Consider the following 138,513-nt stretch of genomic DNA (forward strand, 5'->3'; position numbering starts at 1 on the left):
TAGCCCCATGGTGCCCATGGAAGAGGCAGGGCGAGGAGGACGTGCAGTCAGGGCGGGGCCGGTGTGCACTGCAGATGCACGCCAGCATGCCTGGAGGACAGCACTGTCCTCTTGATCTCACACACTCCAGGGAAGCAGGGCTGGGCGGGGACCCCAGAACCAGGCTGCACTGAGCCCCTCTGTGCCCTCAAGCGTCACCTGGCATGGGCCTCCTGATCCCCCCTCGACTCTGGGACCTCAGCCCCACCAGAACCAGGCAGAAAGGGAAGGGCTCCTCGGCCTTTGGATGCCCGGCGCCCCTCTCCATTGAACTTCCTCTTCTCCTTCTGAAGGGTCCTCGGCCCCTGGTCCACCCTCTTCACTCCCTCCTTACCCAGCAGCCACAGGAGTCACAGAGCTCTGACCTGTCTCACCTGCCCCCGCCAGTTCCTCCCCAGCTCCGCCGAGAGAGATGGAGACAGAGGGCCAGAGGGCGGAGGCCAGCGGGACGCATGCCGGGCATGGAGGGGGTGCTCCGTGGCTTCTGATCAGCCAAATGCTCTTCGGTGTTAAAATGCTGTAAAATATAAAACGTAGATAATTTGTTGACAATTCTCTTTAAGTTTCTATACTAACTTGAACTCTTCCTGGAGTGAGAAGACCCTCGCCAACGAGAAATGAGTCCTGCCACCTGTGAGGTTGGGAACAGTCCACACGACTGAGCCGCCCTCACTTCCGACACCAACTATAGATGCCTGGGCTCCTGACAGCCGCCTCAGCGGTCCGCAGCACCCCTGGAAGCCATTGGATTCCTACGGAGAAAAAAATGCAGATTGAAATCAGCCCAGCAGAAGGAACACTAGACCCCAGAAGTTCAACACCAGCCTGGGGCAAGACCCCATAGAAAGAAAAGAAAAGAAAGAAAGAGAGAGAGAGAGAGAGAGAGAGAGAGAGGGAGGGAGGGGGGGAAGAGGAAGGAAAGAAAGAAAAAGAAAGAAAGAGAAAAAGGAAGAAAGGAAGGAAGGAAAAGAAAAGAAAGAAAGGGAAAGAAAGAAAAAGAAAAAAGAAAGGAAGAGAGAGAGATAAACAAATAAAGAAATAAATTAGCCGGGTGTGGTGGCACACACCTGTGGTCCCAGCTCCTTGCAAGGCTGGTGTGGGTGATGGCATGAGCCGGTGAGGTGGAGACTGCAGTGAGCGGTGACTGTGGCCCTGTACTCCAGCCTCAGTGACAGAGAGACCTGTCTCAAAACTATAAAATATAAAACCAGAATGGAAAGAGGCACATGGGACAGAGCCCGGGGGGGTTAGACACAGAGCTCCTGGTGGTCCTCCCCGGGGTCCTGGACAGTGTGAGGCCCCGCCCCTCCCATAGCGACGTGGGTCAAGGTGTACGGAGCATGGACAGCCACGGTAGCTCCTGCCTTGGGGTCTGCCACGTGGACCTGGTTGGCGCCCACCTGGCTCAGCCATCTACAGCCCTTCTGGAGGCAGAGCTGATGCCACATAGCCCAAAGCCTCCCCTGAAGTCACATGAGACCATCGGTGTGGCCTGAGGCCCCAGCGTTCGGGGTGTAGTGATGTCCCAGGAGCCCCAGGCAGAGGCCAGGCGTTTCTGGCCGAGATCACGCTCTTCACACATACCACCCTAAACGATATTCAGTGTACCTTCTGTCCACTGGCTGCCCACCTAGATCCTTCCTCCTTCCCATACGCATCCAGGATTTTGTCACTGGGCATGGGCAGAGGTGCTATGGGTGGCAGTGACAGTTTCTGGGCTCAGCTTTACAATAGTGGCGTATCTCTCTCCGTCTCTTGCCCCTCTGGGTAGCAGCCCGGAGTGTCCAGGAACCTGGAAGTTCTGGAAGGAACAGAGGCTGCCCAGCCACATGTTTTGCAGAGGGGAGACTGCCCTCCAAATTTGCAGGGCCTCTGTTGCAGCCACCTCGCCTGGCCCAGACTCACACACTCTCCCAAGCCCATCGCTTTCCCTGCAACCCTGAGAGGCACCTGCCAGCCCTCAACAGTGACCCTGCTGAGACTGGGAGCCGTTAATCTCTGCTGAACCTTGAAGGCAACAAAGGGCCCCAGCACCTGCCCTCTACCCCGCACACTGGCTCTGTAAGGCCGGGAAAGGCACCAGCCTCCTGGCGGCCCTGGGATCTGACCTGTGCTTCCTGGCTCCGAGGCCTCCCACCAAGCTGGGTCTGCGGGATGAACCTCTAGGGGCTTCCTGGGTGCTTCTCCCCAAAGTGAGGCAACTTTCTGTGCCTCATTTTCCCCATGCTACAGTGAGGGTGTGAGACTGAGTGGTCTGTGATACTTGGATGGGCAGGAGCAGTGAGGGGTGGGGAGGGGCCTATGTCGGGGAACACCCTGTCCCAGGACCTGGTCTTTAGACTGCAGGACTTTGGCACAGGGTCTGGGCCCCTCCGTCCCCCCCCACCCACCTGCCCACTCCAGCCTCCAGCCTCTTTACTTGGGAACACAGTGACACAGCTGCACCTCCATTACCTGAAGGGTTCTGATAGCCTGTTCCACAATGACAGGGAATCACTTGTTACTAAAAGGGAAGAGCGTCACAGCCCCCAGCTTTTCATGTGTGAAGTAGCACTTCCATGACAAATGACTGTTTTCAGGCAGCACCGTGGTGCCCAGCTTCCTGTTCCTGCCAATTTCCTCTCCCCATTCTTCCAGCGGCTTCATTATTTAAAAGAAATGCAAGAGAAGAATAGGGTGGAGGCGGCCCCTTCACCGTGGAAGCCCTGATCCAGCCCTGCGCCTGGGTGACGACATTTCCTGGCAGCAGGTGGCTCTCTCTGCTTGGTCTCCCGTTTCCTGCTCTCCCCGGCCCCTTGCTGCTGCAGGCGCAGTGAGCTCAGCGCCAGGACCCCGAAGGTGCAATGCCCCCCCGGGTGGGAGGGGCTGAGCTGGCGCCACCCACCAGCTGCCCTCATGTCTTGGCCCAGGATCCCCAGGAGAAGAGCAACCCCACCGAAGGGGCGGGCGCTTCCAGCAGCAAATGACCAGGGCAGCTGTGAGGGTAGACCTGGCCAGGGTACCTTCTCAGTGGCTCAATCAAACCCTAACAGAGGCATTGCCCGGAAGGCATGGCACAGGGGCTTTCAGGAAAAGCGCCCTTGCGACCTGTGTGGCCTGGTTCAGTTCCTTGAAAGGCCTTAAAAGCTGAGGCTTCTGTGATGGAGAAGAAATTCCGCCCCAGGTGCCCGCTTCAGCCCACTCCCCACAGTTCGGCGGCCCTGTAGATTGCTGACTGGCCCAGCCGCCCCTCCATTGAGTAAGACAATTCCTTGCAATGAATTCCGTCTCCTGCCAGTCCTGCTTCTCGCTGAACACTGATGGGTCGGGGCTGATGCCTGCTCCAGGCCATCTCTTCCTTCCCCGGGGAACTCAGTGTCCCCTGCAAAGGCAGGGGGGCTGACCTCCCGCAGGGCATCGAGTTACCCTTGTTTCCAAGTTCTTCAGCTTAGACCATCGTCAGGATAGCATGCCCTGTTTTGCGGACGGGGAAAGTGAGGCTCAGAGAGACCAAGTTCATGAGCTGGCAGCCAGGAATGGCCAGGGTCCCCTCCCCAGCGGGGTCTGCACTGACTGGGTCTGCAGGGTGCCAGAGCCTGAGATGGCTGTGTGGGGCAAGCCCTAGCTATAGTCCCCCTGCACCCAGCTGTACACCCACGTGCCAGTAGGACTTACAGAAGGACAGGCCTCAGCTCAGCATGGACAGGGGCTCCCCCAGTCAGCAGTCACCCCTACTCATGGCCACCTCAGGCCCGGAGGTGGCGCTGACCAGGCCTAGTGGGCTGCGGGGGTCGGGGGCCGCTGCGTGGAGCCCCTAGGATGCTTCCGCCTGAGAACCCGGGACCCTGGAGGCTGCCCTGTTGGCGCTCCCCCAACCCCCAAGCCGCCAGAGCCCTCTCACTGCACCCCTGGGGTCTCCGGGGTCACTCTCTGGGCTGAGGGACGTGCGTCTGTAGCTCTACTCCTGCCCAGCCCCGGCATGTAGAAGAAAGCAACATGAACGCTCCAAGAAGTTTCAGCGTTTTATTAACAAAATCTTACAAAACGAGTCTGTCTTTGGGGTAAGGTGCACAGGGCCTGGACGGACATGTAAGGCCTGGTCTGTGTGGGGCAGGGGGCAGGGCTGGCCGCACCCTCGTGAGGTTTCCAGGGTCTCCACAGGCTCCAGGGCTCCCCCAAAACCTGTGCGGGCTGGTTATGGCTTATGTGTAAAAGTAACATCTGTGGGGCTGGCAGGGTGTGGGCTGAAGACTTGTCAGAGTGGTCGAGGGCTAGTTCCCCAGCGGACGAGGCAGACGACGAGCCCTGGCCAGCGCCTGCTCAGGCTGCAGATGCCAGCGGCCCGCCAGCACCAGGGTGCTGGTGTCGGGGCGGGGCGGAAGGCCTGGAAGAGCCCCAGGAGCAACCTCCCTGCAGCTGGGCTCTGGGCTCAGGGTTCCTGGGCAGGAGTAGGGGCGGTGGGCCCAGCCTTGGGGCTCATGAAAGCCTCTGGCAGAGAGGATGGCTTGGCAGCGGGCGGGGGTTCCCTGCTGGGCGGGAGGCAGGACCCCGACTCCTGCTGCAGTGGCTCTGGGGGCGGGCAGCTGGCGGCCAGCGGGGCGGGCTTAGCGGCAGGCCCTGGCCCTCATGCTGGCGCTCAGGGCTAAGCTGGGCTCTTGCCCTCTGCCGCAGCGACTCCTCTCTGTAGCCCCGCTCTGGGCTGTCCTGGAGCTTTGCCTCCCATGCGGGCAGCCTGCAAGGTGAGGGGTGGGTGGTGCCCAGCACAGCAGCAAAGACTTCGTGGGAACCTTGAGACCTGAAAGAAGAAGAGAGCAGGTGGTGAGGGACCAGGCGGGACAGCAGGCTCCACAGGGAGGGGCTGGGGATGACGGAGGGCCCTGCTCTCCCAGGGCTGAAGCCCCCAACCCTGTCAGAGCCTCCCAGGCTGCCCGAGTACTGGAGAGTGGCCTGGAACCCGGGTGTCTGGGGTCTGGGAAGGAGCTCATTTGGCAGGGACAGCTGATGGTGGGGCCTGGGTGGGAGGGGGGCGCTCCGTTACCTGCTGTCACTCTCCTGGCTCCGAGGGTGCCGGCTGCTGCCTCAGCCGGATTTGAGGACTCAGCCCCTCTGGGACCCTCCGCCTGCCACAGCTGAGTCATGAGCTGAGCTCTGATTCTTCTCCAGGCGGGTGTGAATCACCGGAGCTGGGGAAGAGAAAGCGCGGGTCCATGTGAGAGCTGGCTCAGCAAACTGCCCCTGCCTCCCACCCGGCCCCCTCTCCCCGATGCCCCCTCCATGACACCACCCCCACCCCATCCCTTCGGCTAACTTGCTGGGGGCCCCAGCTGGGTGGGCTCTCCTAGAAAACAGCCTCTGGGTCCCGCCAGCTCTCAGATGCCCCACGGTGGGTGGTACCTTGGGGCAGGGGCTCACCTGTGGGGCCAGGAGGCACCAGGACATCAGGTCTGCTGCTGCTGCGTTTGTGACTTCCGCTCTCCCCTGGGAGGAGGGGGCCGCTCTGCCCGAGGCTGGCCAGCTGCCCTGGGAGGCAGGGAGGGCGTCTGCTGGCTCTGGGGATGCCGGGAGAGGGCGGCGGCGCCGGAAGTCGAAGCTCCCTCAGCACTGGCTCTGCCCTAGCTCCTGCTATGGGGTGTCCCATGAGCTTGGTGGCCGCTGGCCCCTGCCATCCCGACACTTGGTTTTCTGGATGTTCAGAGGGCCTGGGCGTTGTAGCAGATTGAGGAAGCCGGGGTGTTGTGTGATGGCCCGAGTGTGTGGAGGGTGGGGTCCAGGCCGGGAAGACAGACGGAGGGAAGGGGCTGGGCGGAGCCCTGCAGGGGGGAGGGCTCTTTGCTGCTGGGTGCGGTGCCCACATCTGGATGACACAAGTGGGTGCAAGTCGGGCCGGAGCCCGAGGGGGCACCCAGCTGGACCAGGGCTTCCCCTGCAGGAGTCAGCCCCAGCTCAAAAGTCCTGGTGGGCAAAGCCACAGGCTGGATGTGATGGGCAGGCTGGGGGCTCCAGGCTGCCCTCTACTCAGGCTGGGTCCGGTCACTGGTCACAGACTCGCTGTTGGGGGCGGGCGTGAGGGTCTCAGCCTCGTCCTCGGCAGGGACGTGGGGGCCAGGGCCAGCCGGCTCGGCCGCCTGCTCCAAGTCGTCCTGCACCTCCATGCCCCGCTGGATGAGCTGCTCCAGGGTCTTGGGCAGCGGGTGGCGCAGGAACCTCTTGAGCTTGGGCTGCAGGGTGCCCACCACGTACTGGATGATCTCCTCCTCGTCGGCGTCCACATACAGCGTCTGGTACAGGTCGCGTTTGCGCCACAGGAACTGGTCCAGGGGCTCGCCCTGCTTCTGGGGCAGGTCTAGTTCCCGCTGGATGGCCTCCCGGGACAGCGTGCCCTCGCTGTACTGCAGGAACTCCTTCTTGAACTCCACCCAGTTCTTCACCGAGCCCTGCTTGAACTCCCACCACTTCTTGGCCGGCCCATTCATGTGGTTCTGGATCTGGGACAGCCAGTACTCCTCCGAGCCGCCCACCTGCCGCAGGTACTCCTCCAGGTGGCTCAGGAACTCCCGGGGGTCCTCGAAGATCTGCGTGTCCACGCCGGGGCCGGGCTGCCCATCCTCGCCGGGGACCCACGCCTGGTACTGCTGGGCCTCGGCGGGCTCCTGGCCAGGCAGCTCACCGGTGGCCGGGGGTGGGGTGATGGCGTAGGGGCTGACGGTGTAGTCGTAGCCGTCCGCCTCCTGGCAGTAGCTCTCGGGACCCCCCACGCCCACGGAGACAGTGTGGCGGGCCGGCTCGCCGCCCACCGGGTACTTGCCCCCCATGGACTCCAGGCGGTCGGCCCAGCGCTCCAGGCGGTAGAACACCTCGCGCCACACGTGCATCTCGCGCTTGACCCAGCGCTCCAGGTTGGCGATGGTCTCCTGGCAGCGGCACAGGCAGGCCTTGATGGACTTCTTCCAGCGCTGCGAGTCGCCCGTGGGCACGTAGCCGTCCAGGTTGCTCTCCAGCTTCCCCACCGAGCGGTGCAGCCCCTTCAGCTCGCGCTCCACCTGCTTGGACACCTCGGTCAGCAGGTGCCGGTGCGTCCGCCGCACGTGCTCCAGCATCTCGGCCCGGCACTTCCCGATCTGCAGGATCACGTTGGGCTTGGCCGCCGGCCCGCCCCGCGGCCCGGGGTAGGCGTGGAGCCCGCCGCTGGTCCGGTGGTCCAGCTCCATCTGCGCGCAGAGGCCGGCGCTCGAAGGGGCGCAAACTCGTCGGGGCCGACGGGGTGGGGGGCGCAGGGTCCGGCGGCGGAGCCCGGTGGCCTGGGTCCCTTGCGGAGCTGCGGGGAGCGCCTGACTGTCGCTGCGGGCCGGCGCGGGGCTGGCGAAGCGCGCCCCGAGAGGCAGGTCCCGCTCGGCTGCGGAGGGAGGACGCGGCGCCCGAGCTCTGCGCTGAGCCCCGGCCGCAGGCTCTTTATGCCGCCAGCGCGGCCCGTGGGCGGCCGGCTCGCCGAGCCCCGTTTCTCATTGGCTCCGCCGCAGGCTCCCCGCCAGCGCCCCGCCCGCGCCCCTGCAGGCCCCGCCCCGCGCCCACTCGGCTCTGGGCGGCGGAGGGACGGGAGGGCCCACCCCCTGCACACTCCGCAGGGCCGGGATGACTAATCCCTGGGCTCCGCACCTCCCACCCCAGGTGGCGGGGCTCATTTAGCCTGCGGGGACCGGAGGGGCTGAGCGGGGCCCTGGGAGCCCCTTCCACACCCCTCCCAGCGCCTGGCAGGCTGTCAGCTGCTGCCTCCCTCCCGGGGTCCCACGGTGGGTTTTCTCTCCACTCGCCTCTCTTGGGAGTCTGGAGGGGGTTGCGCTGGCCACTGCTCTCCTGGGTCCTCACTGCCCTTGCCCCTGCCTGCCCAGCTCTGCGGGGTGTGCAGCTTAGCCCCGCAAGGACCGTCCCCATCAGCCCCCTAACCCTGTGCCCAGAGGCTCCGCAACTCTACACACACAAAAAATGTGAGCTCCCAGAAGTGGCTTTGCGCTCCCACCCACCCCTGCCTGGTCCTGAGTCCAGGTCTTGGGCTCTGCGTGAGGCACACACGGCCAGGCCGGCTCTGCCAGAGCCTGACGTTGATGTGCATGAGTGGCACGTGCCTGTGTGGCAGTGACTGGACGGGGCCGCCCCAGGCCTCCACACCCAGGTCTCTGGTGAGGCCCAATACTTTTCTGTGTTTCTGGGGAAATCTGGCAGCTGCTACCTGGGAGTCGGGGTTGGAGGACGTGGAGGGGACGTTTGGCCCCCGGTGAGGGGAACTGGGCCCTGAAGCCCCCAGCTACAGCAGAGACCTGGCCAGAGGCTCCAAGACTTCTAAGGAGATGGAAGAGGGGAGGGAGACAGGGAGGCAGGGAGGGGGGAGAAAGGAGGGAGAGGAGAGGGGGAGGGAGGAGAAGAGAGCGGGGGGGGGGGGGGGGGGGCGGTGCTGGCAGCACAGTGCAGCGCGAGAGGCAGAGGGAAGCCGAGCACCATATAAGGAGCGGGGCTCCGGAAGCCGAGACTCCCTCGGGAGGGAGGCCCTTTCTGCCTCCCTGGCAACCGGGTGGGGGGAGGGACGCCCTTCCTGAGCTACTCCGATGCTGGCTGGATCGGCATGGGTCTCGGGTCCTCCGACGTCCCCCATGCTCCCCAGGCCCCACACGGGTGAAACGCACCATTCCCCAGCTCCAGAGGGGTGAGAGCACATCACTGCTGACAATCAAGACACCTTGTCCCTGCCGCCAGCTGCCCTCTTCCTCTTAGACACACACGGGCTGCACACTCATACCTCCACACACACCCCCACATACACACTCATTCCCCCCACTCTAACCCCACCCCGCACACACACTCATAGCCCCCACTCAAGCCCACCCCATACACTCATGCCCTCACTCACAGCCCCCACACACACACTCATGCCCCCCACTCAGCCCTCCACTCCCCCCGCACCCCATCTTGTTCAGGCATTCAAGGGCATACAGGTGCCCACTTGCTGGAATCCCTGCTCTCTGCCCACCCTCTGAGCCCCCCCCAATCTCCCAGGGAGCCCTCTCGTCGCCTCAGAGCCAGTCTGTCTCCTCCTTCCTTCCGCCCCTGGGGGGAATGTCTTTCTGGAAAAGCTCCCCCAAAATGGCTCTCCTGGCATTTCTAATTAAAGGTAAGTGGGCGGACAGAGAAGGGAGGGTGGAGGGGCACGGCGGGGCTGGGAGGGGAGCCAGGCAGAGAAGCCTCTGGGAGCTTCCCACTGCTCTACTTCGGAATCCCAAGGAGAGGAGCTAGGTGGGCACCTGCGGGGTGGGCAGAGGCCAGCACCCTTGGATGAGTGCAGCTGGCAGTCACAGAGGGCCACGTGTTTGGGTTGAGGCCAGCCTGAGCCTGTCGGTGTTGGCTGGGCACTGGGCGCTGACCGTGCATGTGTGGCCACTGTGAGAGCCAGCACTTCGGTGACCAGGGACCAGCCCGGTCAGGGTTTACAAGCCCGTGTGGCCCCTGGCGTCCATGCCAGGGCACAGCTCTTCAGCCTCTGGCCAGCAATGTCTTCCAGCTGCCACCCTCACCCGAGGCATCAGCAAGCTGACAAGGAGACAGGACTGGGGACATGTGAGCCAAGGTCACAGATGGTGCAGCTGCCTCAGTTTCCTCACCTGCATGGAGGGAGCCAGTCCTGGAGAAGGGCAAGTGTCCAAGGTGGCCCAGGGAGCAGGGCAGGGCTGGGCAGGGGCCAGGCCTTTGGTAAGGAATCCTGGTGTCCTGGATGGCACGTGGGCAGGGAGCATTGGGGTGTCACACAGAGCCCCATCTTCCCCTCCCCAGTTCTCTCCAGCAGGGGCTGCAGAGGCTGTGAATGCAGGCCTGAGCTGACAGGTGACAGGCCACAGCCGCTGCTGCCGGGAACACTTAATCGCTGCCCAATTATCACCCCAGAAGCTTCACCAAACCCCCGCACTGCAGCCTCAGGAAAGGAGGCCAGTCTGGCTCCCATCGGCCTGGGGCGGGGCCTCTCATGACAGGGTCCTGCCCAGAGCCTCTCTCTAGCCCACCCCCAACCCTGCCTGTCCCTGACAGCCACCAGAGCAGTGTGACCTGGGGGTGCAGGTTGGGGAAGGGGCGGGGGCTGGACCTGGGCGAGGACGTCAGGAGGACCCCCACTCTCCAAGCCGAGCTGGTGAGCTGCTGCGTACGTCTGAGCCCCATCTGCCCGAGGAGAGGGGTCCGGCAGGGGAGGGAGGGGCGGCCCGTGACCCCTAGGCTCTGTTCACAGCTGAGATCCTGGTGGGTTCTGACACCCCCCAAATGCGCCATCTCAGGGAGGCCCCCAGACTCAGACCTTGCTAACCTCCGGTCCAGTCCTTGGGACGGGAGACACCCTCCCTCCCTCCCTCCCTCCTTAAGAGTGCTGTGACAGTCTCCACCAGGCTCACACCAGCCTTGAGGGACCTATTAGTGCTGGCTCCTGAGCCCCCACCGTCTAGGTCCCCAGAGGCTTGTGGGGTACCTGCTCTGAGAGGCAGGGGCAGCCCTGGGCCCTGGGCCTCCCTTCTCCTTCTGGGGTGCCCAGCCACCCCTGCTCCACCCTGATCAGAGCGAAGGAAGTCGGCTGTCTGCCTGCAGCTCCAGACTGCCGCGGCCCTGGCTGACTCACACCACCGGGGCCCTTCTGGGCTGCCAGGAGAGTTTGCAGGGTGGCTGCTGACCGGGGGCATCCTGCGGCTCCCTCAGGCTGGCCCTGCTGATCCCGGGTGCCAGCAGTTCGCACTGCTCAACAGGGAGAGACAAACACAGGCCCCTCAGGGCAGAGCTCACGCCCACCCACCCCACTCACACACATGCACACACACATGTGCACATGCACGGGCACCCCCGCCCACCCCGTCTTTGCACACGTTCCGAGGCTCCTGCTGCTGCCCTTTTGTGTGGGCCTCGTGGCTAGTCTGGGTGGAGTGAGGAGCCGGGCAGCAGGGAAGGGGTGCGGTGGTCTCAGGGGTTGGTTTGGGCACCTGCCACCAACATGTGACCACTTCCCGGCCTTGTGACCTTATCTGTCACCACCCACTGCCCAGTGGGGCTGGAAGAGAAGAACCAGGCTGCCCCATGCCCTCAGGGTGACCACTGCTGGGCCAGACTGCATGGGCAGACATGATGGCCAGCCTCTCGGCACTTGCTCCCACCTCACTGTCCGGCGCAGGGCTCCACAGCTGCAGGAGCTGCAGACCTCTGACCTCGCTGGGCTCCCAGGCTGGACACCCACCCAGCTGTCTTCTTTTTCTGTGACCTCTTCCTTGCAGGCACAGGGCAAGGCTGTCTAAGAGGCCTGGCCTGGGTGAGTCCCTGCACCACCCTACCGGTGGTACCCACAGGTGAATACTTGAGCATGGGCAGGGTCTGGCCCGGAGCAGGCATTGGTGAGGGTCTGAGGGTGGAACGGTCCCTGTTCTGTTCCTGTCTAGTCAGGAAACGTTGGGCAGTTGCTCACCGGAGGCTCAGCTTTCCAGCAGGGAAGTGGGTGGCAATGCCAGGGCCTCGAGGGCCCGCTGGGAACCATGGGGCCCTGGGAGCCTCATCCCTGGCCTCGTGCCACCTGGTCCAGTGAGGGTTCTCCCAGCTGTTCCTGCCAGAGCCTCTCGTCAGTGCCACTCTGGAGGCTGAGAAGTAGCCAGGGGGTCCCACCCTTGCCTCCTCAAGAGGGGTTCTAGAGGCTTCCTCGCCCTGTCTACCTCCTCTGTCTCACGAGGCCTGTCCAGCGCCTGCCCTGGTGTCGCTCCTGCGGTGGCGGCACAGACCTGGTTGTGTGTTTCGGGGGCAGCTGGCAGAGGGTAGATCTGGGTCCAGGCAGCTGCGAGGACACTTGAGCCCTGCCATCGCTGTCTTGAGGGCCACCTGCAGTGGGGACAGGCTGGGGAGGCAGAGAGCAGCGCTGGGGGTGAGGGTCCCAGTCCGCCTCCAGAGCATGGGCATCGCACAGCAGGGGTTAGGGCTGTCTGGGGAGAGACCCAGGAGGCAGAAAGCATGAGGTGGGAAAGTAGGGGGCAGAGGAGATCAGGACGCAGCTGCTCTTGCTGGCCGCCCAGGGAGACGCCCTTGCCTCGGCTTCCACAGGGGTCCTTAGGGGTAGGAGGACCTGCCCCAGCCCGCAGAGTGGGCCAGTGACAGAGATGGGGGTCCTCTTCCTTCAAGCCTCCTGCCCGACCTCCGGCCTCAGACAGCCTCTGTGAGACCCCTGGAGGGGGCCAGGGTGGAATGGGGCAGGGGCCTTGGGAGACCCCATCAGTGCTGGGCACAGTGCTTGGTGTTCCCAAGGTGGCACCAAGAGCCGGGAAAGGCCCTGAGGGATGAGAGGGGCCCCAGGGTGTGGGCTGGCTCTGGTACTGGTGCAGAAGGTGAAGCTGATGGCCAGGGGACCAGTGGGCAATGCGTGCAGGGCAGGTGGGCCGAGGGGTCTCCAAGCTCCTCCCTCTGCAGCCTCCCCGGCCCCTGGAGCTGCAGGAACATTTTCTTTCTGGGCCCCCCCGCCCCTTCCTGTCTTCCTCTTCTCCCGTTGGCAGGCTCTGTGCTGCTGCGTCCCTGTCCCTGGAACAGGCAGCCTGTTCGTTCCGGGCCCCCACACACCAGACCCTCCTCCCTCCTCCTTCCTCCTTCCTGCCTCCTGCCTCAGCACCTCCCGGTCCAGCCTCCAAGGAAAGTTCTGTATTTTTCCAGCGAGCCTGGCCCAGCTGCACAAGCATTCCCTTGGGGCCAGCAGGCTCACAAGAGCCTGTGCCTCTGTCAACTATGGGCAGACAAGGGCCGTGCACATCTCATCACCGCCACTCCAGCCGTGTACGGAAGGGGAAATCGAGGCCCAGAGAGGGCCAGGGATTAACCTGAGCCACACAGCAGGGAAGGCCAGAGCCAGGGCGGGAAGTGCGTCTGGGGTCTGGGGGAGACCTCCAACCTCCCAGAGGCGTCCCATAGACAGTCCTATTTCCCGTGTGACCACGGGTGAGTCCCCTCTGCCCCCACGCCCTCTCTGGCCTTGGTTTCCTCACTGAGGAAGTGCAGCGAGGAAGTGAGGTGGGGTGATCAGTCATTCAGTCAACAAACAGTTCCTGAGACAGGCTTGGCAGGCGCTAGGCCAGACGGATGTATGACCCTGGGAGAGGGTGGAGTGCAAGGAGGTTCAGAGCACCCCACAAAATAAGCAGGTGGACATCACTGTGCCCCCCGCAGCACCAGCAAGTCACCCCACTCAGAGCCTCAGAGCTCTCCAAAGAACACCCACAGCTCTTTCCTTCTGGCAGCTCTTGCTGGGGGGATCAGGCTGGTCCCCTCTGACTGGCACTGCCCACGCTGGGACACAGGAGGAGGGCCATCTGGGCACTGCGGGAGCAGATCCCGAGTGCACACGAGGAGACAGGTGTGCAGGCGGGAGCAGCAGGAGAGCTGAGGCACTTCACAGCGGGTGCCTCCAGCCTGGTCTGAGCATGGGATGAAGAACCAGGCTCCGCGCCTCCTACAACTGCCCGACGTGCTGGGTGACCTCGTGCAAGCCACTCAACCTCTCTGGCCCCAGGTGCTTGTCCACAGCAGACAGCCTGGACTGAAGGGAGGCTGAGGCCCTTCTCAGCTTGGGTGGTGTGCAGAGGGTGAGGAGGAGCTCGTGGGCCCTGGATCACCAGCTCCTTCCACCCAAAATGCCCCATCCACTCCACTGCCTGCCAGCCCCGTTCACCTGACAAATGTCCCAGTGTTAACACCTGAGCATCAAGAGTTGGCTTTGCTGAAGTGCTGTCTGAACCTGATCCCAGCATTGCCACCTCTGGGAAGCCTTCCTGGCTTCCTCGTGCCATGTCGATTGAGTCTTCTGTGTGCCTTGGCCTCCCCTGTGTGTGCTACCAGAGGAGTCCCTGAGCACTAACGGAGTCTTCCTGTGTGTCTCTGTGGAGTGTGTGTGTGTGTGTGTGTGTGTGTGTGTGATAGTGTGCATGAGTGTGTGTGTGAGTGTATGAGTGTGTGTGTGTTTATGTGTGTATGAGTGGGGGGCCCGGGGGGCCTGTCTCTTGCACACCTACTGGTGTGTGCCCCGAGCTTGCCCTGGGCACACAGAACCTGGTTCTGTCTCCGTTGGAGATACTCTGACCTCCGTGCACAGCCGGCAGTGGGCAGGTGAGGAAGAGCCTTTGGGAAGAGGGCAGCGTGCGGGACCAAGGAGGAGCTGGGGACTGTCTGGGCTTTTTCCAAAGAGGGCAGAGGCTGGAGGCAAGGGAGACGGGGGAGGGATAGGTCCCAGGCCTGCCTCACCTTGGCCAGGATGGCAGCCTGGAGCTGGTGGGAAGGAGGAAGAAAGGGGGAGAGTGGGGGCTGGAGGGGAGTGGCTTTGCTGTGTTTGAGGACTGTTTAGGCGGCCAGGGCTAAAGGGGAGCTGGGGGTCCCCGGTGCCTGGTTGCCAGCATGGAACTGGGGAGAAATGTGAGGAGGACTTGCCAGGAGCCACTGGGGCCTGGCCTGGGGGGGTTGGAGCCTGGCGTTCCCCCACACTGGGTCCCCAGCCAGGCTGTGTGCCCACCCCACACCTCCCTGGACGCCCACCTGGCCCGGATCGTGCTGCAGGAACCCCGAGGGTGGCTGCCCCAAAATCAGGACAAAGGATTCATTGCCAGCTGGCCAGGCCAGACGCCCCCAGAGCCGGGGGTTCAGGATGCCCGTGCCAGGGAGGGGGTGGCATCCAGGACGGCATGCCGCCCCCACCCTGGTGGCTGCGCTTTCCTGCTGCTCTCTGCCTCTCCATTTAAATCTCTCCCCAGTGCCAGCCACACCGCCAGCATCCCTAGCTCACTTCCGGAGCCATAAAAGGAGAGAGGCTGAGAATAGCGCAGCTGTGACGCGGCCAGGAGCTCCTCACGCATGCAGGCTCTGCGCCACCCGCCCGCCGCCCGCTCTCTGAGGTGCTGGCCTGAAGGGACCCCTGCCCAGCCCCAGCCCTGCCAGCTGGGGCTTGACCCCGGACCCGGCTGGGAGGTCAGGGGCCACGAAGCCCCGCCCTCGCTCCTGTATAACACCGTGGGCTGCTGTGCTCCCCGGACTCGCCTTCCCTGGCACTGGGCCCAGGAGGGGCAGGCAGCGGAGGCCAGCGGGAGATGACCCTCACCCAAGAGGTCCTGGCCCTGCCCAGTGGCCCTTCAGGTTCCCACAGATTCCAAGGGACCCTTCCCTGGCAGAGGGAGCTGGCTCTGTGTGGGGTGTGGCACGGGCCTCACGGGCTGAACAGCGGCAGGTGCTGGGAGTCAGGCAGCTTCTCTCCCATGGCCTCGCCAGCCCTGGGCGATGAGGAGGATGCTGAGACCCAGAGGCCAGAGCCTCCTCTTCGCCAGGTCTCAGCACCACGTCCCCAGCCAGCCAGGTGCCCACATCTCCCTGGGCACTCCCAGCTCACTCGTGAGACTCAGCAGTGGGAGGTGAGGGGACACAGGGCTGGCAGCCTGGGGGGTCACGCTGGTCCCTGAGCTCAGAAGGGCCGTGCTGGGTTTAGCGCAGTGCAATTTGGATTTGCTTTTGGACAAAGGGCCTCTGCTTTCATTTGTGTTAGACCCAGCGATCAGGCCACTGGTCCCTCCTACCAGGGTCTCCTTCCTGGCCCGGGGGTTGGGGTGGGGAGCCCACTGCCCTGTGTGCTTCTGGAAAAGCAGGTGGCGGCAGAGGTCCTGTGGGAGAAAAGGAGGGCCTGCTGCATGCTGGGGATCTCCCTGAGTCTCAGAACAGCCGGGAGGGCGATCGGTGCCACCCCACTTTCACATGAGGAAACTGAGGCACAGAGATGGCTAGGGGGTGCTGGGGAACCCGGGACACAGTGATGACGGAGCCATTACTCGTACCCACGCTCTCCCGGCCCTGAGGCTGCCAGTCCTCAGCCTGCTGCGGGCTGCTGCTCCCAGGATGAGGGCCGGAGTCCTCAGGAAACCCTCTGCGCTGACCTCGGGGCAGCTGGATGGGGAGGCTCAGCTGGTGAGAAGCCTGGGCGGTCTGCGTGGGCAGGACCAGGGATAGCGCATCTTGGTCCCCCGTGAGCCCATGTCCCTCTGTTGCTCCTTAGTCCCAAGTACATCTGGTGGCAAACCTGGGGCCTGGGAGGGTGCGGCCAGCTGAGAGGGCTGCAGAGCCCTGAGTGGGCCGGGGGAGCCCGGGGTGGAGAAGCTGCTGTGGAAGCACACCCACCTCTGTGATGTTCGCTGCAGGCTGGTGCTGAGCCTCCTAGCAGCCTGGGCAACGGGTAGGTCAGGGAAGGTCGGGTGGGGTCAGCACCCACCCTGGCCCCTGGGCTTCTCTCACCATCCCTGGAAAGGGGCCTGGGCAGGACCCTCTCCTCTCCCTTCCTCCCTCTCCCAGGCCAGTGAGCTCTGAGGCCCCGAGGGGTAGCAATTGCCAAGACGGCAGAGGAGGGGATGCACTGCCAGGGAGGCCCTGCTGGGAAGGCTGCCCGCTCCGCACTCCAGGGGCTGTGTAACTCGAATGTCACTGGATCCTCTAAAATGCATTTGTTCCTTCCCGGGCAAGTCAGACCCGAGACCAGAGCCCCCACGGAGAGCAGCACCTGACGGTGGGGCCCCACCCAAGAGAAGAGCAGGTGCCTCAGGGGCGGCAGAGGAAGGCGGGCTGCGGGCTCAGGCTGGGTCAGGGCACGGAGCCGGGCAGGGGCCGCTCTGCTCACAGCAGGGGTCTGTCTAGGAAGGGCTCTGGGACCCCGGGCCGCCCTCAGCCTCCCCGGCCTCTGGTGGCTTGGGCTGTTCTCCTGGCCTAGGTCCTGCAGAGCCTCCCTCTGTCCCAGGGTCCGGGGCTGAGTGGACGCCTTCGAGGCCCACAGGCCACCTGCTGGCCGCACCCCGTCACGCGTCTCCAGCCATCCGTCTCCCTCTCTGTGGTCTCTGGCGCTCCACCTCTCTGTCTCTCTCCCCGCCCTGCCTCTCCCTGTCCCCGCTCCGTCTCCGTCCTGCCTCTCAGTCCCACTGTCCCTCTCTGTCCCCCTCTGCAGGTCTCTAACCCTTTCTTTCCCCCTCTGGCTCCAGCCCTCGGCCCTCCCTAAGGACAGTGGTAGTGCTCCTCACTCCAGGAAAAGGGGGTGTGCAGAGGGGAGGCCAGTCCTTTGCAGGGCATCCAGGTGGAGGCAGGGGTCACAGACTGTGGATCTCAAGAGGAGAGGGGGAGCAGGTGAGGCCAGTATGGGGCAGTTGTCTCACCACCGCAGACACCCTGTTCCCAGAACCGGTGGCCAGGGAGAAGGCAGAGGCTGGGGGGGGGGGGGGTGCCCATCCCTCCAGCTTCACCCTTGGATCCGCACCCCACCTCACAAGCGTGCCCCACCGAACTCCAGAAATGTGGGCCTCTCCACATCCCCAGCAGCCTCTGCGGGCCCTGGACCCACTCCTGGAGACTGAACCCCCGCCAGAAGTCCCCTTTCCTTTCCAAAACCTCCAGGACTGAAGCCTCAGCTCTCCTCCTGCCCTCCCTGCCTTGGCTTTGGCACCCGAGCAGGTTTGGCTTCTCCCCAGGCCTCCCCGCCATGACAGACCCACCCTCGTCCTCATCCCAGGGAGCTCCTCCTTCCCAGAGCCCCCAGGCTTTCCTGGGGCCTGCCTGCTGCCCGAGGCCTCCCTCAGATCTGAGATGCCCCATTCCAGGGTCTGCACAGGCCTAGGAGATCTGGACACCCTCAGGTTGTAGGTCAGGCTCCCCCAGACACTGAGCCGGGCCCTGGGAAGTCTGGTTTTCCATATGCAGGACAGAGACCCAGAGACCAACAGAAAGAGGTGAGATGGGCAACCAGGGGGCAGACAAGAGGGTCCTCAGTGCCCAGGCAGTGCCTATCCTCCAAAACACAGGATGGGGACACGGAGGCCCCAGGGCCCCCAGCCCAGCCTCAGGACCCTGGGAGCCCACCCTCGCCAAAGGTGGAAAGCTAAGGTGTGCCCATAGCCACTGGGGTATGCACAGTTGCCCAATTTTCATAAGCAGGAGCTGCTTCAGGAGCTGAGAATCTCCAAGGAGCCCCTCTCCTGGCTGTGGGAGGGGTGGGCCAGACCCTGGATGCCATTCTCACCCAGAGGGGTGCCCACCAAGGTTTACTGCCCTCCCACAAGTGGCTCAAGGTCTGACCTGGATGCTGAATACCCCGTTGGTGAGCTGCCATAATTATTGTCACAACCACTTCCTCCCACCCTGCTGCCAGTCACCACCCTCAAAACCACCACCTCTTCCACCACAACTGTCGCCACTACCACCACCACCGTCATCTCTACCGCCACCACCAACATGGCCTCCTGGCACCGCCACCACCATTATCATCAGCACCATCCCCACCATCCCAACTACCGTCATCACCACAGCCTCCCGTCAGCACCACCCCACCACAGCCCCTTCCCCCACAGCCATCATAACCACACTCTCCACACGACACCAAACCGTGACCACCACCCTACATTCATTCTTGTCACCAACACATCCACCCAGGAGCTTACACCCCACCATGCCCACCATCTCACTTGTAGGCTTACTGCTCTCTCCACCTCTGCCAACCTCATTTCTCTACCACCAACCCAGGCCATCCTACCACCGCCATCACAACCACCACTTCAGCTATCTATCAATGCAACTGTCATCACCAGCACCACCACTGATGGCTGTCACCATTGTCTCCATCGCCATCAACCCATAACCGTGACCCCCTATGGTCACCACGCATAACCATGACGCTCCACTGTCACCACCCACCCCATAACCATGACCTCCCAAGTTACCACCCCATAACCATAACCTCCCACTGTCACCACCCCATAACCGTGATCCTCCACTGTCACCACTCCACAACCATGACACTCCCACTGTCACCACCCCATAGCCATGACCTCCCACTGTCAGCACCCCATAACCATGACCTCCCACTGTCACCTCCCCATAACCGTGACCCCCACTGTCACCACCCCATAACCATGACCCCCACTGTCACCACCCCATAATTGTGATCCCCCACTGTCACTGTCACCACCCCATAACCATGACCCCCACTGTCACCACCCCATAACCGTGACCCCCCACTGTCACCACCCCATAACCGTGATCCCCCACTGTCACCACCTCATAACCATGACCCCCCACTGTCACCACCCCATAACCGTGACCTCCCACTGTCACCACCCCATAACCATGACCCCCCACTGTCACCACCCCATAACCGTGATCCCCCACTGTCACCACCCCATAACAGTGACCCCCACTGTCACCACCCCATAACCGTGATCCCCCACTGTCAGCACCCCATAACCGTGACCCCCACTGTCACCACCCCATAACCGTGACCCCCACTGTCACCACCCCATAACCATGACCCCCACTGTCACCACCCCATAACTGTGACCCCCCACTGTCACCACCCCATAACCGTGATCCCCCGCTGTCACCACCTCATAACCATGACCCCCCACTGTCACCACCCCATAACCGTGACCTCCCACTGTCACCACCCCATAACCGTGACCCCCCACTGTCACCACCCCATAACTGTGATCCCCCACTGTCACCACCCCATAACAGTGACCCCCACTGTCACCACCCCATAACTGTGACCCCCTACTGTCACCACCCCATAACCATGACCCCCACTGTCACCACCCCATAACTGTGATCCCTCACTGTCACTGTCACCACCCCATAACGATGACCCCCACTGTCACCACCCCATAACCGTGACCCCCCACTGTCACCACCCCATAACCATGATCCCCCACTGTCACCACCTCATAACCATGACCCCCCACTGTCACCACCCCATAACCGTGACCCCCCACTGTCATCACCCCATAACCGTGACCTCCCACTGTCACCACCCATAACCGTGAACCCCCACTGTCACCACCCCATAACCGTGACCTCCCACTGTCAGCACTCCATAACCGTGATCCCCCTCTGTCACCACCTCATAACCGTGACCCCCCACTGTCACCACCCTATAACCGTGATCCTCCACTGTCAGCACCCCATAACCATGACCCCCCACTGTCACCACCCATAACCGTGGCCCCCGACTGTCACCACCCCATAACTGTGACCCTCCACTGTCACCACCCCATAACCGTGACCCCCCCACTGTCACCACCCATAACTGTGACCTTCCACTGTCACCACCCATAACCGTGACCTCCCCACTGTCACCACCCCATAACTGTGACCCTCCACTGTTGGTACCCCATAACCATGACCCCCCACTGTTGGCACCCCATAACCATGACCCCCCACTGTCACCACCCCATAACCGTGACCTCCCACTGTCACCACCCCATAACCGTGATCCCCCTACTGTCACAACCCCATAACTGTAAACCGCACTGTCACCACCCCATAACCATGACCTCCCACTATCACCACCCACAACCATGACCCCCCACTGTCACCACCCCATAACCATGACCCCCCACTGTCAGCACTACCCACTGTTTCCATCATCAACATCTCAGTCACCATCACCACACCACAGTGCTTGCCACTTCCTACTGCCACCACCTTTATTACATGAGCACCCCAATTCCAGGCTGCTTTCTTGTGACAACGGATTTTGCTGATTAAAGGGTAAGGGGGACAGTCTCAGGTTCAGATTCCAGTCCTAGTCATTACTGGCTATGGGTCTGTGGGCATGTTTTTCAACCCACTTTTCCTAAGGCACAGGAAGAACAGGATATCCCAGTTCAGACCTTGTTTCCTGTAATAAGGCATCCCTGAAAATCACAGATGGGCTGCCTGGCCCTCCAGAGGCAGCGGGTTAGGCTGTGGGTCCCTGCACCCCATCTCCTCACCCAGCCACCTGGCAGGTCTCCCAGGAGTACGTGACTCATGGGACGGTGTGTCTGAACCAGTGATCAGAATGACGATGTTCTGTCGCCAAGTCTCTGGAAGATTCCACCTTGCTTCAAAGATCAGATGAAACCCCAGCTGAGGAGCAGCTCCTGCACCCAGAGCTGGGTGTGGAGGACAGGACCACATTGAAGGCTTTTCAGGCTTAGCCTTGGAGGAGCATTGCTTCTAGCCCCTGTTTCTTCAAACCAGCTGTCACTAAAGAGAAGTTTCGCTTTCTGTGGCTACCAGAGCTGAGGGGTCTGGCGAATTCCAACGCGTTTGCTGAAATACCCATTTTGTGTTCTGACATCCGACTCTAATTACTGAGCAACAATCAAGAACCTGCCTGTGCTGTAGTAATCATTGCAGTGGTGACAGCGCCCACCTGGCAGGCGGGTGGCAAGGCTTCGGTTGGGCAGAGCCTGGCACACAAAGTGCTTGCTCCACGTCACTGTTCAGCTGTTATTACCACAATTATCACTGGGTGTGGGTTTGCACTGGCCCTGAGCTGGGTCTCCTATCGAGAAAACTCCGCAGCCATCAAGCCTCCCCCAGCCCAAGACAGCCACTGGGCACAGGCAGACTGGCAGGAGGTTATGGGGGTGAGGAGGAACACTTCAAGGGAGCTGAAGACTATGCCTGTTCCTGAGGCGCCTCCTCTGTCCACCAAGGGCCAGCTCCAAGTTCCTGCATGGAGGATGCCCTCTGACTCCGAGGCGTGCTTCCTACCCTGGGCTGCCACAGACCTGGAGCACCCCTGAATGCTCACGGTGCCACCAGCCCGGGAGCCACTTAAGGGCAGAGAACACACCCTGCTTATGCCTGGATGACCAGCGCCTGGCTCAACCCCCATGGGAGATACTCAGGGAGCATGCTGGGGGGCAGGTGTGGGTGGCCTACCCATCTACCTCACCAGGGGCGAGAAAGCAGCTGCTTTGCTGAGCCTCTTGCCAAGCAGGGGGCCCAGAACCACCCAGCCTGAATCTGAGACTTAGCCCTGGCTGAGCTCTACTTCCAGGATGTTGAGGAAACCCAGGAGTCCAGCAGCAGGGGAGGGCAGCAGCAGCTCAGCCTAGTGAAACCCACGCTGGTCAAGCTTCCCAAGGACAATGCTTTTTTGCCCTTCTTGCTTCTAATTAAAAAGAATTAGTCAGCAAAGTGGCACGCTTATGGGCAGTGCCAAGTGACATTACTGCATGGCTTTATTCATCAACGGGAGGGGCAGATCACACAGAATCTCATTCTCTGTGACTGCCTGGAAGACCAAGCCGCTTCCCAGCTGAACCAGTGACTCATTAGACTTTTTTTTATGGCTCCTTCTCCCTCTCTCTCCTTCTCTCAACCCTCCTTTCTTCACGTTTGGCTGGACCAGTCAAGAAAAGGCACGGTGCAGAAGCACTGTACAGGTATCAGACCCCCTCCCCTTTACAGGTGAGCCTGCTGAGGCAGAGAGGGGACCCCAAAGAGGAGGGGGCAGACATGAGCACAGAATCCAGGAGTGTGACTCCTCAGTCAGGGAAGAGCCTGCCACACAAGGTGGGCTTGCCCCAGAGAGGTCCTGGGGAAGAGGGGTCTGAGGAGCAGGGACTCAGCTCCGAGCTCAGCCTCGTCACTCTCCCTCTCTGGCCTCAGATCTCTTCAATGGACACTGGGAACATTAAGCCATGTCACCTGCCCACCGTAAAATCTGAGGACAAGTGGAACATCCAGGAATGGGGTTGTCACTTCCACTCCATCCTGGCTCTGGAGAGAACAACACTTTCTTTCCCACAAATGTCTGCAAGTGACTGAAGAGATGAAAACCACCTCAGCAATGGGTCAGACTCGCCCTCAGCCCTGATCTCTCTTTCTGGGTTCGTAGGGAGGGGTCTGAGGCCATCCCACAACCTCCAAGGAGGACAGCCTTTCAGAAAGTGAAGGGAATGTCCACTGCCAACCTACAGCAGGGGTAGGGGCTTGAAGAAGGCATGGTCTAAATCTGTGGACAGTCCGCTAAGCCAGTTTTCAGAAGAGTTCCCAGTCCACTTGTGGCCTCAGAGCCTGACATTCAATTGTCATCACCAACATTATTACCCCTGACACCCACCTGGCCAACACCCTCATTGCCTCCACCAAAACTAACTGTCACCACCACCAGTTCCAACACTGACACAAATGCCCTCGTCACCACCCCCAACCTATCAACTTTGACATCACCATGGTGGTTATCACTGTCGTTACTCTCACCATCATCTTCACTATCCCAGATAATATCACCATTGCCTTCACCATCATAACTATTATCATCACATGAGCATCAGCTTCACCATTATCATAATCATTGCTATTATTACTGATAGTGTTATCACCATCACCATCATCATCATCACTATGATGGATAATATCATTGTTTTCACCATCATAATCACCATCATTATTATTACTATCATTACCACTGATGGTGATATCACCATCATCACTATTATCATTATCATTATCATCACCTTCATCATCATCACCATTACCATCATCATCATCACCATCATCACTATCAACATCACCATCACCACCATCATTATCATCACCATCATCATTACTATCATTATCTTCACCATCATCCCTATCACCCTACCACCATCACCATCATCATTATCTTCACCATCATCCCTATCACCATCACCACCATCACCATCATCCCCATCACCATCACCATCATCTTCACCATCATCCCTATCACCCTCACCATCATCACTATCACCATTACCACCATCACCATCATCATTATCAGCACTATCATCACCATCATCACCATCACCATCATCTTCACCATCATCCCTATCATCATCACCACCATCACCATCATTATCATCACCATCATCACCATCACCATCATCTTCACCATCATCCCTATCACCCTCGCCACCATCACCATCATTATCTTCACCATCATCACTATCACCATCAGCAGCAGCAGCACCATCACTATTATCACCATCACCATCACCATCACCCCATCGTCATCAACACCATGATGGATAATAATGTAATCTTTGTCTTCACCATCATAAACCTCACCTTTACTATAGTCACCATCACCATCATCAGCACCATCACCATTGCCATCATCACCATCATCATCATCACTATCACCGTCATCATCACCATCATTACTATCACTATCATTGATAGTGACATGAACACCATTATTAACAGCAGCAGCAGCATCACCTTCACGATTATCATCACCATCATCGTCATCAGTCCAACAACACTATCGTGATTACCACCATTCCTACCACTGTCATTCTCATGACCTTCACTAAAACACCACTGTCACCATCATCGCTACCATTAATGCCACTGCACCTCAACACCATCCTCACGATTGTCATCGTCCTCGCTAGCAGGGTCATCTTTCCCATCGTCACCTTCATTAACATAATCTTCATTGCCATCACTTTTATATTTATCACCACCATCAACCCATTACAATGCAAATATGACCCTCATCACTTTCATCACCAATACTCTCCATGCCCAACCTCCCACTGTGGCCACACTCATCATCTGTATAACTATTAATGCCATGATCAGTGTTATCATTCTCCCATCTACCCGTCTTATCTACCCCTAACCTTCCACTCTCCATCTAGCAATTCTTCCCACCCACCCCGCCCAGCCTCTGCCCCACCCACTCATCCACCCTCCTAAGGCCCAAGGATGGATAAGCCCAAACCGTAGTTCTCCTAGAATCTGACATGTTCAGACCTCTGGGGCACAGCCCTCCATGGACTCTAGAAGTGTGCCCCAGGGACTCCAGAGCCCAGAAGGAGAGCTCATTGGTGCTGCTGGGGCTTCAGGACAAAACCTGAGTGGCTCCTGAGGAGTGGATGAGGAGGTGCCGGGGCAGTGGGCAGCTGCATGAGCCTGGTAGGCTCTGTCCCTTTCCTCTCTGTCAGGAAAGGGTCGAGAGGCTCCAGAAGGCTACAACCCTGGGATCAGAGAAGAGATGACTCTAAGGTGTGAGATCCCAGGGAGTCAAGCTCCCTTGCCACACCCTCAGATAATGGGTCAGATTCCTTGCTCACTCCTAGTTTACTTACTGAGGAACCCTCATGTTGATTCACCTTTTTTTTGTTCAACAATGCTTTATTAAAGACTTCCTTTGGTGGCACAGGTGACTCATCACACCCTGACATTGAGGAGTTCCTGGTTTGTTCGCAGGAGGCCGTTGCCAGAGGTAGGAAGTGCTGAGAGCTGCAGGGGTCCAGGGATGGCTCAGCCTCAGGGAGGGGCAAACACCATGAGAACTGGGACACCAGGGAGTGGGGAGTTGGGCAGGGATCTGCAGCCACCTCACAGAGAAGAAGACTGGGGTCCAGGTGGGTGCCCCAAAGGAGCCCCATCAACTGTAGCCTCCTTCCAGTGGCTGTAGTACCCAGGATTCCCACTCTCTGCTGGTGTCGGCACTCCCAGCTTGGTGAGAGCAGGGACCCAGGGCCCGTGATTTCAGCTTCGATCCCAAGTTGGGAGGCAAGTCCCCTCCTCCCCCTTTCCCCACACTCACTCTCTCAGCCTTTTCCCAAGGAAAGCCAACCTCTGGCTCTGGCAGAACAAGGTGCAGGGCCTGGGTTTTCAACCCTGTTGGTCAAGTTTATTCTGCTCAGGACCTGGCTGGATGCTTCTTGCCCCACCCCCACCGCCCCACTTCCATTCCTGCCAGGGGAGTGCTGGGTCCATCCCTGAGCAGAACAAACTTGGCCATGTGCAGAAACATGAGAGACTCACGAGGAATCGCCTCTCAGCACCATTTCAGAGGCAGACCCTGGAGGGGGACCATTCTCATGACTCCGGATCCTGTGGAGCGACGGTCAACCCTGCTGAGAACGGCCATGGTCTCTCATTAGACTCCCTGGGAGGGGAGCCTACCATGAGGCCTTTTGTCCAAGAGCTTTATTAAGGGGGTCTCAGGAGAAGCAGGACTAGGAGGGGAAGAGCTGGGCAAGGCTTTGTTCTCCGTCAGAAGCCAGCTTCAGCTGAGCTCACTGGGGGCCCTGGGGCATGAAACCACTGAGCAAGTGCCCCTGGAGGTGGAGGGCGGCTTCCGGACCCTGTGCCAGTCAGTGCAACAAATTTTCCAGAACCGAGAAGAGCCAGACAGCAGGAACCATTTGTACTCTCTCTTGGTTTCCGTCCCTCTTCTCCGAGCGTGATAAGGTCAGGAACTCGGGAGGGGCTCAGCTCAGGATGGCTCTGAGCTACAGTGGAGGTGCCAGCTGGGCTGGGTCATCTGAGGGTTCCACTGAGGAGGCGTCTGCTTCTAAGCTTATTCACACAGCGTCTGGCAGAGGCCTCAGTTCCTCACTGGTTGTAGGCTGGGACACACACACATACACACACACACGCCAGCTCCCCAGCGGGGCCCAGGGACAGCTCTCAGACCCAAGTCGTTGCTGACCCTCCCTGGCCCTTGCTGGAGCCTCAGTGAACAGCAAAGCAGCCGAGGGGTCTGCGCCTCTCCTTCAGCACCTCGGACAGGGCTCGCCTGCGCCCTGCCCTGTGTTGGCAAGGGGCAGGTGGCAGGGGCCTGCCCCGCCAGGCGTTTCTGGGCAGTCTGAGGGCCGGATCCCTCTCCCCTGGTGGCCCTGGGACAAATGCCCCGGGGAACTGCGAGCGAAAGAGGAGTGCAGGGAGGGCGGGGAGACGGCAGCCGTCTTGTACTCGGGTCAGGGCAGCCTCTGCCCCTTGCTCACTCAGGCTCCTGGCGGAAAATGGAGAGGATGGGATCTCTCCTCAGAGGCTCGTCAGGGGCACGCAGGGATGCGGTGCCGTGGGGGCACAGGGCGCCCCACCGCACTCTGCTGGTCTGGCCACCCCCACCCCTTGCCAGGTTCATCCCGTGAAACCCAGAGACCCTCTTCTCCCAGAGTGACGAGGGAGGCCCCGCCCACACTCACAGCCAGTGAGGCATGGCCACTGCCCGGGGCCATGGTCCTGGAGGCGAGGCCGTGGTGCCCGAGAGGGTAGCACCGTGGTGCTGGAGTGGGGGCACAGCATCCTAGAGGGCGCTGGAAGGAGGAGGCTGCTGCTGCTGTGGTTGTGGGGGAGAGGGGGCTCGCCCCGTCCAGCGCCATGGCCCCGCCCCTCCAGCGCCATGGCCCCGCCCCTCCAGCGCCATGGCCCCGCCCCTCCAGCGCCATGGCTCCTCCCCTCCAGTGCCATGGCCCCACCCCATCCAGCACCAGGGCCCCGCCCCATCCAGCGCCATGGCCTCGCCCCTCCAGCACCATAGCCCCGCCCCCTCCAACACCATGACCTTGCCCCATTCATGGCCCAGCTCCAGTAACCCCTGGGGGAAGGAAGATCTGTGCCTCTTCTCTACAGGGTCCCAGTCCCTGGGCTCAGTCAGTGTCTCCACAGGGCCCCTCGATACAGGGGCTGTCTGAATGGGTACAAGGCCAGGCAGAAGTTTGCTTCCCCTGAGGGCCACCGCTAGCAGGGCATTCTGGGGCCACCCCGCCCTGGGACCTCCCAACATCCTGCCAGTCCCTTTTGCCACGTCTCAGGACAGCCTCCAGATCCCTGCAGTAAAGAGGCCCCAGCTGGCGACTGAGAGAGACCAAAGCCCAGGAACCCACAGCCTCTGAGGGTGGAACCTGAAGTAAAGGGTGGGGGCCTTGCCTCCAGGGCTATGACCCCTTTGTTCTGGCGACCAGGGGCCCTCCCCACTGCTGGGAAGGTGTAGCCCTGGGTGCTGTCCCAGCAGCCAACTGGACAGGCTGGGGGTCCAAACTCGGGGGACTTCAGCTGTGACACCTCTCCTCCACTCCAATGAGTCAGCTCCCCCGTCCACCCCCAGGACTGCTGCCTGCCGCCCAGAGGACATACACTCTCCGTCGGTGTGGAGCTGTGGTGGGGGCGAGACAAGGGGAGTGTGGCCAGGGACGGCACTGAGTCACCGTTGGGGAGGAGGCAGGAAGGCGGCTCTTGACTTCTCTGGGTTAGGAACAAAGCACACACCTGCGGACACCCACCCCCTGGTCTCACCCTCCATACGGTCCTCAGGGGACGGGGCCAGGGCTCAGTGTGTGCCTGGGGTTGGAGCAGAGTCGGGGCCAGGGCCAGGGCCAGGTCTGGCCCTCCTATCCTGGCTGCCAGAAAGAAGCGTCCATATTAGGCTGGAGCTCTGGCCTTTGGGCCTCTGCTGGCCCACACTTGTCCACCTTCCACACTTGCTGCAGGCCCTTGGGTGCGCCCTCCCAGCATCTGTCCCTGTGGCCATGGCCTCCGCTCACTCTGAACAGCATGTAGGAAGCACACTGCCCACCCTGTGCCGGGCACTCCGGCCACCCAGAGGAATCAGCCTGGCGGGAGCCCAGGAAGCAACAACACCTTCCTGTAGACACGGAGGGGTCAGCGCTGGTCACTAAGGTCTCCCTGGGAGCGGGGAACCAGAGGGAGCTGGGAAGATTCCTCTCTTCTTGCTTTCATACCTCTGTTCTTAATCTGATTTCTAGTGAGCTAAGATACCTTCCCTGATGTGCTCAGACCAATAACTTAGAAATACCTTTGTTATAAGAAAAAGACAATTACCCAGCCCCAGGAATTTGTCATTAGGCACAAACGGACCAAGACACCCTCCCAATGCCCCTGGTACTGCACAGGCCAGAGGAGAGTGGGCAGGGCGTGTTCTGGGCGATCACAGGGACCTGGGGCTGGCCATGGGAGGGGACAGCAGAAGGCGGCCATTGGAGGTATGGGAGGAGAGGCGAGCTTTTCTGAGCTGACCCTGGGAACAGAAGGCAAGGAGGAAGAAGGCAGGCTGCAAGGCCCTTCTCCCCGTCCCCCAGGAGGCCTCAGGGAGCCCCTGCCAGGCCCTGGGCCCCTGTCCACCCAGTCAGTCCCGTGGCCCAACCTCTAACACCTGCCTTTCCCTGCATTCCCTGGGCTCTTCCCAAGAACCCACCTCCCCAGGAGTTGGACCCAGGCCCCTGCCCCCAGTGAGAATGGGGCCTTTGGGAACGCAGCTCCCTCAGCCCTGCTGGCCCCTTGCTGCAGGGGCACCAGGCCCCACCCCGGCCCCTGCCAGGGGCTCCCTTGCTTCCTCCATGCCCCACTTTCCTCTGAAATTTGCTTCTCACCTTCCTGCAGGGCCACTGCACCCAGCCTGACGGAGATCCTCCGGGATCCTCTGGCCCTGGCCCCGCTGCCATCCCACAGCCCACACAGAGCCTGTGGCTCCCACGTACCTTCACTGCCCAGACCCACGCCGGCCTCCGGGCTGAGCTGGGAGGAACCTGCTCCGTTGGCCCAGGGCACCTGCATTCTCTGAAGAGTCCGGCAGAGGGCACTGTTTGCTCCCCGAGAACACAGCAAAGCCTGGGTCTGTGCGGAAGGGGGTCTGGGCCACCCACCCATTGTAGGGTCCACACCCTGCGGCACAGCCCCTGCCTCCAGCCGGGGGGCTGTCCTGGGAGGGGCTGTCACCCCACTTGGCTTTCTGGCTTCCGCCTGGGGGCAGCCAGTGAACTCGGACACCGAAAGCCACCAAGGCCCCCCACCCTCTGGCCTCTGCCTCCCCCTGGCCCACTGGCTGCCCAGGGCTGGCCCACAGCTAGAACGTCAGCTACTGCCCACAGACACAGCCCCTACACTGCTTCTGCCCAGTCTGTGCAGTCCGGGCCACAGCTGCTCCCCCAGGGTGGACCCCAGCTCTGCTGCAGACACAGGGGCTCGGGGTGCTGAGCAGTGTGCCCAGGGCAGAGAGCCCAGAAGGGGACAGCCAGGCTGCCAGGGAGGGAGTGTGGGCAGAGGCTGGCATCCCCAGGCCCAGTTCCTGGCAGCCCCTGGCAGTCCCAGGAGAGACTGACGTGCTGGGCATCTGCACCCACTGATTCTGTCAGAGAGCTGTAGCAGCGCCAGGCAGGCTCCTTCCAGGCACCGGGGCTCCAGCCTGCTCTTTGGCCAGGGAGGGCAGGCCAGGCTGAGGCCACTCCACACGGGCGTCCAGAGTTGGAGTCCTGTGGCCGGACTCTGTGCTCCATTCTACTGTGCCAGGTGGTGACTTCGGGAGCATGAAATTTCTCAGGCAGGGTAGGCACCAGCCAGATTGGAAGGTCAAGGTACTGCCCAGAAACCTCTCTGCCAAAAGGTCAGAGAAGGGGACACACCGCCACAGCATCAACAGGGTGAAGCCAGGGGTCCCAGGAGCATCCCAAGTCTCCTGCAAAAGGGCTATTGTGGGGACACCCATGGCCCAGCACCAGGCCTTGCCCCATCCACCTCTGCTGTGATGCAATGTGCCCCCTCCAAAACCCAGGTGCTACCACCATGAAGGACTGAGAGGCAATGAGGCCGCGAGGCTGCTCTCCTAAGGGACCAAGGCCCTTACGAGGCTGCACACAGCACTGCCCCCTTGCCCTCAGCCTTCTGCCATGGGAAGACGCAGCAGGAAGCCCCTCCCCAGACCAGACCGGGCGTCTAGACCTTGGACCTTCTGCCTCCAGAGCTTTGAGAAGTAAATCTCTCCTCTTTAGAAATTACCCAGCCCCAGGAATTTGTCATTAAGGCACAAACGAACCAAGACACCCTCCCAATGCCCCTGCCACCTCGCAGGCCAGAGGAGAGTGGGCAGGGAGGCAGCTCTGCCCAAGGCTCCAGCGGGCATGGGAACCACGTGTCTGGAGGCCAGGACCAACCGAAGGCATCATCCTGGGTCTCCCCACCAGGCAGCGGGGGACAGGACAGGACCCTGCTCCTCCACCTTCACCAGGAGAGTCAGACTTTTTTTCTTTCTTTTTTTTTTTTTTGAAATGGAGTCTCGCTCTGTCACCCAGGCTAGAGTGCAGTGGCATGATCTCGGCTCACTGCAACCTCCAGCTCCTGGGTTCAAGAGATTCTCCTGCCTCAGCCTCCAAGTAGCTGGGATTACAGGTGCCCACTACTACGCCTGGCTAATTTTTGTATTTTCAGTAGAGACAGAGTTTCACCATGTTGACCAGGCTGGTCTCGAACTCCTGACCTCAAGTGATCCACCTGCCTTGGCCTCCGAAAGTGCTGGGATTACAGGTTAAGTCATCATGCCCTACGAGGAGTCTGACTGTCCCCAGCAGAGACTCAGCATCCTCGAAGTGGGTGCTGTGTGACCTTGGGCAAGGCCCTATCCCTCTCTGTTCCTGGGGTAACTACCTGCCCCTCTGTAGGGTGGTGGGGAGCACTGATGGGGAGGAGGTGCTGGGGCTGCCAGTGCTCCAGGGGCCCCGCCAGTCAGGGAGGGGCAGTGTGGAGGCGAAGGAGGCTGCAGGAAGACTGGGGACCCGTGGCCCAGCACCCAGCCCAGAGCAGAGCCTCAGAGCCTTGTCATCACTCCCCTGGCTCTGGGCCCCAGCTCCTGTCTGAGGCCCGTGGGGCACCCCACACACACACACCAGATTCCCCGATCGCCAGGGCCCAGGCCAAGCACAACTCCCCCAGCCAGGGAGGGGCTGGGCTTGTTCCCTCCCTGTCCTCCCACAGAGGCTCCTCTGCAGGTGGCAGCAGCTAGCAAGGCGTGACGCAGGCCACTTACTCAGCACCCGGGGCTGACTCACCTCCCAGGTACCTGGGCCCTCGTCAGTGGAAGGAGAGTTTTGTGCTTGGGGCTGTGCGTCAGCAAGGAGCCTCTGATGTGCCGGCAGTGGTGGGAGGACGCTCTGGGCCGGGCACCTTGGGGGGCCCTTTCCAGGTGTGGGGGCAACAGGAGGGGGAGAGCCTCCCCAGGCCCCCCTTTCCCCATGTGCCCTCGTGGGCAGTCGCTGTGAGCTGGAGGGAGACAGTGAGCAGCCCTGGAGGCTGTTTATTTTGTGGGGCCGTTTTTGAGAGAGTCCCCCTCTGACGCCCAGGCTGCAGTGCACCGGATCAAGGCTCACCGCCTTGACCTCCTGGGCCCAAGTGATCCTCCCGCCTCAGCCTCCCTGTGGTGTCGCTGGGACTACAGGTGTGAGTGGCCACGCCTGGCTAATTTTTAAATTTATTTTGTAGAGATGGAGTCTTATTATGTTGCCCAGGCTGGTCTTGACCTCCTGGGCTCAAGTGATCTGTCCACCCCAGCCTCCCAAAGGGCTGGGACTACGGGCAGGAGCCTTCCTGCCTGGCCTGAGCCCTGGAGGCTCTTGGTGGGCACAGCAGCGCCTCCAAAGCCTTGGTGGAAGGTATTTTTCTGTGGGAAACTAGGGGCACAGAAGAGGGCCCGGGCGAGGACCCCCGCCCTGAGTGTGATTGACGCTCCCCGTTTTCTGCTCCACCCGCCTGAGTCCCCTGCAGCTTCGAGAGCAAACCCGCCCCTCTCATCATCCCCTGGCAAAGCTGTTACGAATCTCAACAAATAAAGTAAAGCCTTTGGCAGACATGGTAAAGCACCACTGCTACCCAGTCAAACTGGCGCAAGCCCCTGCCAGGCTGCGAGGCCCACCAGGCTCGGTTTCTCCTGACTCGGCTGTGCCCTTTTCCAAGGGGGTTGTTTCTGCATCGCCTCGAGTTGATTCCTGCTGTCCTCCCTCATCCCCCCGTCCTCCCTCATCCCCCCGCTGTCCTCCCTCATCCCCCCGCTTCCAGGGCACAGCCGGGGACTGTGGGGGCCCAGCCGGCCAAGCCCTAACCTGGAGAAGCCACTCACCCCAGGAGGCCTTCACCGCCAGCGTCCGCCCCTGTGCCCCTGGAGCTGGCTGTGTCTGCCCACACTGCCACGGCCATCCCATAGCTCTCATTTCCCACTGGGACCGGGGGGCCAAGGACGCCTAATTCCTGGAGTAGAGTTGGTGTGAGCCCAGAGCCCACCTTGGCTGACAGCCCTGGAAACACGTGGGCCTGCTGAGCCGGGTGGACCAAGGGGTGCCGGGAGAGAACGGTGACTCCAGAAACATCCAGGCTCTGTCCGGGGAGGTGAACAGCCTCACAGGAAGGGCCCGCGGTGGCCGTGACCCCAGTGGCCATGTGGCCGAGGCCCTGGGCAGCAGCTCTGTGATGAAGGACTCTGAACCCACCCCGAGGCCCCACAGCCTCTTCACCTCGGAGACTTTCTGGGGCTGTCTTGCGGTGGCCCTCGCGCTGTTTGGAGGCACTGAGCAGACCGTGAGTGTGAGTTAGGAGGCTGAACTGCCCACCTCCGCAGTGGGTGCCCAGGAGAGCCAGCGTGGGATCTGCCCCTCCAGGCCTCAGCCTCCTGCGGACCGAGGAGAGCAGACCCCCATCACAGGCCGCCTGAAGCAGGGTGCAGGAGCCCTGCACGGCCTGGGCCCCGGGAGCAGAGTCCGCATCCAGATGGCAGGACAGGAGGGCCCTGCACAGTCGGGAAGGAGCTGGTGTCTCGGCTGGCCTCCTCCGAGGGTCATTCGGACCTGCAGCCCCGCCAACCTGCTCCCCTTCTCGGGGCTCCTGTCCTCCGCCTCTAAGGCGAGTGTGAAGTCAGCGGGAGGCCATCAAGGAGCACCCTCTGAACACTGGTGCTGACGTCACCAGGGAGAGGCCTGGCCCGCACTTCCTGGGGAGTGGAGACACCTGGTCCGGGAGGGCCAGGAGGGAGCAGTCACAGCAGGCCCGTCAGCGAGGGCCAGGGCGCCAGATGGACAGGCGTGTGGGTGGACGGATGGACAGGCGGGTGGGTGGACGGATGGACAGGCGGGTGGTGGACGGATGGACAGGCGGGTGGGTGGACGGATGGACAGGCGGGTGGGTGGACGGATGGACAGGCGGGTGGGTGGACGGATGGACAGGCGGGTGGGTGGACGGATGGACAGGCGGGTGATGGATGGATGGACAGGCGTGTGGTGGACGGATGGACAGGCGTGTGGTGGACGGATGGACAGGCGGGTGGGTGGACGGATGGACAGGCGTGTGGTGGACGGATGGACAGGCGTGTGGGTGGACGGATGGACAGGCGGGTGGGTGGACGGATGGACAGGCATGTGGTGGACGGATGGACAGGCGTGTGGTGGACGGATGGACAGGCGGGTGGGTGGACGGATGGACAGGCGTGTGGTGGACGGATGGACAGGCGTGTGGTGGATGGATGGACAGGCGGGTGGGTGGACGGATGGACAGGCGGGTGATGGATGGATGGACAGGCGGGTGGTGGACGGATGGACAGGCAGATGGTGGATGGATGGGCAAGTGGATGGGTGGGTGGACAGGTACAGGCAGATGGGTGGATGGACAGACAGGCGGATGCATGGATGGACAGACAGGCGGATGGGTGGACAGATGGACAGGCGGATGGATGGAGGATGGGTAAATGGACAGATGGGGTTGGCTGCATGGATGGAGAGATGGGATGGGATGGGGGGGTGGACGGACAGACAGGCTCCTTCCACTTAGTACTGCCTGGTTTTCCAGACTGAAATGGCCTATAAATGTATGTCTACGTCTCCAACCCTGGCTCAGCCCGGCGCTCACGGTGGCCCTGGGGAGGGAGGGCCAGCACTCGAGGAGGAACGGGAGGGCAGCGGGGGCCACTCGGCCCCGACAGACCCACAGCAGCTGGAGGAGGTTTACAAACTCGATCTGGGTGACACAGCCATCCTTCTTAAAGGGTTTAAAGAAATCACAGTGACATTTGGATCCCGTTTATAAACCGGGAAGCCAGGCCTGCCAGTCCTCTGCACCATTTAACGTCAGCAAAAAAATTCAGTCAGTAAGAAAGCGCCGGAAGCGCTTGATCACAGCCCAAGGCGAAGGGGGTCAGCGTTGCCGCTTGCGGAAGGAGGCGCCGAGGGCTGTGGACCGGGCCTGGACGGCATGGCAGCCGCAGAACAGCGGGGGGCCCAGCCCAGGGCCGGATGGCCGAGGCAGGTGAAGCAGCCAGGGCAGGTCTCTTGGCATCGCATCTGGGAGTATCTACAGAGCACCCACTGTGGAAGGGCCCGGGCCAAGCAGAGATCAAGGACGAGGGTCTCCCAGGCTGGGCCTCGTCTAAGGGGAATCTCTGGGCTTCCGAGATTTGCTCTTACTACTCAACCAGGACACAGAAAGGAGCCCCCAGGGTTCAAGCTTCCTTTCCACAGAGCGGGAGCCTGTGTCACCTCTAGGCTCTGGAGGAAAATGGCCCTGGGTGGTTCCTGGGGAAGACTGAGGCAGGTGGCTGCAGGCCCCTGGCCAGGAGGACTGGCTGGGCAGGGGAGGCTCTGTCCCTCCAGCTCCTGGGACACACGTGTGCATATATGCAGTGCATGTCCTCATGTACGCACCCTCACGCGAGCACATGAGCAGCACACACACAGAGACTGCAGAAGGAGCCCCTCGTGGAAATGGACATGCACCCACATGCTCAGAAAGTCAGGGGCTCCCTCTGCAGTCACAAGCAAGGGGGCATCTGCCCACCACCCCGTGAGCACAGGGGCACCCAGGCTTTTCCTGGTTTCTCACTACACCGATGGCAACGCGAGGCTCATGCCGGGAGCATCCCCTCCATCAGGCCTCTCCCGTCCCACACTGCCTCCCTCCCCTTTCTGTGCACCCACTAGCTCCCAGGCACCTGCAGGGCTGGCCTGAGTGCCCCATGGAGGGTCCCCAAGCGCAGCTGGGGAAAGCCACAGCCTCACTGTCAATCAGCTTCCAAGGAAGGCTTGAAAGTAAGGGGGCACATGCCTATCCCAAAACAGCAGCGCAGAGACCCCGACTCAGCCTCCTCTGGGCTGCCCCCATCTCTTAATTCTGACTCCAGGAATCCCTCCAGGCATAGAACATGAATACAGATGAAAGAGGAGCCCACGGCACGCTGATGGCCCCTGCAGACGAGACGGAGAGGATGACTCAATCAATTGAACACTTTGATTGAGTTCCATAAACAGAAAGGCTGTTAATTTACTTAATTGTCGAGCTGCAATAAAGCGGTTTTGTTTCAACTTCTGTCCTTTGAAAGCTGTGGATGCAGCCCTCCTCTTACATAAGCAGCCTTCATTGGTGACCCTCTGTGAGGGGCAGGGACCCCACCACATACAGAAAGCCTGTGCATAGGCTGAAGGGATAATGGGACATGGGAAGGGCACTGGAGCTAGAGGCTTTAGGGCCAGTGAGGAGCAGACTCTGGTTTTAGGAATAAACTGCGATGAGGCCCCTGGCCAGCGTGGTGGGCAGAAGGCCTGGGACCACTTGCCAGAGGGAGACCCTGGCCCCATGGTCTGGCAGAGCGGGGTAGGGCTGAGCCCTGGGGAGGTCAGAGCATTCAGCATCTACGAGGGGCCTCAGAGACCCCCAGTATGCCCCTCCCCATCCCATCACACAAGAATCCTCCAAGGCCTCCCAGCCAGGGCTCCTTCCTGTAAGAAGCTGCCCCCCACTCTGTCCTGCTCCCCTAACCTTGAGCCCTAGGGAGAGAGAGAGGTTTATGAAAGTCCTCATGAGACACAGCTCATGACGGAAGTGAGCTTTGGCGAGCCCTGTTGCTGAAGCCGCAGCCTCTATCTGGGTCTTGCAGGGGAAAACTAGACTATGGAAATTATCACCCTGAAAAAGGGGCAGTGTGGCTTCCTCATCCTGGGGAAAGGGGGTTGGCGGGTGGTGGGGCTGAGCCATAGAAGGGCACCCGGTCCACAGGCCAGAGGCCCCTATGTGCAAAGGAGCAGGTGAGCCTGGAGACCTCCACCTCCCCGTGCCTGTCATGGCTGCCATCCTGCCCAGTTCAGGGTGTCTCCTCACCAAGAGCCAGGGTCACAGGAGGATGAGCCCAGCTCCTGGTCCCACAGAGTTGGGCTCAGTTCTAGCGTGCCCGCTCCCTAGCCCTTGCCCGCTGAGCTCAGCCCCCATCTGAAATGAAGAGGTGACAGCAGCTGTCACCACCACCCCCAAGTCCAGGCTTCTCCCTATCGCCAGCCTGGTCAGGCCTTCCTGCCCCTCAGATGGCTGTGCAGGACGGCATGGAGTCCAAGCCCAGGGCTCCCTGCCATAGAGCCCACAGAGCCCCTGGCTTCCCTCAGGGACCCCAGGGGAACTGCAGCACCACATCTGCAAGTCCCCGGCTTCGGCCACCCTCTTGGGAGAGAGGACGACCCAGCCCACTCATACCTGGGAGGAGGCTGCCAGCCAGGGGAGAGCCCGGGCAGTGGCCCTGGGGAAAGGTGGGTGGGTGGCTCTCCTACCCAGGGAAGGGCCAGCATCTTGGCCATCTTTACAGCCCCCAAATCCCACGACACCGCCCCTGCCCTCTGCAGGCAGCAGAGCCTCTGGCCTCTGGGACCTGGGCAGGCGGAAGAGAATTTGGCGCGGGAAGAAGGGGAGGGCAAGAGGGAGGCTGGTGGAATGGGGTCACAGGCTCAAGGCTCAGCCTAGGACCTCAGAAGGGAAGTGGGGAGAAAACAGGTCCACGTGGGGCAGCCCGTTTCCACTGCCCTGCGGCTGCACATCAGACCCAGCCTCTGCTTGTCCGTGGGTGTCCTGGGCCCCTCCCTGTGTCCAGCACCTTGTCTAGGGTGACGATGGGGCTACATGAGGGTGCCAGTGACCCTTGTCAACCTTCAAAATATCAGGAAGCGTGGGACATGGTTAAGGGTAGTTTATTTGCACACGATGCTTAAGAAAGGCCACCTGAGTACACAGATTCCAAGGAATGGAAGCTGATGCTCCCAAGTGGAGAGGTTTGGGGTACACAGAGAAAGTCTGGGAAGCTTAACGGGGCTTCAGCACTGTCCACACACAGCCAGCACATCCAAGTAGGCGAGGCCGTGTTCCTCCCAGGAGAGGTGCATTGAACACGGAGGACGGAAGGGTCGGGGGTCCTCGGACACCTGCTGGGCTGAGTGAAGATAAGAAAGAGGGAAAGGTCCGCAACTGGGGGAGGAGGCGGGCTTGTCCCTCGTGTTGTTGACTATTGGTCCACGATTGGGGGAGGAGGCGGGCTTATCCCTCATGTTAGTGACTATTGGTCCACAAACGGAGAGGAGGCGGGCTTATCCCTCATGTTAGTGACTATTGGTCCACAAATGGGGGAGGAGGCGGGCTTATCCCTCACATCATTGACTATTGGTCCACAAATGGGAGAGGAGGCGGGCTTATCCCTCATGTTAGTCACTATTGGTCCACAACTGGGAGAGGAGGCGGGCTTATCCCTCATGTTAGTGACTATTGGTCCACAAACGGAGAGGAGGCGGGCTTATCCCTCATGTTAGTGACTATTGGTCCACAAATGGGAGAGGAGGAGGGCTTATTCCTCATGTTAGTCACTATTGGTCCACAAATGGGAGAGGAGGAGGGCTTATCCCTCACATCATTGACTATTGGTCCACAAATGGGAGAGGAGGCGGGCTGATCCCTCATGTTATTGACTATTGGCCCACAAATGGGAGAGGAGACAGGCTTATCCCTCGTGCTATTGACTATTGGTCCACAATCGAGACAGGAGGCGGGCTTATCTCTCACGTGATTAACTATTGGTCCACAGCTGAGGGAGGAGGCAGGCTTATCGCACACGTCATTGACTATTGGTCCACAATTGAAAGAGGAAGAAGGCTTATCTCTCACGTCATTAACTATTGGTCCACAAATGGGAGAGGAGGCGGGCTTATCCTCATGTTAGTGACTATTGGTCCACAACTGGGGGAGAAGAAGGGCTTATCCCTCACATCATTGACTATTGGTCCACAAATGGGAGAGGAGGCGGACTGATCCCTCATGTTAGTGACTATTGGCCCACAAATGGGAGAGGAGACAGGCTTATCCCTCGTGCTATTGACTATTGGTCCACAAATGGAGAGGAGGCGGGCTTATCTCTCACGTCATTGACTATTGGTCCACCATCGAGAGAGGAGGCGGGCTTATCTCTCACGTCATTAACTATTGGTCCACAACTGGGAGAGGAGGCGGGCTTATCCCTCATGTTAGTGACTATTGGTCCACAATCGAGAGAGGAGGCGGGCTTATCTCTCACGTCATTGACTATTGGTCCACCATCGAGACAGGAGGCGGGCTTATCTCTCACGTCATTGACTATTGGTCCACAATCGAGACAGGAGGCGGGCTTATCTCTCACATCATTAACTATTGGTCCACAACCGGAAGAGGAGGAGGGCTTATCTCTCATGCCACTGACTACTGGCCCACAACCAGGAGAGGAGGCGGGCTTATTCCTGGCGTCATTGACTATTAGTTGTGAACCTCCAAAATCAGAGACAGGTCTCATTAAATTTCGAAAGTTTATTTTGCAAAGGCTGAGGACACACGCTGGCGACACAGCCTCAGGCGGTCCTGAAGACCTGTGTCCGAGGTGGTGAGAGCACAGTTGGGCTTTATACATTGTAGGGAGACACAAGACATCAATCACCGTATGCAAGATGAACGGTGGTTCCGTGTGGAAAGGCAGGACGGCTCCAAGCAGGGAGGGGACTTCGAAGTCACAGGTAGATAAGAGACCGATGGTTACATCCTTCTGAGTTTCTGATCAGCCTTTCCAAAGGAGGCCATCCAATATGCATCGATCTCAGGGAGCAGAGGGATGACTTAGAATAGAATGGGAGGCAGGTTTGCCCTAACCCATTCCTAGCTTGACTTCTCCCTTCAGCCTAAGGATTTTGGGGTCCCATGATATTTTCCTTTCACATTTTCCCCTTTTCTTTTAAAACATCTTTTGGAGAAAGCATTTTAGAAGAAAATGGGTCTCTGGTCTCAGGTTTTGTCCTGTCACTCGTGGCTAAGATAGTTTGTTCCTGTACAGTCAGGTCTGGAGTTATTAGAAAAGCTCATTTTTGGAGGGTTGTGAAGTCTCATGCCCTGTGAAAATAAAATAGGGGGAGGAAGGGAGAAAAACAGCAAACTAAAGAACAATCTGGGAAAAATGGATATAGGCCACATTACTTTGCAGTCCATGCATCAGCAGGTAGGTCCGAAAGTGGCTTCTGTATGTAAATAGGTTGCCGTTATTTCCTTCTGAAGTTTAAGTTGCCTCGCTTTAGTTTGCAGGACTTTATGGAAGCACAGCTTAGATTTCAGTGACTCCAAATCAAGAAAAATGAGGGGAAAGAAGAAAAAAATAGAAAACATTATCTTGAAAACTTGTAGCCAAGAAAAATTAGAATTGTGTCAAAACTTTAGAGAATAATAAACATTTTAAAACATTAGGCAAGACTAGAATCTAATAACAGGTGTACTATAGGTTTTAAAATGTCATTTTTATTTCTCCAGTTTCGCATTTTTACTAAGCATAAATCATGGTAGGACGGTTTTGCTTTATTATACTTGGCCTAATTATTTGTATTCAGTGCAGCAAGAAGAATTATTTTTTACATAGCCTTTTTGTTTTGAGACAGAGTTTTCCTCTGAGTACAGTCATGGATTTGTACCTCTTCGTGATAGTCCCTGGGCCTTGAGGAGTTGAATAGCTTTAATTTCTGGCCCTCTGTCTCAGAAATGGGGTTTATTTTGAATGGCATCTCTTATTGGGCCTAAACGGGGCCTTAATTGCTGTCAGTGTTTAAAATTTAGCAGAACTTGGTGTCGTTTTTAGACCCAGGAGTAAAAGCCCTGTAACTCAATGTCACAAGTACTTTAAATGTGCATACAGAGCTACATGGATATAATAACTTCAATTTTTAAAAAATGTAATCTCAGTTTTTTTCCCTAGGCAAAGCAAAACTTAATAATATGACAACTTGATCACATAAAGTTTTTGGTTTTTATAAAAATACACCCTTAGCCAGAACTATCAGGCAAGAAAAAGAAATAAAGGTATTCAAATAGGAAAGGAGGAAGTCAAATTGTCTCTATTTGTAGATGACATGATTGTATATCTAGAAGACCCCATCATCTCAGCCCCAAATCTCCTGAAACTGAGCAAAGTCAGAACTAAGCAACTTCAGCAAAATCTCAGGATACAAAATCAATGTGCAAAAATCACAAGCGCTCCTATACACCGGTAACAGACTTAAAGAGAGCCACATCAAGAACCAACTGCCATTTACAATTGCTACAAAGAGAACAAAATACCTAGGAATACAACTAACAAGGAACGTAAAGGACCTCTTCAAGGAGAACTACAAACCACTGCTCAACGAAATAAGAGAGGACACAAACAGATGGAGAAACATTCCACGCTCATGGTTAGGAAGAATCAATATCGTGAAAATGGCCATACTGCCCAAAGTAATTTACAGATTCAACGCTATCCCCATAAAGCTACCAATGACCTTCTTCACAGAACTGGAAAAAAACACCTTAAACTTCATATGAAACCAAAAGAGAGCCCACATAGCCAAGTCAATTCTAAGCAAAAAGAACAAAGCGGGAGGCATCACACTACCAGACTTCAAACTATATTACAAGGCTACAGTAATCAAAACAGCATGGTACTGGTACCAAAACAGAGATATAGACCAATGGAACAGAACAGAGGCCTTGGAGGCAATGCCACACATCTACAACCATCCAATCTTCGACAAACCTGACAAAAACAAGCAATGGGGAAAGAATTCCCTGTTTAATAAATGGTGTTGGGAAAACTGGCTAGCCATGTGCAGAAAGCAGAAACTGGACCCTTCCTGACACCTTACACTAAAATTAACTCCAGATGGATTAAAGACTTAAACATAAGACCTAACACTATAAAAACCCTAGAAGAAAATCTAGGCAAAACCATTCAGGACATAGGCATAGGCAAGGACTTCATGACCAAAACGCCAAAAGCATTGGCAACAAAAGCCAAAATAGACAAATGGGACCTAATCAAACTCCACAGCTTCTGCACAGCAAAAGAAACAGTCAGTAGAGTGAATCGGCAACCAACAGAATGGGAAAAAATTTTTGCAGTCTACTCTGACAAAGGGCTGATAATCAGAATCTACAAAGAACTAAAACAGATTTACAAGAAAGAAACAAACAAGCCTATTCAAAAGTGGGTGAAGGATATGAACAGACACTTTACAAAAGAAGACATACATGAGGCTAAAAAACATGAAAAAATGCTCATCATCACTGGTCATTAGAGAAATGCAAATCAAAACCACATTGAGATACCATCTCACACCAGTTAGAATGGTGATCATTAAAAAATCTGGAGACAACGGATGCTGGAGAGGATGTGGAGAAATAGGAACACTTTTACATTGTTGGTGGGAGTGTAAATTAGTTCAACCATTGTGGAAGACAGTGTGGCGAGTCCTCAAGGACCTAGAAATAGAAATTCCATTGACCCAGCAATCCCATTACTGGGTATATACCCAAAGGATTATAAATTGTTCTACCATAAGGACACATGCACACGAATGTTCATTGCAGCACAGTTTACAATAGCAAAGACCTGGAACCAACCCAAATGCCCATTGATGATAGACTGGACAGGGAAAATGTGGCACATATATACCATGGAATATTATGCAGCCATCAAAAACCATAAGTTCGTGTCCTTTGTAGGGACATGGATGAACCTGGAAACTATCATTCTCAGCAAACTGACACAAAAACAGAAAATCAAACACCACATGTTCTCACTCATAGGTGGGTGTTGAACAATGAGAACACATGGACACAGGGAGGGGAGCATCACACACTGGGGTCTGTTGGGGGGAAATGGGGAAGGGACAGAGGGGTGGGGAGTTGGGGAGAGATAGCATGGGGGAGAAATGCCAGATATAGGTGATGGGGAGGAAGGCAGCAAACCACACTGCCATGTGTGTACCTATGCAACAATCTTGCATGTTCTTCACATGTATTCCAAAACCTAAAATGCAATTTTAAAAAATTAATAAAAAAAAAAATCCTTATTGTCATTTACACAGACACTATTCATGACATGCTTGGACTTTCGGGTTTAAACTGAATAACCCTCTTTTTAACCAGTAGTCATTTTACTATAGGACTAAATTGACCATACAGGATTCTTTCTCATATAAAATTCTTTCTCTTTAAGCCTTCTTACCAAATAAAAACCTTTTTATTTTTATAAGTTTCTTTACATCTCTTGTTTTTTGGTTTCTTTTACCTAGTTTTATACATGACCTTTAAATAAGCTTTGAATGAGACAAAAATTGCTCACCTTTTTTTAAAAGGACAAACTTTTTTAGAAAGAATGTTTTCCTATAAATATATTTTTATTGGAAAATACACAAATGATGAAATATCTATTTAATTTCACTTTAGATGAGTTTGCCTACAAGTATTTATCCCATTACATTTACCTGATTATTTTCATTGTTCACCTCAATTATCTATGAAAACTACAAGTCATCATTTAAAATTATAGAACTGACACTGCAAAATTATTACTAACACAGTGAAAAAGATTTGACCTGACTCCCTCTTGCCTTGAACCTCCAAGCTGTCCTTTTTCATTCCTGGGTGTAGGTCAAACTAACTTAGGAGGAACTTAGTTTATCATTTAGCTTTGAAACAAAAATGGTAACAAGCCCTACTGGCTATGGATGAAACCAACTAAAACCACAAGATTAGAAGTTATGGTAATCTTACTAAATTCAAGATATAGCTATTTTTATTAAATTAATATCAATGTCTTATTAAAAATTACACAAGCAAAAATCATTGTTTTGGGCTTGGCTTATAGTTTTGTAATCTCTATGCCAACTTTTAACACCTTATAGTATTTGGCAGGGAGAAATATGAAATTGCTTAATAAATGCAAATAAAAATGTATGCTGGCAGTTCTCAAGACTTTACCAATCATTTTAGAGCTAGATTATTTGTTAAAGATTTTACTTAAGTTACATAAACTTCAAAAAGCATTTGATTAGTATTTTCTTTTTTCCCTGATATAGTATTTGATTCAAGTGCTTTTATTTTCTTAAGCCAATTAAGCAGAGATCTCTTATATATTTTCAGTAGTGAAATGTTGTGTATACAACAAATGAGTAGTCCTATCAGGCATGCCAATAGAAGTGCATCTCGTAGGTTCCTAAGACCTCCTTTTTCTCCCCAGCTTAGACTTGTAAACTCTTGATAATCTGTTTTATTGCCCTGGCTATTGTCAATTAAATAGCCCTAAATCTGCATATTGAAGCAAATGACTCTTAGATGAAAAATCAGATAGCAAAGTTTACATCTCAAGGTAGAGAGAGAAAAAGTCTGGTGATGCTAGGGGGAGACAGAAGATGCATGCCAAATCAAACATAAAATGTATAGAAATCTATCATAGGATTGTACAAGGAGACTTTTGTTTAAAGACTACCTATATTCTTAACTGGATCTCTGAACTTTGGACAGAGCCCACGCTGAATCTTGAGTCTCCACATGGGAGAATTATTATGAGACTAGACTATGTGATGCTTTTACAGGGCACTTAAAAAAAATTTTTTTAATGAAGACTGACATGGTTTGGCTATGTCCTCACCCAAATCTCATCTTGAATTGCTACCCCCACAATTCTCACATGTTGTGGGAGGAACCTGGTGGGAGGTAATTAAATCTTGGGGTTGGTCTTTCCCATGCTGTTCTTATGATGGTGAATAAATCTCATGAGATTTGAGGGTTTTAAAAATGAGAGTTTCCCTGCACAAGCTCTCCCTCTTTGATGCCATCCATGTAACACATAACATCCGTGTAACACATGATGCCATCCATGTAACATATGACTTGCCTCTCCTGGCCTCCCGCCATGATTGTGAGGCCTTTCCAGCCATGGGGAGCCAAAAGTCCATTAAACCTCTTTCATTCGTAAATTGCCCAGTCTTGGGTATGGCTTTATCAGCAGTGTGAAAATGGACTAAAACAGTAAATTGGTACCAGTATAGTGGTGCACTGCTGAAAAGATACCTGAAAATGTGGAAGTGATTTTGGAACTGGGTAAAAGGCAGGGGCTGGAAAACATGGGAAAGTTTGGAACTTCCTAGACACTTGTTGAATGGCTTTGCCCAAAATGCTGATAGTAATATGGACAATAAGTCCAGGCTGAGGTGGTCTCAGATGAAAATGAGGAGCTTATTGGGAACTGGGGCAAAAGTGACTCTTGTTATGTTTTAGCAAAGAGACTGGTGGCCTTTTGCCCCTGCCCTAGAGATGTGTGGAACTTTGAACTTCAGAGAGATGATTTAGGGTATCTGGCATAAGAAATTTCTAAGCAGCAAAGCATTAATCATGTGACTTGGGTGCTGCTAAAGGCATTCATTTTTGTAAGGGAAGGTGAGCAAAAAAGTCTGAAAAATTTACAACCTGACAATGTGATAGAAAATAAAATGCTGTTTTCTGAGGAAAAAATTCAAGCCAGCAGCAGAAATTTGCATAAGTAACAAGGAGCCAAATGCTCATCCCCAAGACACTGGAGAGAATGTCTCCAGAGCACGCCAGAGGTCTTCACAGCAGCCACTCCCATCCCAGGCCCAGAGGCCCAGGAGGAAAAAGTGGTTTCATGGGCAAGACCCAGGGTTGCCATTCTGTGTACAGCCTAGGGACTTGGTGCCCTGCATCTCAGCCACTCCAGCTATGGCCGAGAGGGGCCAAAATAGAGCTCAGGCCAAAGCTTCAGAGGGTGCAAGCCCCAAACCTTGGGCAACTTCCATATGGCGTTGGGCCTGCGAGTGCACAGAAGTCAATGGTTGAAGTTTGGGAACCTCTACCTGCATTTCCGATGTATGGAAACGCCTGGACGGCCAGGCAGACGTTGACCGCAGGGACACAGCCCTCATGGAGAATCTCTGCTGGAGCAATACAAAAGGGAAATGTGGGGTCTGAGACCCCACACAGAGTCCCTACTTGGGCACCACCTAGTAGACCTATGATAAAAGGGCCACCATCCTCTAGACCCCAGAATGGTAGATACCCTGACAGCTTGCCCCATGCACCTGGAAAAGCCACGGACACTCAATGCCAGCCCATGAGCACAGCCAGGAGGGAGGCTGCACCCTGCAACACCACAGAGGTGGAATTGCCCAAGATCACGGGAACTCATCTCTTGCATCGGCATGACCTGGATGTGAGATACGGAGTCAAAGGAGATGATTCTGAAGTTTCAAGATTTGACTGTCCTGCTGGGTTTCAGATTTGCACAGGGCCTGCCTGTGGTGCCTTTGTTTTGGCCAATTTCTTCCATTCGAAATGACTGTGTTTACCCAATGCCTGCACCCCATTGTATCTAGGAAGTAACTAACTTGATTTTGATTTTACAGACTCATAGGTGGAAGGGACGTGCCTTATCTCAGATGAGACTTTGGACTGTGGACTTTTGAGTTAATGCTAAAATGAATTAAGATTCTGGGAGACTGTTGGGAAGGCATGATTGGTTTTTGAAATGTGAGGACATGAGATTTGGGAGAGGCCAGGGGTGGAATGATCAGGTTTGGCTCTGTGTCCTCACCAAAATCTCATCTTGAATTGTAACACCCACAATTCCCACATGAAATTGGAGGAACCCAGTGGGAGGTAATTGAATCACAGGGTGTCTTTCTTGTGCTGTTTTCATGGTAGTGAATAAGTCTCAGATCTGACGGTTTTAAAAACGGGAATTTCCCTGCCCAAGCTCTCTCTCTTCACCTGCTGCCATCCATGTAAGATGAGACGCTCCTCCTTGCTTTCCACAATGATCATGAGGGCTCCCCAGTGATGTGAAACTGTAAGTCCAGTAAGCCCCTTTCTTTTGTCAATTGTCCAGTCTCAGGTATGTCTTTACCGGCAGTGTGAAATGGACTAATACAAAGACATTTCTAAGTGTCTAAACCACATTCTTCCTTAAAAACCAAAGGTAGTCTCTGTTGCAATAACGATTTTAATGAAAAATTAGGTAAACAATATAAAATTAAGGAGTTTAAGAGCTGAAACAAACACGTCTGTTTACATTCTTGGGGTTCCATAAAGAAAAACAGAGATTTCTCTCCCAAAGGGAGTCTAGTACCTTCTCCATTTTCTTTAAGGAATCACCGGCTATTATAAACTATTTTAGATCCCCCACGGAGCAGAGGGTGTAAGAGAAAGAAGAGACAGCAGAAGCAAATGAAGAAAATAGAATTCAATCAACTGAAAAGAAAAAAAATCTTTGCTTAAAAAAAAAAAAAAAAAAAAAAAAAAAAAAAAAAAAAAAAAGACAAGATCCCAGGAGAGGAAAAAAGCAGAAACAAAAACATTAAGGCCTTTTACACACACATACCCACGTTCCCACACACGTCTTGGAGGTTAGCTTTAATTTAGCTGACTTTCAACTATTGAGCTCCTTTTTTTTTTTTTTTTCTTTCACAACTCAAATGCCTTGGGGGAATTGAGCTCCTTTTAAAACAATGTTTTTAAATCTCATTACCACATTTCAGCTAGGACGAATTTCCACTATTTCAGAAGTATCAAACCTCAAAGGACTTGATTTAGGAACCAAACCCAGCTTTCATGCTGGAATAAACAGAAGGCAAAACCGTGGGCATTGAACTGCAGCATGGGGTAACAGCCAGTGCTTTCGCTTTGGCCTGGCTGGCAAAAGGGTGGCCTTGTTATGTAAATAAAGTCCCTTAAGTAGTGAAGATCAAAAATCTTATTTATTTCTTTATTTTGGTGGGTGGGAATTTAGTCACAAGAGGCCTTGTTCCCCATAATTTGAAACTTTCCTTCAAATTTAATCAAGTCAGAGTTGGTCAAACCCAATGGGGAAAAGACTGAAACAACAACAAAAGCAGAAACAAACAACAACAACAACAAATAGCAAAGTGAAACAAATGACCGCACAACTTAGGTCATAACCGAGTGCTCCAATGGAAAGGAGATCTTAAGACCAGTTGGTTGTTAATCTTAACTTTAGCCAAGACAAACCCCCATTCAGTTACTTACGTAGGGATGGGTCTCAGCCTGACGACTGCTCTCCACCATCCTAGAAGCAGGGAAAAAAACCCTCATCTTCCCTGTTGAAAGTGAGCTCAAACTCCATAAAGGAGTTACCTGCCTTCCATCGTCAAGGAAGCATAAAAAACTTGCCTGCCTTGTGCTGGAAGCAAGTACAACTCCCCACATCACTGCCAAAAAGCAAAGGGACTTGAACAGCACAATAAACGTTAAATCTCAACCAAATTTTGGCAGATCAGGGATTCTCTGGAGGGGGTGATTCCAAGCCTCACTAAATTGTCCTATTGGTTTCAATCATAAAGGTAGCTCAAGCTGGTACCAAGCACCAATGGGAGATTTTTTTCAAAGGTCAGTGGCACCTCCATGCAGAATCCCTTCCGGATTACCGAAAAGTGATCCGAGACAGGTCTCAGTTAAGTTAGAAAGTTTGTTTTGCCATAGTTGAGGACACACACCCGTGACATAGCTCTGGAGGTCCTGATGACATATGCCAAGTTGGTGGTCAGAGGACAGTTTGGTTTTCCTTTTAGGGAAATACGAGACATCAATCAACATAGGTAAGATGAACATTGGCTCAGTCTGCCCCTGAGATGGGTCCTTCCTCAGCAAGGGCTGCTTCAGGTTACCATCCACACAGAGACCCTGGGGGCCGGCACTGACTTCAAAGGTGGCTTGCACCATTCCACGTCCTCTGATGGTGACCTATGCTGTGATTACTGGCCTGGGGCCCCTGAAGAGCTGACACCCCACAGACATCATGTGTGAGGCACTGTGTGAAGGCTGGGCCCCGCAGCGTGGCCCCACACAATTCAGACACTCTTGAGAGTGAAAGTGTTGTTGTTAGCAATTGTTCCAGGACAGCAGGTGCCACCAGGTCTACCCAAGGAAAGCAGGGCACAGAGGTACCCCTGGCACATCCAGCTCAGCACAGCAGGAGGCTAGCAGACACAGGTAAGGCAGAGGCCGCTGGAAGCCAAGAAAAGTGGGGAATCACAGGCAGCAGGCAGGGGAAGCACTGCACTGAGATCCTGGGCTGCGGAGTAAAATGGCTCCAGCCTCCAAACTCTGTGTCCCTGACCATCCCTGCCGCTCCTGACCCTCAACCACTCATCTGTACAACGGGATGGCACTAGTGACTCAGCCAGGCGCCAGGAAGACTCGATGAGTAACTGCCGTCAGGGTGTGGACAGCACGGGCCACACTAAGTGAGTTCTGCCTGCTGTCATCTTGGGTCCACTCTTCCTGCTTTGCTGCTTTTACACTGCCTATTTCCCCATGTAGCATTGGTATTTCTTTAATGATTTTTTCACTCTCTTTTTTGAATTTATTTCTTTAGTGGTTGTTCTAGGGACCACCATTTACATTTTATCAGAATCTACTTTGGATCAGCACCAATTCCGGGGAGAGATAGAAACACAGCTCCTGCACAGCTGTGTCCCCTTTCCCCTTCTGTGGTATTATCGTTACACACACCACATCTCTAAATGCTACAAACCCAGCAGCGTGTTGTCATTATTATGCAATGTGATGCTCTTTAAAGAAATGGGGAGATGAAGGAAGACAAATACCTATTTATAGCTTCTGCTGCGTTAACTTTTTTTATTGTTTCTGGTTCTCTTTATTGGTTCTGTGAATTTGAGTTACTACCTGGACTCACTTCCTAGCCAGATAATTTAGCTTCCACCCATCTCCTTTGGGGTATTATTGACAAATGCATTATACGTCTATATGTGGTAGGCCCAATAATATGTTATACCCATACTGTTTTATACAATTGCTTTTTAAACCAATTAAGAAAGAAGAAATAGGCATTTATACTGTTTTAAACAATGCTACAAGTACCTCTGCTAGTGTGGATTTAAATAATATCATCTGGGATCATTTGCTTTCAGCCTGAAAGACTTCCTTCCATATTTCTCATGAGGTGGGCCAGCCAGCAACAAATTCTCTTGGCTTTCGTATGTAGTATCTGGGATCATCTTTAAATTTCTTTCTTTCTTTATTTATTTATTTTTATTATTATTATTTTTGAGACGGAGTTTCACTCTTGTTGCCCAGGCTGGAGTGCAATGGCGCGATCTCGGCTCACCGCAACCTCCGCCTCCTGGGCGCAGGCAATTCTCCTGCCTCAGCCTCCTAAGTAGCTGGGATTACAGGCACGTGCCACCATGCCCAGCTAGTTTTTTGTATTTTTAGTAGAGACGGGGTTTCACCATGTTGACCAGGATGGTCTCGATCTCTCGACCTCGTGATCCACCCGCCTCGGCCTCCCAAAGTGCTGGGATTACAGGCTTGAGCCACCGCGCCCGGCTATTTATTTATTTATTTTTATTTGAGACAGAGTATCACTCTGTTGGCCAGGCTGGAGTGCACTAGCCCTAATCTCGGCTCACTGCAACCCCTACCACTGGGTTCAAGCAATTCTCCTGCCTCAGCCTCTCAAGTGGCTGGGATTACAGGCACACACCACCACAACAAGCTAGTTTCTCTATTTTTAGTAGACAGCATTTCACCATGCTGGCCAGGCTGATCCTGAACTCCTGATCTGAGGTTATCCACCCACCTCAGCCTCCCAAACTGCTGGGATTACAGGCATGAGCCACCATGCTCAGCTGCTTACATTTTTGAAAGCTAGTTTGGTTGATACAGGATTCTTAGAAGTTTTGTTGGTAGTGGTGGTTGTTCTTTGAGCACTCTGAATACATTACCCCTCTTCCTTCTGGCCTCCATTGTTTCTGATGATAAATCAGCTGTTGATCTTACTGGGTTTCCTTTGCAAGTGATAAATCATTTTTCTGTTTTCTAGATTTTTCTCTTTGGCTTCTAGCCATTTTACTATGATGGGTCTATTTGTGGCTCTCTTTGGTTATCCTACTTAGATTTCACTGAGCCTCTTGGATTGTAGGTTGATATTTTTCAATAAATTTGGGAATTTTTCAGCCATTATTTCTTTAAACATTTTTTCTGCTCCTTTTCATCCCTCCTCTCTTCTGGTTCTCCAAGTGTATGTTGGTGTAATTCACGTGGTATCATACACTCCTCTAAGACGCTCTTCATTTTTCTTTACTCCTTTTACTCTGTTCTTTGGATCGCCGTTTCCATCAGTCTCTCCTCAGGTTCACTAGTTCTTTCTTCTGCCAGTTCAAATCTACTACTGAGCTTGCCTAGTGAATTTTTCATTTCAGCCATTGTACTTTTCAACTCCAAAATTTTCTTTTTTTCTTTCTTTCGTTTTTTTTTTTTTTTTTTTTTTTTGAGACGGAGTTTCGCTCTTGTTACCCAGGCTGGAGTGCAATGGCGCGATCTCGGCTCACTGCAGCCTCCGCCTCCTGGGTTCAGGCAATTCTCCTGCCTCAGCCTCCTGAGTAGCTGGGATGACAGGCACGCGCCACCATGCCCAGCTAATTTTTTATATTTTTAGTAGAGACGGGGTTTCACCATGTTGACCAGGATGGTCTCGATCTCTCGACCTCGTGATCCACCCACCTCAGCCTCCCAAAGTGCTGGGATGACAGGCTTGAGCCACCGCGCCCGGCAACTCCAAAATTTTCATCTGATTCTTTGTGAGACAGGGTCTTGCTCTGTCACCCAGGCTGAAATGCAGTGGCACAATCGCAGCTGACTGCAGCTTTGACCTCCCAGGCTCAGGCAATCATCCACCTCAGCCTCCTGAGTAGCTAGGACTATAGGTGTGTGCCACCACGCGTGGTTGAAAAAAAAGTTATAAAGACAAGTCATCACTATGTTGCCAAGACTGGTCTCAAACTCCTGGGCCCAGATGATCTCCCTCACTTGGCCTCCCAAAGCGCTGGGATTACAGGTGTGAGTCACTGTGCCCAGCCGTTTTTTTTTAATACAAAATATATGATTTCTACCTTCTTAATCTCTATTTGAGACAATGTTGGCTCATTCCTTCCTTTAGTTTTATCCCCTTTAGTTGTTTAGTCATGCTATCCTTTAGTTCTTAGAATGTATTTATAACAGCCACTTTGATGTCTTTTTCTTTTAAATCCAACATCTTGCTCTACATAGGATGTTTCTACTACCTGCCTTCTTCCCCAGTGTATATGCAATACTTCCGTTTCTTTGCATGCCTCATAATCATCTGTTGCAGAGTGGACATTCTTAGGTAACATATTGTAGCACTTCTGGGTACCAGCCAACCCGATCTCAGACTATTTTCCTGCTTTCTTTGCTTAGTGACCGGCTAGACTATTTTAATGGCTCCTATTCCCCACCCCACACCCCAGCGCCTCTGATTGCATCTCGGATTTTCCCCTCGGGCACAGCCTTGGTTATGCCCTCACTCGCCCTGGGTAACAGTGGTCTCAAAGTGCTGCAAAGCTCTTTGCTGTCCTCCCTGGCCACGCCCAGATGTTAGGCTCCATGGATTATCAGCTGATTGCTCTACTGCTTTGAATAGTGCTCTGGACATAAATTGCTTCACGGGTTAATCCAACCAAATTTGTACTCCTTTGAAGGGATAGTTCCTGAAGTTAGTATTTTGAGATACTTGTACGGCCCCTAGCCAGACTGTATTTTTGGCATATATTTCCAATAAATCGATTGATCTACCACGTTGCCTTTCTACACCACTTCCACTGCTGCTGAGGGAACCCTTAGGCTTGAACTTCACACTGTTACAAATGAAGTTAAGTACACGTGAAGTCACTTCCTGTGGGAGGAATTGAGAGCTCTCTGTTCTACAACCTGCATCTCCAGTGGCTCTGGTGTTTGGTGGTGGGGGGATCAGTAACCCCAGGTTTCCCGGGCTCGCCTCTCAGCGTAGAATCCCCACTCTATATATACGTAAGGCCCAGTAAGTGTTGACGACTGCTTCCATCCCTCACACCCTGAGCTTGTCTCCTAAGTCTGTCCTGTGTCCAGCACTGCCATGAGGCAGTTCTCCAACACTGTCTCTGTAGAAGCCTCTGGGCAGGAATTAAGAATTGCCAGCTCCTCTGGTGAGGCCACTGCCACATCCTCGAAGCCTACAGAACTGCCTGGACCTGAAGCAGGCTGGAACCCCTGCTCTCTCCTTACAGGGATGAGCGAGGGCTCAGACATAATTGCTGGCAAGGGCATGGAGGCACAAGGCCTGGGCCAACTTTCACTGCTAGATGAGTCCTATACTCACTCACTCATCCTCTACAACCATGCTACCCAGACCTCCTTGTAGCTAGTTGTACTCACATGACTGGGACCTGGCTGAATGGACAGGAGCAGAAGTGGTGTGTGCATACCAAAGAAGTGGTGTGCTTTCTGGAGGCAGACACAGTGGTGGGGATCAGAGCAGATGTCTTGCAACATCTTCAACCCTGCAGCTCCCATCATGAGACACACATGGCATGTCTTGGTATAAAAGAATACCTGAGGCTGGGTAATCTATAAAGAAAGAGGTTTATTTGGCTCACAGTTCTGCAGGCTGTAGAAGCATGGTGCCAGCATTTGCTTCTGGTGAGGGCTTCAGGGAGCTTCCACTCATGATGGAAGGCAAAGGAAGCAGCATCACATGGCAAGAGGAGGAGGAAGAAGGGAGGGAGGTACCAGGCTCTTTTTAACAGTTCACACAGAAACTGATCAAGTGAGAACTCACTTGTTACCACAAAGATGTCACCAAGCTATTCATAAAGGAAGGATTCACCCCAGTAACAGAAACATCTCCCACCAGGCCCCACCTTCAACATTGGGGATCAAATTTCCACATAAGATTAGAAAGGACAAATGTTCAAACCAGATCATGGCAGGGGCCTGGCTCTGCCAGACAGTCAAGCTGATTCACCAGCCCTGATTTCCCTTCTCGGCTAGTACGTGGGCAAGAACTAGGCTGCTATCTTGTGTACACAACTTCAGGGTCCCTCTGTTACTGGCACTGGTTAGGGTAGGGTGGGACTCCCCCAGAGGCCCTGGCCATGAAGTGCTCTGTAGTTATCGCCTCCGTCTGGGTCAAGGTGGGCGGTGTGGGTTTGCTTCCACTTTTAGACCAGGTGAACCTTAATGACAGAGGCATGCTTTACTCACACCAAGTCCCCCAGGGGCTGGCCCATGACTGGTACTGGGGAGTGGGGGGCAACAGCAGAACTGCCTGGACCGGAAGCAGGCTGGATCCCCTGCTCTCCCCTCACTGCCTGTCTCAGTCAATGTGGATTGCTGTAACGAAATACCACAGGCTGGGTGGCTTAAACAACAGAAACTAATTTATTACAGGTCTGGGAACTGGAAGTCCAGTATCAAAGGCACTGGCAATCTGCTGTCTGCTAAAGGCTCTCTCTGATTTGCAGATGGCAGTTTTCTTTCTTTCTTTTTTTTTTTTTAAGTGATAAGGTCTTATGTTGCTTAGGCTGGTCTCAAACTCTTGGCTCAAGCAATCCTAATGCCTTGGCCTCCCAAAATGCTGGGATTACAGGCATGAGCTACCAAGCCCAGCTTGAAGATGGCAGTTTTCTTGTGTGCTCACACAGCAGAAAGTGAGCTCACTCTAGTTCCTTCCTTTCTTATAAGGACTTAATCTCATTGGGGGGTTCCCCCCTCATGACCTCAGCTAAGTGTAATCACCTTCCAAAGGCCCCACCTCCTAAGACCACTCTGTTGGGGGTCAGGGTTTCAACATATAAATGCTGGGGTGACACAAACATGCAGTCCTGAACACCACGGTCATGGAGAGGGCAGCCACACTGGTGGGGACAGAGGAGTCTTACCCACACTGCCCTGTAGCAGAAGTTCTCCAACATTATGTCTCTGTAGAAGCCTCCGGGCAGGACTTAGGACTTGCCCACTCCTCTGGGGAGGTCACTACCACATCCTCAAGGAGCACAGTTTCCTGAAACAACGGAACTTTGCTGCTTTGTGGAGGAGCGTCAGAATGTCCACACCGTGGGGGTGTAGCCACTTCCCTCTGCCAGGGGGAATCTGGGAGAAAGAATGGGATTCCTAGTATATTTCTTCTCTACAGAACTGAGAGCCCATCAAGATGCAATGAAACAGAGGCTGACCAGATGCCAAGTCCTGGCTCCAGCCTGGCAGCTCCTCCCACCGAGCCTCATGGCCACCCTAGAGGACAGGCCTTCCTTGCACACACATGTGAAATAGGAAACCCAAGATCTCGAGAGGGGAAGTGGGCCCAGGGACATACCTTGGCTTGGGGTGACTTGGGATCAGTGCAGGACGCCTGACCCAAGAACAAACCAGGCTCTGACACTGAGCAACACACTCCATGGTCTGGACCTCAGTTCCTTTGGCTGCTAAGGAGGCCTGTGTGGGACGGGATCACCTGCAGACACAGAGGGCCTTCGAGCACCTTGTCTCTTGCTTCCCAAACAGCCTGGGTGTGGAGAAGGCTGTGCTATCAGGCTCTCCAAGAGAGGACCCAGCCATGGCCACTGGGCCTCCCAGAATCTACCCACTGGGTGCAGGGCCACAGCAGGGAGGCCATCGTGCTGCCTTTGAGACCAGGACCCAGCAGGGGCCATGCCAATTCAGAGGCTCATGACCACCACGGAACTGAAATGAGGTTCAAGGCCTCACACAAGAGTGGGTCCTAAAAAAGTTGGCAAAGGAGTGTTCTCACCTCTGTTCACACTGGAGGGCACTGCTCAAGGTCACGCAGCTGGTGAATAGCAGGGAACGAGCAGTGGAGAACATGAGGCTGGTCACCAGGAGCAGGTCCCTGCTGGACTCAACAGGCAGCCCTGGGTCTGGCTCTGCCCTCAGCAATTTCACACCTGCCCTCCCTGCCCCGTCTCATCTCTAAACAGGAAGGACCCCACCTCATTTCAACATCACTGCCCTGAAAGGGAAACAAATGTGCAAGGTCTGAGGGTCCACGTGTGGAAGTGGCAGCTGGAGCTGAGTCCAGACGTGGTACACACGGGCAAAGGAACGAGCATGTAGGGCTGGGAGCTGGGGTTCAGCTGGGAACCACCGGGCCTGTCACTTGGCACCGAGATCTTTAAAAACGACTTGCTTTTGTATCTTCACACAAACATTCAAAGCAAGAAACACACACTTCCAGGACACAGGTAGGGCTCTGTCGGCAAGGACTTTTGCCCATGTCTGCAGACATGAAAATACGAGAAACTGCAGCGAGCCCAGACCTCTTCCTCATGAGAACAAAGGTGTCCGTGGAATCAACAGCAGACGCTGGAACACAAACGACACGCTGACTCAGCCAAATGATACGAATTCAAGAAGGGAAGCGAATTCAAGAGCAAAGCACTGAAAAGAACGTAGCAAGAAAAACCCATTTAGGCCAAGTGCTGTGGCTCACGGCTGTAACCTCAGCACTTTGGGAGGCCAAGGCAGGAGGATCACTTGAGGCCAAGAGTTCAAGACCAGAATGGGCAACAGAGTGAGACCGTCTCTACAAAAACAAAAAAAGGTAGGCGTGGTCGTGCACGCCCCTAGTCCCAGCTACTCAGGAGGCTGGGGCAGGAGGAACACTCAAGCCAGGGAGGTCAAGGCTGCCATGAGCTGTGATCACATCACTTCACTCCAGCTTGGTCGACACAGCGAGACCCTGCTTCAAAAAAAAAAAAGAAAGACAAGAAAAGAATACACTATTTCACAGTCTCTCAAAGACGAGGCTTATCCCTGTCGACGCAGGGCATTCTGGAATCTCTGCTGCAGGCAGTGAGTATTGGCCCTGAAGTGGAGATTCTGCAAAGCACCTACAGACATGGAGAATGGAGAAAATAACCACATTCTCTCACAACCACTTCTGTGAAACTACCAGGACAGACAACCCCTCCTGGAAAGTATTACTGACGTGGTAACAGCTGGGGATCTAAGCAGCCAGTTGTATGGTTTTCAATGACTTGTGTGCAACCCTAAGACTAATCTCTGAATGCCTGATGAAGACAGATTCATGTAAAGGCCGCAACTGTGAAATCCTGGGCAACGTGGTACATTGGACTCTGAGCCTAAATGCCAAAATAGCACACAGGGTCCACGTCCTCTATCTGGGTGATGAGCAGGGCCTGGTCAGCCACACCTACTTTCTTCCCAGGAAGGAACTCCACCAAGTCAACTCTCCGTGGGGCCCCCCACATCTTGGGGCCAGATCTGTGAGGAACAGAGGATCGTTCCAGAGTCATTCTGCTGCCTGAGGCCATGACTGAAGTGAGACACGTGGCCTGTTCAGCCACCAGCAGGCCAAGAATTGAGTCCCAGCTCTTGGCCATCTGCCCTCAGACAGAGCGCTCAGGGTCCACCCAGCAAAGGGATGGCCACCAGCCCAGTGAATAGAGCCTTCTGAGATGCAGGAGGTGGGCTTTGGCACATACACAACCTGTCTAGGGGTGGCGGGCAGTGGCCATGGCCTCCTGTCGGCCTGGAGAGCAACTTCTCTCCAAGTGGACAGACAGACATCTCCACCCTCCGATACTGCAATGATCAGCCAGCAAACAGGAAGCCAGATCGGCCCAGCCTGGCCCCATTCCCGCCAGCGTGAGGCTCTGGCCTGTTCTAGGCTAGGCTGGACCCGTCCAAAACATTTCCTCACTTCCAGATGACACAGCAAGTATAAAATAAAACCTGTATTAACAGGAACCTCGGGCCCAGACCATCCTGAGCACATGAGCCACACCCATGGGCCACCCGCTCCTGGAAGGGCTCTCAAGTGTCTGCACACGCCCTCCTGCCTCGGGTAGAGTCGGGGTACAGGACCGTGCCACTCCAGCGTGTGTGGCAAAACAGGGCCAGTGGCCAGGGCAGGGCAGGGCAGACAAGCCATCAGTTGTCACCTGCGGTGGATGAGCAGGGCAAGGGAGAGCAAGCCATGGCCCCACAGCCGCCAGGGCCCTCCTGGAGGGCTTCGACCTTGACCACAGCCCCGAGGGCGCCATGCCGCCTCCTCACCTGCTGCTGGCTCTGGAACACAGCGTGCAGCACCCGCAGCTGCCCCACTTCCTGCGTGCTGAAACACGGCTGCCGCTCTGCAAAGCGCAGCACTGCGTCAAAGGCCAAGGCCGCCTGCGCCCAGGCAGCCTCCTCACCCTCACCTGCGTCTCCTCCACCATCCTGCTTGGTTTTCGGAGTCTTTTCTGAATTCCACACCGCCTCTGCTGGCGATGCGGGAGCAGGCAGCCGTCCCCCTTCCGCCTCCCTTCCCACTACACCCCAGCCGGTGGCCTGGCGCTGGCGAAGCTGTCCGGGGCAGGACGAGCCCTCCTTCACCAGCTCCAGGATGTGCGCAAAGGACTTGTTGTGGGGCTTCGCCTGGAAGCGAGCTGCCTCCACCTCCTCCTCAGATGAGGAGCCTTCGGCAAACACAATCGACGGCCACAGCTTCCTCCAGGCCCGCCTGAAGACGCGGCTGGGCACCGCATTCCAGGCACAGGCTACACTGAAGATGGCGTCATTCACGCTGTAGCGGGCGTGGGGGCCCTGCAGGGAGGCCGGAGGGTTAATGAAGTTCCTCATGAAGTCTCTCCGGATGCCCTGCTCCATGGGCTGCACTAGCGAGGCCACACTGGCAGGCAGGAAGATGGTGAAAATGTTACTGGACACCAGCTCGGCCTCCTGCGGGTGAGCCCGGGAGCTGTCCAGCAAGAGAACAGCCTTGCTGTCTTCCGGCAAACCTATGCTTCGGAAGTGCTCTCTCACTGATGGCACGAAGATGTGATGGAACCAATCGGAAAAAATCTCCTTGTCCACCCAAGCGTTCCCCTGGGCCTTATAGGCGGCGGGCAGGTGCTGGATGCCCTTGAAGGCCCTGGGGCCGCTGCACTTCCCGATGGCCAAGGGCTTGAGCCGGTGGGAGCCTGTGGCGTTGGCACACATCAGCACGGTCAGCCGGTCCTTGCTCTGCTTGAGGCCGGGCCCGGCCCCACCTTCCGGAGTGGGATTCGGCAGACACCGCCAGAAAAGGCCGGTCTCATCAGCATTGTAAACCTGCTCGGGGGACAGCCCGTGCTCTGCAGCCAAGCTCCTGAAAAACCCACAGAACTGCTCCGCCGCCTGGCGGTCGGCTGCCTGCTTTTCGCTGGACGCATCTAGCTTTTTAATGCCGTGTCTGGCCTTAAAGCGCCAAAGCCACCCTCCAGAGAAGACACAGGGCTCGGTGAGCTGCATCTGCTCGTAGAAGTCCTTGGCCTTCTCAATGAGCATGGGGCCTGACACAGGAACGCCCTCGGATCGCTTCCCCAGGAACCACTGGTACAGGACGCGGTCCAGGTGCTCCAGCTTGGGCGTGTGCAGCGTGCGCCGCTGCTCCAGCGCCTTGTTGGAGTCTGAGCTGGCAAAGAAGCGGAGCAGCTGTGCCTTGTGGGCCCTGATGTCGTAGAGGGTGGACATGCCCACGTTGTACTCCTGCATCAGCGCCTTCCGGCTCTCACCCTTCTCCAGGCGCGTGCAGATGTCAATCTTCTCCTTCAGCGTCAGCACCACTCTCTTCCGCTTCTCCCCTCTGCTCTTCCCGGCAGCCGGCTTGGAGGCCATGGGGAGGGGTGGCTGGTCCCAGTGCTCACAGGCCACACGCCTGGCCTGGACTGCTGCCGCTCCTTCCCCCTCCTCCTGCTTCCCTCCCGAGCCTCAGTCTCTCCCTCTCCACTCTGCCTGCTCTGCTGGTCCTGAGTACAGCCCCAGTCCCTCCCGGGTTCCCCACTCCACGCGCTACACCTGCTGCCTCAGGGGTCCCTTGCTTTCCAGGCTCTACACGCCCAGGCCCTGGCTCCCAGCAGCACAGTCCGCTGCCAGTTCTCTCTGCAGGGGAGAGGACCCTGTCAGACGTCCCTCTGCTGCTCCGCACAGCTGGAACCCCCGCCTTCTCTGTGGGTACTGTGGCAGCGGCTCCCCTCAAATGCTGACCAGGTTTGGGGTGGTCAAGTTTTTACTGTATACACAGCAGGGGCCTCTCCAGGGTCCACAATGGTCTCTCCAGGCACAGCACTTCAGGGGCTGGAAAGCAGAAGGGGAAGAGAGAGGAATGCAATGGGCACGCATGGCACCCCGCTGGCATCCTCACACCTCTAGCCTCCCCGGGATGCTCCTGACATCCTCACGCCTCTAGCCTCACCAGGACACTCCAGCTGAAACTCAAGTGTCATTGAGAGGACCCACGCAGGCGTTAGCACGCACCATGGGGAGAGGGTGGCCTCGGGTGCAGCCCAGCCCTGCCCAGCCCCCGGGTGTGCTGAACTCCTACCAAGCAAACTGAAGCCACTTGCTAGAGCTGGAAACGAGAAGTGGCTCTCCTAGGAGCAGCCTGGCCTCTCCCGGGGAAGCACTCAGGCAGAGGCCATCAGAAAAGCCAGGAAGTCAGATGCTGTACTGACCCAAAAACAAACCTCCCGCCCACCCAGACTCAGTTTCTTGCTGTGACTGCTTGCTGAGCTGCCTGGCCTAGCCGCCTTCTCAAATCCCTTATTCCTCCCAGAAGAGCAGAGGCAGGGGTGGAGGGAGGCAGGGACCAGGAATCTTCACAACCCTCCCGGGCCAAGATCTTAGAAGCCCCTTCTGAAACCGTGCCCGCAAACCCCATCTGGAACAGGTCTCCACACTCCCCTCACCAACACGGAGCCCCAGACTACCTCTAGAAAACGAGGCATTGGAAGTTTCTCCAGAACAGGAGGCCTCAAGATCCTCCAAGGGCTAGGAGGTGCGGCCGGTTTCTCAATCACCTCCTGACCTCCCTCACCACAGACGCTCAGATGCGCCTATGAGGAGCCGCAGTAAACAGCTGTGACCATTCCAGGTCTCTTCCAGGAGAAACCCCACAAGCTCAGCTCAGGGCACCCTGCCCCAGGCAGCCACACTGAGCCGCTGGTCTCGGAAACCCCAGGTTCTGGCACTGCCCATCCACCTGGCCCCATAACCACGGCAGGGCCACAGAGCATGCTGGACACACACACACACCCCCACCCACCCTCACTCACACACGGACGCTCAGAGGACACGGGAGCGAGCCAGCCCAGAGCAGGGGTTTCTTCAGTATTTGCTAATTTGAGAGGTTCTATGAACAAATGATGAATTCAGGCCAGAAGCAAAGGCCTGGACACCCGATGGCCCCCTGGGAGCAAGGGTTCTTTCTGGACCAGCCGTGCACCCTACAAAACGCTGTGCTTGTCGGTTTCATACATATCTTCGACCAGGATGAAGAATGGCATAGAAACACCACGGCTCTAATCAATCACTTCTTTCCGTTGGAGTTCTGAACTACCTTCTCACCCATCTCCTGTATAAAGAGGATCTGGGTCATTCTCATCCCTTCCAGCTGGACAGTTCCACCCTCTCCTGAAACTCTGCACCACATCCCACACCTCTCCCTAGACCCGAGCAGACCGGCAGGGCACAGAGGGTGCACCCCTGTGAGGCCAGGGCAGCCTGAGGAGTCAGGGCCTGCAATGCGCTTCACCCAGTAAGATGCTGCTGAGGGAGGTGAGGGCTGAAACCTGTTTGCCCCAACACAGCTGGCCAACTCCGTGTGGCATGCGTGCTGTGAGGCCTGCGGTCTCCCTTCCCTCCCTCCTCCGCGGGCCTGCAGGACTTGAGGATGGACTCACGGAGTTCCAGCCTCCATCCCGCGTCCTTCCCATGGCTGCTTCTGCCAACTCCATGCAGAGGGTGTGGCCAGAGGCCTGCTTGCACGTGGCACACAGAAACACAGTCCTTCGAGGCCAGAGCTCAAGAGGAATGAGGAGTGCATTCAAATGCAGCAAAAGCCCCAAAAACCAGCCCCAGGCTTGTCAGCCACCAGCTCTGGGTGAGTCCTGTCCTCTTTCCGAGTCAGCTTCCTGGTCTGCAAAATGCAGCCTGGGCCCTTAAGGATCCCGCATCGTTTGCTGAGGGTGACGGTGCGACGTGTGTGTGGCCCGGCATGGCACAGCGAGCTATGCGCACCTCACCGAGGGGAACAGGAGGGAGGCAAGGCCACCATCCACCCTCAAGACTTTTCATATGAAGCCGCTGTAGAAAAATGGGAAGATACGGACTCCCACAGTAGCCTGTGAGGGACTGACCCGGCCTGGGACGCCGGGAAAAGCTTCCCGGGGGAGACTCAGTACCAGAAACAGGCTCGTTGCGGGCCGGTCTCCATGCCTGGCGTGCAGGTGTGGCAGGGTGACATGGAGGGGCTGAACACAGTGCCGTCCCGCTTGCAACACTAAACACTTCCTTTAAAAATGAAATTCAGATATTCCTCATGAAGCAAAGTCTTCAGCAAAAGGCTAAGACGGCATGCCGAAAGAAATTAAAGAAATTGGGGTGGTTTCTTCCCTTGCGACTGCAGAGGAAGCACTGACCCCCGAGGCCACGTGAACACGGGATGAAACATGGAATTCCGTGTCCAAGGGACAGACAAGAAATGGGAGGCCTAAGCCCTGTCCTGTGTGAGGAGAAGAGGCCCCCCCAGGAACGCGGCGGGAGTTGGGGGGGGATGGGAAACGACCTCTGCGAGAGCGTATTTTGTGTGTGTGTCTGCGCGGGCATACTGTGTGCGTGTGTGTGTGTCTGCGCGGGCATACTGTGTGTGCGCATGTGTGTGTCTGCGCGGGCATACTGTGTGCGTGTGTGTGTCTGCGCGGGCATACTGTGTGTGCGCGTGTGTGTCTGAGCGGGCATACTGTGTGTGCGCGTGTGTGTCTGAGCGGGCATACTGTGTGTGCGCGTGTGTGTGTGTCTGCGCGGGCATACTGTGTGTGTGTGTGTGTCTGCGCGGGCATACTGTGTGTGTGTGTGTCTGCGCGGGCATACTGTGTGTGCGCGTGTGTGTCTGAGCGGGCATACTGTGTGTGCGCATGTGTGTGTCTGCGCGGGCATACTGTGTGTGCGCGTGTGTGTCTGAGCGGGCATACTGTGTGTGTGTGTGTGTCTGCGCGGGCATACTGTGTGTGTGTGTGTCTGCGCGGGCATACTGTGTGTGCGCGTGTGTGTCTGAGCGGGCATACTGTGTGTGCGCGTGTGTGTGTGTCTGCGCGGGCATACTGTGTGCGTGTGTGTGTGTCTGCGCGGGCATACTGTGTGTGCGTGTGTGTGTGTCTGCGCGGGCATACTGTGTGTGCGCATGTGTGTGTCTGCGCGGGCATACTGTGTGCGTGTGTGTCTGCGCGGGCATACTGTGTGTGCGTGTGTGTGTGTCTGCGCGGGCATACTGTGTGTGCGCGTGTGTGTCTGAGCGGGCATACTGTGTGTGCGTGTGTGTGTGTCTGCGCGGGCATACTGTGTGTGCGCATGTGTGTGTCTGCGCGGGCATACTGTGTGCGTGTGTGTCTGCGCGGGCATACTGTGTGTGCGTGTGTGTGTGCGCGGGCATACTGTGTGTGCGCATGTGTGTGTCTGCGCGGGCATACTGTGTGTGCGCGTGTGTGTGTGTCTGCGCGGGCATATGTGTGTGCGCGTGTGTGTGTGTCTGCGCGGGCATACTGTGTGTGCGTGTGTGTGTCTGCACGGGCATACTGTGTGTGCGCGTGTGTGTGTCTGCGCGGGCATACTGTGTGCGCGTGTGTGTCTGCGCGGGCATACTGTGTGCGCGTGTGTGTGTCTGCGCGGGCATACTGTGTGTGCGCGTGTGTGTGTGTCTGCGCGGGCATACTGTGTGTGCGTGTGTGTGTGTGTCTGAGCGGGCATACTGTGTGCGTGTGTGTGTCTGCGCGGGCATACTGTGTGTGCGCGTGTGTGTGTGTCTGAGCGGGCATACTGTGTGCGCGTGTGTGTGTCTGCGCGGGCATACTGTGTGTGCGCGTGTGTGTGTGTCTGAGCGGGCATACTGTGTGTGCGCGTGTGTGTGTGTCTGAGCGGGCATACTGTGTGTGTGCGTGTGTGTCTGCGCGGGCATACTGTGTGTGCGCGTGTGTGTGTGTGTGCGCGGGCATACTGTGTGTGTGCGTGTGTGTCTGCGCGGGCATACTGTGTGCGTGTGTGTGTCTGCGCGGGCACACTGTGTGTGCGCGTGTGTGTGTGTCTGCGCGGGCATACCGTGTGTGCGTGTGTGTGTCGGGGCCGAGGAAGAGAGGAGCTTGGGGTCATGCAGGGGAAAAGGACGGGACAGAGACCCCGGGGCCGTGCGCCCCGCCCGGAGCCCTCCTTGCGGGGGGACCCTGGCGCAGGGAGAGCGCTGGGCTGCCGGCGAGGCTCGCTCGGAAAGCGTCTCTACCCCAGGGTCCCCGTTAACAAGCAGAGACGAAGTTTGGGACAAGAACAAAAACAAAAAATGGAGTTAAAAAAAAAACCATGTCTCGGTCTGGTCTTTCAGGAGGCAAGCGGACCTCGTCGCCAGGCCTCTCTGGAAGCGGAAGCGCAGGACGGCTCCGGGCTGGGGTGCCAAGGCCAGGCCCCGCGGCGAGGGCTGGGTTCGGCTCCGGGGCCGCACGCTCCGGCCGCGGGGGTCGCGCGGGAAGCGCGGGGCTTCGGGTTCCGAGCGCGGCTCCCGGGAGGGGGCGCTGCCGCCCGCGGCTCGGCCCGGCCCCGCGGCCTCCGACCAGCCCCGCCCCACCCCGCCCCTCCCAACGCGCCCGCCCGCCCAGACTGCGGCTCCCGGCCGCGCCACCCGCGCCCAGCGAGGACCGGAGAGCGCCTGCCCGCGCCCGCGCCCGCGCCCGCCCCGACCGCCCCGGCCAGTGCCGGCGCCCCAGGCCAGGACCCCACTCACCATGCTCATCCCGAGCCGCCGCCGCAGGCCGGAAGTGCCGGCCACTTTGTTCTCCTCCGGTCCGCACCTCGCCACCTTCCCCCAGCTCCTTCCGGGACGCTCTAGGCCGTCTGGAGGACTCGGCCCTCGTCGGTGTACGGGAGCCGGACTCGGGCTTTCCCCGAGCTGGATGGAGACGGAGGGCGTGGGAAGGGAGGAGGCCTGGCGCGGAGGGGAGAGGCGAGGGGGAGGGGGACAGGAGGAGGCGAGGGGGAGGGGGAGAGGCGAGGGGGAGGGGGACAGGAGGAGGCGAGGGGGAGGGGGGAGGCGAGGGGGAGGGGGACAGGAGGAGGCGAGGGGGAGGGGGGGAGGCGAGGGGGAGGGAGGCGGCAAGGGGGAGGGGGGAGGCGAGGGGGAGGGGGAGGCGGGGGGGCGAGAGGGGGGAAGGCGGGGGGAGGGAGGCGCGAGGGGGAGGGGGAGGCGAGGGGGAGGGGGACAGGAGGAGGCGAGGGGGAGGGGGGGAGGCGAGGGGGAGGGGGACAGGAGGAGGCGAGGGGGAGGGGGGAGGCGAGGGGGAGGGGGACAGGAGGAGGCGAGGGGGAGGGGGGAGGCGAGGGGGAGGGAGGCGGCGAGGGGGAGGGGGAGGCGGGGGGGCGAGAGGGGGAAGGCGGGGGGAGGGAGGCGCGAGGGGGAGGGGGGAGGCGAGGGGGAGGGGGAGGGGAGGGGGAGGCGAGGGGAGGGGAGGAATGGGGGTTCCTGGGTGAAGGGGAAGGGAGACGGCTCCGCGCTGCTCTCTCCATCTGTAGAATGGGCGCAGGGCGCCCCGCAGGCTCACGTTCCTTTCATGACGAGTGAACCCTGCGCTGAGGACTCGGGGCTCCCGCAGTCCCGGGGCAGCCCCAGGCACTCAGGGTTCCGCACCGCCCCCGAGGATGTCCACTTCCTAAGCTCCAGCTCCTGTGAACACGTTACTTACACGCAGAAGGGGCTTCGCAAACGCAGGGAAGCCAAGGTTCTTAAGACGGGGAGATTCTCAGGTGAATCAGGGTGAGTCCGATGTACAGTCATCCCTGGGTACGCGCGGAGGATTGGCTCCGTCACCTCCCAAGGATACCAAAATCCTCGATGCCCAGATCCCTTACATGAAATGGCCCAGTACTTGCAAATAACCTATGCACATCTTCCTGTATACTTCAAATCGCAGCCAGAATACTTGTAACACGATGTAAGCGCTATGTAAATAGTTGTTATACCGTATTGTTTAGGGAATAGCGACAAGAGAAAAGTTTGTACAGTTTCAGTACAGACACACGGTTTTTTTCCGAGTATTTTTTCCCTGCTTGGTTCCATCTGGATGCAGAGCGCATGGGTACAGAGAGGAGGATAGGCGGCATCCAGGGTTTCTTGTGGGAGGTAGGAAGCCTAGTGAGAAGACAATGAGACGAAAGCAGAGAGAAAAAGAAACGGGACAGCAGACACGGGGGTTGGACTGATGTGATTTGAAGACGGAGGAAGGAGCCACAGGCCGGGGAATGTGGGCGGCTTCTAGAGGCTGGAGAGGCAAGGAAACGGGGTCTCTCCTGGAACCTCCAGAAGGAATGCAGCCTGTTGACTCCTTGATCTTAGCCCATGACACTCATTGTCCCATTAGTCTCTGACTCCCAGAACTGTGAGATATAAATGTGTACTGTTTTGGACCACCACATTTATGGTAATTTGTTAGGACAGCAATAGGAAACAAATACAGATTTGGGTAGCTCACTCCTCCTTTTTTATTTTTATTTTTTTGAGGCAGAATCTCACTCTGTGCCCAGGCTGGAGTGTGGTGGTGTAATCTCCTCACTGCAGCTTCAAACTCCTGGACTCAAGGGATCCTCCTGCCTCAGCCTCCAGAGCAGCTGGGTCTACAGGCATACACCACCTCATCTATCTCTTTAATTTTTTGTGGAAACGAGGTCTAGCCATGTTGCCTAGGCTGGTCTCGAACTCGTGGACTCCAGTGATCTCCAAATGCTGGGATTCCAGGCACGCGCCCGGCCAACTCACTCCTCCTCAGTTCAGTTGTTCCCTGGGCTCCCAGGACCCTCCCACCCTCTGGTTCTTCTCTTCCTTACCCTCCCTTGCTGATTCCTTACTCACCAGGTCATTCTTTGGCTCCTTTTATTCAACCAATCCCCACCCCCTAGGTGATCTCCTCCAGTGTCATGCCTTTAAAAACCATCCAACACTGGCAACACCTGAATTCCTATCTCCTGCCGGGGCCCCTCCCCAGAAATCCACACTCCTATGTGCTGCCCAATGTCTTGCTTAGCTTTGATCTTCCAGCCCAGCCTTGCTCCATTGCATGGCCCCCACCTTCACAAATGGCTACTCACCTTGCCGTTCACTCAGGCTCACCCTCGGCAGTCTCCATCCCTCATATCCACATCCTCTACCTGCAAAACCCAGCCAGTATTGGGCCTCCTCTCACTCCCTCCACCTGCCCTCCCCCATCCACACCTCTGTGGTCTTGCTTCCTTTCAAGTCTTCATTTCTGCCCTTACTCTCATATCAGCTATCAACTGCTGCATCACTAACCACCCCAAAACTTAGTAGCTTGAAACCAACCGTTTTTATTGCACATGACTCTGTGAGGCAGCAATTTGGGGCTGCTAGAGTCAGATGTGTTTCACAGAAGATAAAATGGAGTCACAAGCATACCAGGCACATGGTGGGGCTAGAACCCAGTGCCACTGGACTAGGGTTCCCATGGCACGATCTCCTGGGACAGCAAAGTTCCCGCCCACCCCCGCCACCACCTGGGGAAGGCTGGCTCCATCCCTGGTGTGACTGCTGCTGAAGCGGCATCACTGTCTGGGGTAAATATCTGGGGTTACTTGTCTCATGCCAAGAAGATTAAGGACACAGATTCATGTAGATGGGTTAAGGAGCAGAAAGTTCAATAGGCAGAAGAAAGGAGAGAAGGGAGCAGCACTCTGGAGAGAAAGACATCCAAGAGGGAAAAGCTGGCAGGCCTGCAGCAGACCACAGCATATTTTATAGGCACGATTGGTATGACCAAGTGTGATGTTTACATATGGCATGGGGAAGGCTGGTCGCCCCACCCTAATCCTGTTTGCAAATGGGCTTTCCACTTGGCCAGTGCCATCTTGTCTGCTCCCTGCTATACACACGGGAAGGGAAGATGGAGCTGCCCTTTGATCATGCCTCGTTGCAGCTTGCTTTTCCTGTTGGCATGACTGCCAGCATTCACCTGTGCAAGCCTCCAGCTTGCTTGTCTGTGTTTGCAGCTCTGTTTTACAGGCTGCTCTTGGTTAGAAAAGAAAATGATTTGGGGGCTGCTTTTCATTAAAAGGAAAACCTTACCAAGGACTTCCTTACCCTCACTATCTGCCTAAATAATTTCTTCTTAACTCCCATGTCCCCGCCACCTCGGGGACATGGGATCACATGGTCTCCCAGAATTTGGACGGTGCTGGTGGGCAGTGAGGATTGGCCTGTAACTGGGGCCTGATCCCCAAGATGCATGGGGCTCCCCCAGGTGCTCCTACCATTCCTCAGGGAACCCTGGGCCTCTTCTCAAAGACCGAGTCCATTCTGGCCCTCAGGAGGGATCAGGAAGAGAGGAAGAGAAGGAAGAAAATGTATAACCCAGTGGGTTCATTTTGACCCCTGCCCAGATAGAGCCAATTTATCAAGACAGGAGAATTGCAGTAAAGAGTTTAATTCACGCAGAGCCACCTGAAGGGGATACCAAGTTTTATTATTACTCAAATCAGCCTATCAAAGAATTTGGACGCTAGGGTCTTTCAAGGAAAGTTTGGTGGGCCAGGGAGCGGGTGCTGCTGGTTGGCTGGCGATGCAGTGGTAGAGGTGTGACAATGGTCCTCCTGTGCACTGAGTTTCATCCACGTGGGGCCACAGGGCCGGCTGCCGGGTTGATGGGACTCGCTGGAGCCATCCGTCAGTCATTAGACATGCAAAAAACGGGAAAGACCGTCTTGAAAGGCCAGTCTGAGGATCACAATAGTGATGTTACTTGGAGTGACTGGGGGAGTTTCCCATCTTGTGACCCCTGGAATAATGGCAGGGAGCTCTGGCTGGGAGTTAAGTCTACACTTCAGAAGAACTCCTCTCATCTTCCTAATGCAGTGGTGACCTTTCATTAGTTTTACAAAGGCGGTTGAGTTTTGGGGAAGGGCGATTATGCCCAGAAATGACTAAGGGCAGTTTGGAGATTAAAGGCAAGTTGGGGGTCAGTTGGATCAGGTCTCCTTCACTCACAATTCTGGGGGCCGGCACTGAGGACCCCCTTCCCCCAGCGGTGCCCCAGGTTCACAGAGCAGAGCCCCCAGACCATGCCTGGGCCACTGTGCCAGCCTCTGTCCCGACTGGCCTCCCCGTCTCCAGCCACAGTCTGAGTGGCCTTTGAGAGGGTCAGTCACTCCCCCTGCCCAAATAAGCCCGTGCACCCTGAATACTGCTCAGGTCCTCACTGGGCCACAAGGCCACACCAGATCTAACCCTTCACTGTCCTCTCCCAAGCCCGTGGGCCGCCCCCCGCCCCTGCTGTCCCCTCTGTCTGGAGGTGGGCCTGCACCCACAGTGCCCTTTACTCAGGTTCCAGGGGCCTCAGGTGGGGACAGTCCCAGACGGCCCTCTCTCTGGAGGTCTCTGGATGACAGCTCTCTCACAGCAGGGGTGGCTGAGGGTGCTGGGGAAGCTATGCCCAGCTGGCAGGGAAGGGTGTGCCTGGCGTCTCCTCTGCTGAGTTCACTCCAGGAGGAGGAAGTGGCACGAACAGAGGGTGCAGAGAGGGGGGCAGTTCTGAGAGGCACTGGAAGTCAAGGGGCATGGCTGGTGGGGCAGGGGCTGGGGCAGTACCCATCTCCACGTTGGTGCCCAGGCAGGAGAGGAAGTGGTTTGGGGCCAGGCCCTGATGGCACCTTTGTGACAGCCAGGAAGAGGCACCTCCTCTGGGAATGCAGGGCCGTGGGGGAGTTAGAAATGGGGAGGGCCTGTGGACCCCACCTGGGTGGGCTTGGGGGAAACCGCTCTGAGGGGTTCCAAGCTGCCCAGCCTCGAGACTCGATGGCCTCAACACACACTCACATTTACACACATGCTTTTGATCACACAACACACACTGCACACACCCACACTCACATTTACACACATGCCACAGACATGCATCCTGTCTCACAGGGCACGCACCCATGCTCACATAGTTTGCATGTACAAACCCTCACAGTCACATGTCACACACACAGCCTGCAAGTCATGGCCTTAGTTTCCAGAACCCAAATGGGGGCTTGGCACTCAGTACCCCTGCCACCCCGCGATCTGAGCCTGGCACTCAGTGCCCCCATCACCCCATGATCTGAGCCTGGCACTCAGTGCCCCTGCCACCCCACGATCTGAGCCTGGCACTCAGTGCCCCCACCACCCCATGATCTGAGCCTGGCACTCAGTGCCCCCGCCACCCCGTGATCTGAGCTCTAGTGGGTTTTCCTCCTGATTTGCAAGGGCGTTTTTCCAAAGAAAAGATGCTGCAAGCTGACCCCAGCATGGCTTTGCAAGTGACATGCTAGCTTTATTTTTTTTAATTAACGCTGCATGAAATAAAAACATTTACACACAGGGATGTGTGTTACTGCATGGGACTGTGTGAGGCCCCGGGAGGTGGTGGTGGGACTCCCCACAAGGTGAGTTGGCTCCCAGAAGCCCCAGGGCCTGATTCGGCTGCCCTAACCCTGGCCTCACCCCTGCACTGGGTGGAAGGCAAGATCTCTGGGGAACCCAGCTGCTTTGGGCCCATGGTCGTGGGGTGGGTAGGCGAAAGGTCAAGAGTGAACAGGAAAATCTGGAGTCCCAAGAGGTGACTGCAGAGCAGAGGAAGGAGGCCAAGGGTGAGTCACACGGAAGCTACACTCACCATTCTTATGGCACTTGATTCTGTGGGGCGGGAATTTGGGCCTGCTAAAGTCAGATGTTTCACAGAGGAGGAGACCGAGTCACCAAGCATAGCACGTGCATGGCTGGACTGGAACCTAGGGCCACTGGATGGGAGTGGAGCTCCTGTGGCAGGGTCGCCTGGGACAGCAAAGTCTCCCCAGGAAGGCTGGCTCCATCCCTGGTGCGTGACCCTGCTACCACCTCAGGGACCTGGGATCACATGGTCTCCCAGGACTTGGGCAGTGCTGGTGGGCAGTGGGAATTGGCCTGTCTGGAGGGAGCCCCATGCATCTTGGGGCCTGATCCTCAAGATGCATGGGGCTCCCCCAGCTGCATCTACCATTACTCAGGGAGCCTTGTGCCTCTTCTCAAGGACCAAGTCCATCGTGGCCCTTGGGAGAGTCAGAAAGAGCGGAAGAGAAGGAAGAAAATGTACTAGTGTGTCATCACACAGTGGGTTCATTTCAACCCCTGCCCAAACAGAGCCGATTTATCAAGTCAGGGGAATTGCAACAGAGAAAGAGTTTAACTCACACAGAGCCATCTGAACTGGAGACTGGAGTTTTATGACTCACATCAACCTCTCGGCCCCTGTCCACTGCATGGGGCTCTGTGGAGAGCCATGCCCCTTGTGGCAGAACTTCCCAGGCAGGAGAACTGCCAGAAGATCCAGGCTCCGTTTAGGCTCCAGGGCTGCATTTAGTATACGGCCAAAGTGTGAACAATGGGGCAGGGATTAGCCTGTGACCAGGGTAAAAAATCAGAGGGTGACTGTAGTCAGGGTTCATTCTGTGACCGGGATCAGGGCTGTCAGTGGCCAGAGCCAGGGACTGAGTGTGATCAGGATCAGGGCTCGGTGTGTGACCACAATCAGGGTTCATTCTGTGACTGGGATCAAGGGTGTCAGTGGCCAGAGCCAGGGACTGAGTGTGATCAGGATCAGGGCTCAGTGTGTGACCATGGTCAGGGTTCATTCTGTGACTGGGATCAGGGCTCAGTCAGTGGCCCAGGCCAGGGCTCAGGGTGTGGCTAGTCTTAGGACTCAGGGTGGGACCATAACCAGGCCTTGTTAGGTAACCAGGGTTAGAGTTCAGACTGACCACAGTGAGGGCTCAGTTTGGAGCTGAGTTCGGAACCCAACCTGTGGTCAGGGGTGGGGCTCTAGGAATGTCACAGCCATGGTCTTCTGTATGTGCGCCGTGGCCATGAGGCCATCCTGAGACCAGCCTCACCCTCAGCATGCCTGATGTCTGGGCCGGCGGATTCTGTGGTGGGGGTCCTGCGTGCTGCCCCTCCTTGGCCTGCACCCACTACAGGCCAGCAGCACCCCTCAGCTGGAACAAGCAGAGATGCCTCTTGACATCACCAAACATTCCCTGGGAGTGGAGAGTCACCCACGTGAGAACCACTGCCTTACAGAAATCGCTGTATATCAAATCAGATCAGCAAACACTTACACACCTGTACGTATTTGAGGACGGAAAGTTCCAGGCTGGCACCTTGAATACAGAGACAGATAAGAAAACCTCTTGGGCAGGAGTGGCCAGGGTCCTGGCGAGCTGGGGCCGGGGGCAGAGGGAGGATGGGACAGAAGCAGTCAGCCACACGTGGAAGCAGTTAATTACCAGGTGAGGCCCTTATTCTGAGCTCACAGGACATGGGCCGGAGGGCGTGTCCCGAGGGGAAGCTCTGGGTGGGCAGACTGAGCAAGGAGGGGCCTTGAGGAGACCACAGTCACCCTGCATGGCCTCCAGTAAGGCCTATTCCTCTCGGGCCCAGACTCTTCACTTGCCAGAGAAGAGACAATTTCCATGGAAAAGAGCCCAACCCCACAGGTGCCAGCGAGTCGGGCAGGAGTGACCCCGGAGGGACAGGGGCCGACCTGAGTCCCAGGGGAAGCCCAAAGGGAGATTCCTGGTGCCACTGAGTCCCAGGGAGGTCGGGTGTCACATCGTCCCTGCCCCCATCAGTAGTGTTACCTGGATCCCAGACTCAAGGTGAGACAGTGGGAGCTGATGTCCCCCAAACCACTGCCACCACCCCCCAGCCAGCTGGCAGGAGAGCCAGCCTAACCCTGTCTCTTCCACCCTCTCACCTCCTGCCCGTGGCAGCCGGACCAGCCTCCCGGGACCATGGAGCAGGAGGGAGGGGACCTGGCGCAGAGGCCATCCAGCCCTGGGCGCCGCCCCTGCTCCCGCTATTGCAGAGGCTGCTAAAAGCTGCACTTCCCAACTCCCTGCAGCTAGCGTTCCAAGCTAGGATCACTCAAGGTCCTGAGGGTAGAGCGCCTAGCCCAGGTCCCACACCCAATGCCCCCTAAGTGAGAGCCTGTCCAACAGTGTCCCCTCCCCGGGGGGTGGGGTGTCCCCTGTGTCAACAAAGAGCCAAACTCTGTAGAATATTTGAAGACATTTATTCTGAGCCGAATCTGAGGCCCATGGCCTGTGACACACCCCCCAGGAGACCTGAGGCCAGGTGCCCGAGGTGGTCAGGGCCCAGCTCGATTTGATACATTTTAAGGAGACATGAGGCAGGAATCACGTACATTTAAGATCCACATTGGTTTGGTTCAGAAAGGCAGGACTGCTCGAACAGGGGTTTCCAGGTGACAGGTGAATTTAACATTTTCTGAGTGGCAGCTGGTAGCAAGAGTTATCAACAGAAAGGCACGTCTGGGCTTTCAGGGGCTGTGGAGACCAAGGGTTTGGCGTCAGATGAAGCCCCCAGGTAGCAGGCCTCTGAGAAAATAGATGGGCAGTGGCTCTCATCAGGCTGCAGGTCCCCGCTGGTAACGCTGGCTCTTTCTGAGTTATGAAGGGAGCGGTCATGAGGCTGTCCCGCCCTTTGCTGTCACGGCCTGAACCGGTTTTTCAGGCTCACTTTGGAAAGCCCTGGCCGTGAGGAGGGGTCCACTCAGATGGGGGCCCTTCGAATGTGGCCTTTGCTTCACAACTGGAACAGCCCGGCCCCTCTCCCTGGCAGCACCTGCTGCTGATCTGTCTGTGACGCCGTGACCGAGGCTCCTCACCCCATGGGCCATGGGCCCCGGGAGGGCAGCACAGTGTCTGCAGGACACAGGGCCCGGGGAGGTGCCTCGTCCTTGGCTGGAAGGCCGAGGCCTGCAGGAGCCTGGAGAAAGGGTCTCCCTGATCTGGCCCTGCGCTGTGAGGCAGGGGAGGCAGGAGGGCTGTCGTCGGGAGCTGAGGAGGTTTCAGCCCTCAGCAGGGGCCTGCTGAGCCCTGGGCCTGGGCAGCCTCTGCCTCTGGAGGTGTAAAGGACGAAGGGAGAGGGAGGCGCAGGCTCAGGGGGGAGACGGGACCTGCCCAGCCCGGGCCCTCACTGGCTCCAGGGAGCCCGCGGGTGTTGACTGTGGGCAGTCCAGCCTCTCCCCGGCTGAGGCATATAAAGCCACCCGAGGCCCACTCCGCCGCTGCCCACCCGTGACCATGAAGGCTGTGCTGCTCGCCGTGTTGGTCGCAGGCTTGGCCCTGAAGCCAGGTGAGGCCGTGGCTGGCCCCCAGCAGGGAAGGGAGCAGGGGTGAGTCCGGGAGGCACTCAGGGAGAGGAGGCGTGAGGCTCTCACTGCAGCCTCCACTCCTCCAGGGCAGCTCCTGGCACAACCAGGCAGTGACCTGTGTTCCCCGCCATCCCAGTGACCGGGGCTTACAGGGGCAGCATGGAGTCACATTCCTTCAACACCATGGGTCAGGGCCTGGCTCCTGGGGTGCAGATAGACTGACGGATGGACAGAGATGCCAATGAGGAGCCAGGAGGCACAGGGGCAGGAAGCTTCAGGCTATGAAGTCCCTTTGAGGGCATGAGGGGAGGTGCTGGGGGTGTCCTGAGAGGACCCAGGAGTCTGCCCCCAGCCCAGCCCCAGCATTGCAGCCTCCAAGGGTCCCAGGGGGCTACTGGCTCTGCTCGGTGTGGGTTCCTCCCAGCCCAGGGTCCCGGGGTCAGTCACCCCCATGGCCGCAGCTTCCTCTTCTGGAAAGCAGGGTCACCAACGCAGCCACCGAGGGGCTAAACAGGGCAACATTTCGGAGGCACTGACGAGGGCCCTGAGAGCATCTTCAGGGGGAATTGAGGGCGAGGAGAGGGCTCCCAGGACTGTGGAGACGCCTGCCTGCACAGGCGAAGCCAGTGGCCATGACCACCTCACAGCAGGGCCACCCCAGGGACAGAGCAAGACCTGACCCGGGAGGCCTGAGAGAGGCCGAGAGCTCGGGCTATAGCCTAGACAGGCTGCTGGGGACAAGGCCATGTGGGCCTCCATGGTGGTGGCCTGAGGAAGTCACGGAAAAGCTTCATCCATCCCGTCTCCAAGTGTCCAGCTGGGCCCCTGGCAAGTGGGGTGAGCCCTCCTCTCTCAGGAGCATGGGCGTTTTCACAACGCTTTACCCTGGCAAGCAGGGGGCTGGGGCATAGATGGCAGCTGCCGGACACCCTAGGGGGGTGTGAAGTTCGTGCCCTGCACAGGCCTGTCCGAGCACACAGTGTGCGCTCTCCAGAAGGGCCCAGACCCTGCTGTCGGCCTCGCCCTCCGCCCTGCAGAGAAGATGAGGCTGGCAGGCCCCGGCTGGGAGTCCCCCTCTGGGGAGTGCTGGGGTCAGCCTCTGAGGCTTCTCCCACACACCCCGCAGGCTCCGCCCTGCAGTGCTACACCTGCAGGGGCCAGGTGAGCAACGAGAACTGCCTGCAGGTGCACAACTGCACCGAGTCGGAGACGCACTGCTGGACGGAGCGCATCCGTGAGTGTGGGGCGCGAGCCCGGCTTAGGTCTCTGCCACTGAAGCATTCGGCCTTCTGGCCATCTCCCCACACCTACGCCCCGTCTTCCTTCCAGTCATCCCCCACCCGTCCCGCACCTGTCCCCCACCTGTCACCCAGCATCTGTCCCTCCAGCCCCCTCCACCATCCACCCTCCTCCACCGTCCGTCCCTCCCCCACCCCTGCGCGGGCTGGCTGGCTCACACCAGTTCTGGTGCTCAGCGGGCGGTCGCCCTGCCCCGGATGGGGATAGGCCCAAGACCAGGCCCTGGCACTGCTTGTGATCCTGAGGCAGCCCAGGGGGACTCCAGAGCTTCAGGCAGGGTGGGGACAGGAGGCGGCGTGGGCAGGGCGGGCGGGTGGGCACGCAGGACAGCGCCAGCCCTGGGTCCGCTGCTCCCCAGGCGCCGTAGGCCTCCTGACCGTCATCAGCAAAGGCTGCAGCGCACACTGCGAGGACGACTCTCAGGACTACTATGTGGGCAAGAAGAACATCACGTGCTGTGACACCGACTTGTGCAATGCCAGCGGGGCCTGTGCCCTGCAGCCAGCTGCCGCCACCCTGGCGCCGCTCACCGCACTCAGCCTGCTGCTCTGGGGTCTCAGCCAGCTATAGGCTCCCGGAGGCCCTGCTGCGGCCCCCACTGGGTGTGGTGCCCCCGGCCCCTGTGCCACTTCTCACACACCTGGCCCAGTAGGAGCCTGTCCTGGTTCCTGAGGGCGCGTCCTAACACAGGCCTGGCCACGTCCCTCTGCTTCCCACCCCCGTCCCCCACCCTGACCCTCCCATGGCTGTTTCCAGGACTCCCACCTGGCATGCCGGCTCTAGCGACACAGATCAGCCTGCAGATGGCCCCTCCAATCCGCACTGCTGCTGTCTCCATGGCCCAGTGTTCCCCACCCTTAACCCTGTGCTCAGGCACCTCTTCCTCCAGGAAGCCTTCCCTGCCCACCCCATCTATGACCAGAGCCAGGTCTGGTCGTGACCCGGGCCCTCCAGCATGGGGCAGGCCCTCAGGAGGGCTGGCAAAGGCTGAGATGAAGTAGACGGAGCAGAGCTGGAGGACAGGGGTTGGTGTGGGGTCCTGGGAGTCTGCGGCGATGGGGCCTGGTGGCCTGGAGGGAGGGGCCAGCCCTCACATTCGTGGGGCTCCCTCAGTGGCAGCCCCAGCACAGCGTAGGCCCTTAATAAACACCTGCTGATAAGCCAGAGAGAGGCTCTGTCCTTGTGCACCCCAGGCGGGATGGGATCCGGGCTGTGTCAGGACCAGGTCTGTGACTGTGAATGGGCCCTGGTCATGGGGGCTGCAGCCCCCTCCGTGACCGGAGCAAACACCTGGCACCTGGAAGGAGGGCATCCCTGCAGAGGGTGGGAGGGCGGTTCCCAGGACACGCACTTGCTGTGCAGCCTGGAGCTGTGGCCAGGCCTCTCTGAGCTGTCTTGTTCATCCATGACCCCTCCCTGCTAGGAGGACGGACCTGGAAAGTTCACAGGAAGGAGAGGGTCCCCGGGGCGGGGGCTGCTGCGTCCACGTTCCCACGCCTCCTTTTGGCCTGATTTGAGCACCCACATGTTCCAACGTCTGTTTTAGGGCTGCACACCCACCATACAGCATTCAAACACCGCAGCAGGGCGCCTGGGGACAGGTGGCCTCCCCCAACCCTGAACCTCAGCCCCTTCCCGCTCTGGGGTGTCCATCACACCTCCCGGGGCTTCTTTCTGGGACAAGCTGTGCCTCACCAGCATCCACAGGCACCTGGGTTCCTGGGCCCGAGGGAGGACTCCACCCACACTTGCCTCCTGCCCTTGGCGGGGAAGCCTTTGGCACAGAGCCTGCGTCCTGCCCCAGGGCTGGGGCGCAGCCTGTGACCTGCGTGGGGACTTGCTCAGGGTGAGGCTTCCAAGGCTATTAGGTTGGGGCTCGGAGTGGGGGTACAGGTTCAGAAAAGAGGAGGCGGAGGCTCAGGGAAGACAACAGGGCTGCGGCCCACATCCCAACCTGAGCCAGGACTGGAACCCTGGCCTGGAGCTCTGGGGGTAGGTCATGGAGCAGGCGGTGGGCAGGGCTGTGCTGAGAAAGAGCCAGGCCTCCTGTCCAACATGGGACTTCACTGGGAGACCTCCCTCCTGGCAGCGTCAGGAGGGTGCATGTCCCTCGGCCAGCATCTGAGTGACCCTGAGCACCGGCTGCTCCCTCCCCACCTCGCCTGCGCCCAGCTTCAGCCTGCCTGACACCCACCCACTGTCCAGGGCTCAAGACACACTCAGACCTGCCCCAGACCAGAGTCCAGGGCCAGGCCTTTGTTTTCTGGGAGGGCCCTGCAGACCAGGGGTCCCCGCACAGAACTCTGCACCCCTCAGGCTCGGCTGCAGGAGCTGGGGCTCAGGCACGTGCTGCTGGCCGCACTGCATCTCCTGACGCTGTGGCCTGGGCTTGCCCACCTGCTCTGGGAGTGTCCAGGAGCTGGGTGAGGGAGGCTGGTGCCCTGTCCGGCTATCGAGCCCCTGCTGTGTTACACGAGCCATTCCAGGTACTCCTGGTCACCCTGGTTACAAAAACTAGGAGAAAAAAAATAAAGCAAGGAAAGAGGATCCAGAATGCTGGGATGGCCAGGGAGGGCCTCTGGAGGCCTGCAGTGCAGGAGATGCCTCAGTGACTAGGCGGCCGTCCTCGGGACTCAGCCCGCCCCGGCGCCCGCACAGCAGCCCCTACCCCCTGGTGGAAAGGGGTCCTTCTCCCTGGGACTTAGGTTCAGAGTCACAAGGCAGCGTGCTCCAGGGCTGGGGCCCATTGGCATCAGGCAGGCTGGAGGTGTCCAGGACAGAGCAGGCACAGGACCCTCACACCGTGTTCCCCAGACTTCCTCACATCGGAATACCTTTGGCCGGGTGAAAGGAAGAAGGGCAAGGACACGGGAGGCCTCGCTGGGCTCTCCATGCCAGGACCAGCCTGAAAACTGTGGCCCCTTTGAACCCCTGAGCTGTCCCTCAGGTCACAGCACCTCTGAGCTGAGGGCCTGTGAGGACATACAGCCCTGACACTGCCACACACATGACGATGGGCAGGAGCCTGCTCTGGCCACATGGCACATCCTGCTGCCTCCTCAAAGGACAGACGGCTGACCTCTCCAAGGGCAAGGACCAGCCAGGAAGGGCCACCTGCAGCAGCAGTGAGCAACAGTGCAGGCCCAGCCCGGTGCACTCAGGCTGCAGAGGCCGCCCCCGCGCTCAGGGCCCCACAGCTCCGCCTAGACTGGAACCCGAACAGCTCCGCCTGGACAGGAACCCGCACAGCTCCGCCTGGACAGGAACCCGCACAGCTCCGCCTGGACAGGAACCCGCACAGCTCTATCTGGGCAGGAACCTGCACCTCCCCGTCTTCCCACTTCGCCTCATCTTTACAAATGATAGAAAAGCAAAAAAGAAAAAAGGGCAGAGCTCGAATCCCCACACCCTAGCTTAATATCTGCCAGTGTTTCATGGCCTTTGGGACGTTTCCTACCGTAATCTAGAAAACACAAACTGCCAAGAAGATAAACAAGCAAGGACCAATGATTAATAATAACCAGGCAGCTATCAAAGGTCCGAGGAGGAAATAACCACGTGAGACTCAGAGGGCGCTTTTAATGGTTTACCAGCTATAGCTGAGATCAGAGCCTTCGTTCTATTTATGCAGCTGGGTGTCTTTCTCAGGTGCCTGTGGGGACTCATCAGAAACAGGCTTGGCCGGGCGCGGTGGCTCACACCTATAATCCCAGCACTTTGGGAGGCTGAGGCAGGTGGATCACGAGGTCAGGAGATCAAGACTAGCCTGGCCAATATGGTGAAACCTCATCTCTACTAAAAATACAAAAAAATTAGCTGGGCGTGGTGGTGGGCACCTATAATCCCAGCTATTTGGGAGGCTGAGGCACAGAACTGCTTGAACCCATGAGATGGAGGATGCAGTGAGCCAAGAGCCTGCCACTGCACTCCAGCCCACGTGACAGAGCAAGGCTCTGTCTTAAAAAAAAAAAAAAAAAAAAAAGGAAACATGCTTAATCTTGGATAGGTATACAAGAGGCCAATTAAATTTCTTTTTCAAAATTTTATTTAAAAATTATAAATTTTTAATCTTGGTCATAAGATACGCCCTTCATAACCTTTGTAATCTTTATTTAGGAGTTAGTTAATGCTTCAAGAAAACCTTATTAATTTGACTCAGGGGCCCCTATGCTTGTCTTGCTTCAGTGTGCCTTCAACATTAATGATTAATTTATAGAGAAACTGAACTTATTTTATCTTTAAAATCAGCCCTTAGCATCCATGCACCCACCTCAATGGAGATAGTCCCTGGGCCTTGAGAAGTTGAATAACTTTAATTTCTGTCTCTCTGTTTCAGGGGTGCAGTTGGTTTTTATTACCATCTTCTACTGGGCCCAAAGATGGGGCTTTAATTGCTGTCAGTGTTTAAAAACTTAGCAGGACTTGGTGTCTTTTTAGACCCAGGAGTCAAAGCCCTGTAACTCAATGTCACAAGAACTTTAAAAGCACATACAGGAAGACACACAAATGTAATAACTTTAAAAAATGTAAATATCATCCTTTTCCTAAGCAAACCAAACTTAACAATAATGGCATAGGAATTATTTCAATAAAATGTTAAATCTGTTAGGTCATTTACTGAAAGGCAAAAGAACAGAACTTCTGCAGTGCACAGAATATTATGCTGGAAAAAAACATTTCATTAGACCTTTAAGAATGTGTGCCTTTTAAAAGCCAAAAACTGGTGAGATGCAATAAAAGTTAAAGTTTTGGTTAAAAAAATCAAAATCTGTTATAATTTGTTAAGAGTAAATCAACCCCTTAAGAAAATTTCATTGTTCTTACCAACTATTTAGTGTATAAGTGATTTTTTTACATCAAGCTTAATCTCTAGAAAGACCACTATAATTACCCATTACTTATAAACAACTTGATCATATAAAATTTTTTTTTAAATAAATCCTCTTATTGTGACTTACACAGGTCATTCATGACATGCCTGGACTTTCTCTTTTGGCCTAAACACCCTCTTTCTTAAAAAACCAGTCATTGTATTTTAGGACTAAAATTATCTTACAAGATTCTTTCTCACATAAAGTTATTTGTCTTTAAGTTTTCTTACCACAAAAAATACCTCTTTATTTTTATAACTTTCTTTACATCTCTGTTATTTTCTGGTTCCTTTGCTTTGTTTTATATATAACCTTTAACTAAACTTTAAATTAGGTAAAACTTGTTCACCAATTTTTTTAAAAAAGGACACACTTTTTTTTTTTAGCAAGAATAGTTTCCTACAATATACTTTTATTGGAAAATACCTAATAATGAAATATCTATTATTTAATATAACTTTGTATTCTGAATTTTGACAATTTGTCTAGAAGTATTTATCCATTACATTTACCTAATTATCTGAATTGTTTACCTAGATTATTTATGAAAACTGCGATAGTCATGATTTCAAGTTATAAAACCATCATTGCAAAATTAAAGCTGAGACAGTGAAAAAGAATTGATCTAACTGACTCCATCTTGCATCTAACCTCCAGGCTGTCCTTGTTCATTTCTGAACTTTGGGAGGAACTTACAGTTTATCTTTGAAACAAAGACAATAGTCTTTCCTAAAACAAATTTCCTTACTGCCTGTGCACTAGACTGCCTAAAGCCACAAAATTAGAAGTTAATGATAATATTTCTAAATCAAGATGCAGCTATATTCATTAAACCAATACCAATGTTTTATTTATTAAAGATTACACAAGCAAAGATCATTCTGTTTTGGGCTGGGTTTATAGTCTTATAAACCCTCTGCCAAATTTTGACAACTTACAGTATTTGGCAGGGGTAAGTATGAAATTGCTTGATGAATAATTGCAAATCAAAAATATATGCTGGCAATTCTTAAGACATTTCTAATATTACTTTACCAATAATTATAAAGCTAGATAATTTATTAAAGATTTTACTTAAGTTATGTCAATTTGAAAGAGTATTTCACTAGTCTTTCCTTTTTTCCAATAAAGTACTTAAGTGCTTTTATTTGTCTTTGAGTTAATTAGGTAGAGATCTTTTATGTATTTTTCGTAGTGAAACACTGTGTACACAACACATAAATACACAGACATATTAGGCATGCTGATAGAAGTGAAGTACATCTTACAGATTCATAAAAACCTTCTTTTTTCCTATCTTAGACTTTCCGATTCTTGATAACCTGTTTCACAACCCTAGGCAGTTGTCAGCTAAATAGCCTTAAATTTGCATATTAAAGGAAATAACTCAGGTGAAAGCCAAATAGCAAAATTTACATCACAAGGTACAGAGAGAAAATGTCTGGTGGTGCTAGAGGGAGAATAAAGATGGATACCAACTCAACCATAAAATTATGGAAATTTATTACTGGATTATGTAAGAAGGCCAATTTTATTAGAGACTACCTGCTTTTCTTTTTTTTACCAGATCTCCGAGTTCTAGGTAGAGCCCACACTGAATCCTGGGTCTCCAAAAAGGGGGAATTGTTATGACGCTAGACAACATGATGCTTTTACAGTGCACTAAAAAATAGTTTTAAACAAAGATACTTCTAAGTGCCTAAACTATACTCTTCCTTAAAAACCCTAGAGTAGGCTCTGCTGCAATAGCTATTTTAGTCAATCAGGTAATAACAGAATTCAGTCAACTGAAAAGAAAAAAACTTTTGCTCAAAAAAAAAAAAAAAAAAAAGTCAAGGTCCTGGTGAAGAGGGAGACCCAGGCATCTCAGATCAACTTCCCCTTTTCATTCCTAAGACTGTAAACCAAAACCCTTTTCATATGTAATTCCTGAGACTGTAAACCAAGATATTTTTCATATGTTAAGTTATAAACCTAAGATTCTTCCACGTGTAACATCTAAAGTATAAGCCTATATAAAGACAGAACGTGCCTTTGTTAGGGGAGCTTGGCTGTGAGGCAACTATGCCACCTTGCTCCTGGCTGAATAAACTCCTTCCTCCTGTATTCAGTGTCCAAGAGATCCGTTTCCCAGCGGCCGCTCCTGCTACACTAGGCTAGAGAAACAAACAAACAAAAAAAACCAAACACACGAAGGCCTTTCAAATACAAACATACACATACGCACACATACATACCCACCTCTTGGATGTTAGCCTTTTAATTAAGCTGACTTTTAACCATTGAGCTCCCTTTAAAAAAAAAAAAAAGTCCTTTTAAATCTAATGACCACATTTTAGCTAGAACAAATTGCTGCTATTTCAGAAGTACCCAGTATCAAAGCAGAAAGGGCTTGATTTAGGCACCAAACTCAGGCTCTCATGGTGAAAAAGAAGGCAGAGCCTTAGCTTTGGAACTGCAGCGTGAGGCAACAGCCATTGATTTCAGTTTGGCCTGGCTAGCAAAGAGGTGGCCTTGTTCTGTAAACAAAACCACTTCAGTAATCAAAATCAAAACTCTTTCATTTTTTAATCCTTTTTCTGGCTATTTTTCTTCCCCAATAATACTACCTTTTGTAGGTGGGAGTGGGGGGCAGGATTTAGTCACTTCAGAGGCCTTGTTCCCCGTAATTTGGAACTTTCCTTAGGATCTGATGAAGTTGATAGAGTTAATCAAACCCAATGGGCCAAAGACTGCAACAAGAAAACCAGAAACAAACATCACCAAAGAGGAAGAAAAAAAGTTAAGCAAAAAAAAAGAGTGGCACAACTTAGATGATCACTGAGTGCTCTAATGGTAAGTGTGCGACCCGCAGAGACCCTTCCCAAAGCAAATGAGAACGAGGAGTTGTTAAGCCGAGTCCAGGTTTATTGGGGTTTGCGGGCAACTCGAGCGGGAGAGGGAAGAGCTGCACCCAGCAGCTGCCAGAGAGGGTTTTTATAGGGAGGGGGCCCACGTAGGTGGGGTGTCGTAGAGTGATTGGTGGAGGTTGGACATGGGCGGAGTGGGAATATCGTGGTGTGCAAGGGTTGGCTTAGCTTTGGTGGGCTAAAGTGTGGAGATGATTGATGGAGGCTAAACAAAGAAGAGGGAAGAGCCCCGTGGCTAGGTTTTGGCGGGCTGCTGTCGGGGCGTGTACGGGTTCTGGCAGGCTGACACGGGAAAGCAATTGGCTAGTCCTGTTGCTGGGCAGACCAACCTCCAGAGGCGGCCTGCTGGATGTGGGCCCCGGATGTGGGGGATGGGCTATTTCTACCCAACATTCCCGACTCCCTAAAAAAGGAAAAGGGCGACGAGGTCGTTCTGGCTACTTCCTGCTGAAAGTGGGCGGCGGAGGGGTCTGATTTTTAGGGAGCCTGAGAAGTGGGCAGAAGGGCGTAGCTTTCCGGGGAGGTTGGGGGGGAAGTGGTGTAGTTGTTCTGGGGGACAGGCGCTGGTGCGGTGCTACTGTAGTTCGGCTCCGGGAGGGGGAAGACTGGCTGTAACATCATTTGGTTGATGGTAACTCGGGTTAGTTCTTGAAACCGGCGTTGGAGGAACTGGAAAAACAAGGAGCAATGAGCAGAAGAAGACAGATAATTAGTAAGGGACCAAGTAGTGGGGATAGAAGGGTGTACATGGAAGACGACCACCATGCGGAGGCCTCTGTTGAAAACTTGTAATTCTGGAGGTTGGTTTTGATTTTTTGGAGATTTTCGATTCGCGTTTCTACCAGTCCAGATTCGTTGACATAGTAGTAGCATTCCTCTTGTAGGAAGATGCAGGGTCCTCCACGCTCCGTCGTAAGTAGATCCAGCGCCCTCCGATTTTGGAGGGCTACCTGGGTGACCGAGGTGATCTGTCGTTGGAAAGATGCTAGAGACGCCGCTGAGTCCTCGATGGCTGCCTGAAGTTGTGAGGAAAGGCGAGCCAGAGCTTGGTGAGAATGGAACAATGCCCCTCCTCCCAACCCCGCGGCCAGCGCGGAGCCTGTAAGGGACAGGCCCACAGCCACCGGGAGGAAGGCCGCCCTTCGGGTGCGATGAGACGGAGCCTGTGGGACCTGTAGTAGGAGGAACTCAGCCAGGGAGTAGACAGTGAGTCGAGGTACTAGGGTGACTGGAAGGCATAAGAGGGTTGGAGGCTGGCTGGAAGACAGGGTTTTGGTTAGGGTGCCATTACACCAGAAGAAGATGCCCCTTGGAGCGGTTAGGCTGGTTGAAACCCGCTTGGTGTGGTTACAATAGGAATAGTTGTGGCCTAGGGAGTAGCAGGCCGGGAGCTGAGACTCAGGTAAGGCATAGAGTTGTACATTAGGAATGGGAGTAAAGGAGTTAGATGATTCCGGAGCATGATGCGGAAAGGGAACCGGTACCGCAACGAGAGGAGTCTGCCCAAGAGTGGCACACAGAAGGCAGGAGGTTAAATTAGTAAGTCCGGACTGGTTAGCAAGTGCTAACCCCTCCCTGAGGAGGGCAATCCAGGAAAAGGGAGTATTGTGGGATTGGAGTTGAGTGGTTAGCGCTTGTTCCTGCTTTCGTATAGAGGCGCTTACAGAGGTGAGCACATAAGCGCGCCACATGTAAAGGTGTGAGGAGGGGTACGATTGCCCTGGGAAGTCATAGAGTGCTGCCTTTTGGGGGCTGGTCCATCTTTGGTCCCAAGGGTCAGAGATGGTTAGGGTGAATTGGGTTGCTTCCAGAGGGGTGCCCTGGGCGTTTAGTTGCGGAGTTTTGGCTAAAGGTGAGGAACGGGTTTTACCGCTTGGGTATGGCGTTGTTTTATCCAGGGTACAGGAGGACCAGACACAGCCCAGACAAGAGTGCCAGGAAGAGGTTTTACAGCTTTTAGACTGTTTGTAGTGGAGGCAGATGACAGGGAGGGTGACCAGGGAATTATGAAAATGAGAAAAGTTAAGCTGGATGGAGTGTGAGCACCCCGTTGTGGGGCAGTTAGAGGTGGCTAAAAGACGGTTGTGAGAGTAAGGGGAGGAGTCACAGATATGTTGTGTTTTGGTATAGTTTTCAGTAAGGAAGAATCTCCAGACATACTGAGAGGAGTTAAGTTTTGGTAAGTTTGAGAGATAGAGGGCCAGTAGGAGTACACTCCCAGCGGGGGACATTAGGACACCTTTTTACTTAGGACAGGTGGACCCGAGTATGCGCCCGCAGTCTGGCAGGGGCTAAGGGAGGCAGGGGATTCACGGCTGTTGGAGTTTTAAGGAGAGTTTGGTGAGCTGCTCCTTGATGAGCCCGTTGACTTGCTTTACCTTACCGGAAGATTGAGGATGGTAGGCAGTGTGGAGTTTTTACTGGACTCCTAGGGAGGTAGAGGCAGCATTAGTGACTTTGGGAGTAAACAAGAGGTAATGTTTTAGATTAGATGGTGGGCTAAACGATGAGTAGAGGAAGGGGGAAGTGGAGAGAAAGAGAGAGAGAGAGAGCGAGAGGCAGAAGGGGTGCTTGTGGTTACAGAGGATGGTTGGAGGGGGGCGGGAACTGTGGCGGCCATAACAGGAACCCGGGAAGGACGGGATGTGCCACGGTTAAAGGTGTGGGGCGGGCAGCCCCCTTCCCCCCTGTGATAAGTAAGAAGGGGACACTCTACCCGCTACCTGAAGTGACACCCTGGGCCAGGCAAGGGTAACCGGGGTTGAGGAGCCAGGGCATCTTTAGTCGTTTAAGAGCCCCAGCAACTCAGGACAGAAACCTCCGGAAGAATCCGACTTCCATGCACTCTGGCCGGAAACCGGATCATCCAGGGTTGCCCCGCGTGGTCCAATTCCTCTGCCAAGAATGGCCGAGGCCTTGGATGCACTGGGGCAATCTGACTTCCAGTGTCCCGTGAGCTGACAAAGGGGGCAAGGCTTAGTGGGCGGACGGGGTTGTGGGCAGTTGGAGGCCCAGTGACCCTCATTTCCGCATTTGAAGCAAGCTCCCGGGGGGGGCCGCTGACTGCCACCAGATTTCCCACCTCCTGCCGGCCGCAGAGCTGCCACCAAGGCCTGGGTTTGTAGAGTGACCTTCTGCATCATTTGGGCCTGGCGGGCTGCCTCTGCCGCATCCTCCCGGGCGTTAAAAACTTTAAAGGCCGTTTTTACCAGGTCCTGTATGGGGGTTTCCGGCCCATCCTCAACCTTTTTTAGTTTTTTCCAGATATCAGGGGCAGACTGTGAGATGAAATGGGAGGCGAGAACAGTTGCCCCGTTTTGGGACGCGGGGTCCAGCCGGGTAAAACGGACAAGAGCATCTTGTAAGCGGCCAAGAAAGAGAGCGGGATTTTCATCTGGCCTTTGAGTTATTTCTCTGAGCTTATCATAGTTTACCACCTTATTGGAGACAGTATCCATGCCCCGTAGGAGATATTGGAGCATGCGATCACGAGCTGGGATGTGGGATCCTGGCCCCTCCTGATAATTCCACTGGGGGTCTGTGCTAGGGAAAACTTCAGCTCCAACGGGGACCTGGTTGGGGTTTATAGCATGGTCCCTGTTAGCTGCATGCCTAGCTGCTGCTAGGATGCGCTCATGCTCCTCGGCGGAAAGAGTGGAGGTGCAAATGACACGGATATCATGCCAAGTGAGACTATAGGCCTGAGTAAGGTACCGAAACTCCTTAATATAGGTGGAGGGATCGGCCAAGAAAGATCCAAGTCGGCGTTCGATTTGAGCCAGGTCTTGGAGGGAGAAAGGAACATGAACTCTGACGAGACCTTCTGCCCCGGCCACCTCACGAAGTGGCGCCAGGACAGTTGGTGGGTGGGAATGAGTACGGGCCGCAACTGGAGAACTTAAAGGGGGCGGCGCCGCAACGGTCGGAGGGGAGGGGGACGAGGAAGGAGGAGGAGGAGGAGCTGTGGGAGTGGGGGCAGGGTCTGCAACTGGCAGAGGGAGGGGGTTAGGGTGAGTAGGAGGGGGATGGGATAGGTGGTCAGGCAGCTCCTCCTGCGGTTCATAAGGAGGGGGAGAGCTGACCTTGGGAGGGGAGCGAGCTAAGAGAACTTGGTGAGTGGAACAGGAGGAGCAGAGGTCGGGGTGGGAACGCAAATCCCAAAAAGCCTGGACGTACGGCACCTCGCGATCCTTGCCAGTACGGCGACAAAAATGGTCTAGGTCTTGTAGGATGTTGAAATCGAAAGTACCAGTCGGAGGCCAATGTGACCGGTTATCAAGCTGGTATTGGGGCCAGGCCACTTGGGACAGAGAGATACGCTTCTTTCGTTTGAGGATCTGGGAGTAGCCTAGCCGAGAAAAATTGAGGAGTAAGCACCCGAGAGGGGTGTTGTTAGGAATTTGAGACTCCGTGTTCCCCGTGGCGCGTGTGGCAGGACCTTTCCTTTAGCGGGATTGGGCTAGAGTGGTGTGGGAAGAGGCGTCCCGTCTGTCCCACAGGCCCTCTAGAGGGTGATAGGAAGAGTCAGAGAAGGCGTCCCCCCGTCTGACCGTTCCTATAGTGGAAGTGGAAGTGGGGGAAGGACCAGAGGAGGCGTCCCTCGTCTGATCACTTCCAAGGCTCCTGGAGCCTGGTTGGAGGATCTGACTCTCGGGCCGGCCGGCGCTTGGCGAGGGATCCGTGGAGTGGGAGACGCAAAAGGAAAAGAGGCCACCACACGCACCGCGGGGAAGATAGGCAAGCAAATGGACTTACCTTATCCGGAGTGTGGAGGCCAATTCAGAGGAAGGGGGTCGCCGGAGGGAGGGGGCCGCTGGTGGACCAGCCGCCCACACCTCCCGGGTTTCGGCACCAAATGTGCGACCCGCAGAGACCCTTCCCAAAGCAAATGAGAACGAGGAGTTGTTAAGCCGAGTCCAGGTTTATTGGGGTTTGCGGGCAACTCGAGCGGGAGAGGGAAGAGCTGCACCCAGCAGCTGCCGGAGAGGGTTTTTATAGGGAGGGGGCCCGCGTAGGTGGGGTGTCGTGGAGTGATTGGTGGAGGTTGGACATGGGCGGAGTGGGAATATCGTGGTGTGCAAGGGTTGGGTTAGCTTTGGAGGGCTAAAGTGAGGAGATGATTGGTGGAGGTTAAACAAAGAAGAGGGAAGAGCCCTGTGGCTAGGTTTTGGCGGGCTGCTGTCGGGGCGTGTCCGGGTTTTGGCAGGCTGACACGGGAAAGCGATTGGCTGGTCCTGTTGCTGGGCAGACCAACCTCCAGAGGCGGCCTGCTGGAATGTGGGCCCCGGATATGGGGGTGGGCTACTTTTACCTAACAGTAAGGAGCAGTTAAGACTGGCTGGTTGTTCATTTTAACTTCAGCCAAGACAAACCCCAATTCAGTTACTTACCCAGGATCATTCTATGCCTGGCAATCCTAAAAAGTTCTGCATTCTACTGTCAGCCTATTTCGCTCACTGACATCATGGCAAAAGCCTTAGAGTCCTGGACCAGGAGTTGAGGAACAGAGCCTGGCCCTCCAGGAATTTCCTTCAGGTTCAATAGCTTTAACCAACAGATTCATTCAGCACCCAATCCCGGCCACACTTCAAGAATTCCCCATTTGAAATTGCAATCCGTACTTTCAGTATAGTTCCTCCAGGCTGCCACATATAGTAAAGATCTTATTAAAATGCACGCTTTGAATGAAGAGACTCCCCCGCCCCGGCCAAGCAGGCTTTGTGTGAGAAACACGGCTGTTTATTCACCTAGGTGCAGGTGGGCTAAGATCAAAATGGGCGTTAGCAAAGGGTGGTGAGATGAGTTGTTTTTATAGGTTTGGGGTGGGCAGTGGAAAGTTACAGAGTAAGATCAGTTACAGTGGTGGGGTAGAGGCAGGGATTGTACATGACCATAAGTTCAGTTACAATGGTGGGTGGGGTAAGAGCAGTTAAGATGGCAGGTGGCGTGAGGAGTCATCACATTATCATAATAAGAGTTGAGATGGCAGGTGGGGCGAGGAGTCATCACATTATCATAGTAACAGTTAGGATGGCGGGGTGGGGCGCGGAGTCATCACATTATCATAGTAACAGTTAGGATGGCGGGGTGGGGTGAGGAGTATTCACATTATCATAGTAACAGTTAAGATGGAGGGTGGGGTGAGAAGTATTCACATTATCACAGTAACAGTTAGGATGGCGGGGTGGGGTGAGGAGTATTCACATTATCATAGTAACAGTTAAGATGGAGGGTGGGGTGAGGAGTATTCACATTATCATAGTAACAGTTAGGATGGCGGGGTGGGGTGAGGAGTATTCACATTATCATAGTAACAGTTAGGATGGCGGGGTGGGGTGAGGAGTATTCACATTATCATAGTAACAGGACGGGGGGGTGGTGTGAGCCATCTTAACTGGGGGAACTCCGCTGGGCCATCACGGATAATGGTGAACGCAGGCAGGACGTAGCACGTGATCAGCCAAGGCAGGCGGGACTTCAGATTCTCTGGGTCCAGGCTTGCACGTGGAGGCCTGACAGACCTGACACTCTGAAGCCTGCATTGAAGCTGAAGAGGCCCCCTACCCTGCAGAGGTGGGTGCTGGGCCCCCCGCACGTCTCCCACTTCCATCTCCCTCAGGAGCCCTCTCAACAGCCTCCTCACTCAGTTAGATGAGTTGCCCTCTCCTGTCTCCTTATTTCTCCGGTAGCTCCACCTTTATCTGGAGGTGGGCAGCTTTCTCCCATCATCTGGTCCCATGCGCACAGTTGGGATGTCTGACTGCCAGTGGTGACTGACCGGGGGCCTTCAGCCAAGCACATCTGCCACCGTCCAGACCAACGGCACTGACTTGGTCATCGTAAACCCGACCGTGGACTCCCACAGTTGGGCGGGGGCCGGTGCCTCTGGGGCTTGTTCCATTCAGTGGTTAGCAGGGTGTGGTGCAGGGCCAGCCGGTGGGCCCCCTGCCTTTACTCCATGCAACAAGCAGTCATCATGTTGCCTCGAAGGATCACTCCAAACAGTTGGGCTCAGCTTGGGAGGGTGTTCTTGCACTCACTCGGGAAAGAACTCAAGAGTGAGCTGACAGTGAAAGAAAGTTTCTTAGAGGAACCATGTACAGCAAAATGGCTGCTCTGTGGACAGATCAGGGCTGCCCATAGGCAGTGGGGCTCAGAGCAGCACTCAGGGTTGCTGACTGGCTCTATTTACACTCATTCTTAATTGTATGTGAATTAAGGGGCAGGTTATTCACAAACTTTCTGGAAAAGGGGCAGGGAGTTCCCAGAACCATATAACTTCTGGGTCATTGTCATGGCATTTGTAAATTGTCAGGGTGTTAGGGAGAGGATCTTATGAGAATGTACTGCAATTAACATATATTGAGCAATGAGGGCTACTCAAGTCACCTCTGTCACCATCGTGGTCTTAGTCGGCTTGGGTCAGTTTCTTTGTTACATCCTGTTGCGATCACAGGGTCATGACCAAGCCTTGGAAAACAAGTCCTGCTGATATCCGACCTCACAACTATTTAGAGATTGGTCAGCAACTCAAATCATGCCTTCTGTTAAGCAATGCCTGTTAAACAGGAAAATGGACAACAGACATAAATAGAGAGGTTGCAGGGAAATGCAAATATCCGCTAGCCATAGCAAACTGTGCTCGACCTCACTCGTAATTTAAAAATGCAAATTAAAAATACACCTGGATGCTATTTTTATTTTCATCTGTCAGACTGGTGAAAATCCAGAGTGAGTAAGAGGACACCCTTTCTGACACCACCATGAAAACAAGCACTCACTCCTGAATGACAAAACTGTCCAAAGACCAGATAGAGCAACTGGGTAATACTCATGTAAACTGCAGATATATTTAACATTTGTCCTTTGATCTCATTTCTGGGAAGTTGTGGTATAATGGTATATGTAAGGAATGACATTAGGGACAACTGCAATGTTGTGTATATGAAAGTTCATTTCATAAATTGAGTTATTCTTGGCATGCCCAACTCAATCAAAGCCAAGGGCCAGAGGAAAACGGCTCTGGCAGACGTCACCTGCTCCAAGAACCATCTGCAAGCCCATATCCTGAAACGGCCTGCTGCAACTTTACAACCAGGTGTACCTAACAGCTGCTGGAACGACCTTCTGTGACTCAAAGGCGAAGTCTACGTACTGCGTCACTCACCCATCAGAGCCGGCCAGCTCTCCAAACCTCTACCAGTGCTCACAAGTTTTCTTTCTAAATAATAGGTAACATTTCTTAAATAAAACTTCCCACCTTCTCTTTGTTCATCAGACACACCAAAGACATTTGTGGTCTGTGTATGCCTGAATTATAATTCTGTGATTCCTGAATAAAACGTTTAGAGATTCATCCCCATAATGTATTTGACTTGGACATGTGAGATATAAAAACACTGTGAACAACACAAATATTTATTCGAGGAGGCCATTTAAATAAACTCTGGTACGTACATCCAGGCCTTGAAATGTGATGCAACTTGTATTAGTTCTTTCTCCCACTGCTATAGAGAAATACCTGAGGCTGGGCAATTTATAAAGAAAAGAGACTTACGTGTCTCACAGTTCCACAGGCTGTACAGGAAGCATGGTGCTGGCTTTTGGGGAGGCCTCAGGAAGCAGACAACATGGCAGAAAGCAAAGGGGAGGCGGGCACCTCTTACGTGGTCTGAGCAGGAGTAAGAAAGGGAGTTGCCCACACTTTTAAAAAACCAGATCTTGTGAGAACTCTATCACAAGAACAGCACCAAAGGGATGCGGCTAAACCATTCATGAAGGACCACCCCCACGATCCAATCACCTCCCACAGGCTCCACCCCTAACACTGGGGATTTTGACTCAACATGAGATTTGGGTGGGGACACAGATCCAAACCATATCACAACTGTAAAAAAAAAAAAAAAAAAAAAACGAAGAAGAAGAAAGAAAAGAAAGGAAAAGAGTAGAAGAGTGTGAAGGTCCTGCTCCTGCCTGCATTAACAGAGGGTTGAGGGGAGAAGCAGGGTGGAGAACAGCATCTATGGATTGTCTTTGGGGACTTACTCAGACTGGCCCAATTTCCTGTAAAACTAGTATGTAGGGTTTCTTTTGAATAAACAGAAACTGACTCACCCTATCTTAAAACCTGGGAAAGTTACATGTGTCTTACCTGAGTTCCTTTCTCAGGAAACCAACCATCAGGCCCCCCAGACAGTATCAAGGCACTGAAACTTGCCAGGTCCTCCAGGCCAGACCCCTCACCTGTCATGATTGCCTAGCCGCCTCCTCTCTCTCTCTCTCTAATTCCTATTTTCCCACACAGGGTGACATTTCTTCCCTGGTCTAGAAACTCCTAATTTTAGTGGGTTGAGGAGAGGGATTTGTGAGTGGGTGCCCACCTCTGGGCTGTAGCACTGGAATGAGGCCTTCGTCCCTGGAATTGCTCTTGGTGACTGGCCTTCTGTGCAGGGCAGCGGACCTAGAGGACACCCCCTGATGTTTGGGTAGCTCCGTCACCGTGAGAGGCATGGAAATCTCCAGTTCTCCGTCTTCCTGGAGGAAATAATTCAGATAGGAGACGCACAGTACGACGTAAAGGGCTGAGAAACCTTTATTTAAGGAGGCAGGCGCTCGGAGGACAAGACAGAAGACACCCGGGAGACAGAGCCAAAGACTAGAGCGTTCTTTCCCTGGAGCTTTCAGTTAAGGAAAACAGTACATCCCCCACCCACGCTGGGAGACCCTCTAGATGAGCGTCTTGCAGGATTATTCATGAAGGGCCATGCAGGGGCCTCACTAGTGAGCCCGTTTTGGGAAGTCCTCTGGAAACGCATGCGCCGTGACCTCACACGCGAGTGCGCACGGGTGTTTCAATGGCATCTAAAATCTCCCCCCGGGTGTGTGTTTTTGGTATTATAACGAGCTAAAAGCTATTAAGGGGCGAGTTATTAGAACTGCGCGCGTGCTCTCGGGCGGGGAAAATCCCTGGCCTGGCCACTGCGCACTTTCCATGGACTGTGGGGTCCCCAAAGAGCGGCCCTTGGGCTCAGGGGCTGCCTTTCCGAACGTGCTTTCCCAGGGCTCCCACGCCCCTCCAGCCTGGCTGCCACGGCTCCAACGCCAGCACACGGGGGGCCCAGAACCCGCAGGCGGGGCCCGGGCGCCGGGGGTGGGGGGGCTCCCGGGACAGGCGGGGCCCGGGCGTCGGGGGTGGGGGGTCCCAGGACAGGCGGGGCCCGGGCGCCGGGGGTGGGGGGTCCCAGGACAGGCGGGGCCCGGGCGCCGGGGGTGGGGGGTCCCAGGACAGGCGGGGCCCGGGCGCCGGGGGTGGGGGCTCCCGGGACAGGCGGGGCCCGGGCGTCGGGGGTGGGGGGCTCCCGGGACAGGCGGGGCCCGGGCGCCGGGGGTGGGGGGTCCCAGGACAGGCGGGGCCCGGGCGCCGGGGGTGGGGGGTCCCAGGACAGGCGGGGCCCGGGCGCCGGGGGTGGGGGCTCCCGGGACAGGCGGGGCCCGGGGGTCAGGGGTCGGGGGTCGGGGGTCTCCCCGGTCACGCCCTGCGCAGGCCCCGGGAAGGCGCAGCGCCCCCTAGCGGCCAGACCCGGGCGCGCGAAGGTTCCGGAAGGGCCGGGAGGGGGCGTCGCGCGCTGACCGTCACAGGGCGCCGCCGGGGACGATGGCGCTGCTCGCCTTGCTCCTCCTGGCCGTGGCCCTAGCGCGGGTGTGGACAGACAACAACCTGACTGCGAGACAAGCAGATCCGGAGGACACGCCGCAGACGGGTGAGCCTGGGCTGGCCCGAGCAGCCGCGGGCAGGGAGGACGGGCCGAGGGGGGACGGGCCGAGGGGGGACGGGCCGAGGGGGAACGGGCTGAAGGGGGGACGGGCCGAGGGGGGGACGGGCCGAGGGGGGGAACGGGCCGAGGGGGGGAACGGGCCGAGGGGGGGACGGGCCGAGGGGGGGACGGGCCGAGGGGGGGACGGGCCGAGGGGGGGACGGGCCGAGGGGGGACGGGCCGAGGGGGGACGGGCTGAAGGGGGGACGGGCCGGGGGGGGGGGACGGGCCGGGGGGGGGGGACGGGCCGAAGGGGGGGACGGGCCGAAGGGGGGGACGGGCCGAAGGGGGGGACGGGCCGAAGGGGGGGACGGGCCGAGGGGGGACGGGCCGGGGGGGGACGGGCCGGGGGGGGACGGGCCGAAGGGGGGAACGGGCCGAAGGGGGGACGGGCCGGGGGGGGGACGGGCCGGGGGGGGGACGGGCCGAGGGGGGGACGGGCCAGGTGGCATTTGCCCAGCACCGCGTGGCCGCTGCCCCCACTGAACCGCGAGAACAGGGAGCGCTGGGGGCCCATGGCGCCTGGAAGCCTCCGGGGAGCCTCTCCTCCTGCGGCTTCCCCCAGGGCAGCGGGACAGCCTGAGCCCGGCCCTTCCCCAGCCCTTGCCCTGCTCCTGGCCGAGCCTTCTTGGGAGCCCTCGGGCTGGAGGCGCCCCTCCCCGTGCCCCCAGCCTGGCCTTCTGGAGCTTCACGGGCTGAGAACTGTTCAGGCCGCGGGAGGAGGACCGATTCCCCTGGCAGAGGTAGGCCGGGCCCAACCCGGACCCAAGGGAGGACTTCTTTGAAGGAGCTGGGATGAGGTCGGTGGACTGGAAGGTGGGCGGGGCGCACGTGGGATCAGACCCAAGCCCCCGGGTCTCTTCCGCAGCTGTTGGCCGGGAGATGCGGGGTGCCTGGGGTTAGGGTGCCGCGGCCGAGTAGGGGTGCCCCATGAGCTCATGCTGTGCTTGGATGTGCTGCCTGAGGGAGACCCTTTGTGGGAGGGTGGGGAGCCCCCAGGAGAGAAGACAAATCACTCAGGCTGTAGAGAAGGCCGGAGGCTGGGCAATTTATAAAGAAAACGATCTAATTGGCTCAGAATTCCACAGGCTGTCCACGAAGCGTGGTGCTGGCTTCTAGGGGGGCCTCGGGACGCTTCTAGTCATGGAGGAAGGTGCAGGGGAAGCGGGCGTCTCTTCCGTGGCCTGAGAGCCCTCCTGCTTCCTCCCTTTGCGGTTCACTCCGAGTCAGGGAGGATGTGGCCCCAGCCACTGCTCAGCGGGGGAAACGTCGGGACCCCCGAGTTTGTGCTGCCTTGGATGCCAGCTGTGTTCATGAGATCCGCATGGAGAACTACAACATTCTGCTCTTCTGTCTCCTTTCAGACACAGGTGAGGATAGAATCTGGTGTCACGTTTGTGAGAGAGAAAACACTTTCACCTGTGAGAACCCAAGGATGTGCAAAGTGGACGAGACATACTGCGTTATAGCGGCCGTGAGTGAGTATCCTCGCTCTTGCTGGGGCCCCAGAGGCCCGTGAGCAGAGGGCTTTCAGGAATCCGGTCTAGTTTCCCTCAACAGGGAATAACTAATAGAAAGTAGCCTTCCCCCCCCCCCCCGCCAAGTAAAATATGAAGAGCAAAGTCCTGAGAAGCCAGGAAGAGGTGAAGGGGAGTGGGGTGGGGCTCAGTCCCTAGGAACTGTGCCAGTGTAAGGCAGTGCCCGCTGTAGTGGGTCCAGATGAAATACTGGGAGGCAGGAAGAAGATCTGGATTTCACGTCATCCGTTTTTAAATGAAAAAAGCTTTAATAATGTTAACTGCTCCACTGAGCACAGTGCCTGCGTCACTCACAAGACGCATAGAACTCAGGGGTACCGCCTTCAGGTGTGTACCGTGGAGACCGCTGCTCTGTCATCCGTGAGTCCCCCGAAAGCGTTATGGGCACGTGAAGCCCTCCCCAAGGGGCCTCTGGACTCCCAGCACATCCTGCCCACAGGGCCATCTTCAGGGCGTGTGAGTTCGGATTCCACCCAGCATTTGCTCTCCAGCCCTTCAGCATCCACGAAGCTGGTGGGGCACGCGGGCAATGCTTCAGACTCAGTGTAGCCAACGTTGACTTTATCACTGAATATGGTAAAATGATTAGTACAATGATGTGTAAGACGAAGTGTGGTCATGAGACAAGACCCCCAGCTCAGAGCTGAGCCAGGCCACTGAGAGGCCAGCTCCATGCCCTGGGTGATGGCCAGGATGGCTGGGGGTCATGTGTCTGTCTGTGGTCACAAAGGCCTGAGCCAACCCTGTGTTTGAGAAATTGAGACCTGTGTGTTCCCAAGCAGCGACCCCTAGACCCACATTCCCAGTGCACGTGGACAGGCCACACCATGCAGAAGCCGGCCCCTCCCGAAGCGGCATTCAACACACAGGCCTGGCCCTCATGCTCCTGACTCCCCCTTGACACCCCTGCACCGCTAAGCAGGGCCGCCAGGGGAGAGGGTTTGACCAAGACAGAAAGGCCTCGGTGGCAGCCACTGCAACTGTGTAATTTCCTTCTCTCGGTCTTTATTTCCTATTAGAAATATTTCCACGTTTTTTCATGATTTCAAAGCAGTGCTCTGCTTCTTGTGCAGCGATTGAGAGACCCAAGCCAGCGCAGAAGCCGTTTCTCCTGGAAGCGCCCATGCCCTTCTTTTACCTCAAGTGTTGTAAACTTCGCTATTGCAATTTATACGGGCCATCGGTGAACCTATCAGTGTTCAAAGACTATGCTGACAGCTCCAGTGAGAGGAGCTGTGGCAGGCTGGGGCTGACCGCCCTCCTGCTGCTGGCCTCCGCCGCAGCTGGCCTCAGCCTGCCTTGACACAGGACTGTATGAACTGAGCCTTCGGGAGCATGGCCGCACTCCACACCGTTGTAACCTGCTGCATTAAACTTGTTTTCTGTTGATTACCTCTTGGTTTGACTTGCCAGGGGTCTTGGGATGGGAGGGGAGGGATCAGGTGCAGTTCGCTCTTTACCCTCAAGGGCTCTTCAGCTCACATTCAGAGCAAGGTCTCCTGGTAGTGATTCTGGCGACACGTTTTTCTCTTTGAAATCAAACCTTGTAACTCACTGATGGCTGATGGCCACTCTTTTGCTGGACTCCGCTCTGCCCCTGGGGGCTTCAGTACTGGTGGGGAGGGAAGCCTGACCACTCACGAGAGCACGTGCTCAGATGCTTCTGACCGTTCAGGTGAAGCAGGAACACTAGGGGAGTCTGAATGACTGGGGTGAAGACAGCCCTGGAGTGAAGGACTCCTCAGCACGGGGGGTGGTGGGACACACAGAGGGATGCCCCCATTCCAGTGGTGGAGGCACCGGGGATGGCTGCCTGTCCTCCGCCTTTCCCACCACATCCCAGGAGGCAGATCACTAATTCTGTTGAAGAAACTCAGACTTCACCCACCAGCTGGCACAGGTGGACAGATTCATAAATTCGCCCACGTGTGTGTTCAATATCTGATACTCGGGCCAAGTAGTGAGCAACATGGCTTTCATTTCAAGATGCAGCCATCCATGGAGAGCTGAGAACCCAGACTCAAAGTTCCACCCAAAACAAATACAAGGGGAGCTCATGGAATTCAAAAGTTCACAGAAAAATGGAATTAAAAGATAAAAATTTACAAATATATTTCTCAGCATGAGCTCCATCAAGGTCAAGACACTCTTGTAAGTAATGGTACAGTCATTGAGTTCATCCCGAAAGAAGTGGGCGTCCTGGGAATTTAACCATGTCAATTCAGTCTTTGTTCCGTTATTAACTAAGGAAAAGTGGATGCCCTTTAAAGATTTTTTTTTAATTAGAAAACAGAAATAACCAAATCAGGCCTGCAAGGTGGATGCCTAATAACTTCCCACTGAAACTGGCACAAAACTCCCCTTGTTTGATGAGTGAAATTAGCAGGAGCCCTGTCACGGTGGAGGGGGGAGCGGGAGCACCGTCACGGTGGAGGGAGGAGCGGGAGCAGCGTCACGGTGGAGGGAGGAGCGGGAGCAGCGTCACGGTGGAGGGAGGAGCGGGAGCACCGTCACGGTGGAGGGAGGAGCGGGAGCAGCGTCACGGTGGAGGGAGGAGCGGGAGCACCGTCTCGGTGGAGGGAGGAGCGGGAGCACCGTCATGGTGAACAAAGGCTCTCTGGTAAAGCTTTCCGGGGCGAAGCTTTCCTGGGCATTTTCTTGCGAAATCGTTGGCTGACTTTCTCAATACACTCTCATAATGAGAGGTCACTATTCTTTGGCCCTCCAGAAAGTCAGTAAGCAAGGTGCCCTGAGCACCCACAAAGCTGCTGCCGTGACCTCCGCTCTGGACATGTCCGCTTTTGCTCTCACGGGGCCACGTCCGCCTCTCGGTATCACTCCTTTGCTTCTGCTTGTCGTCAGGGTTATACCGGTTAAGCCGTTCTATCTCCTGCTGTAATTCTTTGAAGAAATGCTTCAGGATCTTGAGTCCACTTGTTAAAATCGCCACAGAAAGCTTTTCGCCATGTGCAGCTAAGTTGGGACAAACAGTTTTGGCACCCACGGAGTGGAAAGTTTACGCAACTTTAACTCCAGGCAGGACTCTGTGATACGAACACCTTGGGATGCCTACACCTTCTAACAGTAGGGATGCCCATTGTTTCTACTGCTGTTAATCAGGCCGCTTAACTTAGGGCACAAACAAGACGAATTGCTCCTCACAGACTGATGTGGCTTCCTCTCCAACATCGTCTCATCCCTTGCTCCAGTGAGTTATCCACTTACTTAAACTGCTGATTTCTTTGGGGCACTGTCCCTATAAACTTTCAACAAAGCATCAATGATTTCACCATTTCTGCGGCCAAGCTTCACCATCAATTGCATGTTTGTTCTGGCTTCAATTTTAGCAGAATTCCTGTTGTCTGATAGGAATTCTTTTCAAATTATTGTCTTATACTTCTTAGGGCCTCAAACTAGATCCTGTTCAGACATGTTTTCACAAGTTAGTACAAGTTTATTTTGTTGCAAAAAATGTGAAATCCATGCATTCTTTTTCCTGATACGCATTTTCTGTGAACGTTCTAAAGATCGCTCATCCTTTCTCCCCATGTTGACTATTCAGTGTCAGGGAGGATGTGACCCCACCCACTGTCCACCTTTGTCTCCCTTCTGTCCCCATCATCCTGGCCAGCCACTATCTGGTCTAACACCAGAGGCTGCTGGGTAGGGAACCTTCCAGATAAGAGTTTCTTCACTATTCCTGAGGCATGGGGGACAGGCCCATCTCGGTCACATCTGAACAATTCAAACCTGAGGCCAAAGTCCATTCTGGGGACAGTGGGCAGGGAGGGCCCTAGCTACTCAGGACTGGGCAGGATCACCAGCACCTGGCAGGCTCTGCCCACATGCACATCTTTCTGCCCATCACAGGCTGTGTGTTCACATCGTCCTTTCATCCCAGCACCCAGAAACCATAGCCCCAGCTGCTTCCAATTCACAACCTGGGCTGGAGTTTGGGGAGCATTACTTTTGTTAAGGCAGGCATAAGTGGGAACTCCATTCAGAAACAGCAAGTGAGATAGGAGGTCAGCCCTGTGAGAGAGTTTCCCTAACAACCTTCCATTGAAGTCTCTTCAAATGAACGATGCAATCTGTGATGTAAAATAACAGGAAGTCAAGAAACGTGAATATGGAAAACTAAATTGGGAATTGTCTGGTCTCTGGTAATACTAGGAGCACTACCTGAGTAGGGGAGATACGAAATTATTGCAGGATTAGGAGTTAGAATGGATCAAGGAATTTGCTGTCTCCAGTGTGATAGATGCTCTTTCTAGAAGAATCACCATGGATGGAAGGCAGAAGAGAGGGTAGTGTCTAGAAAAGAACAGGGTTCAACACAGATGCTCCATTATGAATGTAAAAGCTTGAGTCTTTGTTGACCAAAGGTTAGGAGTCCGTCCAGAGTGAGGGATTGGAGAAGCAGGAGATGGTGGCCCGGTTGGTTAGGGAAGGTCTCTCCTACACAGGCAGAACGGAACAGGGGACAGATCCAAGGCTGGGACGCTGACAAGGAGAACAGACACTTCTATCAACCTGAAAGAGCAACAGGCAAGAATACGGAGAAAGACCAGGCATGGGAAGGGGCCAGAAAGTCGAAAGAATTCATCCCCTGCAGTCACATTTTCTCTGCGAGACAGAATACAGTGGTGTCTGCTCAGAGAATGAGGGTACAAATAAGGCTGGACTTTGAGTGTCAGGATGGAAGCTTAGGACTATCCCTAAAGACAAGAGAGAAGGGATGTCTTGGGGACATGACATGAGAGCCCAGCATTGTGGAGGTCATGGCTAAGGCAGGCCATTACACATCTGCAGAGATCTGCACGAGTTTGGTGGCGGGTTTTCCCCAGAAGCAGCCCAGGTTTATGAGGGGAAAGGCAGATGACACAAGTGTATCTGGGTGTGAGCTAGTTCAGAAAGAGAGCAGCTGAGTGACAAACTGTGGGAGCCTGACTGAGTGAAGTCACAGGAAGGTTAGAAATACCATTTCGAAGAACAGTACCAAGGCCAGAGGCTGTAGGCGGTACAGACACACAGAGCGGTTGGTCGGCGATCCCATGATTAAGAGAGCAGGAAAGAAGGAGACCACAGCACTGAAGAGAAACAGGACTTAGCACACAATAAATGCAGGCTCCAAACTAACAGGGGAGCGTGTTTACTGAGCAAACGGGATTGCTAAAACAGGCCACCGCGATCAGGGGTGTGAGTGATGGAAATCCCCAAATAATAATGACTTCAAAACACAGAGTGTGTATTTCTTTTTTTTTTTTTTTTTTTTTTTTTTTTTTTTTTTTTTGAGACGGAGTTTCGCTCTCGTTACCCAGGCTGGAGTGCAATGGTGCGATCTTGGCTCACCGCAACCTCTGCCTCCTGGGCTCAGGCAATTCTCCTGCCTCAGCCTCCTAAGTAGCTGGGATTACAGGCACGTGCCACCATGCCCAGCTAGTGTTTTGTATTTTTAGTAGAGACAGGGTTTCACTATGTTGACCAAGATGGTCTCGATCTCTCGACCTCGTGATCCACCCGCCTCGGCCTCCCAAAGTGCTGGGATTACAGGCTTGAGCCACCGAGCCCGGCCTATTTCTTGATCTTGTAAACAGGGTGAGCAGGTAAGCAGCCCAGGGCTGTGTGCCACTGCTGGAAGGACCCTTGTCACGTGCCACCACAGCTCGGAGCCCACACGGGGAAACAGAATGTATGGGTTCTATGAGACCAGCACTGTTTTCAGAATTATAAATTCTCAAAAATAGACATGCATGTATATATCTCATCACCTATGTGTAGGCTTTTAAAACAAAGAAAATCGAAAATTTGAGGTTCCACTTGGAGTCTAGAAAGCAGTCTTCTAAAACCAAGTATGTCAGGATTTCCAGGAGCTGTGTGGCAGCCTGAGGGCCGGACTTGGAGGGTCACGTGAAGAGACACTGGAAAGGATTTTGAACATGGATTTCATGTCTTGGGCTCTGACAACAGAAAATGACCCTCCTCTAACACACATGGAATAATTCATAAATTCCGGAACTCCCAGACTTGCTGCAGGCTTGGCTTCATCAAACCAACATGTCCATGTCTCTGAAGTGCCTTTCCATCTGAAGCACTAAAAACCTATTACTGACTAAATTATTCTATGGGCAAACACAAAACTGATACTACAAAACAAACAGCACAAGAAAGGAAATTAGAAGCTATCATAATTGTGAACAAAAACAAATCACATACTGGCCAATCAGATCCAAGTGTATGAAAATACTAATACATTATGATAAGTACAGTTTATCACAGAAATGTGAAAATAGTTAAATCTTAGGAAAAGATGTCACTCACCATAGCAAGAGAATAGGGAATAATAACCAAATGATAATCAACATTTGGTTATGACATTTAAAAAATCCTGGATACCTAAGAATAGAAGGCAGTTTCAATAGTTTAAAAAACGTGACTTATCAGAAACCTAAAGCAAACGCCATACTCAGTGGTGAAGCATTAGAAGTGTTCTATCTAAATGCAAAAGCGTGGTAAGCCTACACACTGTTACCATTGCAATAAAACATGAAAGTGGAGAGTTTAGCCATGTAGCATAAGTATGGAAACTTGTTCCCAATCATCTGCCCCATTAGGCAGCCACCTATAACAGAATACCTCAGACTGATTAATTTGTAAATAACAGAAATGTATTGCTCACAGTTCTGGAGGCAGGGAAGTCCAAGATCAAGATGCCAACAGATTTGGTGCCTGGTGAAGGCCTGTTCCTCATAGACGGCATCTTCCGTGTGTCGCTGTAAATACCTAAAGTGGTAACGACACTCCCTTCAGTTTCTTTCATAAAGGTGTGAATCACATTGATGAGGGTTGCCTCCCAAAAGTTTGCACCTCTTTTTTTGAGGTGGAGTTTTGCTCTTGTCACCCAGGCTGGAGGGCAGTGGCGAGATCTCGGCTCACTGCAACCTCTGTCTCCTGGGTTCAAGCTATTCTCCTGCCTCAGCGTCCTGAGCAGCTGGGATTACAGCCGCCCGCCACCACACCAGGCTCATTCTTGTACTTTTAGTAGAGATGGGCTTTCGTCATGTTAGCCAGGCTGGTCTCGAACTCCTGACCCCAGGTGATCTGCCCGCCTCAGCCTCCCAAAGTGCTGGGATTACAGGAGTGGGCTACTGCAGTTAAGTCTTAACATAATTCCAGCATCAACTCAAAAGTCTGCAATCCAAAGTCTTACCTAAATATCACTTGAAACAGACATGGATAAGACTCAAGTAAGATTTATTATGAGGCAAATTTCTCTCCAGCCATGAACGTGCAAAACAAAGCAAGCTACATACTTCCAAAATACAATGATGGGACAAGTATAGGCTAAACATGCTTCTTTCAACATGGAGGAATAGGAAGGAGGCCCTGATCAAGTCCAGAACCCAACAGGGCAAACATTGTATCTTAAGTCTCCAAAATATTTTTTAACCCATGCTCTACCTTCTGGACACACTGGGGTGGGGCTTGAACCCCCAAAGTTTCTGGCAGCCCTGCAGCCCTGCCCTCCTGGCTTTGCTGGCTGCCCCTCTCGCCGGCTGAGGTTGCATGCTGGTGGCTCTACTGGCCTGGGGTCTTCGTGGCAGCCCTGCTTTTATGATGTCACTGGGTACTGCTCTCTCCAGTGACTCCTGCCACCCCTGTGGCTGTTCTCTGCCTGTGCCCTAAGTCTGTCTGAGGCATCCTTTGAAATCCAGGTGGAGGCAACCATGCCTCCAAAGCTCTGTTACCGTACAGATGCTGCCCAGGTTTACCACAGATGCCCTCCAGGGGGCACTCTGAGCTGGTCCTGGGCCTGCGTGAGCCAGTGCAGGCCAGCGCTGCAGAAATGCAGGGAGCAAAGCCTTGAAATCATTCTGCTCCCAAGACCCTGGCATTCTGGACTTGCGGTGGATGAGACATCCATGAAAGTCTCAGAAGTGCCCTCCAGATCATTCCTCCATTGTCCTGGTGAGTAACACACAGTCTCCGTCTGTCCACGCTAACCACCTTACCAAACATTTGCTTGGCCGCACCTTCGGTGTCTCTCCTGGACATACTTTCACATTCTTTACAATATGGTCAGGCTGAGAATTTTCCCAACATTCAAGTTTTGCTTCCCTTTTGGTTATAAATTCTGTCTTTAATTCATGACTCTTCTTGCATTTCACTGTAAGCAGTCAAGAGAAGCCATGTCACACCCTCAACACTCTGCTTAGAGATTTATTCTGCCAAATACTCTATCTCATCACTTATAAGTTCTTCCTTCCCAAAAGGAAGAACACAATTCAGCCAAGTGATCTGCCACTTAGTACCAAGGATTGCCTCTTCTTCAGTTTCTGATAATATGTCCTTCGTTTCCACCAGGGACTTCCTAAGAATGGCCTTTACTGTCCGTGTTTCTACCCAGATTTTGACCATGACCAAGTACATGGGTAATCTCCAAGAAGACTGAGGCTTCCTCTAGAGCGCCCTTCTTCTTCTGAGCCCTCGCAGAATAGCCAGTGTTTGACTAGAACCTGTTCCTCATAGATGACACCTTCTGTGTGTCCTCATGTGACAGAAGGAGCTAGAATGCTTCTTTTATCTCTTTTATAACAGCCTTAATCCCATTTATGAGGGTGGAATTTTCATGATCTAATTACTTCCCAAAAGGTCCCATTTCTTAATACCAACGCAATGGAGATTAGGCTTCAGTGTTTTGGAGGGACGTGTTATAGCAATAGCTTAAAACTCTTCTATTATAAAATACTTCATTTGATTCTCCGGCTGCTCAGCTTAAAAAAGAAATTTAAAAATTACTTTTAAATCCTGAATGAAAAAGTATCTTAAACCCTTTTCAACTCTTATGTCAAGTTAACAAGAACATTTCAGGGGTCAAAAATAAAATGGAACGAACTGGATCATAATTCAACATGGCCATTAAGTCTGTTTGCTGGAAACTGCCTTGAGGATGTTTGCTTTTCTCTAATGATTCTGTGCCACCTGTAGGGGAAGATCCCAGATCTCCATAAGACAGGAAGTTAAAATAAGAACCATACAAATTAGGAGCTTCGGAAGGGATATACCTTAAATTAAATACACAACTAGGAAGAAAGACACACTCTGCACAACCCTGCCTGCCTCACTGTTGGCTCTACACGAAGGTCAAAATAGAGAGAAAAGTTTCACCTGAGAATCCAGAAACTTCCAGAGTACAGGGTTTGTATTTCTACTACTAGTTAAATACACTAAACTCTAAATCAAGAAATAAATGTAAGGTAATAATGCACTCGTTTCACTCTACAGATGCCTGGAAATCAAATGAAAAAAATTCCCTCTGAAAGGCTAGCATAGACTCTGAGTCCAGAAATCACAGAATTCTCACAGATAGTATCTCCATAAATCTGCTATAAATCAAAGCTTCCAAAAGAAAAATAAAAACAAGAAGCACTGAGTGAGTGGAAGTAGAGCACAAAAGGTTTTAAACATTGCAAATAATAGACACCAAATACAAAGTAGGTTTCCTTAAAGCATTAAAAGACCGGCTGGGCATGGTGGCTCATACTTGTAATTTCAGAATCTTGCGAGGCTGAGATGGGAAGATCGCTTGAGCCTAGGAGTTAGAGAGCAGCCTGAGCAACACAGGAATACCCCACCTCTGTTTTATAAAATTAAAATAACTTTAAAGAAAGAAAAGATCATAGAAAACATCAGGAAAGAATACAATACCATCAGAAAAATATTGGGCAGACTTGACCCCCTGCAAAATAAAACAAATCTAAAGAGAACATCTAGAAGTAAAAAACAAACAAACAAACAAAACCATCATATGTTAAACTCAATGGATAAATTAAATGACAGGTGAGACACAGATGAAGAGAAAATAAGAAACTGGAACGTGAGCTGAAGAAACCACTCAAATGCAACCCAGAGACATTAAGAGCTGGAAAATACAAAGAAGAAACCCGAAGTAAGGGAGAACAGAATTAGACAGTCTGATATAGAAATAAGCAGATTTCAGAAGAGCGCACAGACAATATTCAAAGAAATGAGTGGTGTTTCCAAAAGTGATTAAAGACATGAATACTCATAATGTAATCATATTGAGGCACATCCAGAGAAAATCTAAAACCTTCCAGAGAGAAAAGATACACATCTAAAAAGTAACAACAATTACACTTGTACTGACTTCTCAACATGAACATGGAAGTTAGAAGACGTTGTACTAGAGTCTCCAAAGTGTTGAAAGAAAATAACGAGAAATAAAGGAAGAACTGAATATCTGAATAAAGGCATTTTCTAATAAATACAAAACTAAAATTGTTTACCACTGCTCAGCCATTACTAAATGAACTCCCAAAATTATGATTTTAAAGGAGTGAAAATAGAGAGAGATCCAAGATGGCTGATCACTAGCAGCTCGGGATTGTAGCTCCCAATGAAAGCGCAGAGAACGAGAGGATGCCACACTTTCGGATGAATTCTTGTTGCTCACGCGCCAGGAGATTCCCAGCGGAGGAGCCCCACGGGTCACCAGTGCGACTCTTGTGACCGGCGAGGCGGTTTTGCCGGCGCCTCGGAGCGTCGGTTCTTGGTGCAGAGTCAGAAAAGCACCATCAATCTTAATGCCGCTGTTTTAGTCGGCACAGTGGGTTGCTCAGATTTCGGCGCTGAGAATCATTAAGTTGGACGTCCACTCAGAAACCCAATTACAAAGACGGTAATTATAAAGACCACAGATGGATAAAGCTACAACGAAAGGAAGAAAACAGCCAAAAAAGGCTGAGAATACCCAAGATCAGAACCCCTCTCCCTCAGCGGGGGATCACAGATCCTCATCAGCAATGGAACAAGGCCTGATGGAGAACGAGTGTGTTCCAATTACAGAAGCAGGCTTCAAAATGTGGATAATGAGAAACTTCAGTGAATTAAAAGAACTTGTTCTAACCCAATCCAAAGAAACTAAGAACTTTGAAAAAAGGTTTGATGAAATGTTAACAAGAATACACAATTTAGAGAGGAATATAAGTGAATTGATGGAGCTGAAAAACACAATACAAGAACTTTGTGAAGTATGCACAAGTTTTAACAGCCGAATTGATCAAGCAGAAGAAAGGATATCAGAGGTCGAAGACCAACTCAATGAAATAAAACGAGATGACAAGATTAGAGAAAAAAGGATAAAAAGGAACGAGCAAAGTCTCCAAGAAATATGGGACTATGTGAAAAGACCTAATCTACGCTTGATAGGTGTACCTGAAAGTGAGGAAGAGAATGAATCCAAGCTGGAAAATACGCTTCAGGATATTTTTCAGGAAAATTTTCCCAACCTAGTAAGGCAGGATAATATTCAACTCCAGGTAATACAGAGAACACCACAAAGATATTCCTCAAGAAGAGCAACTCCAAGGCACATAATCGTCAGGTTCACCAGGGTTGAAATGAAGGAGAAAATACTAAGGGCAGCCAGAGAGAAAGGTCAGGTTACCCACAAGGGGAAGCCTATCAGACTCACAGCAGATCTCTCAGCAGAAACCCTACAAGCCAGAAGAGAGTGGGGACCAATATTCAACATCCTTAAAGAAAAGAACTATCAACCAAGAATTTCACATCCAGCCAAACTAAGCTTCATAAGTGAAGGAAAAATAAAGTTTTTTGTGAACAAGCAAGCACTCAGAGATTTCATCACCACCAGGCCTGCTTTACAAGAGCTTCTGAAAGAACCACTACACATAGAAAGGAACAAACAGTATCAGCCTTTCTAAAAAATACCAAAAAGTAAAGAGCATCAATATAATGAAGAATTTACATCAACTAATGGGCAAAACAGCCAGCTAATATTAAATGGCAGCATTAAACTCACATGTATCATTATTAATTCTAGATTTAAATTGACTAAATCCCCCAATCCAAAGACAGGCAATTTGGATAAAAAACTAAAACCCATCGGTATGCTGCATCCAGACCCATCTCACATTCAAGGATACACAAAGACTCAAAACAAAGGGATGGAGAAAGATTTACCAACCAAATGGAAAGCAAAAATAAATAAATAAAAAGCAGAAGTTACAATTTTTGCCTCTGATAAAATAGTCATTAAACCAACAAAGATCAAAAGAAGCAAAGAAGGACATTATATAATGATAAAAGGATCAATGCAACAACAAGAAGAGCTAAAGATCCTAAATATATACGCACCCAATACAGGAATACCCAGACATACAAGACTTATAAAGAGACTTAGACTCCCACACAATAATAGTGGGAGACTTCAACATTAACATTAGACAGATCGATGAGACAGAAAATTAACAACGATACCCAGGATTTGAACTCAGATCTGGAACAAGTAAACTTAATTAACATTTACAGAACTCTCCACTTTAAATACACAAAATATACACTCTTATCAGTACCACATCATATCAACTTAGAAGTTTAAATGAAATATTGGTTGGCTCCTTGTTTGTTATTCTCTTCCCTCATTTTCTTTCATGTCTCCATTATTAAGGACAATTATAGGCATACCCATATTTAGACTGCATTCTAGCCCGGGCAATAACGCAATACCCCCATTCTCTCTCCCTCTTCCTCTTTCTCTTTCTTCCTCTTCTTTATTCTTTTTCTTATTATTCTTTTTTTCTTTCTCTCCTTAAAAAAAAAAAAAGAAAGAAAGAAATGTACCAACCTAAATAATTCTTTGAGGGTCCATAGACATGGTATTGCCTTTCATTAAAAAAAAAAATTATACTATTTATATGACCTATTACTACTTATGGTATAGTGATAAAGACATGCTTAAGAGAATTTGTGATCTAAAAATCATATACTAATGGGAAAAAGTCTGAAGGACAGAGATCTGAGTATCTACTTCAAGAAATTAGAAAGAGGATAGCAAACATATCCACAGAAAGAAGAAATTCAAACTAATAAAAGAAAATTCACCAAAAACTCAAAATAAAAGGTTGTTTATTTGAAAAATCTAATAAAACTTATAAATCCCAGAAAGACTGATCATGACTAAGACAGAAGGCACAAATGATCAAAATCAGGAATAAAAGAGATGAAATCTCCAGATTAAAAACATAAAGAGATACCATCGAGGGCTAGGTAAAGCATTCCTAACGTTGACACGGAAAACTGAATCCACAGAAGGAGCAATTGATTGGCTGGACTTCACCAAAATTAAAACCTTTGCTTTGCTCTTGACTCTGTTAGTAGGATGAAAAGACAAGCTACATACTAGGAGGAAGTATTCACAAGCCACAATCTGACAAAGAAGTTTTATCTAAAACATATAAAGAACTCTTAAAACTCAACAGGAAAAAAAAAAATACATCAGTGAGAACATGGGCCGGCATATAAACAGACATTTCATCAGTAAGCAGATATGGGTGGCCAATAAGCACATTAAAAAATATTCAACATCCTTATCCTTTATAAAATGTAGATTCAAGCTACAATGAGCTATCACCACATCCCTATGAGAATGGCTAGAATAGAAAACAGTGACGACGCCGAATCCTGAAAAGGATGCAGAGAGCTGGATCCCTGATACGCAGCTGGTGAAAATGTAAAATGGTACAGCCGCCACGGAAGGCGCTCTGACAGCTTCTTATAAAAACGAACGACAGCTACCATGCATTTCATAACCCACGCTCCACCAGACATTCGGAGAAAGTTTCAGAAACTGGAAGCGTACCCCAGGACACGTCAGGTGACATGGATAGCGGGGGCCTTTAAGGTTTTTAACAATAAGGACCAGGCAGAGGAGGAAGGAAAGGATGAGAGAATGAAAAGGCACACATTTTGGCTGCCACAGTGACAGGTCTGCCTCAAGGTGACCCTAGGCAACAGAAACACTCCAAACAAGGGGTGACAGGGCCTCAACCAGCAGCAATAGGACTGAGGCACAACCAGTGTTCTTATTATAAGAAGGAGGGGTGCTGAGCAAGGGACTGTTCATTCTATGCTGGGAAGTCATGACAGAATGAATCTCCCCAACCCAGTCCTCTCGATGCTGGACTCTTGGCTGAAAAGGCCACCCTCTCTGCTCCAGCTCCACGTGCTTGGCCAGCTGCAGTCCCGAAGATTTCTATCGGCATCACCACTGCAAAGCCTCAGGTCACTCTCAACATGGCAAGTAGGAAACCTGAATTAACTATTTGACACTGGGACAACCTACTCTGTCCTGACCCACCCTGTGGGACCTCTGCAGTGCCAACTGTATGGTGATGGGAACAGATGGCCAGGAAAAGATAAAATGATTTGCCTTTCCTCTGACTTGTGAAATTGGATTTAAGACTATGACTCATTACTTCCTATACGTCCGTGACTGTCCCCTTCCTTTAATAGGTCATGATTTATTATCCAACCTGGGAGCCTCAGTTTCCCTCCAGGGGAATGCGGTCAAGTCTCGGTACCTGTGGAGAAGGGAATCCATTTATTGGCCCTGTTGGCTCCCAAAGGTCAGAAGCTGCCTCCTGGCCTGGAAGAGATACTGGCTCAAGTGGCAAAGCTTATGTGGGATGCCGGCACTCTGGAACAAGCCATCGATGCAGAGCCTATTAAGACAAAATTTAAGCCAAGCATACCCCACCCCTGCAAGCCTCAAATACCCTGTGAGGCCAGAAGCCCTACAGGGGACACAGCTCCCCCTGGAAAAACTCCTACAGCACAGGCTTATTAAGCCCTGCCAGTCACTTCGTAACATCCCAGTCCTGCCCGTGGAGAAAGCAAATGGGGAACGCTGGTTTGTTCAGGACCTGAGGGCAGGGAATGACTCAGCTGTCCCCAGTCGTCCCACAGTCCTCTCTCGGGTCCTGTGCACGCTCAGTTCCATGCAGCGCTGGATCGAGAGGATGCCTTCCTTTGTATCTCACTGCATCCCAAATTCGCCTATAGTTTTGCCTTTGAATGGAAAGATCCAGAGACCCAGGACACTCCCCAGTGTACAGTGCTCCCCCAGGGGTTTCAGGATAGCTCCTACCTCTCTGGGCAGGCCCTGGCAAAACACTTCAGACATCTTAAACTTGCAAGTGGAAATGTACTGCAGTTATGTGGATGACTCGCTTATTGCTAGTGAGGACTTCCATAGTTTTCAAGAAAATACTATTAAAACCTTAAATTTCTTGGCTGAATGGGGATATAAGGTCTTCCCCGTAAAGCCCCAGATCTCCCAGACACAGCTTGGATACCCAGGGTACAGACTTATGCCAGAAGCTAGGATGCTTGCCCCAGACTGAAAGCAGGCCATTGCTTCACTATCAGTCCCCGGTGGTAGAACAGAGCTGCACGATTTCTGCAGATGGCTGGCTTCTGCTGGGTTTAGATCCTAAGCTTCGGCCTCATAGTTAAACCCACTCAAGTGTGGAGAAAAACCACCATCCCACTGGGCAGAAGCCTGTCAGCAAGCATACAAAACCCTAAAATCTGAGTAAGGAAGGCCCCTGCCCTAGGACTCCCAGATTTGCAGGAGCCTTTCTTTCTATCTGTATATGACAGGTTTGGGCAAAGCCTGGATGTCCTAATTCAGAAGCTGGAGTCCTACAATGGCCACTGGTTACTCTTCAAAGCAATGTGACGCAGTGGCCCATCTTTACAAATGATAGAAACACAACAACAGGAAAAGAAAGTGCAGTGCTCATATCCCCAAACCGCAATGTAATATCTGTGAGCATTTCAGAGGAGCTGCTGCCAGGAGGGACCGCAGAGCTCACCCTGCAGGGAGGGAGTCGAGGCTGAGGGCTGGGGCAGGTCCCACACTCGCTGTTCTCCTGTAGTGTTCCCCTGGGCAGTGCCCTGAGCCTTTGCTCCTCCTCACCTGGAGCCTGGAACCCAGGTGGTGGCCACCAGAACTCAGGCTGCAGGCCTGTCTCTGGAAGTGATGTCAGTGCTGCTGCATACACGGGATCCCTGAGGAGCCAAGGGAGCCGGGGGCACCACCACCCGCTTGCCTCACTCCTTCTCCCTGCACGGCTCTGTAGGCTTGGACAACCCAAGCCCAGGCAAGGAGGAGCCAGGTCTGGCAACCTGAAGTCCCTCATCTGACCTTGACTCCTTCAAGTCCCCCAGTAAGCTGCCAGTGACCCATCCCAAGCTGCCCAAACCCATTGCGTTAGACTGATGCAAGCGAGTGATGGGGAAGCTGTGGGTCCCTTCGGCTTTTGTGGGTACTAAGACCGCTGGGTGCCTGGCCCTGCCCTGGCCCTGAGACACAGCAGTTAGGAGGCCAACCAGGCCCTGGCCCCCTGGCTCCAGGGTCCCACAGGGACAAAAGTATTCCCTGCTCATAGATTCCCTGTGTGAGACTTCGGCAAGGTCACTGCGCCCTGTGCAAGGAGAGCCCTGGGATCTCTCCCAGTTTCCAGGCCCAGGAAGGGGAGGATGAAGAGGAGGGAACAGCATATGCGTGGGAGGGGAGCTGGAAGGGCAGAAGCTGGGAACGTATGTGCAGGGTGGGGGCAGGGGCCGGGGCCGGGGAGGCCTTGGAAACTCCACTGGTCTCTCATTTACCAACCTTCACTGATGCTCCAGAGCTCGAAGGACATAGTGGTGTAACCCAAAAATGAAATTCCCAGCCCCCAACCATCTGAATGGGCCTCTCCTCTTGACCAAGGGCATGCCAGAGTTCACCTGAAACATCAGTTCAGACCAAACCAACGTGCAGCCTACAAGCATTGACTGATGTCTTACGTCTCCCTAAAATTTGTGGAACCAAATCATAGCCTGACCACTTGATCCATGCTCTTGGGGTCTTCTGAGGCTGTGTCACCGGCCACAGCCACTTCTATTTGGCTCAGAAAACATCTCTTCAAACATTGCACAGTGTTTCACCCTTTTTCGTGGCCGGGGGACAACGTCGGTGACCAGGAGGCTGCATTCTTTGAGCAATGGCCAACAGTCTCAACAGCTGTGTCCTCAGTCCCTTGATTCCCAAGGGGCCGCCCCTCCCTGGGACAGACGGCTCAGAGTCAAGCTACAAGGTGACAGGACAGGGACAGTGTGAGCCACGCTGAGGGAGCCACCCTGATAGGCAGTGAGCTCCCTGTCCCTGGGGCTACCGAGCAGAGCCAGAGCTCCTCCTTCGAGGGAGGTACAGAACCCTGGAACCGGAGCCCAGGCCCAGGCCTGACTCAGGAGCTTGTTTAACCCAGCAATCCCGGGACCCCATCCCGGGTCACAGGCACCCGCTGCCATTTAGAACCTGCGGCTGGCAGGGAGCTGTCCCCCCGCTTCTCCGGGCCGCGTTTCCTCCCCAGCCTCATAGAGCACAGGGCGGCCCGCTGGGCCCGCGCCCCGGCGCCTGGCGACGCTCGAGTCCGCCGCTGAGTCACTGACGCTCCCCCGGGCTCCTTCCCTCCCGCCCAGCCCTGCGCTGCTCAGGTTTCAAAGGGACCAAGGGCGGGAACGCTCGGGAGGAGCCTGGGGCCGGCGGGACCTCCGAGGAGTAGGACGAAAGCTTAGGGCCAGAAGGGAGGTACTGGCTGGGGCTGAACCAGAGCGTGGGGACCAGAGCGCGACGCTCCGTGAGCGCGGCGGGCGCCCCGCGGGCTGGGGGGGCTGCGGTCCCGCAGCAGGGGGCTGGGCTCCCGTGAGTCCGCGGCAGCGCCGCCGGCGACCGCGCTGGGTCGCGTTTTCCACGGAGTCCCGCGGCGCTGGCTGCGGAAGTGCCGGAGCCTCTGACCGCGCGCAGACGAGGGGCCGGGCCGGCGAGGGGCGCGCGCCGCCGGGGAGCTGGAGACGCGGGGCGCCCGGGCACCCTCGTGCTGCAGCGCCGCGCACGGCCGCCAGGGGCCGCTGTGACGCCCAGCGCGCGCCCCGCCCCCCAACGCGTCCGCGGCGCCGCCGGGGCAGAGGTCGGGCCACGCAGAGCGCGGAGGGGGGCGGCGGGCGCGGGCGCGGCTCCGGCACCTGCCCCTCGGCCGGCCGCGCGCAGGGGTTCACTCCGGCCGCGCCGCGCTCGCGCGTTCCCAGGAAGCCCGGCGGGCCCCGCGGCCGCCCCCTTCGCCCGCCGCCGCCGCCGCGATGCTGGGGCTGCTGGTGGCGCTGCTGGGCCTGGGGCTCGCGGCCTTCGCGCTGCTGGACGGCTGGTACCTGGTGCGCTTCCCGTGCGCCGTGCTGCGCGCGCGCTTCCTGCAGCCGCGCGTCCGTGACCTGCTGGCGGAGCAGCGCTTCGCGGGCCGCGTGCTGCCCTCGGACCTGGACCTGCTGCTGCACATGAACAACGCGCGCTACCTGCGCGAGGCCGACTTAGCGCGCGTGGCGCACTTGACCCGCTGCGGGGTGCTCGGGGCGCTGTGGGAGCTGCGGGCGCACACCGTGCTGGCGGCCTCGTGCGCGCGCTACCGCCGCCCGCTGCGCCTGGGGGAGCCCTTCGAGGTGCGCACGCGCCTGCTGGGCTGGGACGACCGCGCGTTCTACCTGGAGGCGCGCTTCGTCAGCCGGCGGGACGGCTTCGTGTGCGCGCTGCTGCGCTTCCGGCAGCACCTGCTGGGGACCTCGCCCGAGCGCGTCGTGCAGCAGCTGTGCCAGCGCAGGGTGAGCGACCCCCGGCCCGGCGCACGGCCTTTGCGGGACCCCCGGGAGCTCCCCCGGGGAAGATCCTGCTGCCGTCCTGCCCCTCACCGCTGCCGCCCCGCCCTCTCTGCCGGGGGCGTTCCTGGCTGATGCCTTTCTTCCTGGGGGTCCCTGGGGTCCCCGAATCAGCTCTTCGTTCGGGCTTACCGTGCTTCCCTCCTGTCCTTTCTCAAACTGGCCCCTCATGGTTTCCTGGCGACCCCTCCGCTCGCTCCTGAGACCCTAAGGTCGGGCGCTGTGCTGTGGCTGGAGTGCTGACCTTCCTCTCTGGTGCTTGATCTTGAACATACGCTGCGGGGTGATCAGTTAGAGGAGGGTTCTGGGAGTTCCCGAGGACCGGAGGCCCCTTTCACAGAGCTGAGGGCTGGGTCCTGGCCACCTGGGTTGGGGTCGAAGGGCTGAGCCGGGGAGCTGCAAGCCTTTTGCCCTTTCTGCAGTTGGAGAGAGGTGGGCCACGCCCCTCACCAGGGCTCGCTCCTTTCGGCAGGGCAGAACCGCCCTGCAGCATGGAACTGGGGCCCTGGGGACAGCCACCGGGCCGATGTCACCAGACGAGGTGCCTGAAAAGCTGCCAGGAGCATCCAGGCAGGAAGCCAGGGCCTGCCCACCCCTGGTGTGCCTTTAGAAGACCCGCTTCTTACAAACTGATCTGCTGTGTGTTGGTTCCTTTTAAGAAGTTGCAGCTATGTTTAGATTCAGCCAGTTAGAAACACATTTCTTCTAAAAGCTAGGTTTGGGCATTCCAGAGTGGATGGGAGTACAGGATGTAAAGAGAAATATCTGACTCTAAAACAAAAACGGAGAAAAAAAAAAAAAAAAAAAAGCACTCCCCTCCCGATTTCCGGCAGGTGCCTCCAGAGCAGAGAGTCAGAAAGTCTCACCTCAGTCCTGATGTTACAGGAAAGGGGCCCCGATCCAGACCTCAAGAGAGGGTTATTGGATCTTGCGTAAGAGAGAATTCAGGGCGAGTCCGCAGTGCAAAGTGAAAGCAGGTTAGGGCGTTCCACCCCAGGCGCACTGCTGGCATAGAGGGACACGTGTGCGCTACTACAAGGGTGTGTGATAAAGGATTAATTTTCTTAGTTACTCTATTTTGCAAGAATCGATATTACTATCTTTTAAAGCAAAATTAGGAACGCCTTTGTTCTCCAGATAGTGGTATATCTGGATGCTCCCAAGTCGGGGTCTGTTTAGTAAACATTATTAATTTGTCTCCTTAACCATAAACATTTAGAGGCCAGGAATGCCTGGTTTTCTGAGAAGGCAGCCCAGCAAGGCCCAGCCTGATTTTTCTACTCCTCACGCAAAATGGAGTCGCTCTGATTGAAACGCCTCTGACACTGAGAGGTCATGTCAGGGGTGGGGAGGCTGGGGCTCACAGGGGCAGTGGCACTGCCCAAAGCTGCACGGCAGGCCGCAGGGCACAGCTCCCTGGTCTTCTGTTTCCGTTGAGTCATGTGAACCAAAAAGCATCCGAGATAGGTCTCAGTCGATTTAGAAAGTTTATTTCCCCAAGGATAAGGATGCACCAGCCCTAGTGACATGTGCCCAAGGTGCTCGGGGTACAGCTTGCTTTTATACATTTCAAGGAGGTGCAGTACAATCAATACATGTAAGATTCACATGGACGCCATCTGGAAGAGGACTTCCAGATCACGGGTAGATTTAAAAGTTTTCTGCTTGGCGGTTGGTTGAGAGCTATTGTCAGTAGAAAGGCAAGTGTGGGTTAAGATAAGGGGTTGTGGAGACGAAGCCTCGGGCAGCAGACTTCAGAGGGAAGAGACTGTAAATGTTTCCTGTGAGACTTAAGGTCTGTATTGTTAATGTTGGAGGCATTAGAGGCCTGTCCCACACCCTCTTCCATCACGGCCTGAGCTAGTGTTGCGGTTAAATTTGGAGGGCACCGGCCTGTTGGAGGAAGTTCATTCAGATGGTTGGGGGTACCTTCCGATGTTGTTTTTGGGTTATAGTCAGGAATACCCTAGAGGGCCTGAGTGTCTCTCTGCCCCCAGTTGCTGGGCTCTGTGTGTCTCTCATGCATCTAAGAGTCTGGGGCCGGGGAGCGGGGGAGGCTGCCAAGGCTGAGAGCCGGATGCAGAGGCCGAGGAGATGGGGAGCAGGGTTGCTTTTCTGGGAGGGAGGGCGTAATGAAATCAGGTGTGGCTGGTTGGTGAGGGCCGTGTGGGAGGTGAAGGCTGGGACCCAGAACAGCAGAGACCCTGTGATGAGCTGGAAGGGCCATGAGTATGGTTTGGGGCAGGCTGAGCCAGATCGGGGTCCTGCGTGCTGAGAGGCTGTCGGGGGGTGATGTGGCCAGAGAGGAAGAGCTGGGCTGGAGTGAGTTGGTCGAGCAGTTGAAACTAGGCAGGGAGGGGAGTGGTCCAGGGGAGTCCAGATCCAGCTCTGCTGGGACTTGCAGGGGATCCCAGCTCATCTGCAGGGAAGGTCTGGGCTCTGTCTCCGTGTGCTGCTCACCCTGAAGTGGGGGTGGGCGTGTGCTTGGCCTCTCCCTTCATCCTGGGAGATCCCAATGCCCATCTGCAAGGCTGTGGACCGCCCAGGAGAGGCCTGGAGCCGGGCTCCCATTGCCACATGGTGGCCCTGTGTGCAGAGAGAGTTGAGAGTGGAGGGCTCAGGCCCAAGTTGCCCTGGGAGATGAAGTGCTGTCCTCTGAGTGCCCCGTCTGGTGCCTTCCCAGAGGAGGGCTCCATGCTGGAGCTCCCTCCGTTCCTCTGTCCCCTGTCACCCTGAGGCCTCTGGATTTCCTGTCTGCCCTTCCCAATGTACCAACTTCTTAGGCTTCTGGCTGGGTTCTGGGGTGGCCCCTAGGGGAGATGGGCCTGGCACAGGCGGGGCCATGTCAAGGTGGGTATGCGGGGTAGCACAAGCGTGCAGGGCCTGGGGAGGCATGGGCACAGCCTGGCAGGTGGCGGGGCGGGGACTCCCGGAAGGTGACGGGCTGGGGAGCGATGTGGGCAGCAGCCCGGAGGTGGAAAGGCAGCAGCTTGCCTGGGTCTCCCTTCTGCCCCTTGCAGGTGGAGCCCCCTGAGCTGCCGGCGGACCTGCAGCACTGGATCTCCTACAACGAGGCCAGCAGCCAGCTGCTTCGCATGGAGAGTGGGCTCAGCGATGTCACCAAAGACCAGTGATTGCCACCTTCACGCCCTGCCTGCCCCGGCCATCCTCCTGGGCCTGGGGGCTGTGCAGAGATGGCAGGCTGGGCTGCCCTCTCTTACAGCAGGAGGGGCCTCTTGACCAGCCTGGCCCACCCCCCTTCACCCGCAGGGCCCCCCAGTTATTGACCCTCCTCTGCTGGGCTCCACGCTAGGCAGAGGGAGGGAGTGGCATCAGCAATCTGACCTAGCTCTGCCCTCAAGGTGAGGAGGGGTGGGCAAAAGGGAGGCCCGCCCTGCCCCACAATGCGGCCACTCATGGGCCTGGGTAGGGGAGGGTGGTGCCTGGAGCAGAGGGACCCACGAGTGCCTCCTGAGCCTGGATCCTGGCTGGCACTGCTGAAAGGGACGAGGCACGGCCAGGCCAGAGCATCCTGGGTACACAGGCCCTGGGCATGGTTCAGGTGCAGCGGGCACTCTTGAAGGGTCAGAGCAGCGCCTGCTAGGCAGCCCCCTCTGGCTTCTGCTGAGGTGGACGCAGGCCTGGGGCAGAGCCTGGGTGGTCAGAGGCTGGATCTGGAGGCGGAAGGAAGGGAGGCATTTGCTGGCAGAGGACGGGGCACCAGCTCCTCCCCAGGCAGGCTGGGCGGGAGGGCCGCCTTGTGCCCGGGAGGGACCAGACTGGGTAGCACAGGGGCTTCTGGAGAGGCAGCAAACTTCGTGCTGGGGTGCCCTTGTTGGAGGGAAGGAAGCAGGTGTGGGACTCTGCAGGGGCGCCCTTGCCCGCTTGCACCCCTCAGTGCCCACCAGGGCCATGCTCTGTGACCTTCGGCTGGTCCTTGCCCTCTCTGGGCCTACAGCACCACAGGCCTCCGTGCCCCCGTAGAGCTGCCTGTTTGTGGCCTGGCCAGCAGGCATCTCCTCACCAACTCTGCCCTCTGTGTTTAGCGTGTCCCTCGTCGACTGCTGGGCCGGCCCTGCCTTAGGCTAGCACAGCCTCTCCGGGCAGCTTCTCAGTCCTCCCTGATGGAGACACCAGGCTGCTGGGACACTGGCCAGGGCCACCCACTCCTGCCTAATGCCTCACCTTACAGCTGGGGAAACTGAGGCCTGGAATGGCCCAGAGTCACTGAGGCAAAGTTGTGGCTGGTCCCAGCCTGAGGCTCCACTGATGCCCTCAGCTTCCAGGGAGGGGGTACCCCATCTAGCTGAGCACAGGAGTCACTGCTTGTCTGCCCAGGGCTGTGTGCCCGCCTGCCTGTGCCCCTGCACACTGCCTCCTTGCTGCCGCCTCCAGGAAGCCCACCTTGAGCCAGAGCCAGGAGGTGCAGCGCTGCCCCTGATGGAACCCCACCCCCCGCTATTTTTAATCTTCCCGCCATCATGGGAAAGCTGCAGTCTTTCTGTTGTATTTAAAGAAAGCCCAACATTAAAGGGTTTTCCTTACAAGTGTGCTGGGGACGTCCTTGTTTCTAAGTCCCCGCCATCCAGCCAGGGGCTGAGATGGGACCAGGGAAGCTGGGGCCCATTTCCAGGATGGGTTTTGTGGCATGGGGGGCTATCTAGGCTGGTGGGGCTCCCATGAACGGAGGGATCAGGCTGGCCGGACGGGACTTGTCCCCATTCCTCGGGGCATAGGACTGAAGCCAAGAAGGTGCTGCCCAAAGCCCCCTGGGGAGCCCTTCCTGCCCTGGGGAGCTCTCCCTTTTCCGGGGAGCCCTCCCTGGCCTGGGGAGCCCTCCCTGCCCCGGGGAGCCCTTCCTCCTGGTTTCCAGCCTTTGAGGCTTAGAGCCCCATCCACAGATGCCAGCCTCAGGTTCCCAGTCTCCCTCCTTCAGGGGTTGCCCTGGGAGGTCATGCCCCAGACTCTGGGTCTGGCCTCCAGGCTTCCAGAGCCTTGGGCAGGTGCGGGTAGCCGTTGGGGGCAGAGGTCCATGGACTTTGGTGGGTGGACGGAAAGCGGAGAGAGCACAGGGGCTGTTGCGCAGGCCCTTCAAAAGGGGTGGGGGAAGTGGGACCCTCCCGGACATAAAGGTGAGTCAGGTGGGCTGTGGCCATGTCCATGCACCTTCCCAGGAGACTCCAAAAGGTTCTGAGGGCCAGGGAAGGGTTGGGCGGTTGGAAATTTACAAAATGAGCATTTAGTGATGGGGCAGTGGGGCTGGAGAGGGGCAGCCACCTTGCCTAGCAAGTCTGGGGTCTGCAGCCAGGACAGTTGGCCAGAAGCCTCTGTTCTTTATGGAGGGAGGGGGGTCCTTGGGAGAGGTGGCTCTTGGGATCTCCATGGGTGTCTGAGCTGAGTGTTGCCAGACAAGCTTCCCAGTGGGGCTTCAGAGGAAGCTGTGGGCATGCCGTCCAGCCAGTGGTCCTGAGCAGCTGCCTGAGCCCCGGAGCAGGGCAGGGGCCACAAGACAGGGTGCCTGGGCCTTGGGTGGCACCATGTGACGATGCCACTGCTATCCCTGGCTCAGCAGCTGTCCTTGGTCATGGAAGGTATGTCGGCCTGGATGGGGAGTTGGGCTCAATGACTGGACTAGGGATGAGTGTATCCAGTGTGTATCCAATGTGCATATGTGTGCATAATGTGCCTTTGTGCATTCATATGTGCACATAGGCATGTGTGTGCCTGTATGCCTTCGTGTGTGTGTGCATGCATGTGTGTGCCTCTGTGCATTCGTGTGTGCTTATATGCATGTGTGCCTGTGTGCGTTCGTGTGTGCACATACGCATATGTGTGCCTGTATGTGTTCGTGCGTTCCTGTGTGCGCATATGCATGTGTGTGCCTGTGTGCATTCGTTTATGTGCACACATATGCATGTGTGTGCCTGTCTGTGTTCGTATCTGTGTGCATGTCTGTGTTCGTGTGTGTGCACATGTGCGTGCCTGTGTGCGTTCGTGTGTGCACATATGCCTGTGTGCCTGTGTGCATTTGTGTGCATATGTACATGCCTGTGTGCATTCATGTAGGTGTGCATTTGTGTATATGCGTATGTGTGTGCGTGTGTGTTTGTGTGTGTCCGCATATGCCTGTGTGTGCCTGTGTGCATTTGTGTGTGTGGATATGTATGTGCATGCCTGTATACATTTGTGTGCATATATGCATGCTGGTGTGCATGCGTGTGTGCGCATATGCCTGTGTATTTGTGTGTGCATATGTATGTGGTGCCTATGTGCATTCATGTGTGTGCACATATTTATGTGTGTGCCTGTGTGCGTTCGTGTGTGCACATATGCCTGTGTGCATTTGTGTGTATGGGTATGTATCTGTGTGCCTGTGCCTTTGTGTGCATATGTGTATGCCTGTGTGCAGTCATGTGTGTGCATATGTGCGTGCTTGTGTGCGTTCGTGTGTGTGCATATGTGTACCTGTGTGCATTCGTGTGTGTGCGCATATGCCTATGTGTGCCTGTGTGCATTTGTATGCATATGTGCATTCGTGTGTGTGCGCATTTGTGTGTGTGCATATATGCGTGCCTGTGCACATGTCTGTGTGTGTGTGCATGCGCAAGCAACAGGCTAGCATCAAGGTGGTTGAATGAGCAGCACCCTCGGGCTTCTGTGGCTTCTCCATGCGGCAGCTGAGCACTCTGAGCTGTCAGGCCGGCTGGAGGAATGTTTGAGCCAGGAGGGCCGTCTTGGTCTTGTCTTTGGAGGACAGGTTGACCACAGGGTGGAGGAGGGCCTTTGCTCACTGCAGTGGCGCTGATTCCTGCCAGCAGGACTGGCCCGGGTCAGGGAATGGGTGGCTGGGATTGGAAGTCCTGGCGGGGCTGCTGGAGCCCTCTGCTCCTGTGGGCCTCCCACCTCGGAGAAGTTAGGGCAACAACTGCTTCCACCCTGGCATCCTTCCCCCAGGGCCAACAGTGGCAGAATTTCTGCCCCAGGCGCCCCCAACCGCGGAGGTATCTGCACAGTGTCCAGGAGGCCCTCGGTTGGGGCAGGGAATTAGCGCTGCGGGGCCCTCGCCAGCTGGCTGACTGGGCACTTGAGGGATTGGCCAGGGCAGAGGGAAATAAATTAAGGTTGAGATTCAGAGCCAGAGATTCAGATGTGTCTGGGGGTCCTGGGATGGTGGCTGTGCACGAGTCCGTCGTCCTGGGGGAGGGGGCATTGTGCCCTCTGATGGCCAGATGGATAGAGTCGCGACTGCCTTAGTGGGTGTCCCCAGGGCTCACCCTGGGCCAGCTGCCTGCCCAGTCTCAGTGCCCTGCCCATGGGCTCAGCTGTCTGCCACCGTGTGTCCCCTTGGGGCCCAGGGACGCAGATCCCCACATCTGAGGCCTTGCCGAGTGGCCTTATGCTGTGCCTGGCGTCCAGCTCTCGAGGAATTCCTGGACAGCAGGACCCTCGCCCACCTCATGGGCAGGGACACAGACTAGGGCAGGCAATTCCCAGTGTGGACCCAGGGGCTCAGCCAGGCAGGCCAAAGGGGCTGCTGCGTCCCAGGCCCAGGCAGCTGCTCCCCGCGTGACTTCCTCTCTGGACACCTGCTAGTTTGGGGCATCCTTGGGGAGGTGGAGGATCTTGCCCCTGAGGGTGGGGAGGGCCGCCCTGCAGTTTGCACGCCCCTCTCCTTTATTTTAGAGATTTTTTAAAGCAGCGGAAGAGTAGCGCTGGCTCCTTTGACCTCTCTGAGGGTGTTCAGAAGGGCCTGCCGCAACACTCTGCGCAGGAGGGCCTAGCGGCCCGGGTGGGCGCCCCTCTCCCTCCCTCCACTGCCACCTCTTGCGGCTGGCTGCTTCCCCGCCAGCTTCCCCCACGTCCTGGGGCAGTCACGGATGCAGCGCCCACTCCCCTCCCTAGACCTCACGCGCCCGGGGGGTGAGCGTCTGGTCCTGCAAGCCCCGCCCCGTGGGCGCGCCCACCCGGGTTCCCTGCGAGGCCGTGGCCTCCCCAACTTCCGCAGTCATCGAAGCAACAGGCAGAGCAGGCGGGCGTCCTCCAGGACGGCCGAGAGGGGCAGGGCTTTCTAACTCTGTGCTGCGGTCCCCCGGAAGCCAGGAGGCCCAGCCGCGCTCCCAGGGCCGGTTCGGGCAGAGCGCACTGGGTACCTGCGTGTTCGCGCTGCGCGCTTTGGGAGAGGTCCTTGCCGCGTGGGTTCCGTCCGGGACCCGGCGCGCGCCCTCTGCTGGCCTCGCGGGCTCAGAGCCGGAGACACCCCTGCAGGTGCCTTCCCAGGGATGGGGGCACCCCACCCCACCCCGCAGCCTTTCCCCACTGAGCTGAGAAGAGGCCGGAGGCCTCATCCCCATTGCTCTGCTGGGGACGCTGAGGCTCAGAGAAGTGGCGACTTCTTGCTCCCTCCCTCTGGTGAGGCCAAGGCTCTGGCCCCTTGGCTCCAATCCAGGCTCTGATGAGGCCCTTGGAGGTCCGGCCATGACCCAGGGGACTGGCCCTAACGGGAAGCCAAGTGCAAGTCCCGTGCTGGCCAGCGGGGAGGCCCCAGAGATCCCTTCCAGGGGGCATCTCTGGGAGCTTTCTCTGGTCTGGGCTGCTCCCCAAGGATTACATTTAATTCCTGGTATTTCTGGGAGGGTGTAGAGGTCGGGGTGGGTTCTGACATCTGGGCCCTTCATAGACAGAGATGAGCTCTCACAGGGGTCCTGGGTGGCCCCAGACAGCACCTGGTTACTCCCGCATGCTCTCGGGTATCCTCAGCGGGTCAGACCCCTGCCTGCTGCATGCCGCTCCCACCCCACGGGCATGGCCCAGCTGACCGGTGGGGCCTTAGAACCCGAGACCAACTGGGCAGTGCTTCGAAGGTGTGCAGCCTGGAGGACACCCAGGGGAACTGGGGCCTGGAGAGGGGCAGCATCTGGGGGTGGCTCTGGCCCACAGCAGCCCGTGCTCCCACTGGCTCTGCCCACCTCCTGACGATGGCACAGAGCACTGTGACTGTGACGGCACTGCCAGGGCCATGCAGAGGGTGAGATGAGCCTGAAAGCCAGGTCTCCTGGGCCACAAGGACCCCCAGTTCCTCAGCTAACGTCCTGTGTCCCAAGGGGATCGCGGGCAGGAGGTGACCGGAACCCTGGAGCTGTGTGATTCCAGCAGGCCCGGGTGCACACACCCAGGAAGACCCCTTGGGCTAGGCAGGCAGAGCCAGATGTATCCACCCTTGGAGGAAAGCGGATTCCAACTCTGAGCTTCCTTTCTGCCCTAGGCAGGGAGTGACACCTCCGGGGTTTGAGGGAAGAGTCTTATCGGGGAGAGGTTCCCTGGGCTAGAGAACAGGCTCTGATCTGAGAAGCCAGGCTAGTTTGCAGCAGGAAAGGGGCCCGGGAGGCATTCCTCGCCCGTCTCTGTTTTCCTGTCTGTGAAATGGGTCACAGGGGCTCTGGGTGCGAGGGAGGGGCAGGTGCCTAGAATGTGGTGTATTCAGGCTGGCTCTCCCTAAGGCCGGTGCTGCGGGGTGTTGGTGCCCAGGAAGGACAGCGGTCATCTCCACTCTGGGCTAATTTATGTTTATAAGTTTGGGGTGTGGAAGGCAGAGGGTGCCCGTGGTGTGGTTCTCTCCCCTCAGACCCCTTGAGTGAGCTGTGCCCCAGCAGCAGGAAGCAGGGGGAGGTGACGCAGGCGGAGCCAGGCCCCGTCAGACGGGAGGCGCCCGAGGAGCGCCTTCCACCCTGCCACCCTAGGCTCCCAGTTCCGAGTTGCAGAGGTCTCGGAAGCAGCAGAAGACCAGGTGGGCGTCCCCAATGCTGTCGGGGTCGGTGGCGATGCAGGAGCTCGAGCAGGAGCGGGTCACCACGGGTCTCTGCTGGAAGGGGTACTCTGCGGGGTGGGCCATCGTCAGAACCCACACCCGCCTGCAGTGCCTGCCTGCACTGCACTGCTCCCAGCCTTGCCCCTGACCTTGCCCTCCCTGCGATCCCCAATTCCTAATGGCCCAGATCTGTGAAGCCTCCCAGGCCCAGCCTCCTCCAGCTGTGACCTGTTTATGAATTATAACACCAGGCCTTGTCGGACTTCAGTGCCCGCCCCGAGATGGCAGCCTGAGCCCAGAAGCTGTGGCAACAGCACCTACTGGGTCTGTGCCAGAGCTGGGGTTTGAGCCCCACGGGGGACCCCTGCCTTTAAGCCCCCTCCACCACCAGTGCCTGGTGCCCCAGGACTGGTCTCAGGGGGCTGTGCCACCCTCATGGAAGGCACTCCTTCTAAGGGGTGGTAGCCTGTCCTGCCCTTCCCACCTGCTGCCTTTAGGGTCCAGAGGGGCACCAGCAAAGGAGGGAGGTACGTGGGGGACGTGGCCCTGACTCCAGGCACCCAGGGCTGCCTCGGGCCAGGCCTCACCTGCCTCCACCATCACCAGCTTGGTCGTGCAGGCTGTGTGCTCCGGCTTGCAGTAGGTAATGTTCTTGCAGAAGGCAGCGTCTGTGGGCTGCTCACAGCTGTAGCACCTGAAGGCTTCACCTGGGCAAGGGGTGGAGGCAGAACTCATCGCCTGGCCTCGGGGGCCTCACCCGGAACCAGGAGCTCGGGCTGAAGGAGTCCCACTGACATGCTTCAAGGTCCCGTTGGCTGAGCCACAGACTTGAATGCCGCATCCCTCCACCAAGCCTCAGTCTCCCTTCCTGCAGAATGGAGTCATGACCCCTGTCCCAGGGTGAAGCTGGGCTCTGGGAACCAGGAGGCTCGCTGAGAATGAGGAGGGTGAGCCCATGGACACCTAAGGAGGCCCTCAGCCACAAAGTGCCCCCAACAGCCCCAGCCCCCTAGGCAGTGGGCAGGCAAGCTCAGAGGCAGGGTCCCCACCAGCTTGTAGCCCACTCACCAAAGCCCATGCTCCAGGCTGTCACGAGCAGCAGCTGCACAGCCCAGCGAGAGGCCATTCCTCTGTGCTCAGGAGCAGTGAGAGGCAGCCGGCCTCACGTCAGGGGTTTATACCCAGCCCCTTGGGCAACCGCTCCTGGGCGGTGGTGGAACTGGCCGTGTGAGTCAGGAAGGTGGTACAGGGCCCAGTGGGGAGGCAGCTGGCAGGAACATGGCAGGCGGGCCCAGTGGGGAGGCAGCTGGCAGAAACATGGCAGGCGGGCCCAGTGGGGAGGCAGCTGGCAGGAACATGGCAGGCAGGCAGGGAGCTGGCTTTGGGAGCTCTGTCTGAGGATGATGGCCTTGCCCTCTGCTTGCACACCTCCAACACTGGGGAACTCACCCCTCCCCAGCCATGTCCTGTGGTCCTGGGACAGCTCTGCAGAGAAGGCCTTTCCCACTGAGCTCAGACTGCAGCTCTGATGAGCCACATATCCTGGCTGTGCCTCTGGGGTTCACATAGGCCACCCAGCTCCAGCCTTGGGGACCCTTAAGACCCAGGTTCAGTGCGGCCTCTGCCCTTGTTGCTCTAGCCCTGCCTGGCACCCCCTCCCTGCAGCCCCTCCACACGCCTCTACCTGGTGTGCACCTGTCACACCTGCAAAGTGGAGGCCAGAGGCAGGAAGCAGGTGTCAGGTGAGAGGAGCATGGGCCAGCCAGACCTTGCTCAGGCTGGCAAGGATGGGCCCAGGAGTGGTCTTCATCGCTGCCAGGCCCTTCCCACTGATGGCCTTTAGACCAAGCCTGAGTGTCTTGGTTTTAGGCGTCTGACAGCAGGGCTCTGCCCACCCTCCAGCCTCCTGGCCTCCGTTGTCGGCTCTTCACTTCCTGTCTCCCACTACAGGCCGCTCCTTACCCATGCCTGCCTCTGCCTGCCTCTCAGTGAGCACACTGCCTGCTCTCCTATCTCACGTCCGCATCTTCCCCATGCTGTGAGGCCGGCGACGGTGCTCCTCCTCCACTGTCCTTCAGCCATGCCAGCCTCCCTGGTGTCTCCGTCCCGTGATGTCCTAATGGGTGGTTGTATGCAGAGATGAGTGGATGAGATGAGCGGATGAATGGGGGATGGGTGGGGGGTGGGTGGGGGTGGGTGGATAGATGGGTGGAGGATGGATAGATGGATGAGTGGGTGGATGCTGGGGGGCGGATGAGGAATGGGTGGAGGATGAATGGAGGATGGGTGGGGATGGATAGATGGATGGGTGGGGAATGAATATGGGTTGGCTCGGGGATGGATGGGTGGATGGGAGGATAGATGGGGAAGGGTGGGTGGATGCATGAGTGGATGTGGACCAGATGTGTGGATGGGTGGATTTCAGATGGATGGATGGAGGATGGATGGATTATTGAATGACATTTAAGAGAGTTGATGGGTGAAAAATGATGGGTGGGAGAATTCAGGGATGGAGGGATGGGTGGCTATAAAAGTTGGGGCAGAAAAACGTGTAGTGAGTGAGTCCTTCTGAGGCGGAATTTGATGCCGGAAGGAGCTCTGGGCTGGCAGCAGGAGTCCTGGGTTCGGGTGTCGGCCTGCCGCTCTCTCCATCTGTGGCCTTCGGATGGCCCTTGTTTTCCTTGTCTTTGGTTTTCTGTTTGTAGTTGTGAAATCCAAAGTGACCTGGCCTTGTGGGCTGAGGTGAGTTGTATGAGGCTGCGGGGTGAAAGCAAGGGAGGGCGTAGTTACTGCCATCAGACAAAGGGCTGCCATGGGGAGGCGCAGGGTGGCAGCCAAGAGCAGCCCCTCCCCAGGGCCTGGTCTACAGACGCACCCAGATGTTTCAAGTGGAGCCAGAGACAGTCTGGTTCTGGAGCCTGAGCTCCTCCTGGCCTCCCGTGTGGCCCGTGTCTACTCACGAGACATTCTCACCCCACTTTCTTTCATCTATAAACTGGTCAGGAGAACATCTGCCAGAGGGTGGTTGTGAAAACTAGCAAGTATGTGACAAAGGATGGGTCTCCAGCACGCCTTCAGCTTAGCTCTGTGCCCATCACAGTGCAGGCGTTCTTGGGGCAGAGGTGGTGGTTGCTGAGGCCAGGGACACTACCCTCGGCTGCTGCCTGCATGGGCTTTAAAAGAAGGAAGCCCTGGAGGGTGCTCTGCGTGGGAGTAGCAGCCAGCAGAGGGGCACAGGAGCCTTTCTGCTGTGTGGGAAGAGTAGGCACTAGCTTAACCGGTCCCTGAGCCCAGCACCCGATTGGCAAGTGGAAAAGCAGCACTATGTCAGACACAACTCAGGCAGGGAGAATTTATGCCCTGGTTAGGCGACTGCCCTCCCTCCTCTCGCCTCTCCATGAATCCACACCTTTCCCCACATGTGGAACCAGGAGACCAGGTTTTTTGAGGGCAGCTCAATTCCCCAAACCCCAGAGTTCTCATTCATGGTAGACCTGCAGCCCTGAGCCAGTTCACACCAAGCTCCAGCCACCTGCTGTGCCAGCTCACTCTCCCGGGGCCTGGCCCTTCCTCCTTGGCTACACTCTCCACCCTGCACTCAGAGACCAGCTAAAATGCCAACTGGCCCATGGCACTTCTCTTCCCAGAAACACTCCCTGGCTCTCCACTGCCTTCAGCATGCAGTCAAAAAGCCCCTGTCTGGGCTGGCCTGAGGGACTGCTGGACTGTCATCTCCTCAAGTGGAAGAACACGCTTCCATCCCTCTAAGAATCCTCCAAAGCCTAGGTCTGGCCATGCTGACTGTCGGCAGCATTTGCTGGAAGATGGATGGATAGAAGGAAGGGTGGGTGGATGGATGGATGGATGGATGGATGGATGGATGAATGGAGCTAATGGGTAGATGAGTAGTTAAAGAGAGGATTAATGTTTCTTCCAAGGTCACCCAGGATGGATATTTGTGGGCACTCAGGCTGACCTCTCCCCAGGGTACAAATGCTCTTGAAGCCTCTGACAGAATTTAGCCCAGGTTTTGACACCCCTAGAAATGGGAGTCTTACTCCTCAGAGCAGCACCTGCCCTACTGGGGCAGACCTGTCTCGGGCCTTCCTCCATAGGAACTCGGACTTGCCAGTGTGAACCCCCCACCTGGGTTCTGACCTGTGTCCAGGCTGCAGAGCCAATCATACCTCACAGGTGAGTCTGACAGCTAGTCAAGATCCTTGAAGGATCAAGAGGTTTTTTGCATAGATAGGTACTGAGTGAGCTGTCAGGTCTGGCTGCTGATTTAGCGATGGGCTTGGGTGGCGAGGGGGAGGCAAGGAGCTGGAGGTGGCTGCGCTGGCTACCCAGGGACACTGGCTGGTGGCTTAGATGGTGTGATGACAGTGGGCACAGAGGTGAGGAAGAGGAAGATGTCCTGGCACTGGGGTTGGGGATCCATCCATCCCCCCACCCATGCACCCCTGCATCTATTCCCCGTTTGTCCCCTACCCACCTATCCACCCATCCATTCATCCATCCATCTCCCTTCCATCCACCATCCACCCACCCACCCATTTATCCACTCACCCATCCATCCACCCACCCATTCATCCACCATCCCCCATCTACCCACCCATTCATCCATCCATCTCCCTTCCATCCACCATCCACACATCCATTCATCCATCCATCCTCCATCCATCCCCCATCCACCCACCCACCCATCCACTCACCTGCCACACGCCCACCCATTCATCTCCCATCCCCCATCCATCCACCCATCCACCCACCCATTCATCCACCATCTTCCATTCATCCCCCATCCCCATCCATCCCCCACCCACCCACCCATTCATCCCCCATCCGCCATTCATCCACCATCCACCCACCCAATTATCTGTCCATCTCCCTTCCATCTGAGATATGGGAGGTGGCGGCTGAGGTCCAGTGGGTGCTTTGTCCCCTTGAAGGCTGGTTCTAAGTCTCTGCCTTGTCCTGGCTCTCTGGACTACATTTGAGATCCAGACCTCCCTGCCCTGTCGTGGGCTGGGCCCTGCTCCCTGAGGAGGTATGGTAGGTGCTCATCCTGTTCTGGAAGGTCACAGTGGGTGGCCTGGGGGAGGTCAGGAGTGGGGGAGAAAAAGAGATGCCTCATCATTCCTCCAATTTCAGGGCCAGATGTGATGGGGCCAGGGCAGAGGGTGCTGGAGCTGGCAGGTCCTGGGAGAAGAACAGAGCCCACTCCATCAGCCCACCAGGGGTGGGGGTGGCCTGAGCCACCAGATGCTGAGTTCAGCCCCTCCCCTCCCCTCCCTGCTCCTGGTTCCTTTCCTAACCAAAGTCTGGAACCACTGGCTCTTCCTTTCCCCATCAAGCCATGCCCTGCCCTGCCCATTTCTACGGGCTGTGAAACTGCCCAGGCCACTGCTCTGAGGGGACCCTGGGTCCCTGTCCTGGCACCTCATTATAAGCCTCTCCTACCCCACTGGCAAGCCGAGGAGCAAGCCTGGTTGAAGGACTTGGGTCATAGGGCTCTCAGGGGCAGGTACCTGAAAGATGGCGTCGTGCATGGTGAGGTTAAGGTGAAAGGTTCTCAGGCTTGGATCGGGCTTCGCTCGTAGCCTGTGCTTGGCCTGAACTGTGCCCCTCTCATTGACTGCAGCCGTTTCCTGACCACACACACTGAGCCTGGTCCCTGGTTACAGACTGAATCCCGATCCTCGATCCTTGACTGAGTCCTGCTCCATGACTGAGCCACAGGATCACACACGGAGCTCTGACGTCAATCATAGATCAAGGCCTGCCACTAGTTACACACTGAGCCCTGATCCTGACTTCAGGCTGAGCCCTGATCTCTAGTCACAGATAGGCCTTGTTCCCAGTCTCGGTGGGGGTTGTGGAATGCATGTGTGTTTGTGTGGGGTGTGTGTGTGTGTGTGTGTGTGTGTGTGTGTGTGTGTGGAGTCTCAGCCCAGGCTTTGAGGCCACTTTGTGAGAGTCTTGAGAAAAGCCAGGTGAGAGGTGTGATGTGTTTGATGGCTAAGAGCACATCTCCCTCCTGACAAAATCAGAGCTCAGGGTCACAGCACTAGAATGTTCCAGGCCCTCCCTCCCCAGGAGGCTGTGGTCTTTTTAGCACCAAGGCGTGTGTGACAGATAGTGCTGTGCTGTGCTGAGCTGTGCCCCGGCTGGTGGGGCACACTAGGTGGTGGGGGCCTGGCCCCAGGACTAGACCCTGAACCATAGATCCCGCTGTGGGCTACAGGTCTTGCCCCAGGAGTTGACACCCTTGGGCCCAGAAGCAGTGCTGGAGCAGGGAGGGTGAGGTGGGTGGGCTGAGCAGGGGGTCCGCTGGGTCCAAGAGGAAGGGCAGGTTCCAGGGTGAGCATTCTCTTCTTCTGGCCAGGCCGGGGCGCATCTCTTGCCACCACCTCCCAGGCAGCCCTGGGGAGGGGCTGGCGCTAGGCGGAGGCCGCTGGCTCCTGTCCTTCCCCAAGTCCTTGAGTTCCTTGTGTGTTTCTAGGACCACGTACACGCATGTCCCTGCCTGTGATCACGGGGCGTCTCCGCCTAGAGACTCCCTGGAGAGTCGGCCTGGAGGACTGGGGTGTGGGCTCAGGGCCAAGGTGAAATGAAGGCCCCTCCTGCACCAGAACTTGTGGCTGTCCTGGGCACTGACCCTTGGGAGCAGAGCTGAGTGAGGGCAGGGTGTGAGGTGGACACGTGGGGTGAGCCTGGGAGGCAGGCAGTGGACTCACTGGGATCTGACCTGTGGCCTCCTCCTCGAAGTAGCCTCCACCATCAGCCTTGTGCCAAGGCCCTGCTCAGGCTGGGGAGGTGGGCAGTGGGGTGCTCCAGGGGACAACCCCAGCTCCTGGTCACTACCCTGACCTTCCTTCCACCTGACATGCCTTGCCCTCCTCAAGGCCTGCCAGATCTCTCCGTCATTCAAGGCCTGGCCCTAATGCTCCCTCCTCCAGGGAGCTTGCCCTGACTGCACACTGGTAGATGTGGTGCTCCCCTGCCCACGGGTCTCAGCTCCTGCCCCACCCTGGTCAGGCCCCCATGTCCCCAGAGAGCTAAGAGGCAGAGATCTGCATGGTTTGTGTGGGGGTCCCAGGCCTAATGGCTGTTCTTGCAATGGGATAGAGCTTAACATCACAGGAAGGCAGGAAGAGAGACAGACAGGGACGAGGACACAGATGGGGTCAGAGACGCAGCTGGGAGCTCCTCTCTCTGCCCTGGAAGGCGGGTCGGTGCCCAGAAAGGAGACTCAGGAGTCCTGGTGCAGGTCGTACTTCTTCAAGGCATTCAGAGCAGGCGGCACAGGCCAGCTGGGGTGGGGCTGTGGGGGTGGGTGGGCACTCTAGGGTCCAAGGCTAAAGACCAGGAGAAGCATGAGGGCCCCGGCCAGGCAGTGGGGGCGGTCCAGAGTGGGCACCCCGTCTACATTGCACAGCTCAGTGTTGCAGCAGGACACGGGCCGGGTCTGGCCGATGCCATCCACATCCGAGGGCTCACACTTGCTGGCGCAGGACTTGGTCACCGTGGAGTCCCCCTGGAAGGGGTACACTGTGGGATGTGTGCAGAGTTGGCCATCAGGGCTGGTCCTTGCTGCCTCCCAGCCCTGGTCCCTGCCAGCACCGCCTCTTGCAGCACTCACTCTGGGGTGACCCCTCCGGGTCTCCGTCCCTCCTCTATCTCTTCCCTGCACCGATGTTGGCCGGGTGCCTACCATGTGCCAGGCACACAGCCGGCATTCTGCACCCGGCTGGATGGGGCAGTTCCCACTCTGATGTGACCGTGAAGCCAAAGCCTGTCAGTGCGCCCACCTTCCCAGCCATCCCAAAACAAGGCTGCAGGTTCGTGCCCACTGAAGGAGCAGAGGGAGAGAGGAAGGGAGGGGAGGGCACAGGGGGCCCTCGCCCATCAGAAAGCCCTTTTTTGCAGATGGGTGAGGTAGTGGCTGTGCACTGGGGCCGAGTTGGCTGGTGACCACTGGGCAGGAGGTGGCTCTGAGCTGGAACCCAGCCGCGCCCGCTCCCAGCCCACTGACCTATCTCCCGGGAGTAGAGTGTGGTCTTGCACATGGTTTCGTTGGTGGTACAGTTGGCGATGGTGACGCAGTCAGACGCTCCTGTGGGCTCGGGACAGACGTAGCAGCGCAGGGCCAGCACTGGAGAGAAGGGACGAGGGCCATTAGGCAGGTTCTGCCCCTCTCAAGTCCAGAGTCAGTCTGCCCTGGAAGCCCGGGTCTGAGGGGACAGTGGCCCTGCCCAGGGCCAAGGTGCCCACCAGCCTAAGCTCAGGAGCAATACCAGGACCCTGGGGCTGGGGCTGGGCCAGGCTCAGCCTCAGGACCCTGCGTTCCAGAGGCAGAGTGTGCTGCTGGGGTGGGGGCCGAGCTCCTTTGGAAGTTTTGGGGAGGCTCAGGAGGACCGAGGCCCTAGCATCCTCACAGCGAAAGGCACCTGGGGCGGGAAGCCTGGGGGTGTGGCTGGGAGCAGGTCACCCCCTCAGTTTCCCCATCAGGGAAGTCCTGCTGTGGGGATTCGGGACAAGCCAGGAGGCCGTGGAGTGCAGGGTGGGCCAGGCTGCGTCCAGGCTGTGTCTGGATGCTCACTCCTCTCCCTGAGACTTGCAGACCGGCAGGGGCGGGGATCGGAGCTGCTCCAATTCCTTCCTGCTCCGGTGACCCCCTCCCACCCCAACCACAGCAGCCCAGGTGGGTCTGGCTGGCTCCAGCTGGCCCAGGCAGCCGGCTGCACAGCAAGACCCGACCCCTCCGTCCCCACGGTGGTAGCCGGCGGGGCCTCTGCCCTTTCTGGTGCCCCTGTTTGTGGGAAATGGGCAGAGCCATCCGCCGGGGGCCCCCGGCCAAGCTGCTCTTCTGTTTGAGTCCAGGACGCTGCCCCGATGGCGGCTCAGGCCCCGCATCTAGGAGTCAGCCCACCCCAGGTGTCTGGCTTCCCCACTCTTCTCCATCCACACAGCCACCGAGACGCAGAGCCTCCCTGGGGACCCCTTCCTTCCCCAGCTCAAGACCCTTCTGGGTGCCCATAGCCCCCCATAAAATTTGACATGTAGGCTGGTGCCCCGGGGTGTGGTGGGCTGGCCCCGCCCACCTCAAAGGCCACACTCTGCTCACCCTCATTAGGGTGGGCGCCCCCCTCACCCTCTGCCCTCTCTCCACGTCCACCTCCCCTCCTTATGGTCAGGGGTGGCACTCGGCCCTGTGGTCCCACTCCTCTGGCTCCTCCTGCCTCCGAGGCTCCTTCCTGGGGTCCCCTCCCTGGGAACGCTGTGTGAATGTCGGTGGGTGGTGTCTCTCTCCGCCCCAGCTCCCCTGTGGGTCCCACGCCTCACCGAGCTCTCCGCAGGCAGCCAGCAGGAGTGCCAGGAGCACCAGCCGCGCCAGCCTCATCCCCAGCATGGTCCCGGCCCACTCTGTGCTCTCGCCCTGGGCTTGCCCGGCGGGGACGGCGATTCCGAGTGCAGTGGCCGCCGGACCGGTCTGCTGAGCAGATTAACGAGATCAAGTTTCCCCAGGGTGAAGGTGTGAAGACCCCACCCAGGCTGGCCTCCGGTAACTCCCCACCTTTCACTGCAGCTCCTCCCACCCCCACCCCACACGCCTGGGACCCTCCCCGTGCCTTCCTCATTCCTCCAGTACCAGCCTGGTCTCCTCCCTGCCCCTTCCTGGCCCCTCCAGCTCTCCACCCCCGCCGCCGTGGCCTGGGGCTGCCCCCTTTCCCTTTGTGGGGACCCTCCTCAAGACTCCTAAACACCCTGTGCTGCGGATCTTCGCCCCACTCCCCTCTGGCTCACGCCAGGCAGCCCAGGGACTCCCCCCCACCGACCCGCTATCTGGAAGGGGACAGGGACGGTGGCAGGCCACCCTTGCCTGCTGGTTCCTCAGGTATCCCTCCTGCCTCAGGCCACCTGTGTTCCAGGGGAGAGCCCGCTGCTGGAGCTTCCCAGACTCTGGGCTGGAATGTTCCCGGGAGGACCGTGGCCCCACGTCTGATTTCCTTCGAGTGGTCAGGCTGGGTGTCAGGGGTCTGGGACTGAGCCCCACCCCGACAGCCAGCTACAGGGTTTGCTCAGAGGCTTAAGGAGGCAAATGCCAAAAACTACCGTGTGAGCAGAGAAGGTCCTAGTTGGAGAGTGGGGTTGGGAGAAGCCGGGGTCGCCTTGCGGGCGCTAATCCCAGGCCCCTTGGCTGCCTGCTGGTCCGACACCTCAACCTCCAACCTCCCGATAAGGCTGCCCTCAGGCGGTGCTCGCCAGGCCTCCTTGCAGGTAAGGAAATGGAGGGATCGTTCCTTGCCCGCGGCTCAGACAGGAGACAGTGGCTTTGGGTTGGGGTGACTCCAGGTGTCTCCTGCTCAGCTCCCCGCTCCCCCGACAGACACCCCCGCAGAATGCTTGCACCAGCCTCCCCAGGTAGTGTCTGGCCTGTGGTCCTGCCACCCCGGCCCAAGGCCTGCAGCTGCCAGTGTGGAGGGTTGGGGGGACTAAGCCCTTGACAGCAGCCTGCGTCTTCCTGGGGCCTGGCGTTCAAGGCCATGATCTCACTGAGCTACGCCCAGCCCGGGCACCCGAATCCCACCCCCTCCTGGTCTTCACTCCTGCTGTTCCCACTGCCAGGAATGCCCTTCCCTCTCCTTCACCAGCCCCAGTGGCTGAAATTCCATCTCTGGGAGACTGCACTCTCCTGCCTGCACCCCCTCCCCGCCATGGCCCTTTTAGGGTCCCCAGGCTCTCCTTCTGGATCAGCTGTCTGGGATCTGGTCTTTGGCCCAGTGGCTGGGACAGCCTGTGTCTCCTGAGTACTAGGTGGGGGCAGAGCGTTCAGAGGTGGTGACGGGGGCACCCAGGATTCCTTAGCACCCCACTTGTGTCAAAGACTCGGCCTAGCGGATCTCACTTTTCCTCACTGTAGCGCTGGAGGCTCACAGTGCAAATGAATTTATTTTGCATAAGGGAACTGTGGCTCTGAGAAGCAATTGACTTAGGCCAGGCCGCCCAGCCTGGGCTGGGTGAAGGCCGCGCAGCAGCGAGCCTGTCTGGTTTTGCCTGGGTGGTGCCACTCAGCCACAGTGCAATGGGCCGTAGATGCCGGGCGCAGCTAACCGGATTAGACACCCCACCCTACACACCCTGGGTTCCTCTTGAGGCCTGACCCAATTCCTCTGCCATGGCATGGCCCAACTCCTTCCTGTCCTCAGACCCAGGGGCCCCACCTGTGCCTTCTACCCAGAACACACGCCTGGCCCCCAGGCATTCAGCTCTTCCTAGAATTTCTGCCTGACCCTTGCTGGAAAGATCCAGGCTAAGCCTTTCTGCAAAGTTTCAGCTCTTGATTGGGGTGTGGAAAAATGTGACCCAGCCAGGGTCTGGGCTGGCTCTGGCTGGGAGGACTGTGTTCTGAGAGGGCCACACCCTTCTCTCCTCAGGTCCACCAGGAAATTCTGGGTCAGGGCTCAGTGTATGATCAAGATCGGGGCTCAGCACGTAACAAATGTCAGGGATCAGCTTCTGACTAAGATCAGGGCTTAGCAGGTAAAAAAAATGTCAGGGCTCAGCTTGAGACCAGGATCAGGGCTCAGTGTGTGATCAGGAGCAGGGTTCAGCATGTAACAAATGCCAGGGCTCAGCTTGTGACCAGGATCAGGGCTCAGTGTGTGATCAGGAGCAGGGTTCAGCATGTAACAAATGCCAGGGCTCAGCTTGTGACCAGGATCAGGGCTCAGTGTGTGATCAGGAGCAGGGTTCAGCATGTAACAAATGCCAGGGCTCAGCTTGTGACCAGGATCAGGGCTCAGTGTGTGATCAGGAGCATGACTCAGCATGAAACAAATGCCAGGGTTCAGCTTGAGACCAGGATCAGGGCTCAGTGTGTGATCAAGAGCAGGGCTCAGCATGCAACAAATGTCAGAGCTCAACTTGTGAGTTGGATTGGGATCAGTGTGTAACCAGGATCAGGCTCAGTGTGGGACCAGGGGTGGACTCCACGCATAGTAATGCCGCCGCTAAACTGAGAAATTGTCAGGCTGCCACCGGAGCTGCTGACTTCAAGAAGTCACCCCTGAAGTGTGACCCAGGGATCAGATGGGACCCTGGCACCTGCTCCCATGCCACTGCCCGTTTTCTGGGCACACTGGACCCTGCTGTGAGGCCCTTCTCCAGAGCTTTCCCCAGATCCCTCTCCATGGCCAGGGTGAAGATTCAAGTCTGTCACCTAGAGGAACTCAGGTGGGGGAGGACAGCAGTGAGCAAGGCCACACCCCGCTCCCTGGAAGTTTCTGCTGACAGGTCGCTGGGTCGGATGGTCGCCAGGGTGGGCTGGGCAGCTCAGCTTCCATGCTCTACCATGTCCCATGCTACCAGGGTCTGGCCATGGCCACCTGTGTCCCATCATCACCCCGTGTTCTGTGTCCGCCCAGGCCCTGTGCCTGTCAGTGTCCTGTGGTCGCCCCCACTCACTGTCTCACTCTTTCTGTTTTCACGCTTGGTGTTGCTCCTGGGTCACCCCCAGGCTACAATGCAGGTTTGGGCTGAGGCATAATCATCTCAAAGTCCCCGAAGCAGAGGTGCTCACAGCATAAAACAGCACCCATTTTTAGCTCCGGTCTTTCTCCCCATGTGGGTTCGGCTGGACTCTCTGCTTAGAGTCCCACAGGCCACAGTCAAGGTGTGGCTGGGCTGGACTCCAGCCTGGAGGCTCCGGGAGGAATCTTCGTCCAGGCTTAGTTGGGCGTTGGCAGAATCCGGGACCTTGAGGTTGCAGGGCTGACGACTCTGTGTCCCTGCTGGCATCCGCGGAGGCTGCTCTCTGCCCTGGGGCCCCGTTCCTCCTTGGGTGACCCCTCCGCCCACCGGTCAGCCACATGTACTGCGCCCTCCGCCAGCGTCAGTCTCTGCCTTCCCAGCATGTCACTGGCAGACATGCTCCATGCCTGGCTGCATCTTGCACCAAACAGTAAAAGCCCGGCGTGTGTCACGCTCCCTGCAAGTGTGACGTTCACCGGAGGCGGCTTCTGGCATCTGCCCTTGCTTTCTCTCCCTCCCGCCCTCACGATGAAGCCTCGCGCTGTCCCCAAGCCTCACCTCACTGCCCATGGCCACCTCATCCCAAAGGAGGGTTTTGGAAGCTCACTGTGGCTGCCCATCTTCTTGGCTGATGGGACCCTCTGAGACTGGATGAACAGCTCCAGAATCTGGCCCTTGAGGGTCACCTGCAGGGGGTGCCTTCTGATGGGTCCTGAGGGAAGACTCTGGGCACGAGGCCCCACACCCACTGCTCATCAGGGAGGCGGTGGGCTGGGGCCTGTGCGGGAGCCAATGCCTTCACGTGAACACCTCCGCAAGGTGGCCTGCGGCCGGGACGCCCCGTGAGCCAGGACCTTGTGTGGCCAGCGGAGAAGTGGCTGCCTTGCCTGGATTCCCACCTTCCATATTCAAGAACTAGAAGCCGCCCCTGGACTCCAGGCCCCTGGGAAAGGGAGCTGTGGCTCTCCAGCCCTGCAGCCCCAGGCGGTGCCCTGGCACGGTTGGGGTGGAGGCCTGGGTCTTCCACCAACACCAGCTGAGCTCCCCGCTGGCCCCAAGCCACAGTGAGGTGCCACCAGGGCAGCACCGGCTACCTCTCGCCTGCACCCAGGACGCCCTGCCTGTGCCCAGCCCCGCCGGCTCTTGTGGTGTCTTCTCCTCCATCCTGTCACCCTGTCCATGTTTTTTTTTTTTTTTTTTTTTTTTTAAAGGCGGTGTTTCACCATGTTGGTCAGGCTGGTCTTGAACTCCCGACCTCAGGTGATCCGCCTGTCTTGGCCTCCAAAGCCATCCACGTTTTGTGCTGTGAGCACCTCTGCTTTGGGGCAGGAGTCCCCTGGCCCACGTGGGAGGCTGTGGCCAAGCCTAGGGCGGTTTCTGATGACGTTAGTATGGAGCGGCCTCATTTGTCTTCCTGCCTTAAAAAGAGGAACTCGTCCATGTGGGCAGCTTCCTGGGTGTGCCGGGAGAATGAAGTGTCAAAAGTGCAGGCCCCGCAGGGCGCGGTGGCTCACGCCTGTAATCTCAGCACTTTGGGAGGCCGAGGCATGTGGGAGGTCAGGAGTTCCAGACCAGCCTGGCCAACATGGCAAAACCCCGTCTCTACTAAAAATGCAAAATTTAACCAGATGTGGTGGTACGAGCCTGTAATTCCAGCTACTTGGGAGGCTGAGGCAGGAGAATCACGTGAACCTGGGAGATGGAGGTTGCAGTGAGCTGAGATTGCACCATTGCACTCCAGCCTGGGTGATAGAGGGAGACTCCATCTAAAAAAATAAATATATATATAAAGTTCAGGCCTGGGGCACCCTTCCAGGCTGGGTGCCAGGAAGGCTCAGGAAGGGCTGTCTGTGTCCTGTCAGGCCTGGGAGCTGCCTGGAAGGAGACAGGTTTAGAGTGCTGAGTGGACAGGAGACAGTCCTGCGTGACACACAGAGCCCTGCAGGAGCCGGCACTGCTCCCTCTGTGGCCTCACCCCTGCACAGTCCTGAGTGACACACGGAGCCCTGTAGGAGCCAGCTCTGCTCCCTCTGTGGCCTCGCTGAGACACGGTCCTGCATGACACACGGAGCCCTGCAGGAGCCGGCTCTGCTCCCTCTGTGGCCTCGCTGAGACACAGTCCTGCGTGACACACGGAGCCCTGCAGGAGCCGGCTCTGCTCTCTCTGTGGCCTTACCCCTGCACAGTCCTGAGTGACACACGGAGCCCTGCAGGAGCCAGCTCTGCTCCCTCTGTGGCCTCGCTGAGACACGGTCCTGCGTGACACACGGAGCCCTGCAGGAGCCGGCTCTGCTCCCTCTGTGGCCTCGCTGAGACACAGTCCTGCGTGACACACGGAGCCCTGCAGGAGCCGGCTCTGCTCCCTCTGTGGCCTTACCCCTGCACAGTCCTGAGTGACACACGGAGCCCTGCAGGAGCCGGCTCTGCTCCCTCTGTGGCCTTACCCCTGCACAGTCCTGAGTGACACACGGAGCCCTGCAGGAGCCGGCTCTGCTCCCTCTGTGGCCTTGCCCCTGCACAGTCCTGCGTGACACACGGAGCCCTGCAGGAGCCGGCTCTGCTC

General features: G+C 55.8%; 7 protein-coding genes and 1 long non-coding RNA gene across 12 annotated transcripts; 3 read left to right on the forward strand and 5 right to left on the reverse strand.

Annotated features, from left to right (window-relative positions):
* Positions 1–4,027: 4,027 nt before the first annotated feature.
* ARC (activity regulated cytoskeleton associated protein) lies at positions 4,028–29,175 on the reverse strand. 2 transcript variants are annotated; one of them, XM_074387237.1, is made up of 4 exons: positions 29,103–29,175; positions 5,431–11,914; positions 5,057–5,201; positions 4,028–4,813 (listed from the first exon to the last, which is right to left on the reverse strand). In XM_074387237.1, exon 2 carries the CDS (start codon positions 7,224–7,226, stop codon positions 6,030–6,032), a length of 1,197 nt encoding a protein of 398 aa, XP_074243338.1. In that variant the 5' UTR covers positions 7,227–11,914; positions 29,103–29,175; the 3' UTR covers positions 4,028–4,813; positions 5,057–5,201; positions 5,431–6,029. The 2 variants fall into 2 exon arrangements, with proteins under 2 accessions (XP_074243338.1, XP_003942127.1); XM_003942078.4 differs by lacking the exon at positions 29,103–29,175 and having other exon boundaries at positions 5,431–19,268.
* Positions 29,176–37,360: 8,185 nt separating this feature from the next.
* JRK (Jrk helix-turn-helix protein) lies at positions 37,361–64,400 on the reverse strand. Of its 4 annotated transcripts, none has more exons than XM_039464722.2 (3): positions 64,154–64,400; positions 57,427–59,466; positions 37,361–39,807 (listed from the first exon to the last, which is right to left on the reverse strand). In XM_039464722.2, the coding sequence occupies exons 2-3, from the start codon at positions 59,005–59,007 to the stop codon at positions 39,685–39,687; spliced, it is 1,704 nt and encodes a 567-aa protein (XP_039320656.1). In that variant the 5' UTR covers positions 59,008–59,466; positions 64,154–64,400; the 3' UTR covers positions 37,361–39,684. The 4 variants fall into 4 exon arrangements, 3 of the variants coding, with proteins under 3 accessions (XP_039320656.1, XP_010328230.2, XP_039320655.1); XR_005578237.2 differs by lacking the exon at positions 37,361–39,807 and adding an exon at positions 54,392–54,480 and having other exon boundaries at positions 54,704–59,466; positions 64,154–64,399; XM_010329928.3 differs by lacking the exons at positions 37,361–39,807; positions 64,154–64,400 and adding an exon at positions 46,809–54,391 and having other exon boundaries at positions 57,427–63,986.
* An 8,530-nt stretch (positions 64,401–72,930) lies between these two features.
* Positions 72,931–76,067, forward strand: PSCA (prostate stem cell antigen). The gene is made up of 3 exons (XM_003942076.4): positions 72,931–73,585; positions 74,731–74,838; positions 75,262–76,067. The coding sequence occupies exons 1-3, from the start codon at positions 73,534–73,536 to the stop codon at positions 75,471–75,473; spliced, it is 372 nt and encodes a 123-aa protein (XP_003942125.1). The 5' UTR covers positions 72,931–73,533; the 3' UTR covers positions 75,474–76,067.
* Positions 76,068–93,337: 17,270 nt separating this feature from the next.
* LY6K (lymphocyte antigen 6 family member K) lies at positions 93,338–96,187 on the forward strand. Its single transcript, XM_074387238.1, is given in 3 exon segments — positions 93,338–93,443; positions 94,862–94,975; positions 96,087–96,187. Coding segments are annotated over 3 exon segments (321 nt in total).
* Positions 96,188–100,286: 4,099 nt separating this feature from the next.
* Positions 100,287–114,022, reverse strand: LOC141581509 (uncharacterized). Its single transcript, XR_012514196.1, has 2 exons — positions 113,741–114,022; positions 100,287–101,818 (listed from the first exon to the last, which is right to left on the reverse strand). It is a non-coding gene; the product is annotated as an uncharacterized LOC141581509 (long non-coding RNA).
* Positions 112,658–118,155, forward strand: THEM6 (thioesterase superfamily member 6). The gene is made up of 2 exons (XM_003942117.4): positions 112,658–113,554; positions 116,629–118,155. The coding sequence occupies exons 1-2, from the start codon at positions 113,042–113,044 to the stop codon at positions 116,740–116,742; spliced, it is 627 nt and encodes a 208-aa protein (XP_003942166.2). The 5' UTR covers positions 112,658–113,041; the 3' UTR covers positions 116,743–118,155.
* A 4,995-nt stretch (positions 118,156–123,150) lies between these two features.
* On the reverse strand, positions 123,151–124,630 carry SLURP1 (secreted LY6/PLAUR domain containing 1). Its single transcript, XM_003942075.4, has 3 exons — positions 124,482–124,630; positions 124,001–124,120; positions 123,151–123,481 (listed from the first exon to the last, which is right to left on the reverse strand). Exons 1-3 carry the CDS (start codon positions 124,537–124,539, stop codon positions 123,342–123,344), a joined length of 318 nt encoding a protein of 105 aa, XP_003942124.1. The 5' UTR covers positions 124,540–124,630; the 3' UTR covers positions 123,151–123,341.
* A 6,131-nt stretch (positions 124,631–130,761) lies between these two features.
* Positions 130,762–132,897, reverse strand: LYPD2 (LY6/PLAUR domain containing 2). The gene is made up of 3 exons (XM_003942116.3): positions 132,762–132,897; positions 131,452–131,571; positions 130,762–130,967 (listed from the first exon to the last, which is right to left on the reverse strand). Exons 1-3 carry the CDS (start codon positions 132,826–132,828, stop codon positions 130,762–130,764), a joined length of 393 nt encoding a protein of 130 aa, XP_003942165.2. The 5' UTR covers positions 132,829–132,897.
* Between the last annotated feature and the right edge of the window lie 5,616 nt (positions 132,898–138,513).

This window comes from Saimiri boliviensis, chromosome 15 (assembly GCF_048565385.1).
Source record: "Saimiri boliviensis isolate mSaiBol1 chromosome 15, mSaiBol1.pri, whole genome shotgun sequence".
In the NCBI taxonomy this organism is placed as follows: Eukaryota; Metazoa; Chordata; class Mammalia; order Primates; family Cebidae; genus Saimiri; species Saimiri boliviensis.

Excerpts from the sequence above, each read along its gene's own strand:
- ARC (XM_074387237.1), bottom strand. The coding sequence starts at position 7,226 with ATGGAGCTGGACCACCGGACCAGCGGCGGGCTCCACGCCTACCCCGGG.
- JRK (XM_039464721.2), bottom strand. The coding sequence starts at position 59,007 with ATGGCCTCCAAGCCGGCTGCCGGGAAGAGCAGAGGGGAGAAGCGGAAG.
- PSCA (XM_003942076.4), top strand. The coding sequence starts at position 73,534 with ATGAAGGCTGTGCTGCTCGCCGTGTTGGTCGCAGGCTTGGCCCTGAAG. Across the intron at positions 73,586-74,730 it reads AGGCTTGGCCCTGAAGCCAG|GCTCCGCCCTGCAGTGCTAC; the intron begins GTGAGGCCGTGG and ends CACACCCCGCAG. Across the intron at positions 74,839-75,261 it reads CTGCTGGACGGAGCGCATCC|GCGCCGTAGGCCTCCTGACC; the intron begins GTGAGTGTGGGG and ends GCTGCTCCCCAG.
- THEM6 (XM_003942117.4), top strand. The coding sequence starts at position 113,042 with ATGCTGGGGCTGCTGGTGGCGCTGCTGGGCCTGGGGCTCGCGGCCTTC. Across the intron at positions 113,555-116,628 it reads AGCAGCTGTGCCAGCGCAGG|GTGGAGCCCCCTGAGCTGCC; the intron begins GTGAGCGACCCC and ends TGCCCCTTGCAG.
- SLURP1 (XM_003942075.4), bottom strand. The coding sequence starts at position 124,539 with ATGGCCTCTCGCTGGGCTGTGCAGCTGCTGCTCGTGACAGCCTGGAGC. Across the intron at positions 124,121-124,481 it reads AGCCTGGAGCATGGGCTTTG|GTGAAGCCTTCAGGTGCTAC; the intron begins GTGAGTGGGCTA and ends CCCCTTGCCCAG. Across the intron at positions 123,482-124,000 it reads GCTGGTGATGGTGGAGGCAG|AGTACCCCTTCCAGCAGAGA; the intron begins GTGAGGCCTGGC and ends CCCACCCCGCAG.
- LYPD2 (XM_003942116.3), bottom strand. The coding sequence starts at position 132,828 with ATGCTGGGGATGAGGCTGGCGCGGCTGGTGCTCCTGGCACTCCTGCTG. Across the intron at positions 131,572-132,761 it reads GGCTGCCTGCGGAGAGCTCG|TGCTGGCCCTGCGCTGCTAC; the intron begins GTGAGGCGTGGG and ends CCTTCTCTCCAG. Across the intron at positions 130,968-131,451 it reads ACTCTACTCCCGGGAGATAG|TGTACCCCTTCCAGGGGGAC; the intron begins GTCAGTGGGCTG and ends CACATCCCACAG.